The 144,179-nt window shown below is 41.6% G+C and overlaps 1 protein-coding gene across 3 annotated transcripts; it reads left to right on the top strand.

Moving 5' to 3' along the window:
- Positions 1 to 37,649: 37,649 nt before the first annotated feature.
- On the top strand, positions 37,650 to 102,974 carry BSH (transcription regulatory protein SNF5, putative (BSH)). Of its 3 annotated transcripts, XR_015689652.1 has the most exons (12): positions 37,675 to 38,057; positions 38,161 to 38,249; positions 71,093 to 71,187; positions 71,283 to 71,354; positions 71,438 to 71,485; positions 90,873 to 90,956; positions 101,643 to 101,681; positions 101,757 to 101,845; positions 102,040 to 102,099; positions 102,218 to 102,313; positions 102,397 to 102,552; positions 102,666 to 102,974. XR_015689652.1 is itself a non-coding variant. In XM_087672333.1 (11 exons), the coding sequence occupies exons 1-11, from the start codon at positions 38,008 to 38,010 to the stop codon at positions 102,458 to 102,460; spliced, it is 786 nt and encodes a 261-aa protein (XP_087528459.1). In that variant the 5' UTR covers positions 37,673 to 38,007; the 3' UTR covers positions 102,461 to 102,974. The 3 variants fall into 3 exon arrangements, 1 of the variants encoding a protein (XP_087528459.1); XR_015689653.1 differs by having other exon boundaries at positions 37,650 to 38,057; positions 102,187 to 102,313; positions 102,397 to 102,974; XM_087672333.1 differs by having other exon boundaries at positions 37,673 to 38,057; positions 102,397 to 102,974.
- Positions 102,975 to 144,179: the final 41,205 nt, after the last annotated feature.

Consider the following 144,179-nt stretch of genomic DNA (forward strand, 5'->3'; position numbering starts at 1 on the left):
GGGGTGTCCTTCTTCATGTGAAGGTCCACAAGCTTCTTCAAGCAATCCAACCAAGATCTAGGACTCTACTTATTATAAAGATCACAAATCTTCTTCCATGAATCATATGGACTAGCATCAATCAAAATAACGTTGAAGTACACATGGTTAGACAAAGATAATATGATAGTAGATGTGCATACCTCATCAAATTCATCCAAATCATCTCTATCACAAATTTATGGCTTTATACCCTTAGCTTTCAATGGCCTACTAACCTACTTTTTTGCACCAATACTTGCCATGTTTGCCGCTTCCAATATTGAAAGTTATTACCAACCATCTTTTTGATATTGAAAATAGCAATGTCATTAGATGCATTTGAAGTGCCTACCATTATGTCTACAAATGATTACAAACTACAAGAGTATGGACTACTTTAATCACGATAAAAAGACCCCAAAACTAAGCTAGAAGCAAGGGCAAAAAGTGAGGAACTAAAGATATATAGTTGTCCACAAACAATAGGCACTAGAGTGCTCAAACAAGGTTTCTACTCTCAAAGAAAGCGCTCATAAATAGTTTTCAGCATTGCTATCTATAAAACTACATTAAATGACCATATATCTATAGATAAATGACCAAAGGAGTAAGCTCCCATTTCTAAGAATATCTGGGCAACAACCGACATATATAAAATACAACTAGTTATGTAGTAACCAAGTACCAAGAACTTTCAAAACATACAAGGTGTCAAATACATAGATTCATGCAACATTATGTATCACGCATGTATCCACCACTGACAACCCGCTAACAATGATAAGTATGAGGTATCCAAGCTCAAAAGCAAATCAACCCACCATCATGAATCTCTGCAATGAATAGTGTAGCATAAATCAAAAGAGCATAAAGAGTCTTCCACTAATTCAAAGAACTAAGATCTGCAATATAAATACAAATGGCTCCCACTGGAAGAAAATCTAGAAAGCCCAAGAGCACAATAAAGCTCAATATTTCAAGCACATAACATCATTGGAAAACCCAATCACATCAATGATAAATCCAAGAGCATATACATCTAATATATCTTCAACCCATAAGTGAAGAATCACTAAAGAAAATGACTAACACCCAAATACATTCAATGAAACTCAAATCCAAGCTTGAAAGATCACCATAAACATATCTAGTCATAAACATCAATGTTGAGCATCAACATAAGCATATGGAAAAATCAAATAGCATGTAGCCATGTAATACATCAAGTTATGTAACTTGTAAGCTTATTATCCAAACCAAAACTATTTTGTTTTGTATAAAATAGAGAACTAAAAACTATACAAAATCAACTCTATGAGTGCTCAAATCTATAGTTCTCATCACACTCTTTATTTCTAGCTATAGAATACCTCAATTCGATATCGTATGCAAAAGTTATGGCTAAAATACGAAAGTGTTGTCAAGCTACCACAGTTATCCACAACTTTTGCAACACTAAAAGGATAAAGTACAATAGTATTCCCATATTGAATGTTAAGAAGGTACATCACTTTATAGGCTCATGATGGTTCCCTTTTTATCCACTGTGCTTATGGGATTCAAGCATCATGCATTTCAAGCATCCTCTCTAGTAAGATGTTTGAGTCTTGCCCTATTGCTCCATACAAAGAGGCTGTCACATATGTGTGATTGCATAACTCTCAGCACTATTATCATGGTAAAAATAAAGAATAAAGTGATGTACAACCACCACCTGGCAGGCAATAAGTACAAATAAATTAGGTGGCTAGGTATGATCGGCCTTTGACCCCCAATAGTGTGGCAATAGTGTGGTATCCTCATGTTGGTGTTGTAGTTTGAATCTTGATAGCAAACATGGAAAATGGTAGGTATTGCACACATGCTGCTAGTTGACATCCCTAGGCATGTGGGTAGTAGATGTCAAAATGCAATGGGACTCCTAGTCAATGCAAAAGCAATGGGATCATGAGGCAACAATGCTCTAGTCAGTGCAGACCAGAAGGGACTTTGCTAATGTTGTGGCTTGTTTAGGCTCCCTTCATGCTAAGGTTGGGAACTCTGAGATAATCTAGATTTGGGTCTAGTGTGCTATTCGAGGTGGTGTATATGCAAACATGTTGGACTACTCAACCAATTCCAAGTGCAAATGTGGTGATGCAAAATAATTAGACAACCCTTTTCTTATTATTTTTACTCACCCATAATATATTTTCCTCCTTACCCTTTCCATTACTTCATATTGAAATTTTTCCCTTCCCTAAAACTCATTCCTATGTTTTTTTCTTATACCCTACCATCCATCTCTTCTTATGGTTCCCCTCCTCCACTCCTACTATGGCATAACACTAGTGGACCATTACCCATCAACATTGCCCTTACCCTCATCATGGATATTCATGCCAATCAAAGTTCTCAAGTTACCAATGGTGCTTGTTCATTTTATCAAAACGGATGTCAACAAGACAAAGTAATACTGCTCTAAGTCGATGTGTTAGATGACACCAAGAAAAGTAATGGGTACACTAACCAAAATCAAGGGTGGATTGAGTGGAGCATGTGCACTACCTATTTAGGTCATGGTAGCACAAGGCAGTGTGCAAATTGGAGACGAAGATCTATACACTTGCCAAACTTGCACTGTATGCACTTGAGGTCCTCTACCTTGTCTAATGCCAAAATGAGATGGTAGCACTAGTTGTGTGGTGGCTTGGGGATTCATGAAGGCACTGACCACATGGAGAGCAACAATGTGCACAATAGAGGCTGCCAAATACTGCAAGGTGTGTAACAACTATTGTGTTATGGTGCTTAGAAACATGGCAGTCTAATGTGACAATGATATGGTAGTGATGTGGTGGCTTTGGCTAAAACAAAGGCTAGTTGCGGGGCTTTAGGATATAGGCAATGGCAATTTAGCCTAGTGAGATAGCAAGCAACAACACAAGGCAAGCTCGATGACAATAAGTAACAACTCACTGATAACGATAGGCAATGGTTGCAAGAAGGCGATGAATCTCATAGACCAAGGGGGCAAGGATAATGATGGAAAGTGAGCAAAGGGTAGAGGGGGTTCCAACCTTAGTGTTAACCCCCTTCCACACACGTCCTTTGCTTTTCCTCCATCCATTTTTTTCCAATAAATAAAATAAATGCGGTTGCATCAAGCCTTTGGCTATAGGCAGTAGGGCACTTTAAGGGAGAATAAATGACTCACGAGCCTATTAGCCCTTTTTTTTGTGTGGTGGAGCACATCTAACTCTTCCTGTCTGGTTCAATCTCTCCTAAATCCCTTCCATCATAAGGCAGTCTCCTCTCCACTCCTCACCGCAACTTACCTTTCCTTCCTTCCCATATAACTGAGCATACTCATTTCAAGATGCATGTGGATCCTTTGTATAATTGAATTTATTCTAATGAAATCTTATTTCCTACTCCTATGTCCTACACATGATATGTGTCCCATGATTGCTCCATTTTATTTCTACATTGACAAAAAATTTTCAAGAAAACATGCTTACGACTTATCACACATGCAATGAATCTCACAAATATCTTACTCCCTTAACAAAATGAAATCGTAGCATTTGTTATATCAATCAACAAATAAAATGAAAAATATCTATTGTTCTACATTTTAGAGTTGATATATGGGTACCTCTCCTATTCCCCTACTCAAGGCATGCAAGAAACTACATGGCCGATGTGTCGTAATCTCGACAATGGAACAAAAATGATGCCAAAGATGGGACCATGGACATATCCTTATCGTTTCAAGGGTTCAACTCACAAAGTCGCGACTACCTCTAACCTAGCCTACTCACGTGCACATGAAACACAATGAATTAATGTACCACACGATAGATCAAATCGAGGCAATTGTAGTGAGCATGCTTATCAACACTTATCATGCCATAGTCACAACACATTTGTCAAGTGTTGCTCCACGATTCACATGTACATCTACTTGCTCTTCTTCTTGCTCATATCACTGCCACCCTTGCATGAACCAATAGAAATAGCTTAAGGAGATGAAGAGAGATAAAGAAAACTTCACTTACCACATCCCTAGCTTCCTCACACTCCCTACCTCTCACACTCTCACTATCACTTGAGTTGCTCTAAGAGAATAGATTAAAAAGAAGGCAAGAAAAGATAACACAAGCATGAAGGCCACACAATTGCACACACATGAATGGCCTTTTCCATTATCACTTATCCCTTAGGGTTTTTGGGCATACATCCCACATTTCTGGCCTCTTGGTTACCCAGACTTGCATGCACTTAGGTCTTCACATGAAGGTCGCTCAATTTTTCAATTTAACAGCTACAATTTGCATCATTTTCCATTGACAAACATCTTTAAACAAGACAATGGTACATGGCACATAATTAGAAAATTTGTTGCACGTCATTTATATACACTTTCACTTCTTGCCATGTTGCTCCAATGCAAGGCAAGGGTTAACATATGTGTAGAGGCTTTTAGGGTTCCTAATTGAGACTACCAATCACTCGAAGATCAAGTGCCTAGGGATCATCCAAGATATGGAGGTAAAGGTTTTTGGTATTTTGATAGAAATAAATTGTCATGTGATGTCTACAAGTTTAGGAGCTTTCTAGCTTATTTCAAGAATACCATGGCTACAAGTGGTCAATGCCATTCATGATTAGGATGAGGTATTTGCAACTCTCTATGATAGGAAGGGATTGAGAAGGAAATTTAGGATAGTAACTAGGACATCAATGGAGGATGAAGGAGCAAGAAGTGAAACACCTACTTTACCTTCAACAAATATCATGGTCTATGGAATGATGACAATATTCGACCACATCATGTTCAAAGTGCCATCTTACACATCTACCAAAGTGGTTGCACTATATCTCAATGAGATTTTTTTGTGCACTATGGCATATTGCACTATAATTTTTCCTATCATGGGTTCAAGTCCTCCATGTATGCCATGTGTTAATGGGGGTGATGCACATGGTTATATAAGCAAGGATGTGAATGAGTCAAGGGATTCCAAACATCACAAATCCTTTATATATCTATTCATTCTCTTCACTATAATATGTATCGTATCAATTGTCTCCTTCTCATCTTTGTTGTGTTCACTCTCTTTCTATGATTCTATCTAATCACTTGTTTTTGGGTGAGTGGGAAAAAAAAAAGGAACCAAATGTGTGTGTCTATTTGCCAAATGAACAAGTGTAAGTGTTGAAAGAGGAAGTGGACAAACTTCTCAAGGTTCCATTTATATATCTAATGGAGTATTGGTGCACAGATCGGACGTCGTATGCGCGCATAGTGAGCGTCAGGAGATTCCCAAGAACAAAAGAACTCTATTGAACTCTACTTTTTACACAAAAACCAATGAAGAAAGCTTGCACGACATGAACAAGAGACCAATTGGGTACAATCTCCCCCCATGCCTTGTGTGAGCGCTCCACAAAGCATGTATTTTATATATTATTCATCTTCAAGCTCAAGAAATAGCCCAATTTACAAAATAGCATGCTTTAGCTTTTGTGTTTGCTTTTGTGCCACTAAAGAATTAAAGCTATTGGGCGCCCAAGAAGTCAGGCGGTACCCAAATACAATGTCCAATACAAATATTTAAATCGTGTGTCCATGCGCATACAAAAATAATAAATAAATATCAAGCGCTTTAATAAATAAGCGCGACAAAATATAGGCACCATGCCTAAGATACGCGCCCATCAAAAATTGATGATAATTTGAATACACGCTATCCTCCAATGCTTCCCCATGCCACCGCTGCTTGCTCTACACATCAATTGAAGCATTCACAATTGTTAGAAAAATAATACAATTAAATCGACAAAAGTGAATACCTAGCAGTCTTCAACTACAAAAATAAATTGGTTAGAAATCAATCCTAACCTTAATTTATTACGAGCGCGCACTCTAAACTCATAAACGTTTATTAATTTAAATATGTATTTTGCGAAATCACCCGCTATGGAATCACCCACTTACACATTAAATTAACAAAACGCCCGAAAAGGATAGGCATCCCCATTGACTTTTCGCACAAAGAATCCACTTTGTGTATGAGCCCCGGTAATAATAAAATTTTATGGAATCCACCGCAAAACCTCACGGAATCCACCGTGGAATATGCCTCCTGGCATCATACCCTTGGGGTGGGATAGCAATTGTTCTTAATTACTATTAGCTCAATGTGGAGCTAACAGTGTGGGGAAAGCATTTAGGTCTCTAGCGTACATCCATTGGGCCTCTTCAACAGGATGATTTTTAAACTTGACCAAATATCTAGAATATCTACGGCCAGTTCTAGTAGTCATAAAGTCAGTATCTATAATAGCTTCAGGCTCAAGGATTTCAGTTTCATCATCTAGCAAAGGAGGGTTTTCATAAACAGGGTGTACAGGTAGTTGTCCTCTAAAAGGTCGTAATAAACTGATATGGAAAGTGTTGTGGATTTTCCAATGTTGTGGTAATTCTAGTTTAAATGCATTGTTATTGATTTTGTGTATGATCTTGAATGGTCCATAAAATCTAGGTGCTAATTTCACAACGGGGTGTTTATCTACACTTTGTAATCTGTATTTTTCAATTCGTAACCAAACATAATCATCAACTTTAAAATTCATAGCCTGTCGTTTCTTGTTTGCTTGTTTTGTGTATGATTGCTGGGCTTTGGCAATCATATCTTTAACTTCATCAAAAATAGTAGCATGCATGTTAGCAATATCATTAGCAGTTTGAATTTTGTTTGATAATGATGCAACAGGTGTAGGCAATCGATATCCATAAATAACTTCAAATGGTGCTTTCTTTGTAGCTGTATGTGGTGTGTTATTATATGCAAACTGAAGTAAATGTAGATATGTATTCCATGTATGTGGTTTTGAAATAGTGTAAGCACGCAAAAGATCTAAAATAGTACTATTAGTAGCTTCTGTTTGACCATTTGTTTCAAGATGAAATGCAAATGAAAAATCAATCTTTGTTCCTAAGTTAGCAAACAAAGTAATCCAAAAATTATTGCAGAATCTAGAATCACGACCATAAATAATGACTTTTGGTAAACCATGGTTAGTGAAAACAGTTTTCAAAAACAATTGAGCAGCTTGAGATGCAGTTAAAGTTTTCTTACATGGAATAAAATATGCTTGTTTGCTGAACCTGTCTACAACAGTCCAAATCATATCATGGTTATCTTTAGTGTTAGGTAGACCAGTGATAAAATCCATTGAAATCTGTTCCCATGGTCGTGATGGAATGGATAATGGCATTAGTAAACCATATTGTTTACCATGGTGTCTTTTTACTCGTTGACAAATTAGGCATTCAGATACAAAGTTAGATACATCAGTGTCCATGTGTTGCCAATAAAAATCTTCAATCAATGTACGCAAAGTAGATATAATTCCTCTATGACCTTGATATGGAGGACAATGAATTTCATGCAAAACAAATGATCGAAATGGAACTGTCATACATAATCTTTTTTCATAAAATATAAATCCATTAGTGTAAGACAATGAATCAATAGGAATCCAATTATTTGCAACTAATTTATTCCAAACAGCTTGAAAAGTAGGATCCTGATGATAAGTATCTTTCATAGGGATAAGGGAATCAAATGATATCACAGAAATATTTTGAATTGTCGGTCTTCTACTCAAAGCATCAGCAACAACATTCTCTTTTCCAGGTTGATATTGTATAAGGGAATGAAAACTTTGAATAAAAGCGGCCCATTTAATGTGTCAGTCAGATATTTGTGGTTGTCTAAGGAGATATCTAATGCTTTGTTGGTCAGTTTTGATCATAAATTCAGATCCCATTAAATAATGTTTCCATTGACGTAAGGCTTGTACTATGACTAACAATTCCTTGTCATAGGTAGAATATTTAAGTTCAAATGGTTTGAGTTTGCAACTAGAGTAGACTATGGGATGAGAATCTTGCATAAGGACTGCTCCTATTCTAGATCCACTTGCGTCTGTAACTACTAAGAAGAATGGTCTATTGAAGTCAAGTAATTGAATACAGGAGCATGAGTTAAAGCATGTTTCAGCAAATCAAAGGACTTTTGTTGATTGTCAGACCAATTATACACAATACCCTTCTTTAAAAGTTTTGTCAAAGGTAATGCAAGTAATGAGAAATTCCTCACAAATTTTCTGTAAAAGCTAGGAAGACCTAGAAAAGAATGTAATTCATGCACATTTTTGGGTATCGGCCAATTTAAAATTGCTTCTATCTTTTTAGGGTCGACTTTAATACCTTCTGATGAAATAATATGTCCTAGATATTCAATTTCTGTTTGGAAGAATTCACTCTTTTCAGGATTAGCATATAATTGATTCTCTTTTAACTACTTAAAAACTAAAGACAAATGTTCATAATGCTCATTCTCATTTTTACTAAAAACTAATATGTCATCAAAGAAAACAATGACACAATGCTGATGTTTCAAAAATATGTGATTCATCATATGACTGAATGTGGCTGGTGCATTAGTTAAACCGAAAGGCATAACTAGAAATTCATAGTGTCCAAATTGTATTCTAAATGCAGTTTTGAATATATCATCCATAAGATCATCTACCCTAGGAATCGGGGATCTATTCTTAACAGTAATTTTATTTAGGGCACGATAATCAATGCACATGCGATAGGTATTATTTTTCTTTTTCACTAATAAAACAGGTGCACCAAATGGAGAACTACTAGGTCTAATTAATCCTCTGTTAAGCAATTCTTCTATTTGGTTTTGAATTTCTTTCTATTCAATTTGGTTATGTCTATATGGTGCTTTACATGGTGGTTGTGTTCCAGGAATTAAATCTATCTTATGATCTTCAGGCCATGAAGGTGGTAATCCATGTGGTAAATCAACAGCAAAACAATCTTGAAATTGGGCAAGAAATTGTGTATGCCTAGGATGCATCTGTTTTTCTTTAGCTTGAAGTTCATTCACCCATATTAAATAGGATTTGCTACTTTTACGTAATGCACGTTTAGCCTGAGTATGAGTAAGCAATGGAAAATTATTGGAAGCATGCATACCATGCAGTGTGATTTGTTTTCCTTGAAAATAAATTTAATTGAGTGCATAGAATAATCTATATCAGGATTGTATTGATGACGCCAAGGCATTCCTAAGATAATGTCACTAGACTGCAAAGGTACAACTAAGAAATTCCTTCGTTCAGTATAATCACCAATTTTAATTTCTAAATTATGCACCTCTTGTATTCCATTATATCTTGTACCTAAGAATGCAGCCTTGATGCGATAATGTGTAGAAACAGTTTGTAAATTCAGTTCTTTGACTAATTTTGCGGAAATAAAGTCATGTGTGCTCCCATCATCATGTAAAATAGTCTTTTCTTTACCATGCACAAAACATTTCATTGTTAATAAAGAATGGGGAGTTGGCATACCTGGCAAAGTATCCGAAGTAGTACCAATGTCGTCATCATATTCCGTAAAGTCCAGCATTTCTTCACGTTCTTCATCTTCTATCGCTCCCCCCAGATAGTTGATATGGACGGATGGCTTTTTGGATTGACAATTGGCTGCTAGATGTCCAGGTTGATAGCATTTGTAACAAATTATGGGTTTTGCTTTGGATACATTATTGGTAATGGCAGGAAGTTTAGGAATGTTGGGATTAGACTGTGGAGATGGCTTAGGGTTTGGATTTGTGTTTGATGGCAAGGCAGGTGGTCGTGTCCAAGATTTACAGAATGAAGATGGAAGAAAACGAGTTTGATTGAATCTTCAAAAATTTGAATTAAATTGTTTGGAACCAAAGTTACCATTAGTTGGGAATTGTTGTGGTCGCTTGTCTCGTCCGCAAATTTTGTCTTCAGTGTCATGGGCCAAGGAAATTCCATCTTCAAGTGTTGTTGGCTTGAACATATTGACTTCCGCATAGAAATATCCAAGTAGGCCAGACATAAACTTGCGTTTATGAGTTGCTTCAGGTACATCTTCAAGCATATGTAGTTGGACCGACATGGTTTCAAAAAAGGGCTAATGCTATGTTTGCTCCTAACTTAAGCAAGATCATAAGGGTGTTCATCAATGAACTTTGTGACTATAGCTATGAGATCTCTTCATTCATTATGAGAAGTTGGACTTGCCTTTTGGTAGATTTCATAAGTCTAGCTTTTAGTTGAAGCCAAAAGAAATGCAAATCAACTTAGAATAGAGTGAAGTTACTTGTTCATATGGTTTCTAAGGATGGTATTGCAGCAAATCTAGATAAAGTAAAGGCTTACAAAATAACTGATGACTTCATTCAAAATGTGAAGTGTCTGCCTAAGTTTATTCCATTGGCATCTTAACTTTTGTTTCCTCTCCAACAAACACTAAGATTGGATCCCTTGTGGTGTAGACAAGGAAGCATGAGAAGGGATTCTTACAAGTGAAGAAAGTCAGGGGGATTTTTGACAATTTGCAACTTTTAGAATGGAAGAAAGTTTTCTATGTGAAACATTCAATAGGAATGAATGTAGTTGGAGTAGTTGTATGGTAAAAAGGTAAGGCTGCTCAATATATGAGACCAATTTACTATGCTATCAAGGTGGAAAACAAGGCAAAGAGGAGTTTTTCTAAAGAATATCAAATCATTGTTACTATGTTACCTACTTCCAAAGGTTTCAAGTTTATCTATTGCCTAAATCATTTGTTGTCCTAAGAAATTCCTCCTTTTGTTACAATTGATGAACAATGCAAGGATATCAAAGAGATTAATTAAGTGGGTAATTGAGTTGGAAAAGTTCAAATTTTATTTCATAGTAGAAGATAACACTAAAGCAACCTTCGCTAACATGCTTATGTATAGGTAGAATCCAAGGATGATCAAGGGAAAAGAAGTGTGGAAATCCCCATTAGAACTACTTGATATTGAGGATAGTTCTACAATGTTTTTTATGGTTCATATAGAAGGACACATACAAAAGATTCACGATGCCTTATACAATTCTAATGAGAAATTAATAGGGAAGCAAAAGTCTAAGTTGGAATTACAAAAGTAATAATGAAGTGAAATATGCAATGCTAGAAAAGGCTTTACAATTGACCCATTACTACATGGGAATAAGGAGGTTGGAGTTAAGAGGAGATGCTTTGATAAGTCTAAAGTAGGTTTTGAAGGTGTGGCAAGTGAAGAACTCTAGCTTGAAACTAAGACAATGAGAATTTTATAAAAAATTGAGGCTTGAAACCTAAGGCAAAACTGTATTGCTCATGAGGTTGCAATGAGGGTATCACTATTATGTTTGAGCCTATTGCATCAAGGGAGAGAGACATTAGCCCTAAAGGCAAAATGTCATCTTATAAGTATTGTTTCAAAAGTAGTGGAAAAAGAGCAAAACATATTATTTTATTAGGAGGGCTAGAAAGTATCTCATGATGAATGTCAACTTGTTCATGAAGGGAGTATATTTGATTTTAAAAGAGTACTATGGAAATAGGAAATATGCAAGATTTTAGAGGAGAACCATGGAGGGGCTTGTGGAGGTCACTTTTCCTTTAGGATCACACTTTAGAAAATTCTACAGGAAGGATATGGGTGGCCTACTCCATAGAAGGATGTAAACTACTGGTGCAAATCTTGCATGTAGTATCAAAGGAAAGGTAAGAATATTTGAAAGCATGAAGTCATGAATTCTATCTTAGCTTATGATATCTTTGAACAACAATGCAATGATGCCATTGGACCCCTGGCTATTGCAACAAGAAAGAATGTGCATATACTTATGGCCATGGATTACATTTCTATATGGGCAGAGGCTAGAGCTATTGTAGGACTTATGAAGAAACACATTGGAAATTTCATTTGTGAGGATATATGTGGTAAATTTGGAATACCCCTTGAAATTCTATCTAATACAAGACCTAGCTTTTGAGGAGATTTGGTAGACTACTTGTGTGCAAAGGTGAAGATTAGTCACACAATTATAGGACTCTTTACTATCCTCAGCCACCTTAACCAAAATGATAACAAGAAGTCTTGGTATTTGGAGTTACCAAACGTGTTGTGGGCCTATAGAAATGATGTGAACAAGAAGTCTTGGGATTTGGAGTTACCAAGTGTGTTGTGGGCCTATAGAAGTGATGTGAAGAGTGCCACAATTTTTCACTTTTTCAATTGCTACTTGGTAAGTAAGCTTTGCTTCCAATTGAAGTTCAAATTCCCTCTTTGAGGTTGTTGATGATTATGTACAAAGAGACTAATGATGCATATCAAGAGAGACCTTTGTAGCTATAGGAGATACAATTAGATAGAGGTTTGGCCTAGGAACGCTATGAGAGGGTGCAAAGCAAGAGAAATGGCTTGTATGAATCAAGGATATAAGAAAAAAGAGTATTGAAGGAGGAAGTTTAGTAATGAGGAATAAGACCAACTTGAACCATACTTTCAAAAGAAGTTCCCAAGTGAGATGCGAGGGTCCATTCAAGGTAGAATAAAAGTTAAGGTGAACTTTAGCCCAATTGCTAAATTTTGGAATTTTTCTAGGTGTGAGGGCCAATTTTCAGAGCTTAAAAAGTCAAAAAATACTCTCATATGCCATCACAATGGTACATTACACATGGATGAAAATAGAAACTATGGAAGCACCTTCCTTGATGAATGATGAATGAGGAAGAGGGCTCAATTGGTTATCTGCAGCAATGACTTTTTACCTAATGAGAATGAATGCTCTATTAGACTAGGGGTGGCTAACTACACGAGAGATTTTTTCAAGCATCTATATGGATCTAGGGATGAGACAGTGACACATTGCCTAGTCATAGAAGGGGGAACTAAGGATGTTTTGTCCCCTACCATAGGTAGCATCAAGGGAAGACATAGCTACATGAAGTTTATGGTTTTCTAAAACAATGTGTCAAGGTTTTTTCCTATCAACTAGCAAGGATTTAACACTACAACAATTCCAAATCACAATTTAGGTTTTGATATGGATAGTTTACTGGAAGGTAACGAGGCTTGATTTTTAGATCCTAGCACCAAGTGTATCTTCATAGGCCTAGTTTGATAGTGTGAAGTTGCAATTGGCTAGTGTGCAAGATCTCATGGCCATTTGGGATTTGTAGTTGGGATATATTTTTATGCGGTGTGGTCATAGCTATTTGAGTTGTCATGATTGCAAGGAGGTTTGAAGTACACATGGGCTGAAGCACAAAATGTCCAAAATCCATGTGAATGAGATATTGAGTCTCGTGGTTTAAGAGACATGTGAAAGGGTGCCAACCCTTAAGCTCTAAGGTATAACTTTTGTTACAGATGCTTTTTTTATTGTTTTTTCCATGGTGGTATCTAGAGAATGAAAGAGAGTGAGTGAGAGATATATTGAGTGAGGGATTGAGAAAAGACGAAGCTATTCGTCGTCTTCTTTCTTTTCTCTTCTTCTCCACTAGCTTTTTGACTTGTTGGTGTGCTTGGTACTACAACACCAAAAGGTAAGTTGGTGAGTTTACTACAACTTGACACTAGTTTTATATTCTTGCTTTCTTGGAATTAAGAGAGGGATGCATGGTTATTTAGAGTGCAATGTTGAGAGACAAGGTGAGAGATTATTGTTGAAGTGAGTTGCAACTTCTGATAGAAGAAGTTCGTCCTAAGTCTTGATTGTTGTGCATTTGGCTCAAAATTTTGGTTCCGTTGTCGAAATCAAGGATGGTGAAACTACTAAGGTTCTTGCACTCCTACCATGTGGTAGAATAGGAAGCTTGTGCATGGGCATGGATGGGATCGATGGGATGCCGATCGTCTGCATTTGTGGTGGCTAGCATTCTGAAACCCATTTGGCTAGGTTAGCAAGGCCGAATCGAAAGGAAGGAGTTCATTGGATTAAGATTGAAATAATATGAATTGCTAGGATGACAAAAAATACAATACTCAAACTTAAAAACACAACAACACTCAAAAAAACACAAAACTCAAAACTCAAAACTCAAACTTTTCTTGCTTAAACAAACCATGCAACATTTTTGTCGATTGAAAATGCATCATGCTTGTTGGGTTGTGTGCTTATTGAAGCGAAAGCAATACAAAAAATGTAAAACACAAAACTCAAAACTCAAACTTTTGTTGCTTAAACAAACCATGTGATATTTTTGTGGATTGAAGATACATCATGCTTGTCATGCTTATTGGGTTGTATGTGTATTGAAGCAAAAGCAACACAAAAACACAAAATGCAAAATGCAAAACTCAAAACTCAACTCTTTTTACTTGACCAATCCATGTACCAATGTTGTAGGTGCAACTTTCTTATTATGATTATTGATAGTGTGAGCCTTGAAGGGAGAAGAGTGAGCAAAACTCAAAAAATACAAAACACAAAAAGCAAGGCAAAAAGTAGTGGTCTTGCTGATGAAAGAACTATTACCACTGAATAATAATATGTAGGATGAGGAAGACCTAATGCTGAAGAAAACAATGCTCCTACTAATGTTGTAGATGATGTCTAGAAGATGTGGCTCAATGATGGAAAATGATGGTAGCAAGAAAGATCAATGATGGCTTTGCTGAAGAAGAAATCATGGAATGTTGATGGGGATGTAGAGGCCACCAATGCTGATAGATCTTTAGTTCTTCAATTGGTCCTTTAAGAACCTGCAAGCCAACTTGTGCCCTCCCTAGGGCATGTGTCTAACTTACTTATGTAGTGAATTCTACACATGTAAGTTTAATTGGGAGATGGCTTGAAGTATTGTCCCACACTTGAGGACCAAGTTAGTGAACTGCTATTGTGAAGTGCAAAACTCAGGGTGACAAGTCGTGTGAGCAATCCTAGGATGTCTTGACCTTGATGTGCCTTGAGATTATGTAATGAGGGAAGGGCTAGGGGGTTAGAGATGGAGCCAGCTGACCGAAGCCATTGGATGCATCCAACACTTGAGAACCCTTAGGTGCAGTGAAATGTGAGTGCACCTAACTAATCATGGAGCTTTTGCTCTCTTTTCTTTGGCTTTTTTTTTTGCCTTCTTTCTTTCTTATCTTTTTCTTTTCTTCTTTTTTGTTTTTGAATCTTTGTTTTTTTTCATGTCGATGTACAAGTGAATCACTCCTCAGCGAGTGGCTGCAAGGTGAGTGAAAGACACCCGTCGCTCAAAAGATATGGCTTAAGAAAGGTTTAGAGATAAATGGGTGATTCTAGATAGAAGGGGTGTGTAGATTGACCGAATCAATTGTCCATTGTATCCTTGAGCAAGGCCGCACAATAAGATGGAAATAGTATAGCTCAAAGAAGAAGTCTTGCCACCCATGGCAATGCAATCAATCCCTATGTTGATGTCAAAGAAGAGAGATGGTAGACCATCCTCATAGGGAGTTGACGATTGCTCTAAGAGCTTGACTATGAGGCAAAGATAATTGCAAGTAACTATGAATGCAAGATCTGAGCAATTTGAGGATAATTTAAGAAAACTATTGAAAGAGGGTAGTAGATCGCATAGTTGGAAGTGATAAATTTCACTCTCATGCGGAGCATTATTATTGGGAATTTTGAAAAAGTTATGTCTGCCATGCTTCTCAGCATTATAGTCTCTTTCATACCTCTTGGATAAGGGAAATTGAGCACATATGTCTTCTAATTTGAGTATTAAGAGGCAGAACATGCCATTTCATCTACTTCGAGGATAGGATATCTCCATTCTAGTTGAAGCGTCCATACCTCTCATGGCTTCTCTATGAGATACTCCCTCTTGTTCTTCTCCTTGGGAACCTTACACAGGCTGTTTTCAAAGTTGAGCTATATTGTTTCTTCAACCACTTCTTGGCGATTTTCTCTCCCACTTTGATGAGCTTTTGCATTATATTGAGTGGTAAGGGTGTTTTGAATTTGGCATCTTCATAGGCATTGAAATAAAAAATGATGGTCTCCTCCTTTTTTCGCTTCTCATGATAGGTCATAATGGGCTCATCTAGATCCTCTCTTTGTGCCTCGACGCCTTGCATGTCAATGGGATACTCTAGCACATCTTGAGGGATAAATTGAAGAAAGACCTGAACCATCCTATCAAAGCACTCTTGGACTTTAGGTGCCATGTCCGGTATTGATGGTGGTTCCCGAGTTTCCTCCATAGCTCCCTCCTCTTGTTCTCAACAAAATCCTGGGGATCCATATAATCATCAGAAGGAACCATGTTTGCAAGAGGGTCTACTGCAATGGGCTCTTTACCAAGTGACTCATGTTGTATATCACAAGGCTCAATGGATGTTGGTTGCACCATTCCTACATCTCTCAATTCTTGCTCATTATAGCCCATGTCATGCAAGTTTTGAATCATTTGGCTTCTAGTTGGGTCCGAGATCAATAATGTGAGCTCCTTCTCTTAGTCACAACAGTGGCCAAGGCACTTGTAGCCATTCCCAACTAAGCTTTGAGTTTCTCCACATCGTTTGTGCTTCTGGACGATATAGTGCAAATGGCATGTTGATAAAGCCCTTGCTGTAATGATAGTGCATGTTTATAGGCAGCTGCATGAAGCTTAAACTAGTATTCCTTATGAAGGGAATTTGCTAAGTGTGCGAGTAGTTACTACAACATCTCCTCATAAAGCACTATTGGCTTTCTCCTCAACTTGATTGATAGTAGTAGTCAGACTCATTTCGATTGTATCTTGCAGCCCTGTGAATGAAGGCTATTTTCATATGTGCATGAGTTTGATGTGATTCTGCAAACTCTCTGGTGAGAGTTGCTATCCTTGCCTTTTCCTCCTCTATCTAGAACATATGATCAATAACCTGAGCACATGTAATTTCCTCCCTTTTCCTCACAATCTCAACTTCTTGCAATTGTCCTCTCAGCCCCTCCATCTCCTTATTGTTCTTTGCAATCTAGGTCTGTAGGTCATGCAGCTACTACTATTGGGTTGAGTGCCTCAAAAATTCCTGATGAGCCATTCTCTCTTCCTCATACTTTTTTTGTATCTTCAAATTTTCCTAAATTGCTTATTCTTTGTCTTGGATTGCTCCCTCTTTATCCTATTTACCTCCTCACATAAGAGCTCTAACGGGCCAAGACCACCCAAATCTATTGAGATGTCATGCATTCTTTTGAATTTGTTGAAGTCTCAATAGGTTTTTGCTTTTTTTGTGCCAAAAGTTAGTGTAACATCTTCATGCCATTTACCCATTTGATCTTGGAATGCATGGCCTATAAGGTGGTCTTAAACATTTGAAGATCCCCTAGATCAATCATTGTCTGCTCTACTACAGCCTTTCCCTTTTTGTTGCCAAAGTCTATGTCTCCCCACAACTCTTTGTGATTTAGAAACTTCCTTCCTCCTTATGTTCCCTTCAGATGATTTCTATATTTTTGTGGCCAAGTCCTCCTCTTGGATGGCTATGTGGCACTCTTTTTGGAATTTCCCCTTCTTACTTCCCTTTTTGCTTATTTTCTTGGCTCATGTTCCTCCCTTGGTCTTTTATCCTTGCTTTGACCCACTGTTGCCACTGCTCAGACCACTTGAACTAGTTCAAAGAGACCTAAGGTTGTGGTGTCGATGACCTTAGTGAGAGCACCACCATCCTTGATCATGCACAATCTAGCCTCAATAGTGGTGGGCTTTTTGTGAGAGGTTGGGAAGAGCCATATGTGTCTTGGCACAGGACTCACATACTTGATCTAACCAAATCCTTTATAAGTATCTTGTCTAATAGTACATCCTCCATAAAGCCCTTGGGTATCCTTCTTGTATGAGTACTGGGTTTGTTGTAGGTAAACAAATAGTGAAAGGCCTATGTGGTGACCCTAAGATCCTCCTCCTCAATGGTTGAGAATAACAAGCCATGAGGAGTGATATCAGCCTTGTTATTCCATCTCTAATCCACCATAGGAGTTTTAAGGGGTTTACCATATGTCTTGGGGTTTTAGTGAAGCCCTAAGGCCTATTCTACCAATTTTGGTGTGAGTGTCACTACCCCACTTCTATATTCATGTCCTTCCCAGTACCACATCTCACTCACTCTAGACTTAGGGTCATAGTTTTGCATAAAGTTGTAATAGTTGGTAAAGTGTATGGGCCCACTAGTTGCCTTAATATAGTCTTTTAGCCCACATTTAGCCACCAACTTCCTAGTTTCAAGATACCTATTGATAATGTTCTCCAAATTGGTAAGTTGGCGAAACTTTAAGGCTCTAGTCTCCCTACTAAATTCTTTGCATTGCTCCATTGTGAACACAATCTTATCATCATTGTGATGATCCTTTAATGGGCAGCCTCTGCCCAAAAGACATGGGGTAATGTAGCATGAGACAACATCGTATGGACCTTATCTTGTATGGTCCGATTCATGTGCTCTGCAACTCCATTTTAGGGTGGATTATGAGGGGCAATGAGCTTCTCTTTATCCCCTTGCTGTCACAAAATGCTTTGGACACATACTCCCCACCGTTATTAGAGCAAAGACACTTAAGTGTCTTATCAATTTGGTTCTCAACCAATGCCAAGAATTTTTGAAACTTGTCAAGCACTTTGTCCTTGCTACGAATAGGGTAAACCCATACCTTCCGTGTAGCACTATCAACAAATGTGATAAAGTAACGCTTTCCTCCTAGAGATAACCATGGCATCTGACGTACATATGAATGTACCAAATTTAAAGGATAAGATTTCAATGAAAGAGACTTTTTATGTGAAGTCTGGGCATGCTTAACATAGGCACAATGATCACAGTGCTCAAAATCAACATATAGAAGACAAGGTAAGTAACCCAAATGAGAAAGTACTTTCATTCCTATTTGACTCATGTGTCCCAACCGGCAATGCCACAAGGAAACACTTGGCTACTCAGTCACGGCAACAACATGGTCACGCACACTAGATACATGGAGAGGATACAAAGTATTGCTCTTTGAGCCTCTAGCAATAACTCTAGATCTTCTGTAGATCTTCCGTTTCCCATCACCAAAGGTGGTATGATTCCAAAGAGTGAAGACACATCTATGCATAATTGTCCCCAAGATGGACAACACCATGTCGACCTCCAATATAGTCTTTAAACCACTCACGGTGAGGGGTGACATGAAATGAGGCACCTGAATCCAAAATCCAAGTGTGCATGTCATCATCTGTATCAACTATCAAAGCATGTGCATTGAAACATGAAGAGACGAAGAGTACATCATTCCCATTGTCGCTCTTATGGTTGAATACATTCACCTCTTCTATCTTTACACTGCTCTTCTTTTAGTAGACTGACTCTCTTTCTTCTCTTCCTTGCTGTCATCTGTCTTCTTGCCCTTCCCTTTCTCTTTCTTCCATTTATAGCAGTCACATTTGAAGCCTTCTTGATGGCATTCAACATCCTTATTACGTGATTTATTGCGTCCCTTGCTATCAAATTTGCCTTTTCAAAGCACTGGAAAACTTACTAGATGCATTGTTCTGCCAATTCATTTCTTCTATGAGTAGAGCACTCTCTACATTAGCATACAAAAGCATAGCATTAGAATTGCTCATAGCAGTCTTGAAGGTATCCTAGCCATAATGTTCTAGCATAGAAACATATCAAATTTTCTGACAGTGAAATATGATGTCCTAAATATGCAGAAAACTATCCTAAATGTATAACAATAGACCTGTAGGTAAAGCTGATCCAAAAAATGAGCTTTAATCACTACTCAAATGCATTCCGGAATCAAATCCAAGCATGTAACATCAACCATAAGCATGAATACTTGGTTTAGAATGCCTGAGACCAAGTCTAGAAGCAAGACATCATGGATACGCAGTCAAAATGTCATTCAGCCCAGTTATTCGAGTAACCAAATCTTTGTCAAAATTAGCCAAATCCTTGCCAACATTAGCTCAAAATGGCCTCAAGACAATGCCACATGGTTCCTAGAGCATCCAACATCAAGATACATCCAAATAGCTATCATATGAGCATCAATCTCAAGAGAGCAGGTGCTGTCCTGTTTATTACAGATCTGAATACTGTGTATTTCATACCTAAAGCTGAATGTATATAAGCCCCAAGTGTAATACTACACTTCAATGCTAATGTTAAGCATTAGATGCAAAGTCTAGAGCACAACCATGATGCCAAATGAAGAAGAGCAGTTGTTGTAGGTCCTGAGCATGTTGAAACCAGATTTGCACACCCATGCTGATGACACCTTCATCCTTGAAGAGATTGGAATGCTGGTCCAAGTGTTGGGGATGATGGCCACTTGGGGAGGGTCTCCAAGTGACTGATGATGGATGCCAACAAGCTCAAATGAAGAGGGAAGCTTCAAGCTTCAAGAAGAAGCTTCAAACCTTGCCGCCCTGCCTGTAGACTCTTCACAGTGAACTCTTCTTCAACTTCAAGCTCCTACACCTGAAGAGATGCCAAGCTCCTGATTGCTTGAACTAAGCTCTGATACCACTTTGTTGAGTTAGCTGCAATGGATCTTCTGTGTAGAGATGCATGTTAAGAGAGAGAAGAGACAGAGACACATGATTTGTGGTATTGAAGAGTGTGTACCTCAATAATGATTTTAGATAGGTATATGTACTATGGACAACTTGGCCCTTTACGGACGGACACGGGCATTGCCCTTTATCCCAACAATCCACACCATCAACTTGGTTTCCCATGAAAGTCATCATGATTATCCATTGCTATATCAATGTAAACTCTATTTTGTTGCAGTAGTGGAATGTCTACAATAGTGAAATGCTTGTAACAGTTGAATTGGCATGAAAATTCGTCGTATAAATCTTTGGTTACCTGTGTTTTTGGTTTGTATTTATGTGTGCTCTAAGAAAAGAAGAACAGAAAGGATCTAGAACTGATTTTTGCACTACTTGAGGCAACCACGCTTTGTGGGACAGTTTTGGCATGGGACTACCATCCCTAAAAAATAGGAGTTATGTGAATCTGAAAGCTTGTGTTGTCAAAGTCTCAGCCATGGTTGTTTCCACATCAGTTTCTCTCTAAATATGGTAAATCCTGAACTTGAAGGTCTAAACTGCTTAAGTGTTGAGTTGAAGTCGCAGTGAGGAGTGAGTGATCAAGAATATTTGATCATGTGTTCTGTGGTGCTATCTCGTGGGTTTTGTTGAGAGGAGATCTTCGGTCTTTATCATGTGGTGTTGTCTTGGGGGTTGTTAGAGGCTGACTACCCAATTCACCTACCAATGTGGCATTCGAATGGCTTTATGTTTGGCCCTCAGATTTGACCCTAGGCCACTCGGATAGGCAGAAATTGACACTTGGACCCTGCAATTCGGACCAACTGGCCCGAATCCTAGAATTTGTCAAATTTGACATATGTAGATCTTGACTGACCTAGGAGAGCGATACAGATGAACATAATACCTTTATGTTCATCTGTAGATCCTGACTGACCTGGACCATAGCCAGACAAACCCTAGAGAGCGATACAGATAAACATAACACCTTTCTAGCGCAAGAAATGAGAGAACTAGAGAATTGTAGATCTAGCAACAATGCTAGCCAACTTGCTAGTTGTCCACCCCGCGAAGAGCGCCAAACTAAACCATAGACCCTAAGTTGGACTTTGATTGAGAGCGGAAAGACACAACACGAATCCTAGAGACCAGAGAGAGAGGCTAGTGACTAAGCACAATGCCCTATTTGACTGAGAACTCAGACCGGAGTGCAAAAGCTAATTCATTATTTTGTGTTCGTACCCACATTGTTTTCGATACTTGAAGTGCACTTGGAAAAAAATGACAACCTAATTTCGCACACAGTGCACAGAAAAGAGCACCACATAGTGTGCCATACAATCAGCCTTACTACCTAGGGAGCAGACCGCCACATTACAGAAGGGTAGCTCCACTAGCTCTTCATACACCCAAAGATTCAAAGCCAGTTGTCCCTAGGATGGACATTAACCCCATAGGGATACCTAGGCTGCCTGCACCTTACATATTCCATCCACTGAGCGATGCTCTAGTCCACTATGTGGAGGAGCCAAATGATGAGGAACCCTATGTGAGCCCGTACGTCTCGTACGACGAAGAGGGCAATCCAATTCTCATGGACTATTGACTAGTGCCAGTGATGACGTTAGGTAGAGGCGGAGGCAGAGGCTTAGGAGGAAAACCCAAGAACCAACTTCTTGTTGGATTTGCGATCACCCAGGGCACATCTCCTCGCACTACCTTGAGAGGGAGCAAACCAATCGAGATAAGGCTGATCTTCGATATGCAAAGTGTGGAATCACCCACCTTTTTGCCAATTGCCCTAGGCGGAAGCCATCCTCTAGTTCAACAATTGTGTCATTAGTACCACTCTGCATGATAGCCAGGAACTCTAGTGATCTACCAACACCAGTGCACCTACCACAAGCACCTCCAATGCTAGAACCCCTTGTAAATGTAAGAGTAACCACCATCACTTAGATTGAGGAATAGGGTGAGGAAGTGGTGGCACCTACCTACCTATGCGTATCAATGACCACCCAAAAGACACAAGTCTTTGATGCACTCATTGATGAAGAAGCTAACTATAACATCCTTACGCACAATCACTGGATCCTCACTGGTCAGCCCCCCCAATTGCAACCTATTAACACTAGACTTAACCCATTTGGAGGACACTCTTACTCATTGCTAGGAAAGTGCAAATTAACGGTCTCCGTTGAGGCTGAAATCCTACCTATGATCTTCTATGTGATGCCTAACACCTAGGCCGTTGGTAAGGAATCGCTGCTAGGATGCACATTTAAGAACACAAGCACACTGCAATGTCGACTATGACTCGCAGTGCATTCACCTTGCCCTCGACAATGTTCGGATAGTGACAGCTTTTAGCAAAGGCAACACAACTCCATCAAAGCCTACGATGCCACTAGTGGAGGAACCTAATGCAAGGTCTAAGAAGGGGGGTTATAACTTGTCCCATTTTGCCAATACAAGTCGACTGCAACCTAAAGGAGACACCAGGAGCTCAAATGGGTGTCCAAACGACAACTACAACCGCCTAGAAGCCAACCCTTACGAGCCTATGACCACATAATATCATGTCCTAGGCCTAGGAGGCAAAGTTGGTGCTACCAAAGCAAACGAATAGTCAAGCCGCGATGTGTACCCAAAAACCTATTGCACGCTCAAGGCTACTATGAAGGCAACAACTCGATTTGGTTGCCCAAGACTAGAAATGGTACGCATGCTCCTCAAGTCAAGCCCTCCAACCTATCTCCACAAAGCAGTGAGCCAACTAGGGATGAGAAATCCATTGCCTCAAAAAGCACCAAATCCATAGAACCTCACGGAGTCTATCAACCAAAGCCGCAACTAGCAGGCCCTAGGCCAACTCAACCTAACACTTCCAGTATCCCAACTTCTCCACAAGCCAAGAGTAGTACATCAACCGAGCCTTAGGACCAACCCATCACACAAGTGGTCGACAGACACCCCAGTGAACCACCCCCATGTGGGAGGCATTAGTGGTGGCTGAGATGTCCAACTCAACCAAACCCCAACCTCCCGTAGGCCTTAGACCATCCTATAAGCGTAAATCTATCCTTATGATGGCCTGGGACCTAGCCGCGAATACGGGGGATGACCTAGTCACCTACATCATATGCTTAGATGCCACATTCACCACACTAGCTAGGAACTATGCACGGCTGGACTTAGGCCTCCTCGATGAGATATTAGCAATGCAAGTGTGCTCCTTGCCATGCACTTGGGAGAACTATGAGTTTGTGTTTGTTAAGATTCTTGAGGTAGCCAAGGAATTGATTGACAATGAGATCTCTTGAGAGCAAGCTTGCACACAACGGTTGATCACATCATATCGTAAGAGCAAAATCTCTGCACAACAGACCAAGAGCTAGAGGAGCAGACAAAGCTAGCCGACTCTGACTCTCTCTTTCTGCAGAAATGGTATGCTCTGCACCTCCAATGGGAACAAGTGGGTTGCCAAATCATGACCAACGTCAAGCAGAGACGTGCAATCAAAACCACTGAGTATGACCCTGCCTATGTGGCTCCTACCTCGTTCAGGGTTTTGGCCATCACATGCAAACAACCTTTAGAGGAATATGTCATAGCCCACCGCTATTTCGATTAAATATTCAAGGCTTTGAGTCCCAACTAAAGTCGTGAAGGAGAATCTAGGACGGCAACATGGACACTTGGATGTCATTTTGCAACACACTATCCTTCAAGAGAAACGATCCCTCACATATCCCATATCCAAGAAGGGTAGGGGTGGATTTCAACCCTAACATCCATGGCAGATATGATTTTCCAAAGATATATTATGCAAATGCCACCAAGCTGTGGAGGATGCCTTGACCTTCTCCGAAATGGATCTATGTGACGCAATTGCCCATTTTCTCAACGAGTTCACTTTTTGTCCAGATCATGCTTTTGTTACTACTTGTAATTATCTGAGATTGCTTAGGGTACTACTTAGACAAAAGCCTATGCCACAGGAACACCACCTCCTACCACTCTTTTTTTATTTCAATGTCGGCATAGATAGATGTGCAATGGCTTAGGCTAATGATGCATGGTGCCCTCCTGCCCTCTTTTTGCATAGCCCTCTTAGAGGATATGAGTGACATTCATTTCACTAGTTGCAACCATCCCTTCCTATCCACCACTCCTCTTAATGCTCTAATAGGCTTAAAAGGTTACATCCAAAGTAGACAATTTCTTAGCAAATCCATTAAGTCTCCAACCTCTTCCTCTCATATCTCTGATTCCTATCCGAAGTGCTGTTTAATACTTGAAAACTACGATTGCGCACTGCGTGAATTTAGAAGCCCCTCTTTTTTTTTGCATGAGATGTCCCAAACTGGTTGAAAAGCAACTTACTTTTTTGCATGTCACCCTATTCTAGAAGTTTTCTACACCTTTGTAGGATATTTACAAGAAATAATATCCAAAATATCAAAAATAGGCTAAAACTGTCCAAAAATCCCATTTTTTGAACCAACCATATTATGGACACTGACACTAATGACTAATATAACATCGACTACCCCTCTGAATCTACACATCCTTTGATATGTGCCACCAATGCACCACCCACGTCAAACACCTATAGCATCAACTTGTCACTGATCATGTACATAAGAAGGCATCCCTCTGGATCATAGATTAAAATGACTAGCATTGGCACAACTCTAGCACCATACCAATCATCCCCTCCAGGGTCATTAGGCCTTGGGTGCGCATCATATACTAGAGGCTATTAAATCTCTATATATAAGCTATCAATGCACCCACCAACAAATACATAGCAACATGCCTGCTTTTTCAAAGTCTAGTCACATGGAAATGTGCTTATACTAAAAATTGTGTACCACATCAAACATAAATTGAGCCTCGCTTGCATCCAACATATGCTGACCATCATCGAAAATAGTGAAGTAGCCCATAACTTGAAACATCTTTGAATTTCCTATCAAAGCCTCTGACAAAGCATCTGAAACATTTTCTAGCTATGGAGCCTCATACATAGGATCCTCTATCTACATAGCCTCTAGCTCATGAACTGTCTCAAAGACAACAACTATGTCGTGCAAATCGTGTACATCCAGCAAGTCGCCAATCTTCTTCTAAGTCCCTACATCAAGTAAAACATGAGCTTCATAAACCTCTTCATATGCATTAAGAAAATCTACAGATGCAATGGTTGACTCTTCCACCATAGAATCTTCTAAGGCATCCGTGGGCCGACTTAATATTAGACATCAGCTTATATCCTGGCTGCCTGTCCTTCTTTTTCCCCTCTTCTTTGCCATCCTATTTTTGCTCCTACCCAACCTCTTTCATAACATGCTTGAGAGGTGGGTGATTTGTAACTTTAGGTTGATCCATACTTCTTCTTGTCACATTCTTAGATGCCATGCATTATCTTCATCTCTCTTCCTTTCTCTTTTACAAGTACATCCATATTTTGCACTTTTGCTAAATATGCATACACTGAATATGCATCTACTGGCGATTCCCAACCAGTTATGTCATGAATGTCTTGCCCTGGATGAGACATTTCACTATCCATAGCTTTTCTCTTTTTAGCTACATGTAAAACATGTGTCCATATTGCAACCTTTGGACCATGCATTCTATCCAACTATAGATCAAAAGTAGCACCATGTATAGTCACATAAGCATTTCAGACAACCAAGTCTTCCAACAACTTTTGTATACCTCCATTTCCAAAATTCAATGAAGGAGGCAATCCTGTTTCTTGTGCATGGATCTTGTCGTCTTTCCAAAAGATGAGCTGTCATGCTAAGGCCTCCTGATAAGCAGAATAATCCTTCCTTTCATGCTACAAACTATCACACCACATACATCTTTTCCTTGGTTTAGGAGCTGCTTCCCATCCCCTTTTCTCTTGTCCTTTCTCATCCAATTTTGCGACCTTCAACTGAAGATCTCGCATGCCTTTAACCAATTTATCTAATACATGTTCCCTAACAATGGGAACAATAGGTGTGCAGCCATAGGGTTCGCCATAGAAGTAGGTGGCTTATTGGATACATCAACTATTTTGCCCGTAACTATCAATCGTGCATATTCTGCATTAACATTGCAAAACATCATTAGAAATTGTGCTTGAAGGTTCTCCCACAATGGGTAATTAGAAAGGTAGAGAGTAGATGCTTGATGACCTCATTCAAAAAGTGAGTCCCTTGATCACTACCAACTCAATTGGGCAGCCAAAGAAAGAAATCATGTGGAACAAGGGTTCTGCCATCGGGGAGGAGAGGGGATTACCTTGCCACTTCAGAAATTCATACAACAAAGTCAATTTGGGCTTGGAGTCTAGGCCTTGGAGTGTGACCTTTGATTCGGACTTGTGAAGTTCCTTCCAATGATGGATTTTAAGATAAAAGATCTCACTTCACATAAAGAGAATTGGATTTCCAATAAAAAAGAGTTGTATAAAATCATGCTTTCCTTTTCCTCAAAACACAAGCAAGCATAGGATTGTGGCAAGTGTGTGGAAGTACGTGTGTGTGGCCTTGGGTATGTAAGTGGTAGGTGATGCAAGTGTGGAAGTGCCCTAGTATGGAATTGCGTGTGTGGAAGTGCCCTAGTGCGAAAGTGCATGCATGTAAGTGCGAGTGTGGAAGTACCCTAGTGCATAAGTGGCCTAGTGCATAATTGTGTGTGTGGAAGTGTCCTAGAGCAGAAGTGCGAGTGTGGAAGTGCAGGTATGGAAGTGCTATGTGCATGTGTGGAAGTGCGAGCATGGAAGTAAGTGTATGTGTAGAAGTGCTTACGTGCATGTGTGGAAATGTCCCAGTGGGCAACAAGCAACAACCAACCAAACAATGAAACAATGGTCACGTATTTAATTCTTGCATTATGTGTTTTGAGTTTTGATCACGTCCCTTTCTTTCTTTAATGCACATACAACCAAAGAACTATGATAAGCATGATGCACTTTCAATCCACAATAGTATCACACAAATAGTTCATGTAAAAGAAGTTTTTTCATGGACTATTCTTCCAGCATTCCACGTTTGCCTTTGATGTGAGTGCTATGGGGCTGGCACTCGACTAGGAGTTTTGATGGCAGATTATTATTTGTGGAGTGCTTTAGTGTATTATTTGTGTACTCATGGACATCAGATTATCATTATTTTGCGAGAGCCGAGCTCACTCCCGTTCACATTGAATTTATCACCCGCTATTGTATTTGTCGCACCTGTAAGTGTTGTATGGGTTGCGCACATGTATGCTTATACTATTGGAAAGTGGTTTCATCTTAGACGGAGGGCCAAATGAGATAGAAATTGCAAATGGACTAGATGGCTGGCTTTGTGGCACTAAAATCTATCAATCTGGCCTTTGTCCTGCACTTTTCGACTCTCGGACCTAGTAGTTGCTTCATAATACCAAATCTTGTAGGGATTAAATGGGAGGTCAAATGACCTTCGATTGATGAACGGAGAAATGCATTTAGGAAAACTCTAGCTCCTTCATCTACAATTGTTTCATTTTCCATGAAAATTTGCTCTTTTACACCTCATGGGGTCTTTTTCCGCTTTAAATCAGTTTCAAAAATCCACTCTTTGGTGACCACAAGATAGGGTGACTCAACCCATCGAATCCACAAATTAATATTAGATTAGTCTAGGCTTGGTCTATTTAGACTAATGTACAAGCATGCTATGAGGATTGACCTGCCTAGATCCCACAAAGTGGGTAGGGTGCCCAAAAGAGGGCCTAAACCCTAGTTCACTCTGGTGGAAATCCTAAAATGCAAAAGGGGCGCAAACCCTAACCCTAAAACAGTGCATCATCCTAGAAAGGCAACCTAACCCTAATACTAAAATGGTGTGCCGTCCTAGAAAGGTAACCTAACCCTAACCCTGATTTGTGTCTATATAAGGGTTGGAGGTCTCAGTTGTAAATTACCATTTTGGTGCATCAATGCTGCGGAAGCTTTATTAGTGCAACTATAAGCTTTATATTCTCTTCTTCTATTCTATCATCTTGCATCTATTGTTGAGAGAGAGAGAGAGAGAGAGAGAGAGAGAGAGAGAGAGAGAGAGAGAGAGAGAGAGAGAGAGAGAGAGAGAGAGAGAGAGAGAGAGAGAGAGAGAGAGAGAGAGAGAGAGAGAGAGAAGGTAAGCTCTTCGACGTCTTCTTGATTTTCTCTTCTTCTCTATTAGCTTCTCGACTTGTTGGTGTGCTTGTTGGTGGATGTGAAGGAGCAATGGCATTGGATCATGTTGATCATGGTTGTGAAACCAACTTTGAGTCTTCAAACTTTTGGACTATAATGCAATAAGGTAAGTTGGTGAGTTTACTACAACTCGACACTAGTCTTGTGGTCATGCTTTCTTGGGATAGAGAGAGGGATGCATGAGTTAGTTAGAGCGGAGTATTAAGAGACAAGGTGAGGGATTGTTGCCGAAGTGAGTTGCAATTTCTAAAAGAATAGAAGTCCATCCAAAGTCCTGATTGTGGCTCAACACAACACATGTATTCCACCAGCTCTTTACCTATAATAGGGCCACCACCATCCCAACTAGAGTCTCAAAATGGCTATTAAAGGACATTATAATAGGAAACATAGTGAAATGGGACCTAAACGCCCTTTGGTTGGAATGCATGATAGAATCTTTGACAAAGGCACACAAGATTCTCTTGAAGGATGCAACATAGAAGTTAAACTGCATAGAGGCACACAACAACATTGTCAACTATGGTAGCACACAGACTTGTGTTATAAAACTTAAACTACACAAAGCCACACAATAGTATTGTCAATTATGGCAGCATACAGACTCATGTCATAGTCTTAAATATGTGTATCCCTCTATAAGAAAGGTCAACCACTAAAGGATCAAACTAAGGAGCACATTGGAGAATACATTACCAAATAAAAAGAGAAGAGGCAAATAGAAGAAGCTAAAAATCTCAATCCCGATTAGATAAGTAGAGGAAGAAGCAATGTGAGAAAATTGAGCTAAGCTCATTATCATCAAAGGAATATGATAAGAAGGAGATAGAAGAGTGGCACATGATCATTAGAGCTGCTAAAAAGAGATCAAAGAAGGAGTGGAAGAAGCTAGAATCTTGGATTGAAAGAGCACAAAAGAGCAATTAGGGCCTCCACTGAAGAAGTATTACGCAAGAAGAACAAGTCCATCTCATTGTAGCATGTTCAGATTCTAGTAGAAAAATGAGAACTCTTCAAGGGGAAGGTGATGCCAGGAGGCATATTCCACGGTGGATTCCGTGCCACGGTGGATTCCGTTTACTGTGGATTCCGTAAACTTTGATGACCGGGGCTCATACACAAAGAGGATTCTTTATGCGAGAAGTTGATGGGGACGCCTGTCCTTTTCGGGCGTTTCATTAATTTAGTGTGTACATGGGTGATTCCATAGCGGGTGATTCTGCAAAATACATATTAAATTAATAAACGTTTATGAGTTTAGAGTGCGCACTCGTAATAAATTAAGGTTAGGATTTATTTCTAACCAGTTGATTTATTTATGTAGCTGAAGACTGCTAGGTATTCACTTTTGTCGGTTTAATTGTATTATTTTACTAACGATTGTGAATACTTCAGTTGATGTGTAGAGATAGCAGCAGTGGCGGAGGAAAGCATTGGAGTCTAGCGAGTATCCGACCTATGGATTATATTTTGATAGGCGCCACACCTATATTTTGTCGTCTATTGAGGCATCGATTATTTATTATTATTTTGTATTCGCCTATGCGCACGAATATGTTATTTCTATTTGGGACATTGTGTTGGGCGTGCCAGACTCTATGGGCACCGTCCATTAGCTTTATTTCCTATTTTTGTAAAAGCAAACTCAAAAGCTAAAAGCTTGTCATATTTTTGTAAATTGGGCTATTATTGAGCATGAAGATAGAAATATACATAAAATACATGCTTTGTGAAGCGCTCACACAAGGCATGGGGGGAGATTGAACCCAATTGGTCTCTTGCTCTTGTTGTTCATGCTTTTTACATTGTAATTTGTGCAAAAAGGTAGAGTTCATTGTTCTTGGGGGCCTTCCGGGATTCACTACGTGAGCATACTGCGACCGATCTGCGCACCAATGGTATCAGAGCGGAGCTGAGATCAAGAGCTTCCAATCGCTACCCATCTCGTGCGAAGGCGGAGCTCCTGGAACGATCGGACTCTATGGTCAATCTTGTCGCGAACCGACGATACAGGCAGACTTCTAGCGACCAAGAACCCCTGTTTCTGTTATCAGATCGCGAAGGACCAGGCTGTACAGGCGGAGGACCACGCATTCATCTCCATCATCAAGTCGTCAAACAGAGAGAGATAAGCTTATAACCTCCATATCTAATTTCTTCAAAAGCTTAGTATTAAAGCTTAAAAGCTTAAGGAAGCTTCATAAGCTTCAAAAATTGTCATCGAGGTGTAAGAGTAGTCCGATTTTTCCGCGTGGCGGAAAAAAAACGGCCCCTCCCCCCTACGGATTCGACGTTTTTTCTTACCATAAGCTTCCTTCTCCAAAGCTTAATCAATTAAGCTTAATCACACTAAGCTTAACTCTGCAAGTCAGCAACTCCAGGTCCCGCGCTTTAAAGAACAAGTTCTGCAAGTCATCTGTGATCAAGTTCTGCAAGTTCACTAAGTCGGCTAAGTTCTGCAAGTCTGCAACTCTGCAAGTCACCTAAGTCTGCAACTCTGCAAGTCAGACTAGTCAACTGGAGTCAGAACTGACTTGTACTTAAAACTCCTAGAAGGGTTGTTCCTGCGCAGAAACTCCGAACTGCAAAGTTGTTCGTTGGAAGGTATTCTACCCATACGCAGGTTCGCTGAAGCATTTTCGGCATACGAAGAAGGAAAAATCGCAGATTTTCTGAAGATTGAGAAAGAAATACCCAAAAACACATAGCCTTGTAACCCCGAATTTGAGCTACGCTCATCCCGCTAACCTGATTTTGAGTGAGAAAGGTCTTTTGAGTTTTACAGGATGACGGAACCACATATGGATGATCTTATGGCTGAAGACGACCTACCTGAGCCTACGATGGGGCAAAAGCTGGACTTAATCATGATGCAATTGGAAGAAGAATGAAAGGCTAGGCAAGCATTGCAAGCGCAATTGGGAAAATTACAAAGAGCGTCTACCGACACAGAAGAACCTCAAGCTGAAGATTTGATTCGATGTACCATCGACGCCACTCTTGAAGCTCAAACCATTCGCAAGGAATCAAAGATAAGTAAATGAAGTTTCAAATTTCGCATTTTCAATGGCATACGAGAAGGAAAGACTGTTTTATCATTCATTAGTCAGTTTGATGACTATTTTCATGAGGAAACTTATCCAGAAAAAGATAAAATCAAGTGTGTTACTAATCATTTGGTAGATAGAGCATCACTTTGGTGGACTGTAGTATGCAAGAGTATAGAATGTCCTGCTACTTGGGAAGATTTCAAGAAGAAGTTCATGTAGAATTTTCTTCCACCGCAATTTCATGAGAAGGCTATCAAGCAATGGGATCTACTCCAGCAACGGGATCGTGAGCCTATACCACAGTATACAGAGCGTTTTTGGAATGCACTTCTACAGCTACGCATGCTTGAAGACGTACCAGAGACGACACATAAGCGGAAGTATATGTCTGGACTTCTTGGACATCACTACGCTGAAGTTAACATGTTCAAGCCTGCTACCCTTGAAGACGCCATTTCACTAGCTCACGACACTGAAGATAAGCTACGAGGTAGAGACAGACGACCACAGCAATTCCAAGCCAATGGTAATTATGGATCTAAACAATTCAATTCCAATTTTAGAAGATTTAATCCAGGTCATTTCTCTTCATCATCTTTCCGCAAGAATTGGGCTAAACTACCTGCATTACCATCCAATGTGAATCCAAATCCTAAGCCTATTCCACAAGCAAATCCAAATGTACCTAGACTTCCCGCCATTGCAAATAATGTAACCAAAGCCAAGCCAATAGTATGCTATAAATGCCACCAGACTGGACATCTCGCAGCAAATTGTCATTCAAAGAAGCCACCAGCTCATATCAACTATCTTGGAGCCATGGACGAAGACGAACATGAGGATATGCCTGATTTCACTGAAGATGAGGACGACACTACTACTACTTCCGATACTTTACCAGGTATGCCTACTCCACATTCATTATTGACTATGAAATGTTTGGTGCATGGAAAGGAAAAGACTATTTTGCATGATGACGGTAGTACTCATGATTTTATTTCAGCAAAATTGGTAAAGGAATTGAAATTACAGACTGTACATACGCATTATCGCATAAAAGCTGCATTTTTAGGCACTAGGTATAATGGTACACAGGAAGTGCAAGATTTAGAGATTCAAATTGGTTCATACACTGAAAGAAGAAATTTCTTAGTTGTTCCATTACAGTCGAGTGACATTATTTTAGGAATGCCTTGGCGACACCAGCATAACCCAGATATAGATTATTCCACACACACAATGAATATTAATTTTCAAGGAAAATCTATTACATTATATGGTATGCATGCATCTAATGTTTTTCCACTGCTTTCGCATACTCAAGCTAAACGTGCATTACGCAAGAGTAGTAAATCCTATCTCATTTGGGTGAATGAATTGCAAGTAAAGGAAAATCATATGCACCCTAGGCATAAGGAATTTCTTGCATATTTTAAGGACTGTTTTGCAGAAGACCTACCACCCGGTTTACCTCCTTCACGTCCAGAAGACCATAAGATAGATTTGATCCCTGGCACACAACCACCTTGCAAAGCACCATATAGGCACAACCAGATAGAGCAAAAAGTTGAGGAATTACTAAATAGAGGTTTGATTTGACCTAGCAGTTCTCCATTCGGTGCACCTGTATTGTTAGTCAAGAAAAAGAATAATACCTATCGTATGTGTATTGACTACCGAGCTTTAAATAAGATCACTGTAAAGAATAGGTACCCTATTCCTAGAGTTGATGACCTTATGGACAAACTGCAAGGATCTTCTATATTTAGTAAAATTGACCTTAAGTCTGGTTATCATCAGGTGAGGCTAGATAAATCTGACATATTTAAGACTGCATTCAGAACACAGTTTGATCATTATGAATTTTTAGTCATGCCATTCGGATTGACTAATGCACCTGCTACCTTTAGTAGAATGATGAACCGTATCTTTTTGAAATATCAGTATTGTGTAATTGTTTTCTTTGATGATATTTTGGTGTTTAGTCAAAATGAGAAAGAACATTATGAGCATTTATCATTAGTTTTTCAGTTATTGAAAGAAAATCAACTGTATGCAAATCCTGAAAAGAGTGAATTCTTTAAGACAGAAATTGAGTATTTAGGTCATATTGTATCATCTGATGGAATTAAAGTTGATCCTAAGAAAATTGATGCAATATTGAATTGGCCTGTTCCTAAAAATGTGCATGAGTTACGCTCATTCCTTGGTCTTGCTAGTTTCTATAGGAAGTTTGTACGTAATTTTTCATTACTTGCTTTACCATTAACCAAACTTCTGAAGAAAGGAATTATTTATCAATGGACTGAAAATCAACAGAAATCCTTTGACTTACTGAAACATGCATTAACCAATGCCCCTGTTCTACAGTTACCTGACTTTAATAGACCATTCTTTCTAGTAGTGACCGATGCTAGTGGATTAGGAATAGGAGCCGTACTTATGCAAGACAATCATCCTATAGCATATTCTAGTTGTAAGCTGAAACCCTCTGAGCTAAAATATTCCACATATGATAAAGAACTATTAGCAGTTGTACAAGCATTAAGACAGTGGAAACACTACTTAATGGGTTCAGAATTTATGATAAAGACAGATCAGTAAAGTATTAGACATTTACTTAGTCAACCCCAAATTTCTGACCGACATATCAAATGGGCTTCCTTCATTCAAAGTTTTCATCCTATCATTCAATACCAACCTGGAAAAGAAAATGTAGTAGCTGATGCATTGAGTAGAAGACCTGCAATTCATAATATTTCTGTCATATCTTTTGATTCTTTGATTGCTATGAAAGATACATATCACCAAGATATTACTTTTCATTCTGATTGGAATAAATTAGTTCAAAATAATTTCGTTCCTGTTGATTCATTGCCATATAATGATGGATTTATGTTTTATGAAAAGAGACTGTGTGTTACTATTCCATTCCGATCTTTTGTTTTGAATGAAATTCATTGTCCCCCATATCAAGGTCATAGAGGTATCATATCTACATTACGTATGTTAACTGAAGATTTTTATTGGCTGCATATGGATGTAGATGTATCTAACTTCGTTTCTGAATGGTTGATTTGTCAAAGAGTTAAGAGACATCATGGTAAACAGTATGGATTACTTATGCCTTTGTCTATTCCATCTAAACCTTGGAAACAAATTTCTATGGATTTCATTACTGGTTTACCAAATACTAAATCTAACCATGATATGATTTGGACAGTTGTAGATAGATTTAGTAAACAAGCATATTTCATTCCATGTAAGAAAACTTTAACAGCATCACAAGCAGCACAGTTATTTTTGAAAACTGTTTTTACTAACCATGGATTGCCAAAAGTTATCATTTCAGATCGTGATTCTAGATTTTGTAACAATTTTTGGATTACACTGTTTGCTAATCTAGGCACAAAGATTGATTTCTCATCTGCATTTCATCCAGAAACTAATGGACAAACAGAAGCCACAAACAGCACCATTCTAGATATTTTACGTGCTTATACTATCTCTAAACCTTAGACATGGGACACTCATTTGCATTTATTACAGTTTGCATATAACAATACACCGCACACATCTACAAAGAAAGCACCGTTTGAAGTCATTTATGGATATAGATTATCTACACCTGTTGCATCTTTGTCAAATAGAATTCAGAGTGCTGATGATATTGCTAGTATGCATAACAGTATATTTGATGAAGTTAAAGATATGATTGCTAAAGCCCAGCAATCATATACTAAATAAGCCAACAAGAAAAGACAAGCTATGAATTTCAAAGTTGATGATTATGTTTGGTTGAGAATAGAAAAACGTAGACTGCAAAGTATAGATAGACATCCAGTTGTCAAATTAGCTCCTAGATTTTATGGACCATTTAGAATCATTCATAAAATTAATGATAATGCATTCAAGTTAGAATTACCATCTCATTGGAAAATTCACAATACATTTCACATTAGTTTATTGAGACCATTTAGAGGCCAATTACCTGTCCACCCTGTTTATGAAAACCCACCTTTATTAGAGGAAGAGACTGAAATACTTGAACTAGAAGCTATCATAGACACTGACTTTATGACCACTAGAACTGGCCGAAGGTATTCTAGATATCTAGTTAAATTTAAGAACCATCATGTAGAGGAAGCACAATGGATGCACGCTAGAGACTTAAATGCTTTCCCCACTCTGTTAGCTCCACATTGAGCTAATAGCAATTGAGGCCAATTGCTATCCCACCCCGGGGGTATGATGCAAGGAGGCATATTCCACGGTGGATTCCGTGCCATGGTGGATTCCGTGAGGTTTTACGGTGGATTCCGTAAACTTTGATGACCGGGGCTCATACACAAAGAGGATTCTTTGTGCGAGAAGTTGATGGGGACGCCTGTCCTTTTCGGGCGTTTCATTAATTTAGTGTGTACATGGGTGATTCCATAGCGGGCGATTCCGCAAAATACATATTAAATTAATAAACGTTTATGAGTTTAGAGTGCGCACTCGTAATAAATTAAGGTTAGGATTTATTTCTAACCAGTTGATTTATTTATGTAGCTGAAGACTGCTAGGTATTCACTTTTGTCGGTTTAATTGTATTATTTTACTAACGATTGTGAATACTTCAGTTGATGTGTAGAGATAGCAGCAGTGGCGGAGGAAAGCATTGGAGTCTAGCGAGTATTCGACCTATGGATTATATTTTGATAGGCGCAACGCCTATATTTTGTCATGTCTATTGAGGCATCGATTATTTATTATTATTTTGTATGCGCCTATGCACACGGATATGTTATTTCTATTTGGGACATTGTGTTGGGCGTGCCAGACTCTATGGGCACCGTCCATTAGCTTTATTTCCTATTTTTGTAAAAGCAAACTCAAAAGCTAAAAGCTTGTCATATTTTTGTAAATTGGGCTATTATTGAGCATGAAGATGGAAATATACATAAAATACATGCTTTGTGAAGCGCTCACACAAGGCATGGGGGGAGATTGAACCCAATTGGTCTCTTGCTCTTGTCGTTCATGCTTTTTACATTGTAATTTGTGCAAAAAGGTAGAGTTCATTGTTCTTGGGGACCTTCCGGGATTCACTACGTGAGCATACTGCGACCGATCTGCGCACCAGAAGGAAAAATTAGCAAAGGAATCATAGTCCTGTGATTTGACAACTCTCTATAAGCTTATGACGTAGCTGGGAGGAATGAAGATGCAAATCAACAAGCTTACAAGGGCAAAAAAGACCATGATTATGAATTTGGAACACATGCCATATTCAGAGGAATCATGTCAAAGTATCAAATCCTTCAACATTGCCATTCTAAGCCTCTTCCTTGGCTCTTCAGCATCAACCTAAAATCCCTCCTTGACTAGGACTTCTCATTAGTCATCCTTGTGCTTCTCACAATGGCAACAAGTTAGCCTTGGCATGAGTGCCATAGCACTAGCACTCATCTATGGGGGCGTGGGGGTGGGGGGGGGAAGGGGGCATAATGTTAACTACAAGAGAAATGGCCCATAAATTTTTAGAAGAAAATAATTCTTATAAAATTCAATTGGATGTTTCATTGAGAGCTAGGCTCCCTTTCATGCAAATTGTATCTAATCTAGCAATGCCATGTGGGTAGAACATCTGTTAACCAATTTTTGGAATTAAGACTAAGATCTAGGTGCATGCAATAGGAGGTAAATCCAATCATATAGTCACGAAAAGGGGTTGGATGCCCAAGGGAGATGGGCATACTCCCTAGAATATTATGTATAAAAGAGATGAAAAATAACAAAACAAGCTATTCGTGTGCGCACAAACTTTACCTTCTTGCTATTCTATTGTCTTGAGTGAGAGTGAAGAAGAGGGAGTGTGAAAGTGTGTGTGTGTGTGTGGAGTGAGGGACATGGCAATGAGAAGCTACTTGCATCCTTTTCCCTTCTTCTCCATCTCATCCCTTTGGTGAGTTGCAAACATGAGCAAGAGTGTGTGAGTTGAGAGTGCGAGAGAGTGAGAGGTCCTTATGGTAACAAGATGACATTGCAAACTTCCTCTCCCTCCCCTCCTCCTCCAACCCTTAAAAAAAAACCCTAATGTGAGTGCATCACCTCGTCTATTTTTGCCTTTAAAGACTATCACGGAGATGAGAACCATCATAAGCCTCTCTCGGTCTCTCTCTCTCTCTCTCTCTCTCTCCACATAAAACCTCTCATCATCTTCTGCACCGGGCGGATAGTCTTCATCGTTATAATCGTTAATTCCCCTCTCTCCGAACCATTTAAGCCCATCTTTGTTCATGATTGTGTGAAACCAGCGGCACATGAAAGGAGGCCATGGAGGATCGTCGAAGTGGAACGTTAAGTTTCGAATGTGAGTGAGTATACGAGAAATTTTCTTGCAGCAGCTACCAACGAACGAATATTTTCAACCCATGGGGGTGCTGAGCTAACACGATAATGGTGGCCTCTCGCAGGCCAACATCGGAGAACCTCATCCCAATACGCGTCGATGTTGAATTGGAAGGGCAAAGATACAAGGACTCTTTCACGTGGAATGCCGAAGGTATGTGGCAAACGAGAGAGAGAGAGAGAGAGAGAGAGAGAGAGAGAGAGAGAGAGAGGGTTTCCCCTGTGCACGGCTCGCTAGTTCACAACCAGCTGTTTCGTACCTCACATGTAAGCTTCTCTTTCGATTCTGTTCTGTACACCAGTAGCTAGTAAACTAGCCAGATCACAAGGAGCAGATCGCATTAACAATTTTGTATTGAAACCTCTTCTTTATTTCCGAGGTCAAGATGGAGGAACGATGAATGCGTCTTGTCTCATGCAACCACCTCCTTGTATTATTGACAGTTGGTTACAGCAATAAGGTAGCTTCACACATGCATGGGACCATCAGGTCATACCCTTACACCTCGGGGGACATTTTTTATTTAGGACTTGAGTGGACTAAATGATTGACTGAAGTTTTTTTCTGACATGATTTGACTTGAAACAACTCCAATGCCTTATATGGGGGGAGTGTACGTTACAATTGAATGATTAAGGTACTTATTTGTGCCCGAAAATTGGCATCATCTCAAATGTGGATTCTTATTGAGCATCGGGAGGCTAAGCAGACATGCATGCACCACTTGAGGCTTAGCCACACATGCACCACTTTGGGTATAGCTGGATCTTGGACTTTGGTCGTCAGAAGGACCTAGACTTCTTGACTCTTTTCTTGACATCCATCCATCTCCAAAGGGGCTTGATGTAGAGCTATATCTTTTACTCGTCGATCAAGGTGGCTAAAGCATTTGCATGATCTTCCATATTGCATGAACTTTGAGATCCATGATGATGCATGATATGTTTGAACTGAGATGTAGCGATATATAAACCAAATGAAACTAGCTGCCTAGCATGATCATGTGCTGTTCCGAAAGCTTGCAAATTTGTTGATCTATTGCGAAGAGTATCCATTGTAGCCTTATGATCATCATCTTGAAAAATGTGAATGGAGGGCCAAAAATGTCGTTAAAGAAAACTGCATCTTCAATATAATGTATCTCAACAAGAAGTAGACATCATCAATATAATGTATCACAATAAGTAGTAGATATATGTTTTGAGAAAGAATTTTGGAAATGTTGGACACATCCAAATTGGTAGTAATTTCTACAAACACTTTGAGCAATTTGATAGTTGTTTGATGCTACACTTGAATAGGTTTTGGTATAATATCTCATTGCATTTGAATTTGACTAGTTGAGCTTTGATGCAAATCAAAGCCCCACATTAAAGTTGTAGAGGGCGTTGGAGTGGAAATATGTTGTCGAGCAACATTACTCGTCGAGAACACGATGATAGCCAAATAGGGAGCACAAACATCTTGAGGATGATCTTCGAATGATGCAGGAGGGTCAATAGGTTGGGACTTGATGCTTTTTAAAGGTGGATGAAAGGAGAGAAATATTGGTGATGGGGTTGAAGCTATCGTAGGTATGAAGCTTTTCATCGATGATATGCCAAAATTGTTGAGAAACCAAGTCATTCAACACATTTATCCTTGCTTCATTCCTATTTTGGTTTCCATTTACAGTCCCAAAAAGGCTTTTTGGATGCCTCTTGATAGAGTCAGGGTGTCACTTGAGAGACTTCAATGGGTGACACTTGAGACAGTTTGTGCATATAAATATGGCACTAGCTCCACCCATTCATCATCCCACTCATTCATTTCTTTCAATGTTCTATCACTCTCTTCCATCTCTCCATTGTTGCTCACACCCCATTCGGAGGACATTGCAGTTCATAGTCTCCATCTTTCCTTGCACTAGGTACCCTGTCTTCTACACCTTGCAGGCTGCATTTTGGGCTGTAGACACTCTCTCTCTACCAAGCGTCAACTTCCATCATTTGGCAACTAGCTCTCTTTAGCAAGTGATTGTCTCCTTCCTGCCGGTGTTTGCTTTTCACGCATCCAGACATTTGTGTTTGACTTTGCAGGTTGCCTTTGGGTGCTTCATCATCAGGCGACCATCTTCTCCACCAGGCGCCATCATACTTGCCATGTTTTGCACTTTGGGCCCTCCTTGGCATTGGCACTATCTTTGGCAGGCACTTGATATTTCTTCCAGGATGCGTTTTGCAATTCTTGGCCGATCCGGGGGATTCCCTCATTTGGCAAGCTGTCTTGTTGATCTTGATCTTCTGTAGTATGTGTTCATAGTTGATGATCATCTTCTTCCACTCTGACGGTTTGAGAGGACTGCGTTCAAGTCCCTCAATAGTTATCCTTCACCTTCAACATTTACCTTCGATATCCTATTGTTGGAGGATTGCATTTCGCTCCCTTCATTGTGCAGATTTGATATAGGTGTCGCTGCCTGATTCAGACATAACTGTGCAGTTATCTTCAGGGTTTTGTCTCCGTTGTATTAGCTTTGATTCACTTAGCATGATTTGGTGGCTCTGCTGTGTTAGCTTGATTCACTTAGCATGATTCAGTGATTCATCATTCATCATCATCTTCTTTTGTGTTTCTCGAGTTTCTCTTCTTTCTCTGTGTTTGCCGTACACACTTTGTGTTTCTCCCCATAAACCTTACTGTCTCTCTGGTTTGCTTTCACAGCAGTTATATTTTGACTTGGTATTAGAGCCAGGGGTGCTTAGAGAGCCAAGAAGATCCTCCACGTTGGAGAAGGCAAAGACAAGTTGCTAGAGTGGCAACATCTTTTGATTCCCCTCCCATTTTCATTGTATCATCAGGACTTATTCTTATCTTCTCTTCTCTCCCCCCCTCCCTTTTTGAGGTTGCCACTCTTTGATAGGGCTTCTTGTGATGGACACTCCAACAGGTGCTCCTACTGCGGTGAGAATGGTCATACCAGTGAAGATTGTCAACTTCGACCTTTGCTTCCCACACCAAAGTATATACATCAACCACCTAACACTTCTTGTTCCACATCTCCCTTTTAGACCATAGATATCATTGTTTTGCAATAGCTATCAAAGTATTACGCTCCAGGCATAAGATGCATCCGATGCGCACTAAGTCCTTATGGACAAAAGGAGGAGCATTAGGCGCCACAACCTCTTGGAGAACGCCGCAATGCACTGTTGAGGTTTCACCCACCTATTTTTAGGTCCAATGGCTTCCATGGTCCTGGCCTACGGGTTTGCAATCCACTTCACTAAGAGACAGTGATTGTTGGATATTGTCTTCTCATTAGTCCGCTCCTTCAAGAGAAGAAACTATTTGACTCCTCCTTCGGTGCTGGAGTCCACTCCACAGAGACAGTGATTGTTGTCCACCCCTAGCTCCCTAGGAGCTATCCATTTTCTCACCTCCCTTGTCTTCCTTCACGGACACTGACTCTGACGTGGGCATCGGGGAGATTCTGTGTGATATCCCTCTCTCCACCCCCTCTTCTACTCAGGTTGGAGAGGCCACCTTTGGGAGCTACCCAACCTTTGTTCTGGTGCAGCCCCAGGTACCTTCTATGGCACTACCGGTGGCGTTTCCTTTGTCTTTAGATGTTTCAGAGGTCATGATCCATTAGTTTCTTGATTCCCTATCTCCCTTTGAGGGGAATTCAGTGGGGGATTTTGAGGGGGCTCCTCTTTTCTCTTGCTAGGGGGATCCCATTCCTTCGGCTTTAGAGGGGGTCCTTTCTTATCCTATGTTTCTTCACCCACCTCGTCGTGACAATCGTTTACCTTGTTGGGGTGGTTGACATCTTTGTGCCACATCACCCATTTCATTCACCATTTCCTCATTTATTTGCTCATCCTCTTTTTACCATTCACACCCAGGATCTACAAGTTCTTCCTAGTTTGGGCCTTTGGATGTTTCAACCATGGCTTGGTTTCTAGGCCTACATATACCTTTCATCATGGAGTAACGGAGCTTGTGGCTTCTCTCTTGAGGTTGAGTTTCGGGTTCTATCAGCTTATCATGTCTATTGTCCTTTAGTACATGTTACCTTACAGGTGGAACATTGGGATCCCCAGGTTGATCTTCTCTCTCGCACTCTTCTTTTTCGCTTGCGTTTGGGCTTGAGAGGGGGTGTTGAGAAACAAAGTCATTCAGTACATTTTTCCCTTCATTTCTCTTTTGGTTTCCATTTACAGCCCTAAAAAGGCTTTCTTGGCACCTCCTAAGAGATTTGGGGCACCACCCAAGAGACTTTAGTGGCTGACACTCCAGACAGTCTTGTGCTTATGAATATGGCACGGACTCCACCCATTCACGATCCCACTCATTCATTCCTTCCGATGTTTTGTCACTCTCTTTCATCTATCCATTGTTTCTCACACTCCACTCGGAGGACATTATCGTTTGTGGTCTCCATCTTCCCCTGCATGAGATGCCTTGTTTTCTACACCTTGCAAGCTGCGTTTTGGGTTGCAGCGCTCTCTCTCTACTAGGCGTCAACTTCCATCACTTGGCAATTGGCTCTCTTTAGTTGGTGACTATCTCCTTCTTGTTGGTGTTAGCTTTTCATGCATCTAGACATTTGTGTTTGACTCTACAGGTTGTATTTGGGTGTTTCATGATTAGGTGACCATCTCCTTCACCAGACGCCATTTGTTAATAGTCATGTCTTGTCATCTCTTGCTTGTGAGCCTTAGTCCGAGTTAGACGGGGACTTTTGGAGCTCTAATAGGTCTGTCGTGTTTTGATAGGGGAGGCTACTCATTCTAGAGTGGCCATCTATGTGCATTTCTATGTATCTCCTTCGGTTGTTAAGTTCCAATGTGCTTTTCTTGTGCAGTTTTTGCATTTCTTGGGCTGTCCTTGCTTGTCAGACATTGTCCATGCCTTTCAAGATTTTTTCTGTGCCACTTGTATTTTTTTGGCATTTTTACTAGCACGTCTCTCTCTCTCTCTTTCTCTCTCTCTTGTGAGCATGATGTGGATGATGACATGATGTGGGTTATTTATGCACTATATGAGCGGGTTACTGGCAGAGTCAGATGTCCGGGAGGTATATCAGATCCCCTTGTGAGCACCATTGGTGTGAAACAAGGATGCCCACTCTCACCGACTCTATTTGGGCTATACATTGATGAGATAGCAGAGTTTATTCAACAACGAGCCGGTGGAGGTATAGACCTCAGTGGAGCCACAGTTCATATCTTACTATATGCAGATGACATTGTGTTGGTCTCAGATTCAGCTCAGGGATTACAGCAGCATTTATTAGCATTGGATGATTTTTGCATACAGAGAGGCATGACAGTGAACCTTGGTAAAACCAAGGTTCTTATATTCCATACATCAGCTCAAATACGCAGACAGAGTATTTTCATGGCAGTAGGAGGGAGTATTGAGGTCACTGGATCATATGTATATTTGGGAGTCACCTTTACAGCAGCTTCAGGGATTTTCTCGATGACACAGGCAGCTCGTGACCGCCTCACTAGAGGATACTCAGCATTGGCTCTTATGGAGCGACAGTGTCATCAGACACATTTCCAGGAGCCCCGCACCAAGGGGTGGCTCTTTGATACTCTAGTCACTCCAGCACTGATGTATGGAGCAGCTGTATGGGGGCCAGGCCTTGCCGATTATGTATGGACATTGATGGAGAGACCTCAGGTGATTATGATATCTAGATTGATTCGCAGCAAGGCCTCAGTCCCACATGACATTGTGCGAGCAGAGCTTGCCACACCGCCCATGCTAGTAGAGACACTATTTCAGACAGTCTGCTTCCTACACAGATTTCAGGATATGGACAGAGATCGCATTGCATACAGAGCATATATGGCATCTCAGGAGATGGCTCGAGCGGGGGATACCACATCATGGTATGCACAGACTAGAGCTTGGTTTGACAGACATGGGCTGGACATTGATAGACTCCCACCTCTTCTATATGATACTCAGGCTCCCACTTACACCCTCTCTCTCTCTGAGAGGAACAGTCATCAGACAGGAGATATGGCATATTTATATACAGAGGACATGGGTCAGCCCTGCACAGCCACTGCCATCGAAGATGGCACATTATTATACACAGTTCTTGAGCATATCAGAGCAGGGATTCATAGAGATTCCGAGATATATGCAGATCTATATGCCACATCGATTGAGAGTTCTTATTGGACAGCTCAGGGTATCATCACATCAGCTTATGATTGAGAGTGGCAGAGCCAGTGGCATCCCACGGGAGGAGAGGATATGCCCCCTTTGCAGATCAGAGGTGGAGAGTGAGGAGCATTTTGTTCTCAGATGCCTGGCATACTCAGAGTTGAGATCTAGATACACATTGAGCAGCTCACTTCAGGGATGTATGACTGATATGGATCAGAGATCATTTGGCCGTTTTCTGGGAGAGGCATGGCACATCAGAGAGCAGAGCACACAGCGGGTCCCAGTCAGAGAGGGGCCCACCCAGACGACTATTACACAGTTTTTTCAGACAGATAGAGTGAGAGCTACTGTACCAGCCTCCAGCCAGACCTCCGGGCTCACACTACAGCAGGCTGAGGACCAGCGTACCCGACGCCGCACGAGGATCCGTGGGTTTTGGATCCCACAGCCACACCGACAGGAGATCCGGAGGATTCTTGATCTACATCGACAGCAGACTGAGATCCGACGACACTCGATACACTGGATCTCAGACCTCCAGTTTGCTCTTTCTCCACCGCCGATGTACCACATCCTGCATCCAGGAGGGATCACCTGCTATTAGCGACTTCGACGACTGCTACTACATCCCAGGATAGTATATCTCCCTGCATCTGTTACATATACACATCGCACCACTTTATCACAGCCGACAGTTGTTCCCCTATCACAGCCGACATTTGTTCCCCTTTTGTAGCCATTATCTGGAGTACCAGAGCTACATACGCACATACACATACACGACACTTATCACACTCACAGTACCGTATTTTCAGTTTCCAGTTTTTAGCTTTTCATTCAGCACTTTTATTTTGGATAGCTGGACCTCATCAGTTGTCTCACAGTTTGTCTTATAGGCCAGTTTTGGTCTTTAGAAGACGTTAATATAACTTTCTTTCTTTCTTTCTCTCTCTCTCTCTCTCTCTCTTTGTCAAGTTGTAAACTAAGTGAATGGCTGAGATCCAGCCTCCAAAAACGTTTTCTCAGTTTGCATGGGCATTTTTACCAAGTGGCTGTGAGAGTGCGCAACGAAAGAAGAACACGAACACAGAGGAGAAGAGAGAGACAGCAGAAAATGAAGGAAGAAAATGTGCACTGACTGTAATGAATGCTGAATACACTGAAATGGACTGATCAGTCCTTGCACGCAGCCCGAAGCGTCAGTGAGGGCACCAGATCAGGCTGATGATGACGGCAGCACCGAAGACGGAGGAAGATGACGGAGTCGGAGTGTGCACCTGCCAAAGAAGGAGGGAAGATGATAATACAACTGACTGCCAAGTGGGAAATGGCTATAAATAGCCAAAAAACCCAAAAACTGGCCGACCTGAAATTTGAGGCCATAAATATGTCCGACCAGCATTTAATGTTGGTAAAAATGCCAGGAATGCTCAGAAAAATCCCGGAAAGGGTGGACAATGTCCGGCAGGTGAGGCAGGCTGAAGAATGCAGAAACTGCCCCGGGAAATGCACATAAAATCCCGACTGGAGGAGAAAATGAACTGAAATGCAATAAACTGAGTGATCTAGAATGAGCTACCTCCTCGTCAAAACAAGTGATAGACAAGTCAGAGCTCCTAAAGTCCTCATCTGACTCAGACTGAGGCTCACAGGCAGGAGATGACAAGGCATGACAAACATGACTGCTAACACCCCCTCTCAGATCCTGGATGTGGCGGAAGGCCGAGGGAGAAACGGATCCTGGGGTGGCAAGAGGAATGCCAAGGTCGATGAAGTCCGTCGATGTAGACTGCTGCTGAAGGAGCTCCTCACGATTTTGGGAATCCCCCTCTAAAACACTAGGGGCTAGGGAATCCACAGCCGCATCACCGAGATCGTCCCCCTCTGAAAGGGATGGGGGGTACGAGGGAACCACCGAAGGAGAAGGTGGGGGATGGGAAGGAACCTGTGGAATAGAAGGTGCACAAGCGGGAACGGGTGTAGCAATAGACTGCCTCGGAGGACCCTGCATCAAAGAAGGGGAATGGAGCCTGTAAAGCCCGCTCTCCTGCCAACCTGTAGATAAGACAGCTCCTGTAAGAGAATCCTCAATAACAACGGCATGCTCGGTGAAGATCACTCGTGTGCCAAGCCTCGTAAGGCCATAAACTGAGAGGAGGGGAAGGCCCAAATCCGGAACATGTAGGGCCTGTGAAAAGGAGCTCGAAGGTCTGTCGGTAAACAAAGGCAATGTGCCAACACCACTAATAGGCACCGATAAAATGTCACCAACAGTGACTGAACCCTTTGATGGACGGAGATCCTGTAACAAATCACCTCGGGGAGTCATACGACTCGAAGCACCACTGTCCACTAACCAAGGCTGCGCAGAAGACACTGCAGCCACGGAAGAAGGATCCTCCTCCAAAGCATGGATATGAAGGAACACTGACTCATGGGTAACAGCAGGTGTAGAGGTAGAAGAAGGCTCCGATGTAGATCCACCCTTCGCTCCCGGACGAAGGTGAGGGTACTTCTTCCAACATTTCTCCTCTGGATATGTCCCTTTCCCACAGTGTGGGCACTTTGGTCTCTCTGAATTTGAGTTAGAGCCTGAAGAACTGTCCTTCTTCTTAGCCTTTGACTTCTTCTTCTTCGTCTTCTGTCCTTCCGAACCTGCAACAAAGGCTCTAGTGGAGTCGGATCCACTAGCAGTGACCTCTCTGAGTCGCTCGTCATGCTCCAAGACAAGCGGGGATAGCTCTCCCATAGAAGCTTCTCACGGGTCCTCGATGTAAGAAGGTTGGTGTAGAAGACATCAAACCGAGGCGATGGCAGCTGAGTCAAAAGAATCATAGCCATGTCTTCAGAAGATATCGTCCGACCGAGGGATGCAAGCTCATCCCTCATATCCTGTAATCTGTTGATGTGGTCCTTCATGGAAGGACTATCATCAATAGCGAGCATCCGCAACTTCTTTTCAAGAGATATCCGGTGGGCAAACGTCTTCTGTTGATAGAGAGACGCGAGCTTTCTCCACATGTCTGTTGCAGTCTTCAACCTGTGAACATGAACAAGGACAGAATCCTGCAAACTCAGAAAGAGGAAAGATCTGGCTCTAGAATTAAGCCATCCCATAAGGCTGCACGATCCATAGATGTCCCATCTGCGGGATCCACCTTAGGCCGGGGAATAGGAACAGAAACAAGCTCCCAAAGATCGAAGGAGTCCAAGATACACTCCACCTTGCAGGACCATAGAGAAAAGTTGGAGCCATCCAACCGGTCCTCTTTGGGTAGCTGAGGAAGTACGGGTACCTGTACAGGGGGTACCAAAGGCTGCATCTTCGGCCCACTGGAAGGGGATCGCCGAGATACATGAATAGAAGGGGGACGGGAAAGAGGAATAGACTCCGGACGACGATCCTCGTGATAGAAATCACGCCTCCGTTCAGATGAGTGTCGAGACAAAAGCTCGTCATTTGAGTCATCAAAGCCCGTAAACTGATGAAAAGACATCTTCCAATCTGCAAAATACCAAAACACCAAAGAAAACTGTGCCGAAGCCGAAGTAGGACTAGCAGCCTGGTCACCAACCACCAAAACACAGGCTGTGATAGCCTACAAACACCTGGAGCTGTAAAACGCAAGGGTATCTGATGAAGATCACCAGAACAGAAGCCGCCAGTACCAAAACGCAGCCTGGGAGTGGGTCGTCAGCAGGAGATGAGCCGCCAGGAGTGGAAACGACCACTAGATCTGGAAAACGCAGCCCGATGATGTGTTGCCCAGCTGAAGGAGAGGCCGCCTGATGGTAAACGCAAGCAGGAGGGGTCGTTTGATGACGTGGCAGCCTCGGGAGTAGTCGTCTGCAGCAAATGCAAGAAGAATGGCCACCTGGAGGGGCCGCCTGGGCAGTTGGAGATGAGGCGACAACAGCAGAAGAGGGGTGAGGTATCTCTCCACAAGGTTAGGTCCTCCGTGCTCTCAATCAGGCGATGATACCATGTGAGAGTGCGCAACGGAAGAACAGAAACACAGAGGAGGAGAGAGAGACAGCAGAAAATGAAGGAAGAAAATCTGCACTGACTGTAATGAATGCTGAATACACTGAAATGGACTGATCAGTCCCTGCACGCAGCCCGAAGCGTCAGTGAGGGCACCAGATCAGGCTGATGATGACGGCAGCACTGAAGACGGAGGAAGATGACGGAGTCGGAGTGTGCACCTGCCAAAGAAGGAGGGAAGATGATAATACAACTGACTGCCAAGTGGGAAATGGCTATAAATAGCCAAAAAACCCAAAAACTGGCCGACCTGAAATTTGAGGCCATAAATATGTCCGACCAGCATTTAATGCTGGTAAAAATGCCAGGAATGCTCAGAAAAGTCCCGGAAAGGGTGGACAATGTCCGGCAGGTGAGGCAGGCTGAAGAATGCAGAAACTGCCCCGGGAAATGCACATAAAATCCCGATTGGAGGAGAAAATGCACTGAAATGCAATAAACTGAGTGCTCTAGAATGAGCTACCTCCTTCGTCAAAACAAGTGATAGACAAGTCAGAGCTCCTAAAGTCCTCATCTGACTCAGACTGAGGCTCACATGCAGGAGATGACAAGGCATGACAAACATGACTGCTAACAGTGGCAGCCTTCTAAATCCATTTTTCAACATTATCTAGCTATTTAATTAATTTTTAGAATTCATAATCTTGAAAATTAATTCCAACCCTTTTGACCCTACCCAAAATTAAATGTGCCCATCCATAATTAAATTGGCTAGGCCATTTGTAATCCGGAGTGGTCCCCAATCTTTGTTGACCCTCAGACTAGCATTAATTAATTAATTAATGCTAGTCCCTAGTGTGACCATTGACACTTATTGGCCAAATAACTATCCTAGGGTCAAAACTTACACTAATTGACCCCCAAAGCCCGGTTGGCATAACTTATCACAACTTTTGCCTTTGACAGTCACTACATTCTCGGGGTCCTTGGCTTGTTAACATGAAATAACTGCCATGTGCATCACATGTGCTAAATCACCTTGCACATTTGATTAATAACTTAATCAAATGTTATTAATAAGATTAAAGCATCTCAAAATTTCATGTCCTCATGGTGACGGATGCTGTGGGCTGTGCGCAAGGATTGATTAGTTCTCCTTTTTGTATTCAATATTTATTTCTTGTTCAATGCAAGTTTCTTTTCTTCTTCTCTTGCTGATTGTCTCTCTCTCTTCCTCTATGTTCGAGTTCCTCCTGTTGCGCACTCACACGGTATCATCACCTAAGTGAGAGCATAGAAAGCAGATTTGTTGCAGAGGAGCATATCCAGCAATCAAACGCAGCCAACAGTCCTTGCGTTTGCTGCAAACGCAGCCGTTTGAGGAGGAGGCGGCATCATCATTTGGGTGGTCAACACCTATGTTTTCAGCTAGGTGACCCTTTTCCTACCTAGTCAGCAGCATTTATTGCTTCCACGTCAGCTTCTGTTGTGCCGATCGTCATCTTTTGGAGGTGGCTGCACTTCTTGTTAGCAGATATTAGTCAGCTCATGGTGTGAGTCTGTGTGCAGAGGCTGGGCATTTTATGTAGCATTTTATGCAGTATTTTATGGCACATTTTTGTGGCCATTTATGATGTATTTTTAGCATTTATTGCTGGTCGACCAGCATTAAATGCTGGCCGACCTGCATTTTATGCTCCCCACTTTTGTGGCTATTTATAGGGCTCCTCCTCCACAGTCTTCGGTGCTTCAGCCATCAGTGGAGATCCTTCTGGGAGAGAGGAGTCGGTGCTGAGGAGCCCACGCAGCCAGTGACTCACCGTTGTATGCTGCTGTCTCGTGTTCGATATGGATTCCATTTCCCGAGCATACATCTGAGTTCTCATCTGTCTACTGTGTTCATTCTTTCTTTCTTTCTTCTGTCTTGTGTTTCAGCATTTATTTCAGCATATTCTTTACGCTTCCATTGCTGCACCACTTCTGACATGGTATCAGATTTCAGGCTGCAACCTATTTGTGCTGTGTTTTCTTGTTGATTTCAGGAATTACACCCTTCTTGCTGATCAGCCAGCTGTTCTTCCTGTTGGCGACTGCTGTCCTTCCTGCTGGCGACTGCTGATTTGCTGCTGGCGACAGTGTTTCAGCATTTGCTTTTTGCGTTTTTCTGGACAGATTTGTGTTTACTGCTGTTCCACTCTTTGCTGCCCGTGTTTCCTTCATCAAACTGCTGGCAACAGTCTTTAGCCCCTGTTTCTTCAGTTTGCAGCCTGTGTTTTGCTGTTTACAGCATTATTTTTGCCTGTTTTTTTGATTATTCAGGCCGTTTTTGCTGTTTTTGGCAGTTTTAACCTGATTTTTTCACTTTGTGCAGCAGCTTTTGGCTTATTTTGGTCAGCCTTTGGGTTATATTGCATGTGAACTCACTATTTTTGGTGTTTTTGGTTGCGTTTTGGCTGTGCTCACTCTCCAAACGACCTTCTTTTCTTCTACTTCTCTTTTCTACCTCCTCCAGATGGCCCCTCCGTGCACCTCAAGTGAAGATAAGTTACATGGACCTGATTATCTCATATGGAGTGCTGTCATGAAAGCTTGGTTTGTGCAGAAGCGGCTATGGTACATCGTCTGTGGAGCTCTTGCTCGACCTCTCCGTCCTTTTCCTCTTCCTGAAGACTTTGATGAGGACAATCATGAGGAAGCGGTGCTCACATGGGACTCGGACGATGCCCGTGCTTACTCGGCGTTGCTTCGGTGTATTTCTAAAGCGGTCTTACCGGCGGTTACCTCTTGTAGGACATCTCCTGAAGTATGGCAGAAGTTGCAGCAGATGTACGAGGCACCTTCCACCATGCGGGCCGTCACACTTTATGGCCAGCTCCAGCAGATGAAGTTTGAGCCGAAAGATACTATTCAGTCTTTTCTTCTTCGTGTTACGCAGGTACAGGACCAGCTTCGGCACATGCAATCTGCTCTTCCCGAGGTGCATCTTGTCGGGACGGTCCTCTACAAGCTCCCCCCGGAGTTTGATGGAGTGGCCATTGCTTTGCGGGCGCAGACATCATCGACTCCTGTCAGTTTTACACATATGACCTCGATGCTTCTTGAGCATGAGGCATCCTTGAGATTACAGGGGCGGCTTCCGGCACATTATGGAGGTGAGGCTTATGTAGCTTTAGAGAGGGGTGACGGGAAGAAGAAGTCGAAGGCCCAGTGTTACCACTGTGGCAAGAAGGGACATTTGCGGAAGGACTGCAAGAAGTTAGCGGCTTCCAGGAAGAAGGAGCAGAAGACGAAGCGGGATGCTGACTCTACCGATGAGTCCTCTCCTTCATCAGACTCCGACTCGGATCCTCCGACCAAGGAGAAGTCCAAGGCGCGGAAGGGATCCTCTTCTTCGGATCGCGGGAAGGGCTTGGTGGCCCCTTCCTCGGCTGCTTTCTAGTGGTGGTGATGCGGCCATCCCTCACGACTCTCTTGTGCCAGAGAGGGAGTGTGAGCGGGTGTTGGTGGGGCTGCAGTGCCTCATCTATATTTTGATACAGGTGCACAAGTTCCAGAGAGGGACGTCCTTGACGCATCGACGGTATCTGGCAGTGAAATCCTAGAGACTGGAGTTGATTTCTGGGTTCATGATGAGCTGTTCTTCTTGACAGAGAGCGAGAGGCTTTCGTCTGGAGCTCACATGAGGGGACACTTTGGTGGTTTGGCCAAAGGCAGGAACTCCATGGTCACATGTTCAGAGACATGTTTGGCAGATTGGCTTTGTATGTCCTGAGTGACATAGGTGACATTACACAGAGAGCTGCTATGAGTCTTCTCTATTTTCCGGTGTTGTTGGTACGATCGACATCGACATCAGATACTCTCCGAGGCATCTTGGTGGTGGGCTGGCCACTCACCGCTTGGACATCCATGGTCCTTCTGGTGTTTCTTTGTTGTGTAGTTTATGATTCTCCATCATTGTACTATTTCATTGTATTCGATCACACATGATCTGAGAGAGGGTGTTAGCAGATATTAGTCAGCTCATGGTGTGAGTCTGTGTGCAGAGGCTGGGCATTTTATGTAGCATTTTATGCAGTATTTTATGGCACATTTTTGTGGCCATTTATGATGTATTTTTAGCATTTATTGCTGGCCGACCAGCATTAAATGCTGGCCGACCTGCATTTTATGCTCCCCACTTTTGTGGCTATTTATAGGGCTCCTCCTCCACAGTCTTCGGTGCTTCAGCCATCAGTGGAGATCCTTCTGGGAGAGAGGAGCCGGTGCTGAGGAGCCCACGCAGCCAGTGACTCACCGTTGTATGCTGCTGTCTCGTGTTCGATATGGATTCCATTTCCCGAGCATACATCTGAGTTCTCATCTGTCTACTGTGTTCATTCATTCTTTCTTTCTTCTGTCTTGTGTTTCAGCTTTTATTTCAGCATATTCTTTACGCTTCCATTGCTGCACCACTTCTGACACTTCTGTGGTTGCAAGGGACATCTATTTTTTTCTAGACAAACTATCTATTAGCTAGTCATCACCTGGAGAGGTAGGTGCCACGTGGCAGACTGTCGGCCAGGTGCCATGTGGCCTGTAGTCGGACTACAGCAGTTAGCTTTCTTAATTGCAGCCGACCTGTATTTTTCTGATCATTATTTTCAGTCTATTTATAGGCTTTGTCTCAAGCAGTCTCAGTTAGTTGTGTTCCATAGATTTCAGGCTGCAAACCGTGGAGATTGCCCTCGGGGATGACAGAGACCGAGATCTTCGAGGTGGAGACATATGCAGCTATTCGCTCTGCACCCGTGTATAATTCTGCATCCTTATACAACATTCTTCACTGTAGATTTTCTGCGTTTCACTCTCTTTCTCTCTCTCTCTTGTCTCTTTGTTCACTCTTTGTCTTGGTCATTTGCTTCTGCATTGCCTCACTCTGACATGGTATCAGAGCACTGAAGGACTGACCTAGGGTAGACCTATCTAAAGAGGAGATTTCAAGGCGACACAAGGCTGCGTTTTCAGCGTTCAAGTGCGAGCAGTTGGGCTGCACATCAGAGTAAGGCTGAGGTGAGCGTGGGTATGTGAGAAAAGAGAAGATTTGTTGAAGCTACTGTTGTTTTTTTTTTTGCCATTAGAGAAGGAAGAAGGCTGCGTTTTGGGCCTTCAAGTGCAGATTTTACATTTTCATCGCATTTGGTGATTGAAGGAGCGGGACGAGCAAACCATAGCCCTAGGAGGCTGTATTTTCACAATCAGAGGGGACTGCTCTTTGTGTTGGTTAAGGCATTGTAGGTGAAGATGTCTTCTGAGGCCGAGACAGAATTTCAGGTGATCATGGACAAGAAGGTGCCTATCGTCCTATCGGCTCTTCCTTCAGATCAAAAGCTAGATGGTGAGAACTACCATATCTGGCAGGTCATGATGCTTGCCATAATGGAGTCCTATGATTTGGCGGAGCTTGTTACGGAGGCTATCCATCGTCCTTCTTCGTGTGATGAGTTCCGACTTTCTTCCAATGAGAAGGTGGAGTTGGCAAAGGCTCAGACACATTGGGATAAACTCAATTCTCACATTCACTCGTTTTTATTTCTTTCATGTACTACAGTTATTCTCTCTTATATAGAGCATTTGACGGTGGCTCGGGAGATATGATGGAGTTGGATCAGATGTATAATCGGATGACCGTCATGAAACAAGTCTCTTTGGAAGTGCAGATGCGGACCATGAGTGTCAACAAGTCATCATCCATGCGGAAGCATATCAACAAGCTAAGGCAGCTTCAGATGCAAGTTTAAAACGCAGGAAGGGTGATCACTTCTGAAGACATGGCGATAACTCTCCTTTCACAGTTACCGCCTCGCTTCAGTGGTTTTCTTCAGATGTAAGTTCAAAATGCAAGAAATGTGATCACTTCTGAAGACATGGCGATAACTCTCCTTTGACAGTTTCTGCCTCGCTTCAGTGGTTTTTATTCCACCTTGATTGCTTGAGGGCGGTTTGAGACTCTTCGGTGGGAAGAGTTGGTTCCTATGATCTTGGACCAAGAGGAGCAACTGAAAGGAACCAATGCTTCGAAATGTGAGGCTTTGGTTGGTCAATTCTCTCAGAAGAAGGGGAAGGACCTAAAGAAGAAGGGGAAGGACCAAAAGAAGAAGGAGGACAAATCTAAGAAGGACAAAGACAAGGAGTCTACTTGTCACATTTGTGGTAAAATAGGTCATTGGAAGAAGGATTGCTTCGACAAGGAGAAGAAGGAGAAGGAGAAGAATGAGAAATCTTCAAAGGATTTCAGAGCGCTCCATTCACTCGGGAGTGGATTGTTGACAGTGGTGCCTCCTGGCACATGACTACTTCTTCAGTAGGTGTTACTCATTTGTAGCCTTCTCATAGTCAAATTCTCATCGGTGATAGTTCGTCTATTACTATTTAGGGATGGGGCAACATGTATCTTATTTCAAATGGACGTGGTGGTGCCCATGCATCCAAGGTACTTTATGTGTTGGCTTTGGGGTATCATCTTCTCTTGGTGCACAAGATTTGTGCCCTTGGCCTTTTGGTTGAATTTGATGAGGATTCTTTTTGGATTCTTGATTGAGGATTGAGACAGGTTCTTTCTTCAAGTTACGAGGAGAATGGAGTCTATAGGTTGTGGTATTCTTCTGCCTTGACTTCTCTTCTTCTTTGCATGCTCGGTTTGGCTACCTCAATTATGATTATCTTCGAAAGGCATCTAAGGATTAGTTTGTTCAAGGTTTGCTGGATATTGTGGTAAGCTAAGGATTAGTTTATTCAAGGTTTGCCGGATATTGTGGTAAGCTAGCAGCCTTGTGTATCTTGCATCTGTGTGAAGTAGACTCGTGATGTTGTTCCCAACAAGGCTTCGAGGTGGTCTTCAGCACCCTTAAAGCTTGTTTCTATCGATCTTTGTGGACCGATGAGGACAGAGTCCCTTAGAGGGGGCTAGTATTTCATGCTAATTGTGGATGATTACAACATGATGATATGGGCCTATTTCTTGAAGCTGAAGTCGGAGGCTTTCTCCAACTTTAAGGATTGGTTGCTTTTTGAGGTGAATCAATCGAGGCGGAAGTTGAAGTCCTTATGATCAGATAAGGACATAGAATTTGTTTCTAATGAGTTTGCTCGTTTTTGTACAGATCATAGTATTTACCAGAAGTTTGCCAATACAAACACCCCTCAGGAGAATGGCATCTTGGAGCGGAAGAATCGTAGTGTGATTAAGATGGCCTGTACCATGATGGAGTATTGTCAAACACCTCAGTGTCTATGGGCTGAGGTTGTGGCTACTGCAGTTCATATCCTTAATCGTTCCCCTACTTCTGCTGTTGTTGGTATGACTCCTTGTGAGATGTACTTTGGGTCAAAGCCAGATGTTTCTTATTTCAAGGTTTTTGGGTATGATGCCTATGTTCACATCTTGAAGGCACTATGTGACAAATTTGAAGCAACTTCCAAAAGATAGGTGTTTGTGGGCTCTAGCTTGCAGTCTCAAGGCTATCAATTGTATAATCCTGTTAAGCAGGATGTCTACATGAGCCGTGATGTTCGGTCCGTGGAGGTTCTAGCCCTAGAGGGGAGTGAGGACCACCTTGTACTTGGAGATCGTGATGGTAGCTAGGCCCCAACGACTGTTCCTCTCTCGGGCCTGTGTCTCTTGAGGACTCTTCTTCGGACGAGGAGCCTAGTTCCTAGCCACTAGATTCACCAATTGCTCCTACGCTGTTGGTGGACCTTCTAGAAACTTCAGTAGATGGAGAGCACCGAGGCGAGATCCGGCCTCCTCCTTGTTGGGCTTGTGACATGCTCTGAGATTCAAGGATCGAGGGGGTTCTTGAGGAGTGGTAACCGCAGGATGGGGATGGCGGAGGTCACTGAGGCACTGGGCATATTATATGGAGCTTGTTTACTCTAACTACTGTTTAATGTCTCGTGTTATGCAAGATAGAGAGCTTACCTCCATGAAGAAGGCTTTATAGTTAGATCATTGGCAGACAACGATGGAAGTTGAGTTGGAGGCTATTGAGTGGAATGGCACTTGGTACCTTGTGCCTCGTCCCTCTCATAAGAAGGTGATTGGTGTCAAACAGGTCTTCAAGACCAAGTACCATATGGATGGCTCTTTGGATAAAGGCTCGCCTTGTTAGTGAACTCGGCAAACATGGAGAAGAGAAGAGAAGAGAGAAGAGAAGAAACTCTGATGAGTGGAATGATGAAGTTCTGAATCATGGAGTAAATGTGATACAAGGAACCAAGGGTGCCATAGGACAAGGAAGATGATGAAGACATCCACAAACCACGAACCGCAATGGCCTCTTGAAGGGGTGTGAGAGTAGTGGAGAGGCTAGAGAGAAGAGGTGACGAACTGAATGAATCAACCGTGAGGAATGAATGAGAGAGTGGCCTATAAATAGGCACAGTCAGTCTAGGATGGCGCCCCTTTTTGGGGCTGCAAACCCTAAACGCAAAATGCAAAAACGCAAAAACGCGGATGAAGGGTGAAGGGTTTCTCAACAACTAACGCCCCCTCTCGGATCATGGACAAGGCATAAGGCGAAGGAATCTGAATGTCGGCAAAGTAGAGCATGGGGAAGTGCCTTCCTAAACAGATCTGCAAGATTGCCCTCAGTCTTACAGTATTCCACATCGATGGTCTCATCCAAAAGCTTCTCCCTAATGAAGTGGTACTGGATCTCTGTGTGTTTCGTCCGGGCATGGAATACAGGATTCCATGCGAAGGCAATGCAACTCTCATTGTCGCACCACAAAAGAGTAGGACGAGCTTGGGATCACCAAGCTCCTCCAACAATTGTCGTCGAAGCCACACAATCTCATGTGTGGTAGAAAACGCGGCTCGATACTCTGCCTTAGTCGAAGATAGGGCTACCATGTGCTACTTCTTGCTACTCCAAGACATAACACCAGCATCCAAGGTAAAACAATAGCCTGTAGTAGACCGCCTATGGTCCACATCGCCAACCCAATCCGAATCACTCCAACCTGCAAGAACAAGATCAAAAGAACCTGGACCTACTGGATAGCAAATCCCTAGGTAAGAGGTCCCCCTCAAAAACCGTAGTATCCTCTGAGCAGCCTGCCAATGCACTTGCTGAGGTGCACTTATGAACCCAACCAAGAGACCTTCAGCAAAACATAGATCAACCCGTGTATTAAGGAACCAAATCAACGATCCAATCAGCTAATGGTAGTGGATAGCATCCGCCAAAGAAGAATCTGAGTGGAAAGTCGCCTTCCAATTCGGATCCATAGGAGTAGAAATGAACCGACAATCCTCCATCTCAAAAGTCACCAAGAGCTCTTGGACATGTCTCTATTGAGAGATAAAAATCCCCCTCTAAGTCTGATAAATCTCGTGGCCCAAAAAGAAATGGCAAATTCCTAAATCCGTCATCTCGAACTTCTGATGTAAGATTGCCTTCGTCTCTGCGACCTTCTAGGCATGGTCACCTATAACAATCAAGTCATCAACATACAAAATAAACAACACACGACCACCCTCAGAAGTGTGCACATAGAGCTGCGGATCGGCCATAGAACCCCAATATCCCAGCTTTTCTTGGAGAAACGAATAAATCTCCTGTTGCCTGCATTTTTAGTCTTTCTCTTACTTGTTGCCTACGTTTTTAGTCTTTTTCTCTCTTGTAGGCTGTCTTGCTCGCGTTTTTAGTATTTCTCTCTCCTTTCTTGCATTTTTCTATTGGTTGCAACCTCTTACTGCTGGTCACATTCTCCTCCCACTGGCAGCTCACTTCTAGCCCTTCCACTATCCTCCCACTCCTTGAGGTGAACATCGCGGTTCATGCTTCACACTGCCCTCACACCCCTTGAGGTGGACATTGCGGTTCGTGGTTCATGGTGGCTGACCTCTTCCTTCTTCAGCAAGGCACACTAGTATCCATGGCTTCTTTACCAATAGATGACCAGACTATTGGGTGCTCCTATTATGGCATCACCGGATACACCACCGATGCTTGCCGACTTCGACCTTTGCTTCCCACCCCTCCCGAGTACATGCGTCTTCCACTAGGCACTCCTTGTGCCACCTCTCCTTTCTGGGCCACAGAGATCATTTTGCATCGGCTATCAGAGTACTATGCTCAAGGCAATAAGACACATCCGATGCGCACTAAGTCCTTTTGAGCACATGGAGGATCGATTGGCGCTACGACCTCCTGGAGATCATCACAATGCCAATGGTAGTCTTCTCCCACTTATTTTCAAGTACAGTGACTTCCATGACCTACAGATCTGCAGTCCGCTCCATCGAGAGACAGTGATTGTTTTATATCGTCTCCTTGTCAGTCCGCTCCTTCAAGAGACGGTGGTTGCTCGACTCCTTCCTCTTCTTCTGCTACCCAATCTGCTTCACTGAGAGCCAACGACTGTTGCCCATCTCTTGCTCATTCTGAGCCCCACCCTTCCCCACCCTTCCCCATCCTCAACTACTCAGGTTCGAGAGGCTACCTCTGGGAGCTCTTCGGCACCCCAGATACCTTCTTCAGCACGACCAGCGGTACTTCCTTCGTCATTAGACATTTCGGAGTCCGTGATCCATGAGTTTTTGGATTTCCTATCTACTTCAGAGGGGGATTCTGAGGGGGATATTATTTGTTTGCCCTCTGAGGGGGCATCTACTTCTTCGACTTCAATGGGGGACCTCTTCATCTTCCATCTCAGAGAGGAAACCTACTCCACATGAAGTTCTTCACCCATCCTCTACTTTCTTGGGGTGGCTGTCTTCGACCAATCATCTCTTCTACTAATACCTAGGATCTTCAGGTACCACTTAGATCGGGACCTCAGAGGTTCAGCCGCAACTTGGTGACAAGGTCTTCATATTCCTTCCAGCATGGATACATAGAGCTAGTGGGCTTCTCTCCCGAGGTTGAGTTTTGGGTTCTCTAGTTCACTTTGTCTACTGTTCTTTTCTGCATGTTTCCTTTTCGGTGGAAATCTTGGATCTTCGAGATCCTCTACATCTTCTTCCTCCTCTTCTTCTTGCCTTCGTCCCTTGGCCAGCATGGAGCCACCTCCCGAGATTGAGTACGGCATATCCTTATGTTTCTCGGCACCACACAAAGTCCGACATTCCTCCTATGCATTGCATGTTTTCATCATCTTTGTACTAGGGCGCTTGGGCAAGTGAACAATTTCCCCCCAAGGGACACTGTCCAAGTGGCACCTGCTGCCTGAGTATTCTTCAGCATGTAGCATTGCATCTCCACCTCACTCTTCTCTTGTTCCCCTTTTTGGGCCTGAGAGGGGGTGTTGAGAAACCCTTCACCCTTCACCCGCAGTTTGCGTTTTTGCGTTTTTGCGTTTAGGGTTTGCAGCCCCAAAAAGGGGCGCCATCCTAGACTGACTGTGCCTATTTATAGACCACTCTCTCATTCATTCCTCACGGCTGATTCATTCAGTTCATCACCTCTTCTCTCTAGCCTCTCCACTACCCTCACACCCCTTTAAGAGGACATTGCGGTTTGTGGTTCATGGCTGTTTTCATCATCTTCCTTGTCCTACGGCACCCTTGGTCCCTTATATCACATTCACTCCATGATTCAGAACTTCATCATTCCATTCATCAGAGTTTCTTCTCTCTTCTCTTCTCTTCTCCATGTTTGCCGAGTTCACTCTGCATTCCTCCCCGTCAACCCACTGTCTTGTTGGTACGTCATCTTTTGACATTAGCTAGTCATCACCCAGACAGGCAGGCGCCACGTGGCAAGTAGTCGGCTAGGTGCCATGTGGCCTGTAGTCGAACTGTAGTAGTTGGTTGCATTAATTGCAGCCGACTTGTATTTATCTGATCATTTTTTTCAGCCTATTTATAGGCTTTGTCTCCAGCAGTCTCAATTAGTTGTGTCCCATAGATTTTGGGTTGCAGACCGTGGAGATTGCCCTCGGGGCTGACGGAGACCGAGATCTTCGAGGTGGAGACATATGCAGATATTCTCTTTGCACCCGTGTATAATTCTGCATCCTTATACTGCATTCTTCACCGTAGTTTTTCTGCGTTTCACTGTCTCTTTCTCTCTCTCTCTCTTCTCTCTCTGTTCACTCTTTGTCTTGGTCATTTGCTTCCACATTGCTTCACTCTGACACTATCTACATTGAATCTTTCGAGATCGTGTAGCTGCTTTCCATTGTTCGAGGGCATGTCTTATCCAAATGCAGTTTTTGTGGGTGTTTCTTTTACAGGGTATTGAATATGTCTTATCACTAGTTCTTTGTTGACTCAAAGGATGAGGTTTGTGTCCCTTTCTGTGAGCGACGGAGAGATTTTCGTGCTAGTTCATACGATGATTGGAGGCCATCTAGCCCGTTTGTACGAGATTCCTCTACTCCTTGTTCTCTCCATGTTTTTGTTGAGAAACCACTTTTTCAGTTCTCACACTTCATTTAGGGTTTCGTATTGACGACCCCAAAAAAGGTTGGTGTCCACATTTTGGCCACTTTTTTAGTGGGTGCCCACATAGTGGTGTGCCACCTTAGACAGCTTATGCCTATAAATAGACAGTCACTTCATTCATTCACCACCTCTCTCTCTCTTCAGTCATTGTTAAACACCTTCGGTCACCACCACCACTTCCCTTCTCTCCCCAACCCCTTCCACTGGTCTTGCACCCCTTTAGGAGGACATTGTGGTTCGTGACTCGTGGTTGCCTTCACCCTTCCTCTTCTGCTTTGGGCGCCTTGTTCTGGCATCAGGCCTTGCGTTTGGAGCATCTTCCACTTGGCATCACCATCATTTGCTTGGCGTCAACACCCTTTTCTATCAGGCTCCACCTTCACTTGTGCTTTTCATTGTGGAGTTCTCCTCCATCACCTGGCATCACTTCTCCATCACTTGGCATCACTCGTCTATCATAGAGGCTGCTGGGACCTACGTTTTTGCAGCCCAACTCATCCTCCATCATCTGGCGTCATCATTGTCCACTTGGCGTCAACAATTGGGCTGCTCTCCCCATGTTTGACAGCTTCAACACTCTGGGATTTGCATTTTGCTGACTAGATTACTCCTCGGCATTAGAGGATTGCGGTTCGCTCCCTCGATAGCTAGTGATCATCTTCCACATCTCCGATGGCATCAGAGGATTGCGGTCCACTCCCTCGACAGTTGTCTTTCACCTTCCAGTGATTACTTTGATAGCCCATTGCTTGGAGGACTACGCTTCTCTCTCTTCACTATGTAGATTTCCCACAAGTGCTGCCGTCTGATTTAGACAGGATAGTGCAGTTATCTTTTGAGCTTCGGCTCCGCTGTATCAGCTTTTCTTCTCATAGCATGATTGAGTGCATCCTCCTCGTGTTTTTCGTGTTTTTGAGTCTCTTCTCTCTTAGTGTTTGCCACACACACTTTGTGTTACTCCCGCAAACCCTACTGTCTCTTTGCATTGTCGCTTATTTTGACATGGTATTAGAGCATACCTGTTATTCTTGACATGCTTCACAGAAGGCCCATTCCGTTGGTCTTTATATGCCATTCATGGCACCCTTTATATAGATACCCATACTTCCTTCTTTACCCAAAGAGGACCAGCTTGATGGTTCAAACTACTTGCTTTGGTCGTGTAGGATCATGTGGCCTTATGGGATTGGCTCAACTCTAGAGCGCGATCTTTTCTCTTTATGAGCTTAGAAGATTCTGTCCTAGTACATGTGCACATGTTGTAGAAAGTAGCAGAAGTGTGGACAAAGCTTGCTTTCTTTTACTATCATAAGACATTTGCCCACTGGATTGAGAAGAAATTAGAGATGCTCGCTATTGATGATTCTCCTTCCATGAATGATCATATCAAAAGGTTAGAGGACATGAGGGATGAGCTTGCATCCCTTGGCAAGATGATCTCTTTAGAGGATATGGCCATGATTCTTTTGACTTAGTTGCTATCTTCCCGGTTGATGTCTTCTACACCAGCTCTCTTACATCGAGGACTCGTGAGAAGCTTCTATGGGAGGAGTTTGCCCTGCTTGTTTTGGAGCACGATGAGTATGCCAAAGAGGTAGCTAGTGGATCCACCTCCACCAAAGCTTTTGTTACTGGTTCCGGAGGGGAGAAGAAGAAGAAAGGGAAATCAAAGGCTAAAAGACAGGAGAGTTCTTTAGGCTCTGACTCCGACTTAGAGAAGCCTAAATGCCCATATTGTGGGAAGGAGACACATCTAGAGGAGAAATGTTGAAAGAAGTACCCTCACCTTCATGTGGGAGCGAATGATGGAGGTAAAACGTTTGGGCCTTCTACGTCTACTCTAGCGGTTACCCATGAGTTAGTGTTCCTTTATATTGTTGACTTGGAGGAGCCTTCTTCAGTGGTTGCCTGGACTTCTGAGAGGCCTTGGCTGGTCGATAGTGGAGTTTCTAGTCATATGACTTCACGAGGTGATTTGTTGCAGGATTTGTGCCCTTTTGAGGGTTCTGTCACTGTTGGTGACATTGTTTCGATGTCTATTTGTGGTGTTGGCACTTTATCTTTGTTTCCCAACCGTGCATCGAGCTCCCTTTCATAGGCTCTTTATGTTCCATACTTGGGCTTTTTACTCCTCTTAGTTTATGGCCTTACTAGGCTTGGTACCTGAGTTGTCTCCATTGAGTAGGTCGTTTGTCTTGAGGATTCTATTGTAGGGGTTGTCATTGCGATAGAAGAGTGGGCTTTACATGCTTCATTCCCCTTCTCTTATGCCAGGTCCTTCGATGCAGTTGTCTATTCCTACACCCATTTCCGCTTGTGCACCATCTATTCCATAGGTTCCTTCCCATCCCCCACCCTCTCCTCCAGTGGTTCCCTCATACCCGGGGGATCCCTTTTAGGGAACGATCTTGGTGATGCGGTTGTGGATTCCTTGGCCCCTAGTGTTTTAGAGGGGTTTTCCACGGATCGTGAGGAGCTTCTTCATCAACATTCTTCATTGACAGACTTCATCGACATTGGCATTTCTCTTGCCACCCGAGGATCCGTTTCTTCCTTGGCCTTATGCCACATCTAGGATCTGAGAGGGGGTGTTAGTAGTCATGTTTGTCATGCCTTGTCATCTCTTGCCTGTGAACCTCAGTTTGACTCAGACGAGGACTTTTGGAGCCCTGATAGGTCTGTCATGTGTTTTGATGGGGGAGGCTACTCACTCTAGAGTGGCCATCTATGTGCATTTCTATGCATTTCCTCCGGTTTTTGGGTTCCAATGTGCTTTGCTTGTGCAGTTTTTGCATTTCTCAGGTTGTCCTTGCTTGTCGGACATTGTCCTTGCCTTTTGGGATTTTTCTGTGCCACTTGTATTTTTCTGGCATTTTTACTAGCACAACCAGGATTAAATGCTGGTCAGCCAGCTTTTTGGCATCCTTTTGGGGCATGTTGGCCAGATTTGGGGATTATTGGATATTTATAACCTGCCCCTCTCCACACTTCATTATCATTAGGTCATCTTCCTTCCTTCTGGTAGGTGCACACTTCGACTCCGTCATCTTCCTCCGTCTCCGGTGCTGCTGTCATCATCAGCCTGATCCAGTGCCCTCACTTACACTGTGGGCTGTGTGCAGTGTGCAGGGACTAATCAGTCCTCCTTCTATACTTAGCATTTGTTCCTTGTTCAGTGCAAGTTTCTTATCTTCTTCTCTGGCAGATTGTGTCTCTCTCTCTCTCTTCCTTTGTGAGTTCTTTCTTCGGTTGCGCACTCTCACACCATAATCTCTGACTGGGACTGTGTTTTGCACTTTGGGCCCTCCCTGGCATTGGCACTATCTCCGGTAGACACCTAATATTTCATCCAGGCTGTGTTTTGCAGTTCTTGGCCCATCTGGGGTCAGATTCCCTCATCTGCCAGGCCGTCCTGTGGATCCTCATCTTCTGGAGTACGCATTCGTAGCTGGTGATGAACTTGTTCCACTCTGACAGCCTGATTTTGTAACAAAAGTTACACACAATGAGCTCATTATGATTGACCTTGTTCTTCCCTTTGAACTTGGTTTTGGTGTAGAAGGCCTCATGCTTTCGAGTTGCATTGATCTCTTGTTTGAACTTCAGTCCTTTCTCTTCTTCTAGAAGAGAGGCTTCAACTTCAACGAGCCTAGGAGAGGGCAACTTGATAAAGAGTAGTGACCATATGGTCATACTCTTCAGGCAGGGATTTAAGCAAGACACCAATAGCAATGTCTTCTTCAACCTTAAGTTCAATTCCTGCAAGTATGAAAGGCATAACCTCTAAACTTGGTGGAACCATTTTCACCATTAGAAGCCATAATGCTGTGTTTAGAAACACAGGATCTTAGTAGGAATATGGACATCTCACTGTAGCTCAGGACAGCAGAGAGATGAGCTGACTGATGCTCAGATCTGAATACCATATTTCAAATCAGGAGACCATTAACACCAATAACCACAGTGAATGCAGTAGAGCAGTATTCAGTTGTGCAGATTGGTAGATCTGATTGTATGAGGCAGACTAGATAAAATGAAGCTCATTCTCAGGACTGCAGTGATAGCACGAACATTCAGCAGCAGCAGAATCAGTTGACTGATACCAGCAGCAGCGGGCGTGATCTGACAGTAGTTCACTACAACAGTAGGTGGCAGCTGGCTTAATGGTTCATGACAGCAGATCCTGCTGAGGGGGATGAAGTCCAGTAGTGACTCTGACACAGAGAGCAGCAGCTTCATTCCATTTTCAGCCAGGATTTGGCAGCAATAACTCAGCTTATACCAGCAGCAAATGGCGCCAGTTTCAGTGTGACTTCAGCAGGTGCAATTTTAGCAGCTAATTGTGGCAAGAATCAACAGCTCCACATTAGTTGAACAGCGTGGATGGCAGCTTCTCATGGAAGTAGCTGGCGTAATTTCAAGTGCAGATCCTGCAGGATTCATGGCAGCATCAATGGCAAGGACAAGCGCCACACCTCGTAACTGGGCTAGTAGATCTTCACTGTTTTAGCCACAGTGAATGGAGCACAAATGGCACCATATTGGAGCAGCTGATGTTCAGCCTTGTAGTCAGACAGATGGCATAACCCTCAGTTAGTAAGAATGGCATGAACAGTGCAGAGAAGGGGGCAGCTCGTCCATTGTGTCAGAGGATACAACCACAAACAGCATGATTGTAGACACCAAGAACTGTTATTCCAGCTCAAGAATGGCATGATGTTGGAGAGTAGCATGGGCAGCCATTATTGGAGCAGAGTAGCAGCACTTCACTTCAGATCTTCCACCACTTAGAGCAGTGGCCATTGTTCTTTAGGAGCTTGTTGGGCCGTACAATGGTCATCCATGGATCCATATCTCTATTTTGCTCAATATACCATGTTAAAATGTTTGAAAGAGAGATGAGAGGGAGAGAAAGTACACAAGTACAAGAGAAGCAAAGTGCAAGTAGTACAATGAAAATGACTTGTTTATTCAAGAAGAAAGAGTGCCTTTATATAGGCTTACACACAAGTGGTTTAGGCTAGTGGTTTTGGTAGGTACCTTTCTACTAGTGGTTTCTAGGTGGATAAGGTTGGTGACTAAAGGTGGATTCACATAGTGCAGTGGGTGTAGGGAGACTTTGCCTTTATTGATGCATACAATGTTGAGCAGTTGTTGAGCGAAGAGCATAGCTGAGAGAGATGGAGGTCGAGCAGGAGTGAGCGAGAGAGTGTGACGGCTGAAGAGTGAGTGAGCAGAGTGAAAGTACGATTTGATTAGAGGGTACAAACAATGTGTTGGTACACAAAGAATAAAATGTATTTATACTTGGGGCACGTAAGGGTGCATTCACATGTACAATGTGTGTATACTATACACGGGAGTTAAACCGGGCCTTTATCCCAACAACCTCCCACTTAAAGGTCCAATGTGAACCTCTAACTAACCAACTTCCACTAGTCGTATGCAATGCTCGTGCTGAGCTTTGCTTAGACTTTTAGTGAGAACATCTGTAGGGTTGTCTTGTGTTTTGATCTTGGTCAATGTGAGTTGACCATCTTCCAAAATCAGTCTGATGAAATAATATCGCACATGTATATGCTTTGTGTGTGAATGATACATGGCACTCTTAGCCAAATACACAGAACTCTGGCTATCACATCCCAAAACTTCAGTACCCATAGACATGCCGAGATCTTTTGCAATTTTGCTCAACCATATAGCTTTCTTAGAACCTTCAGTAGCTGATATGTATTCAACTTCAGTGGTACTTAGTGCAACTATGTTTTGCAACCTGGAACACCAAGATACAGCTCCATCAGCAACTGTGAAGACATACCCGCTGGTGGACCTACGAGTGTCTTAAGTCACCACCATGTCTGCATCACAGGCAATTTTTGCATTCTATCTCTACGAATCCTCATGCCCAAAATATGCTCTGCATTGCCCAAATCTTTCATGGAGAAGGTTGATTTCAACTGATTTTTGAGAGCATCCAAGCTAGTCTTCCTTTTTCCAGCTAGTAACATATCATCCATATACAAAACAAGTATGATGGGGTTGCCATCTGTATCCTTTTTCATGTACAGGCAATGATTTGCATGGCTACGTGTAAACCCATGAGATAGCATAAAAGTGTTAAACTTTTTGTACCACTGCCATGGTGCTTGCTTTAGCCCATACATACTGCATTTTAACTTATACACCATCTACTCTTTTCTAGGAACTACAAAGCCCTCGGGCTGTTTCATGTAGATTTCCTCATCAATGTCACCATGCAAGAAAGTTGTTTTTATATCCATTTGATACAGCTCTAAGTCCAATACAGTAGTAAGAGCAAAAAGCATACGTAAAGTGGTCATCTTCACAACAGGTGAGAAGACCTCTTGGAAGTCAATCCCTTCCTTTTGTGCATACCCTTTGGCAACCAGCTTTGCTTTGTACTTGGGTTTCCCATCAACTGTCTTTACTTTGTACACCCATTTATTTGGAAGTGGCTTCCTTCCCTTGGGCAGAGACACAAGATCCCAAGTATCATTTGCATATAGAGATTTAATCTCTTCTTGCATAGCAAGCTCCCACTTACTGTACGAGAGATATTCCTTTGCTTACCACCCAGCCACACTTAGGAGGATTCAGGAACCGTGTGTGCCTAGCATGTTGCCAGCTATTGATTTCTTAGGAGTTATACTAATTAATAACTCTCTTTCTAATTGCCTTGTTTCTACTTTCATTCCTAAGCCCCCCGAACCCCTACGAGCGTCCAAGGCTCCTGGACGGTCATCTATCGTCCTGTTTCCCCAAAAGTTACATTCATTAATGTAACAATATATTAACGTCTACAAAAGGCCAAAATGACCTATGAGACCATGAGTTAACTGTTACAATCGTGTGTGTGAGAGAGAGAGAGAGAGTGTGTGTGTGTGTGAGAGAGAGAGACTTGGAATTATGATAATAAACATAAGGCTTAGGAGTTGGAAGATATTGTATGGTCTAGTCTTCAGAGGCCAAAAATAGCCTCTTTTTTGGTACAAAATGGTACGGATATGTACCGTACGGAACGAACTAGTCCGTACGTAGTACGAATGCAACTATGACCATCATCAAGTGACAAAAGTGCATCAATCACATCAGACTTGGTAATCTGTATATCCTACATGTGACATACAAGGGCATTATAATCAACTGCACATAATACATTTGCCTCTATATCTGAAAGCTCTTCTATGACCACACTAGAGGCCACTTGGGCCTTTTCTTTGCCTTTGGTTGTCTGCGATGCATTTGTCTTTTCTTCATTCTTCTTTTTATCTCCTGCATTCTTCTTTCTCTCTTGTTTCTTCTTGTAATACCTGCAATCAGGTTTCTTGTAGCCCTTCCGACCACAGTGATAGCAAGTAACGTCACTCTTTTCCTTTCTTTTGCTCTTGCTCCTGTTTTTGTGCCTTGCATTTGCATTTTTCTTTTCAGCCCTGCCTCTTATATTATAAGCTGAGTTGTTGCCTTCTCCACTAGACATACGTCTAATTTCTTCATTCAAGATAGAACCCCTCACCCCATCATATGAGAGATTGGGGTTATTGCTGAGTGAAACCACCAAGGTCTCCCGAGAGTCATGCAATGTCATGATAAAAAAGATCGCCCTCAACTTATCATCAAAGTCCAAATTTGCTGCCCCCTTTGGTTTTGATCGGCTTTGCTTGCTTCTTTTGTAACAGGATATTGTAGCATTGTTTTTGCCACATTTGAGCTGATTTAAAATCCTTGTAAATGCACTCAAGTGCTCAGCTACAGGCTTTGACTCATCTAGTTGCATATTCGCCAACTTGCGCATTAAATGCAGCTGATTAACAAGTGCAGTGATCTCATAAGTAGTTTTCAGCTTCTCGCATATTGCATAACCTGTATCTAAACCCTTAATGTCTGTCAGAATGTCATCGGTGGCACCCATCTTTATGTAAGCCACAACCTTTTTATTAACTCTGGCCCAATCTGCATCAGACATTAGTGTGGTTTTATCTTCTTGCAAAGCATCCTCACAATCCTTTAGGAACAAAATGCCCTACATACGGTCTTTCAAAAGGTCAAAGCCATGACCATCAAACTGTTTGATCTCCATCAAACTCTTGATGTTTGAACTGAAAGAAGTTGTAGCCATTTTATCACGAACACAAGAGTAAATGCACTAATCTGCAGAAGCACAAGCTGAACCAGAAAAATACATTGCTGTTCTTTCTCAACCAGAAGTAAATCTCTGCTGTTTGTACATGAACCAGCCACCACACGGGCCAAAATGCAGAAATTTACCAAATTCTGCGCAAATCCCCAAAATTTCAAGTACAAAATTGCACGAATGTCAGCCAATCTGACCCAGCTGAGCAAAACTTTACCAATACATGAAAAGCCCCAAATTTATGAGATCCAATGTCAAGAAATTTTACTCAAAAGAGTGAAATTCCGACAAATTTGGCAAAATCCCCAAATTAATTGAGGTCATTGCTCACAATGTCTGCAATTTTTGACTCGAAAGTCACTAACAGGCATAAACGATGTCAAATTTGGGAAAAGCCCCAAATTTTTGGCTCAAATCTTCACAGATTTGAGATGTGTGCCTCCGGCGTGTGAACTCCCGCCAAGGCAAGTAATTGAAAAATTAAAGGAAATTTTTGATTTTTAGAAAATTGACAGGGGGTCGTGGACCGTCGCATGACTAACGCGATTGATGTCGGCCGCTGGTTCTGTTCGCTAGTCAGTCGTCACCTGCCCGTCGCCTGACCGATGCGTTTGCCCGATGGACCTGTCGATTTCTCCTTGGTCCCCCTTGCGTGCGCCTGTGTCACGTTGCTGTTGGACCCTGCTGCCTAGTTGCGCACCTAGTCTCCATGTGCCACCTGGCCTCCACGCTGGTTGTGACCTATCTGCTGGTTCCCGTAGGCAGCTAGACTGGTCTTGCCTGGCTGCCGCCAACAGTTTTCTGCTCGGCTGCTGGTTTTCTTCACTTGTTGACTGCGTATCACCTGTTAGCTGTGTCTCTCGATTGGGAAGATGTTGGGAAGCGTGCACAAAACCTTAAGCTCTGATACCAGTTGTTGAGCAGTTGTTGAGCGAAGGGCACAGCTGAGAGAGATGGAGGTGGAGCAGGAGTGAGCGAGAGAGAGAGTGACGGCTGAAGAGTGAGTAAGCAAAGTGAAAGTACGATTCGATTAGAGTGTGCCAACAATGTATTGGTACACAAAGAATAAAATGTATTTATACTTAGGGCATGTAAGGGTGCATTCACATGTACAATGTGCGTGTACTAGACACGGGAGTTAAACCGGGCCTTTATCCCAACATACAAAGCATAGGACAAATCAATTAACCAAGGTATTTGTGATTTTAACAACATCATGCACCAATAAGAAGTTTGAGACAAAGAAAACCTCAGGATCTTCCACGGCATCCTCACTTACCTGGGCTGAAGGGATTTGCATTTCAGGAGCTGGTTGCTAGTCTCTTAGAGCCTCCACGGAGTAAGTGTTAGTGACGAAGAAGGTAGGTCTTGATGAGACTATCAGTGGATGAGACGTCTTCCCTTTTTGCATTTTTTCTTCTCTTCAATGTCATGCTTTCAGATCAAGGTTGAGGTATCGGTACACAACTTTGATACCGTGTAAAGAACACAGATAGAGAATTCCATAGTGTATGACAAACACAATCGAAGTAGTAGAACTCAAGGTGAAGAGATCTCAGAGTGAAGAATGATTGAATGAGCAATCAACATGTTTGCTGATATGATACAATGGGCCTCAAACTTGTGTGTTTTGGGTGGACCAGGGATGAGGTGAGATGGAAGAGGAGTCAGAAACACCAATGGTAGCTCTGAGAGTGTGTTGTACTTTTAATGGATCTTGAAGCACAATAGGCAGTTTCTGATGATATTGGAAAAAAGGGGGTAGCTGAGAGTCAGCCCAAATCGCTGGAAACACAAGTCTAGCTGTTTAGATGATGTTTGGCTGGAAATAGGTGTGGTGCAGCTGGTCGGTGTGTATTTGCCAATGAAGATGCGTTTGAAGTGCTCCAGATCAGGTTGCCTCGCTGAGGAATTGCACGAACAGCCGTGACTATGCTCGGGAAGCACCAATAACTGAAATATACATGCGAGGAGGGGTGTAGACAGCAGTGGGTGATCTGAAGGCTGATGATAGCTGGCTGGAATAATGAGAGTGGGATGGGGATGCACTCACATAGTCTCCTATTTATAGAGGATTGGGGGTGCATTTGACCTACTACCAAAAAAAAAACCATTTAATTAATAATTCAGCATTAATGTGCTTTTGGAGTTGGTTAACTTAATAATGGGTTAATAAAAACCTTAATGGGGAGGGAGAGGGGAAGGAGGAGGGAATGAGGTGTGGATTTGATATTTTGGAACTTTATTCGCAGATCCAGACTATGAAGTTACAGCTTTTGCAAAGCGCACAGTGAAGGATTTGAATCTTCCTGCCTCATTTTTACCACATATTGTGCAGTCAATTCAGGTGCATAACCATACTTTATCTAAAAGTTTTATGCAATTTATGTAGTTCAGTTGAAAAGAAAGAACTTCAAGCTTAACTATTTGATGTGCAAGCAGGGACAAGTGTCTGAATTCCGTTCTTATGAAGGCCTTGAGATGACCATAGGAGAGAAAGTACATTGTCTAAAGGTGCAAATTTGTTTATATTCTGCTGTCTTATCAGTAACAATTTAATAGTGCTATTAAGATGTTCTGTTTGGTTTGCATTGCAGCTGGACTTGAGAGTAAATAGCACTGTCATTAGAGATCAATTTTTATGGGTAAGCATATCATACCAGGTTCTTGTAATATATGTGTAAGAATGCTTTGATTATGTTATAGGTAGAGGGAAACTATTAGAGAACAAAGAACAAAGTGCATTAAGTCAAGCATATCCTTGTTTGGGTATGGGAATATACCTTCTCTATGATGGGATGCATTGTAATGTTACAAGTCCATGCTTTACTTTTGTATGCATTTGTTATAAGCTCTTTATAGCAACTTCTTTTGTATTCTTTTCCTCTTCCCTCTACCATCACCTCCCATCCTTGTCCCCCTTTCTCTCCCTTTTTTTTTGGTGGAGAGGCACGAAGGATTGGATATGTTGAAGATGTTAGTTAAAGGTGCAGACAGAGGAGCACTATGTATGTATCAGGTCTGTTATGGGATTTTAGGTTTGTATGTCCACCACATTTTGGCCCTTATTGTGGGTCTCATAGGTTGGACTAGATCAAGTCCGTTGACATTAGTACACATTTTGTATCCCATGTATAAAGGCATCTCTATACATACATTCAGTCTTGGTTTTAGGTTTCCTTACTTCTGCCATTCTTTCTAAGGTCTCTTGTTTTTGAGTTTTTGATTTCATGTTATCTTATCTTTGTTTCTATCATTGTATTGAAATGTAGGCCTTATACACACTATATAAGCTTACATTGGGAGCTGCATAGTTGCATTCATATTCGTATAATCGGAATTCAAAATGTATGAAAAACATATGTTATCAAGGAGTATGAAAAACATTTTATACTTGCTCTCTTTTTGGGTTTTAAGAAATCGTGTTTTACTTTTTGGATTTTTAAAAATCACGTGTATCTATTGGTTTAGCTCTCTTCTCTCTACAATCAAAAGAAGTTTGACCATTGTATTACCCTAGAGAAGAAACTTAGGATGCCCTCTCTTGATGATACTCCTGCTATGAAGGATCACATCAATAAGTTGGAGGATATGCAAGATGAGCTTGCATCCCCGGGTCGGGACCATCTCATTGGAGGACATGGCGATGATTCTTCTTACCTAGTTTCCATCTCCTAAGTATGATGTTTTCGACATCAACTTGCTTACCCTTGGGTTTTGTGACACACTTCTTTGGGAAGAGCTTACTCCACTTGTCTTGGAGCACAATGAGAGACTCAAAGAGATAGGAGCTAGTGGATTCGGCTCCATGAAGGCTTTTCTAGTAGGTGTAGGAGGGGGAAACAAGAAGGGGTATAAGAAGGCGAATAATAAGAAGCAGGATGAAAAGAAGTCCAAGCCAAAGTTTCCACATAGCGGGAAAGGCACTCATCCGGAGGAGAAGTGTTGGCAGAAATACCCCCATTTGAAGCCAGAGGAAGGTTTCAACAAAGATTGGAAGGTTGCCTCAACTACTATAGAGTTTGCCTTTGTTTATTTGTTCGAGGTCAAAGATACAACACTTGCTGCAGAGAAATGCACTACCGTAGAAAACACAATGCAATTGTACGACAACTGCACAGATTAATAAACATAATTAGGGTTAGGGTAATGCAGAGACAATGAGCACAATAAATAATAATGAATGAATATTGAATAGAATACAATGTTCTCAATGTAGCAAACACACAATGCAATAAAGAATATTGAACCCCAAACTCTTGTGCCTCGAGGATGTTAGTAGTATTGTCAGCTCATGTGTGAGTTTGTGCATGCCATTTAGGTCTGGGCACATTGTACTTATTTTAGGCATTTTTGTTGTGGTCATTTTATGCCAATTTCGGCACTTATGATGCCAATCGGCCAGCATTAATGTTGGCTGGCCAACATTTATTTGAGGCCTATTTTATGCCTATATATTAGGGCTGCTCCTCCTTAGTCATCGTTATTCACCACGTGGACTTCGTGTTGAGAGAGGAGCCAGTGCTAGTGCTCATGCAGCCAATGACTCATTGTTGTAAGTGACTGTCTTGTGTTTGGTGTATGGATTTCATTTCCTGAGCATTCTTTTGAGTTCTCTTCTTTACAATGTTCTCTCTTTCTTTCTCTTTTGTCTTGTGTTCAGCAGTTTATTTCAGCACTTGTTTTATGCTTCCATTGTTGCATCCACTTGTTACATGATATCAAAGCTCAGGATTTGTGCTCTTGCTATTGTGTTTTTTCGCTGATTATAGGCCTGTTTTACCCCTTCTGATTAGGTGACCTGCTGCTTGGTATTTTCCAGCTTGTCTGTGGTCCCTTACAGCCTGCGTTTTTAGCCCAAGACCCAGGCCTGGGTCTTCAGCCTGCAACAGCTGTTTCACCTGTCCACATCAGTCTGTTGCATTTAATGCTCAATTCAAACTGCATTTTGCTGTTCTTCTCCTGACTGCTGGCTGGGTGACTATCTGTTCATGTTATTTTTACTATTTTTGGCATTTTTTGGCTGTGTTTTCCACTTCCTACAGCAATCATTCTTCTTTTCTAATCTAGTATTGGTTATCACTGTGTGTGAACTCTCATTTTGTACAGTCTTTGCTGTTTGGTTAGTTGTACTCTCTCTCTCTCTCTCTCTCTCTCTCCATCCCCTCACTCCTCTATCTTTTCTCTTTATCCTCTCCATATGGCTTCTCCATGCACTTCTATTGACGATAAGTTACATGGACTTGACTATCTAACCTAGAGTCATGAAACCCGGGTTTGTGCAAAAGGGTTTATGGTACATTGTTTGTGGAGCTATTCCATGTCCTCAGCTTCCTTTTTTACTTTCAAAAGATTTTGATGAGGACAACCATGAGGGCGTTGTGCTTACATGGGATACGGATGATGCACGTGCCTATTTTACTCTTTTTTGATGTATCTCTAAGGAGTTTTACCGAGGGTTACCTCCTATAGGACATCTTCAAAAGTATGGTTGAAGCTTCAAATGTTGTATGAGGCACCTTCCACCTTGCGTGCAATGACACTTTATGGATAGCTCCAACAGATGAAGTTAGCCTAAGGACACCATTCAGTCATTTTTGCTCCATGTTACACAAGTACAAGACCAACTTCGACACATGTAGTCTGCCCTTCCAAAGGCACATCTCATGGAAATGGTACTCTATAAGCTTCCCCTGGAGTTTGATGAAATGGTGAATACTTTGAGGGCGCAAACATCATCTATACCAGTGAGCTTCACACACATGTCCTTGATGTTGCTTGAGCATGAGGCATCTTTGCATTTACAAGGGAGGCTTCCATCTCATGATGGAGGTTTTGGTGAGGCTCTTATAGCTTTAGAGAAGGGGGACAAGAAGAAGTCAAAGGCCTAGTGTTATCACTTTGGTAAGAAGAGCCACTTGTGGAAGGATTGCAAGCAGTTAGCAATCTCACAGAAGAAGCAGGAGAAGAAGAAGAAGAAGTGGGATATAAACTCCTTCGACGAGTCATCCTCTTCCTCTTAGACTTTGACTTTGCTCCTCTATGCAAGGAGAAGTCCAAGGCGCAAAAGGGATTTGCTTCTTTAGTCGAAGGAAGGGTTTGGTGGCCCTTTCCTTTGCTACTTTCTAGTCTAGGTGATGCGGTCAATCTTCGTGACTCTCTAGTGCCAGAGAGGGAGCGTGAGAGGGCTGTGAGATGGAGCGAGCGAGCCTCATCTATATAGGTATATCGGTGCATAGGTTCTAGAGAGGGATGTGCTTGACGCATCGACATAAGTGTAGCAATTTCAAACCCTGGAGTTGGGATTGACATCCAGGTTCATGATGGGCTGGTATTTAATAGAAAGCGGGATTGCTCCTAGTTTGGTGTTCACATAAGGGGACACTTTGGCGGTTTCTTGGCCAAAGGCCGGGAATTCATGGTCACATATGTTTGCATGCTTTTCTGACAAGATGGTCTTGTTTGCTACTGTGAGACATTGATGATGGACATAGAGACATGCTATGGTTATTTTCTATTTTCAGGAGCTAGTAGGATTGACATCGACATGAGGTTCTCTCTGAGGCACCTCGGTGGTAGCTTGATCATCCACTGCTTGGGTATCCATGATTCTATTTTAGTGGTTCTAAGTTGTATGGACTTTGATGAGTCCTTCTCCTTGTATCATTGTATCAGATCACCCATGATCTGAGAGAGGGTGTTAGCAGTATTGCCAGCTCATGTGTGAGTCTGTGCATGCCATTTAGGGCTAGACACATTGTACTTACTTTAGGCATTTCCCTTGTGGTCATTGTATGCTAGTTTTGGCATTCATGTTTGCCAGTCGGCCAGCATTAGTGCAAGCCGATCAAGATTTATTTGCGACCTATTTTATGCCTATATATTGGGGCTCCTCCTAGGTTATCATTAAGTACCATGTGGACTTCTTGTTTGAGAGAGGAGTTGGTGCCAATGCTCACACAGCTAGTGACTCACTGTTGTATGCGACTGTCTCATGTTTGATATATGGATTTCATTTCCTGAGCATTCTTTTGAGTTTTCTTCTTTACAATGTTTTCCCTTTCTTTCTCTTCTATCTTGTGTTCAACAGTTTAGTTCAATACTTGTTTATGCTTCCATTGCTGGATCCATTTTTGATAGAGGAGTGGGGTAGAGAGTATGAGTTGGAGAGTGTGTTGTACTTTGGTGGATCACAAAACTCAACAAGGCAGCTTCCGTGAGGGTCTGGTAGCTACAAATGCATCAGTGGATGTTGGATTAGTGAGACAGACAAGCAATTGGATGTTGGAAAGCAATGATGATACTGTTGTGCTAAGAAATGCACTTAGTCACTTAAACAGTCCCAAAACATGCTTATTTTTAGGCTTATTTTGGTCAAAACCCTAAAATGGGGAGCGGATCGAGAGAGTTAAGTGAGAGAGGATCTAAAACCTTAATTTTCTATAAATTGGCAGCCAGCCCTCCACTCTTCCTTTAATCTCGTTTTTGTAGATTTCAGGTGTTTCAGCTTGCTGCCCACATCCTGTTTGTGGAGGACATCTCAGCCGAAGCTGTCCATTGCTGTCTTCATCAGTTGGCGCTTGATTTCCAGTCCTCTTTACGCAGTTTGGAGCTGATTTCAGTTAGATGATTGCTGTTCCTATGCAAACCTGTTGCTGTACAGCCTGCCACGTTATCACAGTCGTGCTGCCTACGTTTTCAGTCTTTCTCTCTCTTGCAGGCTGTCCTGCCTAGGTTTTCAGTTTCTCTCTCTTGCAGGCCATGTTGCTTGTGTTTTTAGTCTTTCTCTCACCTGCTGCCTACGTTTTTAGTCTTTCTCTCTCCTGTAGGCTGTCCTGCCTGCGTTTTTAGTCTTTCTTTCATCTGTTGCCTACATTTTTAGTCTTTCTCTCTTCTCACTGCTGTTTTCATCAGATTGAGCTTCTCACTACTGCGTTTGCTGATGTTTGACATTCGGAGGCTGTCTTGTTGTGATTTGGGATTCGTTCGGAGTACAACACACTCTTCAGCTCATTACCCTTGCCTTGATACTTGAGGTACAGGAGTTCAAGGTTCAATATTCATTCATTGCATAGTGTGTTTGCTGTATGAGCATCGTATTATTCAGTAGTTATATCACTTCATTTATTCACTGTGTTCATTGTCTTTGAGTTACCCTAACCCTAACTGTGTTCTTTTATCAGTCTATGCTTTGTCGTACGGCTTCTGTTTATGTTTCTGTGTTAGGGTATTTCTTAACATGGTATCAGAGCTTGGTATTCCTTGAGAAACCTAGGCCTTTGATCTGAAAGCTCCACACAAGAAGCAAGAACAACAGTAGGTTCAAATGACTTCGAATACAACAACACCGATTCAGTCTCCAAGTCCAACTATGCCAAGAACCGAGCAAGAGTGGGCTGATCAGCTTGCTCCACAAAGTTTTGACATGGTGGATGACACTTCTGATTACGTGGAAGAACAGCTAGGCAAGTTGACCTCTGAAGAATATAAACTAATCATAGCTTATAGACGAAAGAAAACTGAGGAGCTCGATCGAAGGATTGCTCTTCAAGAAAATCTCCTAAATGAAGGTATGCATGAATTTCTCTCTTCAGATTTTGCGCGTAAGTCTGATGATGTTGCAGGGCCGTCGAGATCTCCATCAGGGATGGGCCCCCTTGTTGGAAAACAAGACCTGAAGTATGTTTATTTATTTCATCCACTTCCATCCACTCCGATGCAAGGTACGCTAGATTCATCTTTTGTGCCTTTTTCTTTTACTTCTTCTGCTTTGCAATATTCTGGTAAGGATCACGTGGAAGAAAGAGTACAGTCTATTGACTACGGAAAAGGTCCTCTCGAGGACCAATTCTTATATGTTAACACATGTTGTGGAGATTATAAGAAAAAACCAGGTACCTTTTCTTCTAACCTTCCTTCTTTTCAGTCTACTTGACAAAATCAGAATAAAGTTGGTGTTTCTTTTTCTTCATTGCATGGTACATCATCATCTTCACATTTTCATTTTCAATCATTAGATGATAAAAATGAACAAAATGCATCTGTACCTCATACACCTCATTTTTAAAACCCAACCATCCCACAACATTCATCCGCTACTTCTCCACTTTCATTCATATCATTCACTTTTCCATTTCAGACACCTTATGTCGCACCGCACATCACACCGAGGGGTTATGGAAACATAGATATATCCTTTAGGATCTCATCCTTACCTCTGCCGGGTGATGTTCCACCTTTTTCACACACACTTTCGGGATCAGTGCAGCTTGGGTATCCCCCTCCCGTCTCTTCGGAGTGTGGATCAGTTGACTCCAAAGTTTGCCTACATGGCTTTTCCTAGTGGACCTTTTGGTCATACTGTTGTGCCCCAGCATCACTTTAGATAGGGCTTCCGTGTCTCAGTGCCTTCACATACACCGGCACCTTATGGAAACATTCATGTTCCAGTGTCTCTGTCTCAATCGGCACTCATTAGACACTCACAACCTACTTCTGCCTACCCATCTTTTCCCCCTCCTCCTTCTTCTTATCAGACACATCCACCTCCACCATCTTACCCTTCACAATCTTATCCCTCACATCCATCTTACTCTATCTACTCGACACCTCATGGTTCTATTGACAAGACTCGTTTTAACGGGTCAAACTTTACTACTTGGTCGAACTTGATGAGACATGTCCTTGACTCCCAAAACCTATTGGATCTTGTGCAGGGTTTGGAACCCCAACCCGATCCCACACTTATTCCATACGAGGTTGTCCGCTCATGGAAGGCTAGGAATGCCTCCGCTATTGTCGAGTTGATGTAGGGCTTAATGCCTGAGTTTCATTCTCAGCTTTAGCATTTTGACTTAGCGTCAGAGCGATGGGCACACTTGATTGACCGCGATTCAGCTCGGGATAGGACCCATCGTATTAATCTTGACCATAAGTTTCAGCTTTTCAAAATCACTAACCGGGATGACTTGAAAGTCAAGTTGACTGAGTTTCAACATCTCCTCACTGAATTCTCCACTATGGGGACTCCTAAGTCCTCTGACGATCAGGTCACATTGTTCCTAAACAAACTCCCTAGGAAATACTTCAATTTTGTGGAAGGCATAATTTCAAAACATATCATGCCTACATTCTATGAATTTGAGTGTCAACTGTTGTGTTACGCACGGTTGTTTGATCAGTTTCATATGAATTTCTCTTCAGAGGGGGCTCTTGTTACTCATTCTTAGAAAGGGCAATAAGGGAAGGGAAAACAAAACCAAACCTTCACTCAAAATCAAAATCAAAAGCAAAATCAATCTGGGGAATCACAAGGAACATCCCAATCTCTTAAACCTAGGTGATAGAATGTACCTAAAAAGAATAGATATTGTCAACATTGTCAAAAGGCTGGTCATTTTGACGACGAGTATCGATCAAAAGCAAGAGGCACAGCACCAAAACCAAAGTCTCAGACCCCCGCTTCTCAGTCAAGCAACCCCTTGCAGGGGAGGCAGGGTGATGGTAAGGGACAGTTTAAAGGTCAGACTCACACTGTCACCGGACAGCCATCTCAGTTGACAACGTTATCAACTCCAGACGCTTGTTTGAGTGGTCCGCAGAGGCCCACATTGTCTCCATAGAGACATCAGATGCGAGTCTCGTCCATATCTGTGAGTTGCCTCCCGACGAGGTTACCGCAGAGGCCCACTCGACACAGCCAAGCACTTCAGCTCCTGTTTGGATTGTGGACAGTGGAGCTACACGTCACATGACTTCTATTGAGGACATCTTTCGTACCTGAGCCCTTGCAGTCGGGCGGATCCACGTAGGAAACAACTCCTCGGTCAAGATTCAGGCACAAGGTTGCGCCAGTTTTGCCACTGATAAGGGTCCGGATCTGGCTACGCTGGGACAACGTATATCATGTCCCTCAGCTTGGGGTGAACTTGTTATTTGTTCAGTAGCTTTGTCGGTTGGGGTGAGCGTTTTTCTTTACAGCGACCACAGTCGAGATGCTTGACTCTCTGACCGAGCCGACACTTTCTGATGGTCTATGCCACATGTCACACTTTTCGACCGAGCCGACAGCCGAGGGCTCTGTGTTCAATAGCTTCTAGGCCTTAGCCATCTCTCGGGAGCCTACGAACAATGAGTGTCTTTGGCATTTTTTCTTAGGGCATCTTGGTTATGACTCACTTTATGAGTTGTTACGCCGTGAGTTGGTTGAGGGCCTTCCACGCCTGAAGCTCGCTCGAGATGTCTGTAAAGCTTGTCAGCTCGGGAAGCAGCACCGTACCCATTTCCTTAGCAGTCCTCTCATAGAGTTGAGGCGCCTCTTAGATTGATTCATGTTGATCTTTGTGGGCCGACATCCATTGCTGCCTTGAATGGCGCACTGTACTTCTTTTTGATAGTGGATGATCATTCTAGATACTTGTGGGTGTACTTCCTTAAGCATAAATCCGATACTTTCACATACTTTTCTGCTTGGGTACTGCTAGTTCATAATCAGACTGGTCGTCGTGTCGATTGCATGAGGAGTGATAGTGGTGGTGAGTTAATCTCCCATGAGTTCTCCGAGTTTCTACAGTAGCATGGCATTTCTCGGCAACTCACCTCTACCAACTTCCCTTCTCAGAATGGAGTTGTAGAGCGTAGGAACCGGACAGTCATGGAAATGGCACGCTCTATGCTGTTCTCAGCAAAGCTTCTTGAGCGCCTTTGGATCGAGATTGTTAACACTTCGGTATACATCCTTAACTAGTGCCCGACTGCGGCTCTTCCTCAGAAGACCCCATATGAGACATTCTTTGGCTCTCGGCCTGTTATTTCCCACTTCAGAGTCTTTGGGTGTCGTGCGTATACACACGCGCCTGACGACGAGATAGGAAAGTTCACTCTCCGAACTGATCTTATTTTTATGGGATATTTCTCTGAGGTGAAAGACTATCGTTTGTTTGATTCTCGGACAAACAAGGTGATCGTTAGGCGGGATGTTGTCTTTGACGAGAGGGATATTGTGCAATCTTCTACATTGGATTCCGATTCGATTCCTTCTTCCACACCATCGGAGATCGTGCCTACTGAGCCTGGCCGCTCTTGATCTTTCTGCAAATTCTTTAGTTTCTAGGCTCCCTTTGCGAGACCCGTTACTTCGCTGGTACTAGCAGACCTTGCGGGATTCGGGGATCCTACCACTAGATTTCACTACGGAGGAACCTAGAATATCTGCCAAACTTGCTCCTCAGGCATCATTTGCGTCGCTGTTTACTGTTGATTCAATACCGCATTTTAAGCCAGATACATGGCAGGAGGCTCTTCAGCACCCTCAATGGCGAGTGGCCATGGAGAAGGAGCTTGAGAGTATTGAACAAAATGCGACTTGGACATTGGAAGATCGTTCGAGCCACAAGAAAGTCATCGGGACAAAGCGGATTTTTAGGACTAAGCTAAAAGCTGATGGGACTTTAGACAAGTACAAGGCTCGCCTTGTAGTGCAAGGGTTTCGACAAAAGTATAACATTGATTATGAAGAGACCTTTGCCCCTACTGCATGGCTGACTTCCTTTCTGTTGCTACTCGTGCTAGCCGCTCACTACGGTTGGCCGATACATTAGATGGATGTCAAGAGTGCCTTCCTAAATGGTTTTCTCGAGGAGGAGGTCTATGTGGAGCAGCCACTGGGCTTTCCTTCTGGCAACCCGAGGAATAAGGTATTCCGCTTGAATAAAGCTCTTTATGGGCTAAAGCAAGCGCCGCGGTCTTGGTTCCATAGGATGGATGAGTTCTTACAGACTCATGGATACCATTCTACCCCTTATGACCCGAACTTATATGTTCGATCTACTGCAGAGGGGGTTAGCTATATCCTGCTATACGTTGATGACTTACTCATCGCAGGTTCAGATTCTGCTGCCATAGTAGAAATTAAGGCGAAGCTTTAAGCTACATTTGAAATGACAGACCTTGGTTTGTTGTCCTATTTTTTGGGACGGAGGTAGTTGGTTCTAGGGGCTGCATTTTTGTATCACAACAGAAGTATGCACTTCAGATCGTGGACCAATACACTACGGATCAGACACGGCCAGTGGCCACGTCTCTTGATCCTATTGTCTACTTGTCGAAGAATACCCTAGGACAACTCTTCGATGACCATACTTATTGCTTTGTTGTAGGAAAACTTTTTTGGTTAATTCACACTAGGCCAGATTTAGCTTACTCAGTTAGCATACTCAGTCAATATTTCACGGCATCTAGGATGTCACATTGGACTGCATGTCTTCGTGTGTTGTGTTATTTGCGGTGTACTTTTTCTTATGGCCTGACATATGGTTTTGATTTATGTTTGTAGGGGTACACTGATTTTGATTGGGCAGGAGATCCTGACATCCGGCGTTTCCATGGCGACTACCTCTTTACTTGGGCACAACTCCTATTTCTTGGTCCAGCCGTAAGCAGGAGACGGTGGTGGCTTCCACGACCGAGATTGAGTACTGGGCTCTCTTTGATGGCACCACCGAGGCCATCTATCTGAGGAGTCTACTGTCGGCACTTCATTTATCATGTGACTCTCTCACAGTTGTCTACTGTGACAACCAGAGTGCCATTGCCCTTGTAGGCAATGCGATCATCACACCTCGGACACGGCATGTGGGAGTCTACTTTCACTTTTTCAGAGAGCAGGTTGAGCTAGGCACTATTCGCCTAGAGTTTGTGCCTTCATTAGATAATTTTGTAGACATTTTAACCAAAGTGGTCAACCGGCCGGTTCTTCAGTACTTGCTACCCAGGATCGGCTCGGGTACACCCTCCCCTACTTCTTCAGCTTGACGGGGAGAGGGTGCTTCCCTCTTGCTTTCCCTTCCAGTTTGAGAGGGGACGGCTTCTACTCTTGATAGTGACAGTGATGATGCTTACATTTTTTAGACATTACATTCATTTATTCTTTTGTATTGTATTATGGATATTAATAACTTCATCCGTACTGTCAGGATGACCTGATTGTAAAAAGACACTTGGACAATTGAAGAATTCCCCTGTGAGGGCACTGTCGAAGTGGCACCGTTGCATAGCATATTGCATGAGCATGTCATCTTGCATCTCCCTTTGCATTACCCCATGCATTAGCATTCTGTTCATATAAACATGCATCTGTGTGGATTTATCCCTCTTCGGTCTTTTGGAGTGGTTGACTCTAGGATTCATCATATTCGTGGCATAATACATGGCAGTTCTCCTAAAAGGCAGTTTCCCTACCCTTGCTTGTCTTGCTAAGCCCACCATAATATTTTTTGCCTCTATATATATTCACCACATGATTGGCACACACACACACATTTATAATCCTTAGGCACTTATCCTAGTTAGTGTGAGGGATTGGCTTGCTAGTTTTGTGAATGACTTGGGTTTAAAACTCTCTTTATCCTTTTCTGTCACTTAATCGGTCACTTTCCCTATATTCCTTATGTATTTTCAAACACTTTTCCAAAAAAAAAGAAAAGAAAAAACTAAAACACAACACACACGGTCCATTGTTGTATCCATCCACCTTTGTAGGACTTGGTAGGCCCTTGGGCAACCGACGTACACCCTTGGTCTGATGCTCTCGCCTCTCTGGGGTGATTACTTGGGCTCCCTTGGTAAGATAACCATGGCCTCTGTAGTCTTGGTAGGCCACTGGGCAGCTGTCGCGCACCCTTTGTCCGATGCCCTGGCTACTTTGGGATGGGACGCCTTGGGGTAACTCAAAATTTAGGTTGGCCTACTTTTCTAGCCCTATTTTGGGTCTGAGAGGGGGTATTGTGCTAAGAAATGCACTTAGTCATTTAAACAGTCCCAAAACATGCTTATTTTAGGCTCATTTTAAGCCAAAATCCTAAAATGGGGAGCGGATCGAGAGAGTTAAGTGGGAGAGGATTTAGAATCCTAATTTTCTATAAATTGGCAGCCAGCTCTCCACTCTTCCTTTAATCTCGTTTTTGTTGCTGCGATTCGGGATCCGTTCAGAGTACGACACACTCTTCAGCTCATTACCCCTGCCTTGATCCTTGAAATACAGGAGTTCGAGGTTCAGCATTCATTCTCTGCATAGTGTGTTTGCTGCATGAGTATCGTATTATTTAGTAGTTATATCACTTCATTTATTCACTGTGTTCATCGTCTCTGAGTTACCCTAACCCTAACTATGTTCTTTTATCGGTCTGTGCTTTGTCGTACGGTTTCTGTTTATGTTTCTGTGTTAGGGTATTTCTTAATAGACACGGCAGCATCACAGACCTTGCAAACAACAAAACACAAGGTTGTGTGTCATGAGGACATGTATTTTTGAAACCTCACTTAACATGTGGATTAATTCTTAATCACATGATTAAGTAAATGTTGCACATGTGAGGCGCAATTGGGGTTAAAAAGCAAAAGTTGTAATATCGAGAAGCGTGCCAGAATTTGGAAGCTCCAAGACTTGGATTCAACATGGTTGAAGCTATTTTTAGCCTATTCAAGTGGAGGTAGCCTATTCAAGTGGAGGGACTAGTAAATAATTGAATTTGGGGCATTTTCCATCTCCATCAAAGCGGGTGAAGGCCAATTGATTATCCGAATTAAGAGGCAAATCAAATTAAAGACTTGGTGGTGATTTTGAACAGTAAGGGGAGTTGGAACACCGAAAGGGATTGGGAGAATCCCATTGTAAATAAACTTATTCTTCGATAAAGCTAAAGAAATACTGAAAGGGACGCCAATTTTGGGGCCAATTGGGTGTGCATTGTCCAACATCAGTAGGTAAATTTGTATTTTCAGATTTGCATTAATTGTTTGTTGCTGTAATTAAGTCGTAATGAGGGATTTACCACCCATCCATGGAAGGAAGACTGGTTACATTGTGTGGCTGATGTAGTAGGTAATTTAGACTTCTATCGTGAGAAAATGGAAGACATTAGCTGATGCTCTGTCTAGACAGCCATGAAAGCTGCCTCCATTGATGGAACATGCCGAATATGATATTGCTTGGTTGAAACAACCCTTAAACTGCTGTCACCTCCCCCGCTCTCTGATCTTCCTATACAGGCTTTCGAGCCTACTGCGACACAGATACTCCCGCCTCCCATTAGAATCATCTAAACAACTCGCATCGCAAGGGGACATTGAATGCTGGTACGCCCGTACTCAGGCCTGGCTGCATTTGCATGGCTACACATGGACCACCTCCCACCCGTGCAATATAGTCTGGACTGCCCACATCTGAAGATTAGCCGGGAGGAGTTGAACCGCGTCATCAAGGCGAATATTATTCAGCTACACACAACCAAGACATGGATGTTACCGATCGAGGATCTGGGGAAGAAGATGGCCTTTTACCGAAAGCACCTCCTACGCCTCACACCTGACAGTTTCATTATACGCCGGAGATACATGGATGTACACCTGTCCCATGGGGTCCGAAGTGCCATCGAGCAACTCCGTACGTCGTCACACCAGCTACGAATCGAGACAGGAGATACGGAGCGGCCTCTCTCCCACTAGAGGATAGGATCTACCAACTTTGCCAGTTGGAGCCAGAGACAGAAGAACATTACATATCTAGATGCCCGGTGTACTACGAGATCAGAGGTTGCTTCCATTGTCTCTTCAAGGAGGAATTCGGACCACTCTCCCAAATACCAGACTTCCTCGACCAGAAATGCCTCGGGCTCTTTCTCTTGGAGCTGTGCCGACATAGGGACGAGACCTTCTATGGATCTGGGATGCACCCTCCAAGAGTTCTACAGACCCACGGGCACCCCCTTTACAACGAGGACTGCAGCCAACCGACCAACGGCCCCACCCCGAGGAGTCACCTTGGATAGAGCTACAGAGAGAGGTAGAGCTCGTTGCCCAAACCCAGCAGGCCTATGCCCCCACAGGAGACATCACCTACAGATACAACGGATACTACAGCGCCATCGGGAAACCATATCCCGTCGCTTTAGCCTCTCCATGCTAGACAGGCCCATGCGGGACATCTTAAGATGACCACGCTTCATGAGCAGTTCCACACTGCACTTGAAGTGCATCTAGATTGTATCGAGTCTGTATACCATTTTGTACCTACTCATCTAGTTCACCATAACACCAGATAGTAGCTTTACTGGGACTTGGAAAACTTTCCAGACATTTTGTATGTAACCTTTTGGTCTCATAGGCCAACTTGGCCTTTTGTAGATGTTAATATAACCTTCTTTCTTTCTTTCTCTCAGCTTGCACAAGGTTGGAGTGACCCCCTTTTCTTTTTCCCCCCCAAGTGTTAAACTCCATCCAACAGAAGTTGCTCTATTGGATCACGACTCGCCTCTCTCTTGTTGGTAGAGCTCTAGTGCTCAAGAGGTCCTAATGGTGATGGCCTGGTATGTAGCCTCTTGTTGGCTAGATGTGGAAATTCCTCCTCCAAGAGGGTAACCAAGAATGCTGACCCCACCTAGGAGGGATTGGAGGCTGTCTTTGAGGTGGTTCTTTACCACATCACCAACCACACTACCTAGACACCTTCTTATGAGTTTGCGGAGTCTGCGAAGGTCCTAGAGCAAAGAGCCTAAGTTTTCCAAGAGGAGATTGACAAACAGCTAGCTAGTCATTTGGAATCCATAATTTTGAGATCGTAATAGGATGTAGCTTAGGGAGCCACACATATCTAATGGGTTGGCCCCACTTGTTCCCTTGGAGGAGGATTAGAGTCATAGGTCTCCAAAGGAAGTTGTGGCGATTGGATCCACACACTAGCATGATCAAACATCCAAGAGTGGGGACTTTGGATCTAGAAGGGCAAGCCCTTGGATGAGGTGGATTGGGATCTAGGAGAGTGGTTCTAGTTGCATTCATAATGGGAATCATACTTGTATAGTTGATTGAACCAAACATGGCAAATAAATAATTTAATACATGTATGAAAAAGGACAAACATACTTGATCATTGTGAGGTTGAAAAATTGGGGTCTCAGATGTAAGACAATATGTTGCTTTTGCAAAAGCATGTCTCATGGAAGGGCAATGAAGTTTGAAAGCTAAAACTTGAAGTTTAAGATTTTTTAACTCTTTAGAAAATGCGTATATCATAGTTTTTTAAATAAATAAGGTAAGGGTCATATATGATTCAGTCTTAGGGGTTTGAATCATACTCCAAAGCATACTCTTGTGCGTCTTGCATATGGAAATAAGTGGAAAAAACTATGGTCTTATCGATAGTCGCTTGGAAGTCAATGAGCTTCTTTGCTTACATGGCTTCAACTATGGTTGCATTGCTAGTCACCTAGAATCCGATGAGCTTCTTCGCTTACTCAACTTCTTTAGGATGATCATGATTGTAAAAGGGTGCTTGGGCAAGTGAGCAATCCCTGTGTGAGGGCACTCTCCAAGTGTCACCATTGTATAGCATTTTGCATGAGTAGGATCTCTTGCATTGCCCTTGCATTATCCCATACCATTTTGTTTTTGCAAACATGCATTTGTGCACATTTATTCTTTTTAGCCAAGGAGTAGTCGACTTTGGATTCACCATATTCATGGCAGCTTATATGATAGTCTCCTCGGGTAGTTTCTCTTATCAGCTTTTACATATATCCCCTATATTTTTCCTCTTCACTGACAATCATGCGTGGTTGGGATAGCTCCTCTATTTTTATGTTGTGTTGGATGTGATCACCCCTTCTCATACTTCGTTGGGGCAAAGTTGCATAATAGGGTGCAAATCATTACTCGAAGGAAAAAAGGGAAGAAAAAGTGCAAAGTTGTCCCACCGCCTTTGTAGGTCTTGGCAGACCATTGGGTAGCCAACAAGCACCCTTTGTCCGATGCCTTGGCCTCTTTTGGGTGACCCTTTGGGTCCCTTGGTAAGATAACCATCTCTTTTTTAGTCTTAGTAGTTCAATTGGCAACCTTGAGAATGATATTAGCCTCTTGAAGGCTCAACTGAATGCAAAAAACACATTCTTAATAAAAGCATAAAGATAAGAAATTAAGTGTACCTTTAACTCGGAAAGTGAAGTGTGAAATAGATACAAGGATCTTTTGGTATCTCCTTAACTTTTATTTTTCCCTTTAAAATCAAGGACACCTTTTTCCTATTTGAAGGTAATATGTATCCAAATAATAGATCCACAACTCAACTCAAAAGTGGGCTGCTTAAGTGAAGTATGGGTAATTTTTCTCGTTAAATCAAGGACTCCTTTTTTCTATTTTGAAAGTAATACATATCCAAGAGATCCACAACTCTAAATCAAAAAGTGGCAGTTGACTCAAGAGAGTGAGCCATTCAACTCAAATAAAGTGTGGCCAAATCTTTTAGGGGCAAGCGTCACCTTGTCACCACACGATTGTAATAGCATATGCCCCAAAGGGAAATGCTAACAAGCCAATTGTACCAAGTATTACCACAAGTATTGAACCTCTAGAAGTGGGATCTACAATGAGTGCCAAGAGCTCGAATGTCTTGCTTGATTTGTGGCCAAAAGAAAAGTTGTGAAAGCTTCTCAAGAGTGAGATCTTCTCCATGATGTCCCTTAGTAGGTGTATTGTGCACCTCCTAGTGGCCTTTTAAGATCCTGCAGCAATAGGACAAGTTTGTCATAAAAATAAATCCAAACATTCTTCATCACATATTTAGAACAAAGACCCTATTGGTACTTCTACATCTTTGGACCAAAATCTGGATTGGTTTCGTAGAGCTCCTTTTAGGAGTGAAGAAATCTAACTCCACTAAAGTAACCAACTCCCAGGCACATATTGCATTTTGAAATTGAATGGAGACAAGCTTTCACCACCACGATTGTCAAGGAGTCATATTTTGCTATGACTAAACAAGAATATACTTGAGTTTTCTACTATCATGAGCCACATTATGGCCTCATTGTTGCAAAATTGCTCCAATACTTCGACTGTTGATATTACAAATTACCACAATAGGTTCATTGAGATCTGGCAACATCAAAACATGATTTGAAGTATAGATAGCTATCAACTCCAGAAGGCTCAATCCATCTCCCATGTCATGTCCATTGGAACTCGACCTTGTGGCATGTGTAAGAGACAATGTCACTTGTGCATAGTGCTCCATGAACTTGCTATAGAAGACTATCTATCCCAAGGACATGTGCATCATCACTCCATCATGTCGAATTTACACTTCATCCAAGAAAACAATAATAATGCCAAAGGAGAGGTTTCAATATCAAACCACGAGCCTAGAAAAGTAAAGTGGTGCATTGGATGGCCCTGAAGGAAGCACCACAAACTTGTGAAACAAATGATGAAAAGCGAAAGAGCAACTATGAAGGCAATGTGAGAACAACATTGATGATGATGAGGTTGACACAAAGAAAAGCCCCTACACATGTTATAGTATGTGATTCTAGTGAGGGCACTTGGAATGGTGAAGACTAAAGATGGGAGAAGATGTGGTTCAAGAAGTGAAGTTGCCCAGCTGGTAGGCTGGCCTAATATAGACGCATGACCAAAAGTGGCATGAATTGTGCCCAAGGCACAAATAGATGCACGGGTCCAAAATTACATTGACCCAAAGATGACCAACATGACAAGTTAGTGTTGGGCTCTTGGTTCAAATAACCGTGACCATCAACAACTCAAGGGTAACTAGACAAAATCTCAAGATTGTGTTCAACTTACATGTGAGTTCTAGTTGGTTTCCAAGAAGTGGTTTTTGTAGCTGGATTGAAAGCTGCGTGCACTGGCTTGAAGTGCTTGGTCATGAGAACTGTGCACTATCGAGGTTCATGTCAACATTCTACCTTTGCCTTTGAAGTTTGCTTTGCTCTATCAATACTTGTGCCTTCTCTAACAACACCCATGAGAAGTGTGCATATCAAGGTTTGTGTCAACATCCTACCTTTCCCTTTTAAGTTTGCTGGAGTGATAGTTTTGACTATCCCTTTGCTCGGTCAATACTTGTCCCTTCTCCAGCAAGACCCCACCTAATACTTGCCCCTTGCTAGAGCAATACCTAAACGTTGCCTTTCCTCCAACAACACTATCATTGCTGAAGCAATACCTCACCTCTTGTGCCAGCAACACCCTTATCTCTCACCACTTGCTTTGGATACTTTGTATTGAATCCCTCTCTTTAAAGAGAATGAAAAGGAAAATTGACTCACAAAAACCATGACTTCTATCTTGTTGTGCCCCACTACTTTCTCCAACAACAGTGGCAATACTGCATTTCCCACATGGCTTCATCAACTTCTCTCTCCTTGTCATTCTTCCCAGTTCTAGCTACTTCAGTTAACTTGGCTTTGATTGCACCTTCAATGCCTCCTAGTTTTACTATAGTAGCATCATCTTCAGCTGTAGTTCTTACAGATCCATCTCCAAATATCCCACCACCTTCACTCTGGCAATGGAGCTTGCTCAAATAACCCATCTTACTTCTCCTGCATTTCACTCCAAGACAACTTTGCTTCAGTGCTGCCCCTTCAACATGCCATCCTCATCTGCTTCTTCCCATTGGGCAACAGCTTCCTCCACCCCACCCTGGCACTCTTTTGACTATCCCAGCTTTAGTGATAGCACCACATCAAACTTCTGCTCCAGCAACCTCTTTTTGAGAAATGGCTAGAAACACTTGATTAAGGAAGAATAAGGTATGTATCTACTGTCTGCAAATCATTTTGGCTTCCTTGGGCTTCTCTATGTCTCACATGGCATCTTTTGATACATGAAAACTTATATCGGACAGATAATTCTTGAAGTATGTTTGAAAGGACAGATTCTTTTAACTATTTACTTTCTCTTAAGTTGCTTGCTAAAGCACTTGGTTACTTTTCTTTCCACTTATTATCCAAGTTGAGTTCAGCTTGTTACATTTTTCTACAAAGTACATGGTTTTAGAAAAACTGCGCCATTTTGATATGCATGCACGTTCAGCAACCAAGATAAAAAGAATAGAGACCATAGTCTCTCTTTTAATGTATTGAAAGGGCCTTATTATGGTGGCTGATCTAGATGTAGTCTTTGAGGGCTTTTGTTTACAGGCCAATTCATTCTTGTTTTGTTTGCTTGGCTTCTCAGGACGTTGGAAATTTTGACAGCAATCCAGAAGAGTTTGCGAGGTCTTTATGCAGGGATCTTGAACTTGAAGATCCTGAAGTTGGCGTAGGTTTCTTTCTTCTTCTGATTCGACCAACTGATTTTGAGCTAACTGGAACAATGTAATAATATTCTCAGTGTGTATAAGAAATTTATTTACCTTGTGCTTCTAACTTTGGATTGCAAAGAACATGCATTGCTTTTCAGTATCTGTAGCATGTACATGGTCAGGAAGACAAGGGGCTTTTATTTATTTTGACTTGTGCACTCTCAATTGATGAGCCAAACGTGTGGAATGGCAGTGTGTCTGCTCCTTTATAGTTAGTTTGGTACATATCATGGATTTTATGCACTTATTTAGCCTTTAGTTGGGTGCCATTTAGAGGCAGCTCAGTGGTTCTTTTGGCTCACTCAACTTGTCTAGGGGCTTGTCTTGAGGTTCCTATATATTCTCCACTCTACTCTTAGTTGTTATATCACATCAGCTTGCATCCTTGGAGAAAAGGAGACTCTTGGCATTGTAGCTGGTAATCATTGTGTTGATATTTTGGTAGTTCTTGTGAGAGTGCACAATAGAAGAGCATCATGAACACAGAGAGAAAAGAAAAGAAAGCAGGAAGAGAAGAATGATCTGCACTAAACAAAGATGAAAGTTGAATACAATGAGGACTGGTCAGCCCCTGCATGCAGCTCGAGGCGTTAGTGAGGCCACTGGACCAAGCTGAATAATGATGACATCCATTTGCAATTGAAGATAAAGAAATACCGCAAGGGGCACCACATTTGGGGCCAATAGGCTTTTTTGTCCATTGTCCAAGAATAAAGTGGTAAAGTGTGCATTTTAGTTTATGTGATTTATTTACTTACTGTAATTATTGTTAAATCAGGTTATTACCACCTTCTAAGAGGAGGAAGGCTGGTTACATGGTTCCATTGTCGGGATACCATCAAATCCCTTGACTTGGTGGGCACAAGGCACCTGATTGAAGGACAGAAGTGTTGCTCTAAGAGCTGAAATTGTGTTTAGTTGAACATTTACAAGGAGCATGTCTTCTTATAGTGAGATGTAGTCAAGCAATGATGAGGTATCTCATTTGGAAAATGCACATAACAAAGGAGAAAATGCTATGCCTAATCTTGGAACATGCTTACAATATGGGCAACAAGGAGAAAATGTGGTTGATGACCAAGAAGCGAGCCCTTCTAGGCCACAAGATGTAAATGACCAACAAGGAGATGGAGAATATGATAATTAGTTCAAGGCTTGATTGAAGGCAGCAGTTGACATCTTTGTTCAATTGGCCAAAGCCCATAGTTTGAGAGATTTTTGAATTCTTCCAAAAAGGACAGCAAGGATAAGAAGAAGATGTCAACTTCAAGGGTCTTTGGGCAGCAAGAAGCTTCCGAAGGACAGCCACTGTAGCCTAAAGATGCACCAAAGGTTGGGGATGAGCAAAAGCACATGGTACTAGTGGGGTTGGATATCCATATGCAAGACCATCTCAGTAGCGTTAGTCCGATGAGTTTTGGACAGCCAGACATGCATGCAATGATGGGGCAGCCAGGGTATTTTGCTGGTGGCACCATTTTTCATGCTATGGTGGATCAAGGGACAACTTTCGAGGATGTATGGCACAACTTCTTATAGTATGCAGCAACCAATGCATGGTGTGCAATGCCCAATGTATCCAGGTATAACTGATAATATGTATAACTCCATGTATGGTAGCATTAGCATGATGCCTGGGGTACAAAGTGGCATATATAGTAATGCAATTGCACCCCCTAGTGCTTATGGGGCTCAAGGATTGAGTGTTGGCCATGGAAATGTTTCTTTTGGTGTTGGTCATGATGCGAATACAACAAATGCACCCTTTTTGCAGCAACCAATGTATGACAACTCGCCTTCCAAAGGGGTAGCAAAAGACTATGATAAGAGTGGAAAAGGAGCGATGTTTGAGTCCTTTATCTGTGCACAAGATAGGCTGAAAGCTTAGACATTTATTTAGCTATTTAATGCAACCTATTTGGGAGGAAACTTCACTGAATCCTTAAAGATTCGGAAGGCAACCACTTTTTTGAAGCCGAATGTATTGCAATGGTGATTCATACTCTTAATGCAAGGTAGAGCACTGTCAACACGGGTATAATTTAAGCAAATGTTTGCATTGAATTGTTTGACTAGTACATTTGAGATGAACATTATGACATCTTGAAACAAGCTTGATGCAATGCAATGCAAGAATTTGGAACAATATAAGAAGTTTTGGGATGCTGTGCTGCCAATTATTTCTTATCATTTGGTTCCTCTTCATGAGCAAGTGGAAAAGTATGTACATGGGCTGCCAAAAGACATTAGGGATTTTTGCATAAAATCCAGTGTCTAGCATGTCTAAGGTCATAGAAACTGTTGCTACAGTTGATGCATTGTTGCGGGGGAAAGATTTGGTTTCATTCAGGCTTCAAATACGGTGGAGAGAAGTTGAATAAGAAGTTATCAAAGGTTGAGAAATGGGGCAGATTTGAAAAACAGGTTGAAATGAGGTCAAAACAGCAAGGACAGGGTTGGAAATCAGTTGCACAACGTAGGGTATTAAGGGCTGCAAATAAATGCTTTGTTTGTGAATAAGAGGGTCATATCACTAAGGAATGCCCCAATAGGCAACAAGCTGGATAATAAAAAAATTAGGGAGATCCTAAGGGAGAGAAGGCCAAAACATCGGGTGGATTGGTGGCAAATGTTATTAATGATTAGTCCAATCATGATGGTACTGAGTTATATAGAGCATGGGGCAAAATCAAAGATCAGCATGTGCTAATCTTCTTTGATAATAGGGGGTGTGAGCTAACTTTATCTCCACGGACATGGCATTTTGTCTAGGCATGAGAGAGGATGAGATGGGACCCATGGGAGAAGTTGGTATGGCATGCAAATACTATGCAAAGCTTGTCTTTGTATTAATTTTTATGGAACATGTTGTGTGTAATACATTAATAGAACCATCTATTTTGCATACAAAATGTCGTAAAAATGGCTCTAAATTAGTAGCTATCAAGTAGGGATGTCCCCTCTCCCCCATACTCTTTGGACTCTATGTTGACGAGATAGAAGACCACATCACATGAGGAGGTGACAGGGTGGAGACAACAGTTGTATTGGTCTCTATTATGCTTTATATTGGTAATATTGTTCTAGTCTTTGAGAGTCATAGGAGGGTCTACAACATCTCCATGGTGTTCATGACTTTTGCACATCGCATAGATCGATAAATAATATTTGAAAAACGAAGATTATGATCTTCACACATTAGTCCTTGTGAGGAGGAGATTGGCCTTCACTTTAGGGACAGGACATGTGGAGGTTATGGACTCATATGTCTACTTAGGGGTCACATTAACTGCATTCGGTGGGAGATCCATGGGACAAACAGCTAGAGATTGATTTATATTAGGATATGTAAGATTGGCCATGATGGGCACTTTTACCAAGCACATGTCTAGGAGTCTCGCACATGGAGGTGGCTATTTGATACATTGGTCACACTAGCCATGATTTATGGTATATCTATTTGGACCCCTAGCATGGCTATATATCTATACACAGGTTGAGAGACCATAGATTATCATGCCCTCAGGGATGATCCGTAGCAAACCATCAATCCACATGAGATCATGAGAGCCGAGTTTGTTGTAACCCCCATGATGATGGAGGTCCTTTTTTAGACCATTAGCTTCATATATAAAGTGCACAATATGCATCCAAGTAGACTATCTAGGAGAGTCTTTGAGGTTATTGGGTAGCTAGTTGAGGCAATACATGAGATATCATGGTATGTAGAGGTCAAATAGTGGCTCACAAGATATGGGATGGAACCATCAATACCACATGAGATCATTAGAGCCGGGTTTGTTGTAACCCCCATGATGGTGGAGGCCCTTTTTTAGACCATCAGCTTCATATATAAAGTGCGTGACATGCATCCAGGTAGACTATCTAGGAGAGCCTTTGAGGTTATTGGGTAGCTAGCTTAGGTAGCATATGTGACTTCATGGTATGTAGAGGTCAAGCAATGACTCATAGGATATGGGATGGATGCAAGTCAGAGGTTGGAGTAATGTGAAGTCCCACTTGAAAACCAAAATATCGATCAGTTTGCCCTTGCTCACTCATTTGAAACCCAAGTGGATGTCCCACTCCATGTTGGAATGTGAATCCGTAAGAAAACCTCCAATGTTGGAATGTGGATCCATGTTGTTTTGAGTACTTGCAATTGTGTAAAACACCTCCAATGTCAATTTAACTCTCTCTAGTATCAACTCATTATCCTTGACATAAAGGGCCATGTCATAAGGATACTGAGTCTATCAACTTAGTCTTATTCCTCACAGGTAGCCTAAGGCCATGTAGATTGCTCACTCTCGAGCAAAGGAAATAGGGCATTGTCTCCACAAAGAGTAGAAAGAGGTAGGGGGCTAGAGGACAACCTTGGTGGATGGACCTCTTCAATCAGAACTCAACTCCACTTTGTCCTTCTATGAGTACCTTGCTGGTGGCTGACTTGTATAGTGTAGACATATTGCTGATCCACCCCTGGGAGAGGCCAACTGTCCTAGAATACCCTCTAAGAAGTCCCAATCCAGTCTATCATAAGAGCTCTCTAAGTCCACAAGAAGCATGACCATCCTCTTGTTGAAGAAGGAGATGGCAGTTATCAGCTCAACACACAGTGTAGACAGAGCAGAGAGTGAAAGTGTAGACACAATTTGACACACGATTAGATTCCAAGTGTGTAAGTGAAATACAAAGTGCAACCCTTAGACCTTACAGTTGTGTAAGTGCCTTAAGGTGCTTTCACACTTAAAAGTGTGTAAAGTGTAGTAAGTGATTGAATTGTGTAACATAAACACATAAATAGAGATTAATGTGATTGGGAGAAAAAGCCTCTCTTGCAGAGAGTAAAAAGTGCCCTAGTGTTCTATTGCGGATCATGGATAGTCCTCTGTGAGTGTAGACGTGAATCAAACCCAACAAACCCCCTTGGAGTGAAAAGTGATGAGCTTATAAGGATCATCCACCAAAGGAGATCAAATTTAAAGCATTGCGAAATGTTTCAAAGTTGTGAGAAAGAGCTTTGGTGAAGATATTTGCCACATTGTTTTTGGTAGGATAGTAGATAAGGCTGATATCTCCTACATGTAACCCCTCTCTAACAAAGTGATAATGTATCTCTATGTGTTTTGTATATGCAGAAACACTGGGTTTCATGCCATTGCAATGGCATTCTCACTGTTAGTAAACAAAGGAGTGGGCTCCGTGACAGATACATTAAGATTAGCCAACAAACGTCTCAGCTATACACATTCAATTGTAGTAGTGAGAGCTGCCTTGTATTCGGCTTCACAAGACGATGTGGCAACACTGGATTGTTTCTTGCTAAGCCAAGAAATACAAGATGAGCCAAGAAAGGAACAATTTCCATTTGTAGAGTGATGTGAATCAAAATCACTAGCCCAATCGGAATCACTGTAAGCATGTAATTGTAGCGGTCCTTCCTTGGCATAAAGCAATCCAAGAGTCATGATGCCCTGCAAGTAACGAAAAACACGCTTCACAGCTTGCCAATGTGACATGCGTGGGCTGTGCATATATCTACTTAGGGCTGAAATTGCAGATTGAATATTTGGCCTTGTGTTGCATAAATAAATGAGATATTCAATTGCTGCAATATATGTATGAATGTCAAACAAATCATTGTCATCATGCAAAGACAACTCGAGTCCAGTCTCCATCGGTATGCTAACTGGCTTGCAATCTTGAAAGCCAAATCTCTCAAGGAGTTTACCAATATATTTGGACGGACAATGCAATGACTCTGGCATTATGAATAAACTGAATGCCCAAATAGTAATGCAAAGGTCCCAAATCTAACATTTCAAAAGTTTGCTGCAAATTTTTCTTGAATGCTGAAATCTGATCGGCATGTGTCCTTCTGAGTAGAAGATCATCCATATAAATACAAATGACTAGCAAGGATCCCCCCTCTTTGCATACATAAAGAGTAGACTCTGATGGGCTATTAATGAATCCTTGGCTGAGTAAAAAGGCATCAATTTTTGTGTACTAAGCTCGTAGAGCATGCTTTAAACCATACAAAGTCTTTTTCAGCTTGCATGCGAAGTGTTTGGATTCGTCAACTGCAAAATCTATAGGCTGTTGAACATACACTTCTTCTTGAAGTTCCCCATGTAAAAATGCAATTTTAATATCAAGCTAGTGCACAATCCAACCATAAAGGGCAGCCAAAGCAACCATACACGTAATGGTGGTCACATGGGATGCAGGAACAAATGTCTCCTCATAATCAATGCCCTTTTTTTGTACATAGCCTTTTGCCACAAGCTTGGCTTTGTACTTATCAATGGATCCATTCGCTTTTCTTTTTAGCTTATAGACCCATTTAGTACCAATGGCTTTTGTGCATAGCTTTTTGCCACAAGCTTGGCTTTGTACTTATTAATGGATCCATCCGCTTTTCTTTTTAGCTTATAAATCCATTTAGTACCAATGGCTTTCTTTCCAACAGGCAAGGTAACTAAATCCCATATTTGATTCTTCAAGATAGAATCAAATTCAGCTTGCATTGTTGCCATCCAATGTACACTTTGTTGTGCATCCTCAAAAGAATCAGGCTCCTCATCACCAAGTGTGTTTGCTGCCATAACAAACTCCATTGTATTAGCATGATCATGCAGACGTGCTTATCTTCTAGTACAACTTGCAAGAGGAGCATCCAAACGATTATCTTTTAAAGTTTGCAAGTACCATTTAGGCATTTGTCTAGCCTCTTGATTTTGTATAGGCTCTTGATAAACCTCAAGTTCAGCATCTTGCTGAATATTTAGATTAGCCATAGGCTGAATTTCTACATGTTTAATGGAGTAGTTGGTTTAACATTTTGTTCATTTAATGAAGCTCCAACTGTATCGCCAAAAGAAATAGGTAGCAGTCCTTCAAACACATTATTTGTAGCCGGATATGTGCCAAAGCCAACGAGAGATAATTCTGATTTTTCATCAAAAATCACATCCCTACTGACAATGACTTTCTTGGAAACAAGATCATACAATCTGTACCCTTTGCTTTCACTATTGTACCCCACAAATATGCACTTGAGAGTCTTATCTAACCTCTTTCTCAATATTGGAATATGAGCATATGTAAGATACCTAAAAGTACGAAAGTGACCAAGTGAAGGGTTATGGATGTTCCAAGCCTCAAAAGATGTGACATTTTTCAATGCCTTGGTAGGGCACCTGTTCAAAATGTGACAAGCATACATAATTGCTTCCATCCAAAAACCGTGTGGTAGATTTTTAGCTTTCAGCATACATCTAGCCATTTTCATGAGTGATTGATTCTTCCTTTTTGCAAGCCCATTCTGTTGTGGAGTATATGCAGTATAATATTGACGTGCAACGCCTTTTTGCTTCAAAAAATTATTCATCAAAGAAGACGTATTTCCCCTCTCGGTCTGAATAGAGAGTCTTAATCCAATAGTCAAATTGATTTTCCACAAGTGCAATAAAAGCCAAAAATGTATCATACACTTCTGACTTTTTCACCAATGAATAAACCCAACAAAAGCGAGTGAAGTCATCAGTGAAGGTGACGAAATAATATCATCCACCCAATGACTTTGTTTGCATGGGCCTACATACATTTGAATGCACAGTTTGCAACCTGGCTGTTGCCTTAAAAGAAACATCACGAGGAAAAGAGAACCAATGCATTTTTCCCAAAATGCATCCCTCACAAATATACTCAGGTCTCTCCAAGAGAGCTAAACCATCTAGCATCTGAGTATGCTGTGTAAGCATCAGATTGCCATAGTTAATATATCCCATGCGAGAATGCCATAACTTTGCTTGTGACATAGCAAGAGTAGTAGTAGATGCCAAATAGACTGATTGATCAATCGAATGAGCATCTAACTCATAGAGTGCATGATATAATGTGCCAATCAATACCAAAGTCAAGAATTCCTTATCCTTGACCATGCATTTGTCATCATCAAATGTGACTTGCATTCCATACTTTGCTAAAGAAGAAATGGGCAACAAATTCTTCTTTATTCTTGGCACATATAATTTATCTTGCAAATAGAGAGTAGAGTCATCAATGGCTTTCAAGACAATCTCTCCAACACCTCTAATAGGAGAAGATGCATTGTTGGCATATTGCATAGATTTGCCAATAAGAGCTGCAACAACAGTGGTAAACAAATCCCTGCGGGATGTAATGTGCTTAGAAGCACTACTGTCAAAGAACCAAGTGCTAGCATCCTCTGTAGAGTTGAATGCACTATCTGCCCAAGAAGAATCATAATTGCAAGTGTAAAAACAGTAGTCACGGTCAATAACAAATGACACGGACTATGTAGCAGTAGCAATAAAAGGTGTATCAGAAATAGACATCCTAGATTCCTCCTTGGCAATGCATTTCTTGCATTTTGTGATGTAGTGACTTGGCTTTTTACAATAATGGCACTTGCCCTTCTTGGCTTGCATGTGTGGGCGCCCCCTCCCCCCCACCCCCCAAAACAATCCCTTGCTTTTTGTTGTTTTGTGAAGTGCCTGGACTCCTTGAACTCTATGGAGCATTCCTAGATTGACTGCCCTTTCCCTTCTCCAGAAATTACAGCAAACACCGAGTTGTAATTAACAAAACTATCATACTTGATTACTAGTGTTCAATGTGCTGAAATTTCCATAGATTTCAGCAAATAGCACGCTGTCCAATGCATGGATAGGGCTCAGTAGCACGAAAAATCCAAAAGCCCCAAAATTTTCTGACCCAAATTCCTAGAAATTTTTGCGATTTGTGCCCAAAAGCACTTGCTAAAGCAGAAATGCACCTTTCTTGCAAAAGCCCCTTGCTGTAGCTTTGATTTCCCGAATAAAATGATAAAATATACCTACCACCCCTGAGATGAGCTGGATGGATGCCAGAATTGCCGAGATTGGTGGCGGCAACCTAGAGGATCAGTAGAAGCTGGTGTTGGAGCTGGTGGTGGAGTTGGTGGCGCATAGGGGGCAGGTTGGCAAACAGAGCGGAGCTGGCTGCCCTGGCGAGAGGCAGGGGTGGTAGGTGCAGGCAGCACAGCAGGGCAGGGGGAGCAGGCAAAGCAGGAGGCAGGGATTGGGGCAGTGCAAGACAGGCTGACATCGCAGATGGCACTATAGGATGGTGGGTGGGAGGCAGCTGTGGCACTGCTGGACAGGTCCAAGTAGCGGCGGCGATGGCTGGTGCTCCAATTAGTGGAGAGCTGACGAGGATCTGGTGGAGTGGGCTAGCTTGACGAACTTCGAGCTCTAATACCAAATGTTGAAGAAGGAGATGGCAGCTATCAGCTCAACACAGTGTAGACAGTAGAGAGAGTGAAAGTGTAGACACAGCTTGACACACGATCAGATTCCAAGTGTGTAAGTGAAGTACAAAGTACACGGGGGAAAAGACCTCTCTTACGGAGAGTAAAAAGTGCCCCAATGTTCTACTGCGGATCATTGGCACTCCTTTGTGAGCGTAGGCGTGAGTCAAACCCAACACCTCTAACCAGTGTGCTATGCCCACTCAGTGGCCTTGAAGAAGGTGAACACATTATCCAATTTATTCCTATCTTGGATAAAACCTATTTGAGTTTCATTAATGATTTCTAGGGGGATGGGGTGGAGCCTATTGCCAATCATCTTGGCCAGTGCTTTATAGGCCATTGACAATGAGGTGATTGGTCTCCATCGGGATAGCTCCAAGCAGTCTCCCGCTTTTGAAGGATACTAACTAGACCTATTGACATGTTGCCTGCCAGAGCTGAATATCTCCTTACATGCCGGAATCATGGGGTCCTTCACCACCTTCCAAAATGCAAAGAAGAAAGCTCTAGACAACCCATCCTCTTCAGGGCATTTCTGCCCATCTTGTGTATGGAATGACTTGGCTATCCCCTCTGTGATAAGGGCAATGAGAGACCATCCTATGTCCCTTGTGATGAGGGATATGATGCAGTCCCAAACCAGTTGTCTACATTGCATAAACCTAGTCAGGATAGCCTCTTGTTGGAAGAGCTACCAATAGAAATCAATGGCGAGCTCCATTACCTCCTCTGGGCAAGAATGGATTCTCCCATATTGGTTGTGAAGGCTGCGGATCTGGTCTTTCCTGAAGTGTAAGGTTGGTGCACTTGAAAGAACTTCTGCAACACTACAAAAGACTAGTCATGCATGGTTCCCAAGGAGAATTGTTGGGCTGGCACAATTCAGCCACAACATTGTCCCTTTTGTATTTCTTGTGTTGGATTGGGCTTCAGCACATTTGTTGTGGTAGAATGCCTTCATCTTTGGTTGGACAGTTGGAATTTGTGGTCATCATGGGTGCATTAGAGTCTTATTATTATGGGAGGTGAGTTCTATTATATAGGTAGGTGTTTTCTCTTATGTGTGATGTGTGTGATCCATGTTTTGAGGTTATCTGCATGTTCTTACACGATGTGGGCTTCAGGAAGTTACATCCCCCTTCGAGTTCACACTACTATGCATGCTGGCCAGCCAGCTGTTTGTACATCTAACTAATACCAGCTGTTTGTACATCTAACTAATTATTTGGTACAACAGAGAGAGAGAGAGAGAGAGAGAGAGAGAGAGAGAGAGAGAGAGAGAGAGAGAGAGAGAGCTGATAATCTATTATTTTAACATCAGCCCGCTATTGCTGTAGCAATTCGTGAACAGCTGTATGAGGTACCAACTCTTCCATTGTAAACAGATGGTAGCTTTATTGTGGTGCGTCAAGGAACTTTTGAGTTTTTTTTGCAGATTGTAGTTCAGAGTATATCTTCAGGAAGGGAGACACGTGTGAGCAAGAAAATGCGCCGGGATTGGGCTTTGGATTTTAGTCAGTCCAGGTAGTACTCCAGCTATTGTTTCTTCTATTAACTCTTGCACATCAAAACTAATCAATATTTATGTTTCTTCCATTGTTTGCTGTTCATCAGAAGTAATTAATGGGTACTTTTTCTTCTTTAAGCTTTGCAAGTCAAAGCAATCAATAGGTAAGTGTTCCTTCTGTAATAATACTCGTGCATAAAAAATCATGCAGCAAGGCAACTTCTGCTTTTGAGCTTATGAAACGATCAAGCAGCAAGAGCAGTGCTGTAAGGTGGGTGAGTGGTAGCAATTCTCTTGATATAGGGAAATTCTATCTTGCCATTCTTTCTGCAATTATGAGGATTGTTTTAAAAAACAGAAAAGGGACCATGGATTTTCTGACCTCGCAGAAAAAGAACCGAGTGGGACTTCTTTGAACCGGTGGTGGAGATACTGACGAGAGAAGAAGTAGAAGTCCTGGAGGCCAAAGAGGAGCGTAATGCACGGTATGGAAAGTTCTTGTTGATCAACCTACCTTATGCTTTCTTGTTTGTTGCTCATGGAGACTTTCCTTGGTATTGAAATGCAGTCTGAAAAAGCGTCAAGAGGAGAAAGACGACCCTTATGTGAACAACCGTTATATGCGAGCTTGAACCAGTGGAAAGAATCCAAGTATACTGTATGCATATGACATCATGAACTCAACTAACCTGGGTTTCGACTTGAGGTCAATGTACTTGCCTAGGTCAAGCTTCTCTTTCCTCTCATGGATTTCTCAAATCCTCGTCTTCATTATACTTATAATTATAATGAACAATGCTTAATCCACATCTTGAGATAGTGTCTTGTTTCAAGCAGATCGAAGAAATGTTGACAGCCATGTACAACATATACTTTCACTATTGAAAGACATGTACAACATATACATCTATGAGATTGAACGTGAGCTAGTAGTACCAAAGTATCATGTAGGACACTGAATGTGAGCTAATATTCTTGTATCTTAGTCAAGACATGATTTTTGTGGGGAAAAAATAGCTAGTAGGAATAGTATCTTGAGGCAGTGTATCACTTATGAAACTCCTAAAACTCAAGATACTACTCAAAATATCGAGGGCCGAAATGTTTGAATAAGAATTAATTATTGATGCATGTATTTATGTAATAGATATTACTAATGGGCTATGGATCTTATCCTAAAGACCTCACAAGTTGAGCCTTTGAGGTCAAACTAAATGCAAATGGAGTGTTTGGTGCAAATACTTGTTTATTTATGTGCATATCACCTCTTGAAATTCTCATTTTATGCTTCCAACTCTCCCTCAACAAATATACAAAATAATAAAAGTGTATGTTGGTTAACAAGAGAATAATGGCGATGAGTAGGGGCATGTATCATGATGTACCTTACATTAAGGGCACAATGAAGTTCATGTTAGATCATATTAAAAATTCAAGAGTGGTATTGTCGAAAAAAGTCATACTAAGTACATGATTGTTCAAAATGGGAATAGCTAATTTGAATACTTCCTTGCTAGTCCTAAATGTTATGTAGTTTTGATGAATGTATTTGTTATAGTGTTGTTTATAAACATGTACTGTCAAGCTTAACTTATTCAAAACATCGATGGTAATGAATTTATGCTATGCTTAGTAGGTTGAATTTCTTGGTTTAATTGAATAATTAATATTGTATTAGGCATATCTCAAAGACTTAAATCATTAGTTTCTTGTTTTGTATGTATATTTAGATAATCTTATATATTACATTTCAATGCTTGAGTTTTGTGATTTGTCTCAATTTGAGACTGATTGCAATGATAATTCATGTGTTTCTCTTGAATGCTCAAAATATCTTGATTGGTAGTCTTAGGCCATGCATGAAATGGAATCTTTGGATGTTGAATAAAGGCTATTTCATGGTATTCCTTATGTATACTAGGTAGGAAATCTCAAGTTTAAAATGTCGTTAATGCTATGCACTCATACAAATGCATGTACACTCGATTTCGGTGAACCTTGATAATCCTTAGAGCATTGTTTCAAGTTTGGTGAGACGGTCTATTAGAGAGACGTTCACCTGATAGATTTGAGTCCTCGATGCATTATGTCTTGGTTACATATGCAAGAGAGCCTCTCACCTATGATGAGGCTATGTGTAGGGGTGACAGTCACCCCTGGGAGAGGGTTGTGCAGTCTGAGATACTCCTTGTACAAGAATATGACTTGGAATTTGGTTGCACTGCCTCAGGACAAGAAAGCTTTGCCATGAAAACGGTGTACAAGATGAAAAGTGTCCTTGGAAATCCCAAGCTGGCATAGAATGCGAGGACCAAGGACCACTAAGTTTTTTAAGATTAGGAGTAAAGATAGGAAGCATATGCTACGATGCTTGTGAGTAACTCTTAATGTGTTTTCTTTGATATACACATTGAACAACTTGGAGGATTGAAGTATAAACATGGAAGGAAATGATATTTTCATTATAAAGTTGGTGTCAAATTTCAAGTGAGGTTGCAAGAAGCTAGCTTGGTAGATATTTCAATATAAGTGTTTTCACGAATCCAAAGAAGAACTAGTCTTTTTGATTTTTCAATTTCCTTTGCATGCTTTCATTTGCATTGTTCACGATTTATGTGCATGCTCAATTGTGCTGATTATTACTCTTTTTCACATCCTTTGATCCCATTGTGTTTTTAATATGATAAGCGTCGTTCTTTTTGTTGCTACTCATATCGATTAGATTTACATAGAAAGAGAATTTCATTTTAAGTTCCTTCGTAATAAGTTGAAAGAGGATAAACTCAAGATAAATGCAAAAGGAGGTAATGTTCTTATAGGTTGCATGATGGATACTTAAACATGTTAAAATAATCCATGTTCCCTAAGTATTCCTTTAGTGGCTACTATTCACCAATAGGCTAAAATTTTACGTCCTTATGATTTTTTTTTTTTTTTGGAAAAGTTGAGGAGGAGGAGTTTCAACTTTGAGATTTTTTATTCATCCACATTTCTAAGATACATTGAGGTTATGAAGGCTCTTGCACCATTTATATGAAAGAATATTCAAAGAAATATATTAAATTTATCCCAATGTTTATAAGTTTTGGAATATATATAGAAACATTTGCCACATTGTCATATACCTAAGGTTTATATAGATATTGATCAATAGTAAAAGCTTTCTAACATTTTAAGAGAAGATCACACCAAATATTAAGATAAGATTAGATTTATTGATAAAAAGGTGAGGGATAGTCTAGTATTTTTATAATGAGTACCTTAAGAGTAAGAATCCAAATTGAGCTAAGGTTATAACTTATGATATATATATATATATATATATATATAGGCCATCTTTGCCTCTTATTAAGATTTTGGGATGTTTGTGTTTCAACTACATCACATTCTTAACTATTCTATTCTTTTAGACCACAATTTAGTTCATGTGTCATTGCAAGTTAGTCGATGACACACACACACACACACACACACACACACACACACACTCTCTCTCTCTCTCTCTCTCTCTCTCTCTCTCTCTCTCTCTCTCTCTCTCTCTCTCTATGCACCACACATTGCAACATGTTTCATGAATGCACTTAAATATAGATATATAGGCCCATCAAGCAAGTAGTATGACAAAGTTGTTTTCATGCAACAATTCTATTTCATTGATGTAGGACTCGCTCTGAGCCCCATGGTTGATTCTAGGTTTTGCTCATACATGGATAGGCATTCTATGACATTTTAGAGCTTCAGGGGCATGATGTTTGAGTAGATTGTGAATTACATTCTTTTTTGTTAGCATTTTTTGTTATGGTTTATGCTTTTACAATGGTACAATGGTAGCATGCCGTGATTAAAAAATTAGTCTTATTTTGATTGAGTTAAGAATTTATTTAGTTTAGCTTAATATCACAAATTTGCCCGAACTTTCTTTTTCTTTTTAAATCACAATCTTTAAACAATAGGAACAAAAGGTGTTGCTGCTTCTTTAGAAAATTAACATCCATGACTATTTGTCTATACTATTCTGTTATATCGGTATAATGCTTCATCATGTTCTTAACTTTGCCAAGAATATTTGACGCACTAGACTCATAACCGTGATCATTCACTTGTCGTTCAATTGGCTTAACCACTTGATTAGGGATCGGTCTTGCCACTAATTAATTGGCATGCGATTAGGTTTCATCATTTGGCTTTCAATATTTAGTGGAGCCATTTGGCTAGCCCCATTGGAATAGTAACATGAAGAGGGGTCGACAACATGGGTACATTTTGCATTATGCTTTCTCTTCCATTCAGACTGGTCATAGGTATACTAGTTGCTCCTTGACTTCCATTAGTCAATGCCAAATTATTTCCAAGACCTAGACTCAAATTTAGGTTTACCCTAGATGCGTAGGTCACTTGTTAAAAGTGCGACTCTACCTCTTCGGCTCGTGTAATAGTAGTGTCTATATTGACAAGAGCACCACTACTCAATTGCACTTAGATATTGAAGTCTAATCCATGTAAAAAGTACTACAGTTGGGCAGTAGGTGGAATCAAAATAGAGGTTTGCAATTTGTGAAACATCTCTTTTACTTTCTTGCCATAAGCTCGAGCATTCTCATGGGCTCTTGACATATCACATTCAAAACACGTAGCCAATACTAACCACCTCTCTCAAGGGTAAACTCTCTTCTGAAGGCTACAAATAATAAATCAATTATGGTTTTGGTTCCAACTTCCAAGCCATAATACCACATTGCAGCTCTTCCTTTCACAATCATGTTGAAAAACATTATAAGATGTCATTTGTCCTGAATTTGGCAATTGAACATTAATTTCTGAAACTCATTGATGTGGAGCTCCGCATCTTCCTCTGCTAACTCATTAAAAATGGGTAGAGAAAACCTAGGACTAGCAAATTCGGCATTCCTGTAGGTATCGCAATAATGGGTTGTACCATCATGACAATCGGGTTTGCTCTACGGGTTTATATCAGTGGGGTTACACTCCCACTCGAAGTAGATTGACTTTTCAAAGAAAAGAGAATGCTAGAGCTTTCTTCTTCCCTTGAGAACTGACTAGGATATTAATTGGGTCAACAAAACCTCTCTTTTTTTTTAGCAATATCCAACTAATACACTTAAAATAATATCTCCTAATGATTTCATCTCTTTGTCCAACCCTTTTAGCTCTCTCTTATCGTTGAATCTTGGCTTGCTGGTGTCTATCAAGAAATAACAGATCTATTTCAATGCTCTTTAGCATACACTAAACAGTTGGTCCCTCTACTAAACCAAGATTCGAAAAACCGCTACTTATTAGCAGCTCTCGGCAAATGCACCACCTGCTGTTGAGACCTAAAATGAGCCCAACACTGGCTCTAGGGCTCTAGTCGAGCCTCCTATGCTCACCAAACCATCCTCACGGCTTCGTGGCAGCTAGGAGTATTTGGAAGTTACATACTACTCTAAATAAATAACATGTTTGTATCGATTACAGTCCCAACGGTTTTGCCCTTCCCGACTCCACAGAGAGAGTATCCAAATATACAGGTGGCTAGTACCTCGAATCACATACAAAAAGAGCTCCCCCTAGCAGAATGTTGTGGCTCTAGGCTCTCCTACACCCTAGGGATCGGCCCCAAGATGTGTCATCTTACATACAAAACACGAATGCAACAGAGTCCTCTCATAATATAAGCAGTAAAGGATTCAAGAGACTGTATATAATCCTCACTTAATCTGTTTTTCAAGATATCAGGTGACAATTTTCCATAGAAATGAGCTCTAAAATATGCACTCAAATATATAAATAAAGAAAAACTAAGGCAAATCCTCATGCTTCACCTTCATTACATATTCACAAATATTCTCCAAATTTTCTATAAAATTTTATGCACAAAAGCTAAAATTTTCTAATTTTTTTCTTCTTTTGATTATTTTTAATGATTTTTTTATTTTTCAATATAAGTTATTGATTTTTCTAATTTTTTTGATTTGTATGACTTATGAGAAGTGTAATCCATTAGCAAATTCAATTTTATACCATATGAACATCATTTGATCCACAAAACCCAAGAAACACACTAATTTCTCTTAAATCCCATGTTTCGAGTTTTGCGATTTTATTGAAACCATATCGTGTGAAGAAAGTGAACATGGTAGGGTGAGGCTTTGGAGGGTGTGGAATTAGTAGTGCGGTATATCATATAGTCTCTCTACATAAGAGTACCATGTCTTTGTGTTAACCCCAGCTTGAGACAGAAGAAAAAGAGGTAAAATATAGACGAAATGGAAGAAGCAGGACGGAGAACAGGCAAAGGCGCAAGAGTGACCTCTAAAATCAAGTTAAAAGCAAAAGCACATTTTTAAGTGAAAGGTGCCCCGAAACTTTTGTAAAAGAGCACTAGGCTCCCTTCTGTGCAAATTGTAAAAGGGTAGACGGGCATAGGCTAAAGAAATAGGCCAAGTAGAAGGGAATGGGAAAGAGGGGCTTGCCACAATCACCGGTCATGTAAAAAAGGGGATGGGTACCCATGGGATTTTAGGGCATGCATATAAAGTTCAAAAAGTAAATGAGAGCTCATTCTTTGGTGTGTGGCAAAGTGGACTCTTCTTCTTCTCTCCTTCTCTTCTCTTGCTTGCTTTCTTATGAGTGCTTGAGGGAGGGAGTGTGTGAGTGAGAGAGTGAGTGTGTGAGGGTGAGGGATCTTGGAGGTAAATCCCTCCACCATCTCCTCTCTTTTTCTTTTCTTCTCTTCTCTCGTCTCGTGTGTGGCTATGGAGGATGGATCTTGGAGGAAGAGGCTTGAGGATGCTTGATCTTGTAACACGAATCGTGGAGCTATTGGGGTGTTTGAGAGAGGAAACAACTCAATCGGGCATCAAGGTAAGCTCACTACACTCATAGAGAGGGATAGCGCATCGACTATGTGAGAGGTAGCTATTAGTGCTCACTTGAAATACTTGAAACAATAAGTGGTCCATGGGTCTTGGCAGTTAAGCTTGAGCTCGCTCATCTCTACATTTTGGTTCCGTTTTCGAGACCAATGGATTCAAGCTTGAGCACTTACATGCTTCAAATCGAGCATCGAAGTAAGGGTCCCATCCCCAAATTGGAGCTTGAGATAGGTAGGAAGTTTTGGGTTTCTTGATATTCACAAACAAGTAAGTATTTTGGTTATTTTGATGGTTTCACGATTATGAGAGTAGGAGAAATCATTTCACTACTTTGCTTTTGATTCTTGTTGCATTTAGATTAGATTAGGATTAAGAAATCAGATTGAAAGAGCGTAGGGTTTGCTGTTGTAAAACAGGCCCAAACATGACACAAATTAAGAAAAAGAGAGAAAAAGAGTGCTCAAGGGATTAAGGTCGACACAAGTGAGTGTTTAGGAGTGGCAAGACTTTTGCCGGGAAGGGGTTTAATAGCCAAGAGGCCAAGGGAGAGCTCATTTGAAACCCTAGTTGAGAGAGAGAGAGAGAGAGAGAGAGAGAGAGAGAGAGAGAGAGAGAGAGAGAGAGAGAGAGAGAGAGAGAGAGAGAGAGAGAGAGAGAGAGAGAGAGAGAGAGAGAGAGAGAGAGAGAGAGAGAGATCCATTGCGTGGATCCACTTCGATCTTGTCATCGATGAGTTTGTTGCCCACTATAGGTATATCCAAACCTTCTCCTTAATCCATAGATAGGATCTAGAAGTGCTTGACAAGTATGAAGCCTTGAATCTCTCAGTGCGTCTAAATTTTCGCCATTTTGACAAGAAACGCGTTGCATTCGGCTTGTTCAAGCGGCAAGAATTGGCCCTCGGCTACTTGTCTTTAGCCATTCGGCCTGTTCGAACTAGCCTTGCATATTCGGATATGCAGCTGTTTGGCCACTTGACCCTCAGACATAGCATCCACTTGCCCCTCGGCCATTCGGCCCATCTGAACTTCATATTTTGCCTTGGCCCACTTGTGCCACGTGTCATTCGGACGTCCCAATTCGGCCCAGTTCCACTTGGCCCTTGGCCATTCGGCCCGATCCGAGTGACACTCGGCCCCTGCAATTCAGACCTATTGGGCCGAATCTAATTTTTTCCAAAATTCTTAAATTTCGGACCAAACCCACCTAGATATTGGCTGTACGAACCTCTGAAGGCCATACATATACTTGAAACACCTTTCTAGTGCAAGGAATAGAAGAATCAGTGAGATGTGGACATAAAGATGATGCTAGTCGACTATCTAGTGATTCGGCCCATTAGCGGCATCAACTGGAGTTGTAGACCCCCACATGAATCTTGACTGAGCGGGAGGCACAACAAAAACCCTATAAACCAGTGAGGACGGCGAACATACAAGCCTATCAGGCCAAACCCATAAACGAGAGTGCAAGATCCGCTTAGACACTTTGTTTTCTCACTCACTCTAATTTTCAGCACTCGAAACACACTTAAGAAAAGCTAAAAGCTTGATTGTGCACAATGCACGGAAAAGAGTGCACACACATACACAGAGTGAGGGTAAGTTGAGGACTGTTTGTAATTAACAAGAAATTCACTCTAACATCAAAATTTGAAGGAACCCATCAGTAAGAGAAGATCTCAAGACATAGATGGGTGATCAAATCCCCAAGCATAGGACCAAGCGAATAACCCAACTGAAAAGCCAGACACAACAAGGACGGACACTAGCGGGGAGGTGGATTTACCTGACCTCCTCACCCTAATCGATAGCTTGGCAGAACATGACATCTTAGACATGGAAGAGGGCAACTCAAGTCGTGGAAGCAACGAAGAACTTGACCTAAGGGACCTTCCTAAGGAGATCGAGTAATTAGTGAGAAAATATGATGCTCAAACTCGGTTAGAATACCACAGAAGACCTACATAGGACATCATACTAGACCTCGAAGAGGATAAGAAGCTAGCACACAAAGCTTTGTTAGCCATAGTTGCATACAACTAGGATCAGCAGACTAGGAGCTTACACCAAAACACGGAAATACGAGAGTTCTAGAGAGTGCTAGCCCTAGCAGATAGAAATTAGACAAAGAACAAGAGAGCACTAGAAGGAGACCTCACGCTAGAGAGCTTTTGATGAAGCGGCTGCTAGATAATACGGTAGCGAAGCAGAGTGCTACAACATTAGCAACATCACTATTGGCAGGGTTAGGAGTTAGCCAAGGTTCCAAGAGCTAATCGAAAGTTCTCGTAGTAGCGAAGCACGTGGACAGATACTAGCTGAACGACAACCGGTACAGCTTCATAGAGCAGTTCGAGCAGGTCTGTAAGGCCAACGGCCTCACTGATCTTACCTCAACGTTCGCAAGCTTCTGATATGTGCTTAGGCGATAAGGGTAGGACCTAGTATACGAGTTTGGATGCTGCTGAGCGAGCCAATTTTAATGGCCTGAAAAATCTCTTCATTAAGAGATTTTCTGAACCTGGATACTTTGATAACTGCTAGTGCAACTTATGAATGTCAAGCAGAGAGAGAAAGAGGACATCCGAGATTACATGACCCATGTGAGGAGCCTTTTTAAGAGAATCCCTATGGGTGAGAGACCAACCAAAAGAGCAGTGTCCACGGTACTCATTAACAGAATAGGAAGTGAAGAGCTCTACAAAGCCTTGGCTGGCAACTCAAGCTTGTAGCAAGACGTGTTGGGGCAAGGGTCTTTGAGGAAGCTATTAGAGTGGACAACCAACTCAAGGAGCTCGAATCGATAAGAGTCTAGCCCTAGAAATTTCGAGAGAGCTTCAATGCCAACCAAGAGATTAGGCCCAAGTGCTGAGGATAAAGGAAAGGGCACTGATTCAGGGCAAGAGCTAATAGAGATGAAGATGGATATAGCCAAATTGTAGGAGATGATGAGACGACCAACGCGGCCACACATCTAATGCATGTATTGTACCGAAAACCACCTGCCATGCGAGTGTTAGGACCCTAGGTCATGACCTTGCACTATTTGTGGTAGGTTCGGCCATAATGCCATGCATTGTCGAATACCTCGGAGACTCCCATACTTGCAGCCTTACGATCAACCCTACCTCGCGAATAGGCCACCAAACTTCTTTGGAAGGGGAGCCCCATTGGCCCTCCCAACACCTAATGACACTAAGTCAATCATCCCTAGGATGGAGATAAACCCTACGGGTATCCCTAGACCACTTGGACCCTACGTCACCCATTCATCACTGAGTGACACTCCAGTCCACTATGTCGAGGAGTTGAACGACGACGAGCCTTATGTGCACCCTTACATATCGTATAATGAAGAAGGCAACGCAATCCTTATGGACTACTGACCAATGCTGGTGATGGTATTAGGTTGGACTTGTAGTCACCCATGACACGTTTCTTCGCATTGCCTCGAGAGGGAGCAAGCCAATAGAGACAAGACTAACCTAAGATGTGATGAGTGTGGAATCACTCATGTCTTTGTCGATTGCCCTAGAAGAAAGCCATCCTCTAGTTCGGCAAACAAGCCATCGATCCCATTGGGGTTGTTCGGTGTCTAGACACTCAATGGAGAGGCCACACTTATCCTGTTGCATGTCATGACCCGTATGTAGACAAAGCAGGCCGGGATATCATTGCTAGGGCCTAGCAATCTCGATGCAACCTCAATTGGAAGAAAGATTCGGAGACAAAGGAAGAAGATACTAGACGCTAAGGTCACACTCAAAATTGAAAGTGCCATTGCCGGACGGAAAGTCACTCACGTAGAGGTAGAAATGTCAGCTTCAAAAATGGTTGCAAAGGGAAGCACTAAGGTTGGTGGGGAGTACCCTAACCTGAAGCGCCAACTTGAAGCCATTGAGAAGGTGAAGGAGTGGGTGAAAGAAGCCCAAGGGCACCTAAAAGATGCTGAGCCCATATTAGAAGACAAGATTGATGATCTCTCAAACATGAGCACTCCAATCTCACCCCCACTACTAAAATCGAGAGATGCGACTGCACCACAAGTAGTGCCATTTAGACAAAGTCTAAATGCTACAGACCATAGTCAAGGCCATTGGCCAAGAACCACGGGGTTAGAAGAGAAGCAAGCAACTAGCAACCTTCTTAACACATTGGTGACCACCCTTGTGACTCTGAGCTTAGGAGGACTGCTTAGGCATCCAATGCTATGGCAAGAGCTGAAATAGTGGGTCAAAGAATCAAATGAGCAAGCCACCGTAGAATTGCATGAGTATGATGTAGAAATGAAAATACCAAGCCTAATGCTACACTCCGTGCCTAAATCCTTGCACGTCAATGCTTTTTAGGAAGGCATAGAGAGGCATGTAGTCATGCTAATCTTAGCTCTTGGAGATGTCACAAGAAAGGGAATTGTAGACATAGGAGTGGGAGTGAGTGTGCTAAGCCATGCAATACTCCAAACTTGGGGTAACCCACTGGTTGAGACTACTAGGTTCAACGTCAGACTGGCTAACAGAATGAAGGTGAAACCATTTGGCATGTTAAATAATTGGCCAGTGAAGATCTTAGGAGTCCAATTCTCTATTGACTTTATAGTCATGAAGGGAGTGGACTACGACAACTTGCTAAGTCGACCTTGGATGCACAACTCGAGAGTCATAGAAGACTGGGGTGACGGTCTCATCTTCCTAGGTAATCGAACGGAGGCTATAAGGGTAGAGATGGACACCTGAAAGACCATGCAGGTTCACTTAGATGCCATCTCCATCATGCTAAAGGGTGACGGCGGCCAGATTAGGAAATCCTATGGGTCCTTAACCAAGTATATCCCGTGTCCTGAGGACGAGCAAGACTAGATGCACGTTCTTGCTACCATCGACCTGTCGTTCTCGGACAATGAGGGGTACGAACAAGCCATCAAGATGATGGGCAAGCCCAAGGACACACCCTCAGTACCAATCTCTACATGATGGTTAGAAGCCTACGAGGAAAACCCAACCTTGTCACATTTCGAGTCTCGAATAATAGATGAGAGCTCCTTGAGATCCTAGGATATCTGACCAACAAGTTTGCAGGCAGTCCAACGACAAATATCAAGGCACTCCAAGATATCTTGGATGAGCCTAAGTGGCGATGGTCCAAGGTGCACAACTTAAATTTGATGTACAATTGGGCCTTAGTCCTCGACCATCAAGAAGAGATGTATCAGGACTTGGGGGATGATGAGTAGTTGGACAAATATGGCTTTCACGACGCGTATGAAGATTGTTGTTCCTTCAGTGATGGAAGTGAAGGGGAAATAGACACTATAGAATATGACATTAGGGGGTGTGTAATCGAACAAATATGAGTTGACTCCAGACCATGCAAGCAGAATGCCTTTAGGATAGAGAGGGGAGTCAAGTGCATGGATTGCGATCGAACCTGGTTGAAACAGATCGATGCAATTGACTACGAGTAGGTAGGCCTAGTCTAGCCAAGTGACTCACCATTGCTGAGAACGGACTCACCTTCTTAGGTGTGATCACCAAGAGAGACTTCCTCTTCTAGTGAAGATGGAGAGTTTGATTTTGAGTTGAAAGTCAGCTCAAATAGTGATCTTGAGATTTCTCAACCTTCCAAGACTAGACGCACCAAGGGGAACCTACCCGTCCACCTAAGGTGTTGGACGACTAAGGGAGGAATGATGAAGTTACCTAAGGAAACACAGGTAGAAGAACAACAAAAACCATAAGACCTACCGGAGCGAGTTACAAAATTCAAAAAAGGAGATAGGGTAGTGATCTTGCTTGGAGCCAAATTACAAGGGCAAGCAAGCGAGCCAATCGAAGGGCCCGCCAAGGTCAAGGAGGTCAATTTAGCTAGGGAAGGGGAGACAACCTGGCCTATGTTTATAGCTGATGACCTATGTTTGGGAGAGTATGTAGACATCTTTTCTTGGTTCCTAGAAGAGCTCAAAGGGGTAGAGCCAAGTGCAGTGACTCACAACATACCCATGACACCTGATGCAACGCCGGTTAAGCAACGACCATATCTTATGAATCCAAGGCATGCCCACACCGTCAATGAAGAAATTGACAAGCTAATGACAGCATGATTCATCTACAAAATTGAGCACACAGAATGGGTTTCACCCATAGTCATTGTATTGAAGAAGAATGGAAAGATTAGAGTGTGTGTAAATTACAAGAAGGTAAATGCTGCTACAAAGAGAGATAACTATCCATTGCCGTACACCGAGCACATCCTCGATAGAGTAGATGGCAAAGAGGCCTATTTTTGGATGGCTTCTTTGGATACAATCAAGTACAAGTGCATCCTAAGGATTGGCATAAGACCACATTTTCCACTGAGTGGGGCGTCTTTGCCTACATAGTCATGCCTTTTGAGTTGACTAATGCGCTAGCTACCTTCCAATGACTTATGTGCACTATTCAAAGATATGCTTAGGAAGGAGTTAGAGATCTTCGTGAATGACTTGTGTGTTCACTCTACTTGCAGGGAATACTTAGACAAACTTCGAGCAGTCTTTGAACAGTGTCAACTTTATCGTCTCTCATTGAACCCCTTGAAGTGTCAGTTTTGAGTAAAGCATGGATACATCTTATTAAGGCATGTAGTTTTGAAGAATGACATTTCCATAGACTTCTCGAAGGTCAAGGTCATTATCGATCTTCCACCCCCAACTGATTACAAGGGCGTTCAATGCTTCTTAGGCTATATAGGGTATTATGGGCAGTTTGTGTTGAACTATGCATTGATTGCTAGACCTCTATACAAGCTGTTGATCATATTCGAATGGATCGAGGAATGCCAACGCACATATGAGGAACTAAAAAAGGCTTTGACCATGGCACCAATTTTGTGAGCCCCGGATTGGACACTCATTTTCCATGTGCACATTGACGCTTTGAAATTCGCCGTAAGAGCTATGTTATGCTAGCCTGGTGAACACAACCTAGATTATCCAGTGATCTTTGGTAGTAGACAACTCACTGAGACCGAAATGAATTACTCAACAAGAGAGAGAGAGGGTTTAGCCATAGTGTTTGCTGTAAAGAAATTTTGGCATTATCTTTTAGCTACACCATTTATTTGCTTTGTTGACCATCAAGCCTTGTTATATGTGGTTAATAAAGCTTATGCTATAGGACACATCGCTCGATGGCTCCTTCTGCTTTAGAATTTGACTTCTCCATGTGGTGATACTACGTAAAGGGAAGCAACACTACATGGCTGACCATATGTCTGGCATTCCCACCACAGGAGAAGCTGCTGTACAAGGCATTGTAGACAAATTATCGGATGCACATCTATTCAACTTATCCAGTGAAAGAGATTTTTTTAGAGCTGACATGACGCTGTATTGGGCAGATGACATAGTCCAAGTACTTGAGCACGGACTACTTGAACGACCAATTGAAAAGGCTTGACTTAGGTGACTCATCCTGAAGATCCAACCCTATCAATCAATAGTATGCCAACTCTATAGGTTGGGGTAGGACGGGGTGTTGTGTAGATGCGTGTGTGAGCATGAGCCCGTATGGGGGCTGATCATACACACTCTTGGAAAAGTGCAAGGCTACAATTTCTATCGAGTCTAAAATCATGCCGATGATCTTCTATGTGTTATCCAACACTAAAGATGCAGGCACGGAGTCACTGTTAGGATGAACCTTTAAAAAGAAAGCTTGTTGTAATGTTGACTACGAGTCGCAGTGTATCCATCTAGCCATGGGAAGTTTCTGCATAGTTACAGCTTTCAGCAAGGGCTGTGCATGGCTCCTGCCAAATCCACAAAGCCACTAGTAGAGAAACCTGCCGCCAAGTCTAAGGAGGGGGGTAGTGCTTCGTCACAAGCCTCAAGACCAGCAAATCACTGAAGTCAAAGCTAAGGCCCATGAGTCGAAGCTTCAATGGATGCCTAAACGGCAACAACTGCCACCTAGGGGTAGACACCCACCACAACCCCGCAAGGCTAAGAACCCCACCTCGCGCCCTAGGAGGCCAAGATGCAACTATAGACATTGATGTACAGTCAAGCCATGATGGGTCCCCAAGTCCCTATAGCGAGCACAAGGCTATTATGAGAGTAACACATGGATATGGATTCCTAAGGCCAAAATTCCCCAAGGCACTAATCGAACACCGCCATCAAACTTGACTACACAAACCCACATGCCACATCCAAGGCCAAGGCCGCAAATGACTCTAGATTCAAAGCCTTTGGAATCACCAACACACAAACTGATGAAGACTGAGCGAATCTATCAGCCCAAACCACAGCTTCTTACTCACACTCATACCATGACTACCTAGTCCTACAACTCATGGAATGTCAAAGGAGCATCGTAGTGCACCATCCGTAGCCGTAGCCCAGCCTAGTGTACAAAAGGCCCAACTGCAAGCTCAAGAACAACCAAACTGGCCATGATCAGTTGTTGAACTCTCTAGTTCTGCCAAACCCCAACCCCCCGTTGGCCTTAGATCCTCTTATGAGCAACAATCGATTCTGGTTGTAGGCCTAGACTTACGGAGAACACAGGGGATGACTTGGTTACCTGTCTTAGACGCTTAGATGCCACCTTCATGTCGCTTGCTGAATCAGGCCTTCAATAGTTTTTCAGTTTCTTCTTTGACATCATGTGTATGCTTGGGATTCATAGTGCATATGGTCATTGTTTGATTGGGACTGTATTTGATACCATGGGAATAGTATGAGTGATGATCCTGAGGTCTACTCCCTTGAGCTCCTCATGTGACTAGGTGAACACATCCTTGAACTCTCGTAAGAGGGTTATAAGGTTAGTCTCCTCATCCTCAGTTAGGTCATAGGCCATGAACACTGGTCAAGGTTTTCACCTTTCTCAACTAAGTCAACTTTTTTCACTTTTGTTAGGCCTTCTATCAATTCATTGGCTTGCCACTACGATTTAGCTCTCATCCCCCAATCTCATGGAATCTATCATATAAAGATAGATATAGAACCAAATATGATACCAAGCCACATGAAAGGAAGCCCCCGAATCAAGAAAGTAACTCTCAGAGAAAGATGACTAAGTTTTAGTCAATCGAAGATTAAGCAAAGAAGTAGCCACAATGTACATTTTAGAATTGTACTCCATTACATTTATCTTCTTGATCTTGATAGTAGATTTTATGATGCTACAATCATCCAAAGTCTTAGGATTATCCTGCAATTTTCCCTTGCTTTTACCTTGCCTATCTTGTTGCATTTTATGGCATTGTGGTGGCTGAATATGGCCCTATTTCCTGTAATAATGACATGTGTAAGAGATGACTTGGGGCCATGGGATTGACTACGACCTTGACTACGAACCTATCCATGTGATCTAGACTTTGAGGTGCCTTGCTGTGCATCTTTATCCATGACAATCATTACCATATCTTTCATTATTATGGTCTATAATAGTGAGTCCATGAGAGACGTGGGTTGCATTAATATTCTTTCTATTTATTTCCTCAATAATAATAAGCAAGGCACCCTCTATATCTTTGAGCTTAAAAACCATTTTTATAGGAGCATTGGTACGTATGGCAGTGTAGAAAGTATCCCAAGACAAAATGACTCAAAATTGAGTTTTAGCATTGTGCTCCATGAAAATATAGTAAAAGAGTATGCAATTGTAGGCAAAAGACCAAAATACAAAGCTTGCACATTGTGTCAGGAAATCTAGGTAGCAACTAGAGTGAAAATGCAACTAGCAGTGTACACGAATGAGCTTAAACTGCAACCTACCAAGTACTATAAGAGAACCAAAGTATGCCATGTACATTCATGCATCCCAACCAACAAACTAACCATCTACATAAACTAGCTGTGAATAAGACATCTCTCAAATAACAAGGAAATCTACCAAATTGCGACCAAACTTACTATATATAAATAGTTAATCTCATGCACATAAAATAGCATGTATCCACCACTGGCAACTCCTCTGATAGGAGTAAGTATCATGTATCAAATCAAATCTAAATTAGTCCATAGTCATCAATGTCTGCAAATATAGTGTATGTATAAACTAACGAGTACGTAAGAGTCTCCCACTAACTCAAGAGTCCAAGATCTGCAATTAAAATGCCAAAATACTCCATTGAAAGCAAACTAGAATAGCCAATGAGAAAACAAGCTCAATACATAAAACTCAAAGCATCCACAAACCCAAGATACATCAAGTGTACATCCAAGCACATATGTATTCAATAGGTAACTGAGCCAATAAGTTGGAAATCACTGAAACAACTGAAGGAAATAGCCTCTACAAAGTGTATGTAACAGAGCTCAATATCAAAGATGAAAGCTCAATGAGAATATAACCCATATATGTAATCAATGGATGGCAAGCATCCACATTACCAATAGACATTCACAAAGAGCTTGTAGGCATCAAATACATAAGCATTCACTATGTATGCTTGCTATCTACATCATATAAGTTCAAGAAAACTTCCAAATATTGAGCTATACAAGCTCTAATCAATCCAATAAGGTTTTCCAAGTATCAATACATCATCCAGGAATCACAATCTTGCCCCATAAGTATCCTTGGAGTATTAAACTATCAAATGTATATTGCCCCAAGTAATGAACATCAAGTTTGCCCTAAATTGTGAATCAATGGTTGACCTGAATCACTTTAAATGATACTAAGAACCAAGAAAAGACACTTGGGAAGAAATGACAAAGTCTTGCCCAAGGGCTAGGAACCAAGGAATGGTTAAAAGATGAAGTGTAGGTCAAGGAAAGATGCTACCCAAATAGGCCTTGGTAGCATGAGTTGTCCTAGGGGGGTATGATGGCTACTATGGAGCTCAATGAGCACCTAGCAATGCTTGGGAGGTCCTTTGAAAACCCTAGAACAAGACTGTATGTCATAAGAACTCCAACTATCACAATGTGTGATCTGTCTTCCCTTAGTCTAGTTTCATTGTAAATAATAAAGAATAAAATGATAGTGATGGTGGGCGGTAACCACTCAGAGTATACATGTGTGTGTGTAACCCGTGTGTAATAAGTACAATATAGGTGGCCAGGCACATTAGGGAAGTTTGAACTCACTTTTGGACCTTTTAAGCTCTTTGGGATTCTAGGGAATATTCCATAATGACAGATGAGGGTGAGGCTATCGTTAGGAACTTTTGAGATTTATTTTTGGTTGGCAGACCATAACTTGAGAATATAAACTCCAAATGTGTTGGAGGTTAATGTGTTAAAATCCTCTCATCAGGAGTTTTTCAATGATTTGTTAGATGATATAGTTTGGAGACACAATGGATATAGTTATCCATGGACCCTATTTTTAAATAAGATACTGACATAACAATTCTTGTAAGGCCCAAAAGTTAATACAAATGTCCCCTAATGTGACATGCGGTTGTTAATCCCCAACACAAGTGAAAGGCTGCATACTTGAGTGGGTTTTTGGGTGCAGTCTAGTGATGGGGTCTCAACTATGGAAATTCTATAGAGAGACTATTCTAGGGCTTCTAGAGACAAAGAAACCTTCACCAATTTTATCTTAATATACACTAATATTTGCAAATGGATAAATCATGAAGTGCATTAACTAGCTGATGAAACAATTAATCTAACAACTTCTAGTTCTGCTATAAAAGATTAGAGAGCAATATCTTTAAAGATTTTTCAAAAAAATAAAAAAAATAATTTGGCAACCTAATCTACTCTATTATAAACAATGAAAAACAAACCTTAAATTGATTTCTTAGCAATCTAACTTCTTAATCTAGTTATGTGAGTTCTAAAGTAAGCATGAAAATGGGAGGTTGATTCCTTGGCGACCGAGTTTCTTAATCTAGCTAGGCAAGTTTTAGAGCATGCAAGGCATGAAAAGAGGAGACTAATTCCTCATCATTGTTCATTTCACTCTCAAGTTCATAAGCCTTCTTTTCACCATAGGATGGGAATGGAGAACACCATTGGGCATTTGATACCATTCTTGGTATTGGCAAAGAAACCAAAAATGATGGTACAAATACTCAATGATGGGACATTCAATAGTCTCTTATTGTTTCAAGAGTTTCAAATGCTCATCACAACATATAATCAACTCACATTTCAATGTCCAAGCCATTTCTCTCCTCAATGTCTCAAGTAAGCAAGAAAACCAATCAAGGGTTCTAGTAGGCTTACCTTCTCATCTTTCCATGTTGTACTCTAAATGCATTCAAATATTAGTCTCCATAGCCTTACAATTTAACTCATGCTTCTCAATTTTGTCACGCTACTCCATCATATCTAATCCAATTTGCAAGTGCTCCATAGAAAAGAGAAAAAGTAGAGAAGAAAAGAAAATAACATTCCTAACCTCACACATTATTTTATGAGGATTTAAAACACCAAACTATCTAAAAGACTCCCTCAAGGTTTACTACATCTTATGAATATATGGTAGGTATTCGTCAAGTGCACCTCAAATAATATAAGTGTACCATGTGTAATGAATAGAACAATTGATTTATTTAGTAAAATTTATAAGATTGCATTTATAAAAGAAAATATTTTATTAGAATTTCAAAAAAGGCTTAAGTTCTTAGGGAAAATATATTATTTATTCTTATAACGTGTAAGAAAATAGTATTTTTAATACCCTTTGAATACATGTGATATAAATGATTTCTTATATGTGTATCTCCCAAGTGTAGGTATAGCTATACCCTACCTTACCCTCTCACAATTAGTCCTCTCTAGCCTCAAAATAGGTGACTATTGCCACTCCACTACCATAGGACAATGACACTCTTGGTTTGTGGCAAGGCATGCACTAAAGGAGAATATGCATCATAGTAGAAGAGAACTAGGAGTACCAAAACTTGCATAGTCAAAGCTAGCAGTGCTAGTTTAGCCTAGCCATCTCATAGGAGAAGTCAACTTCCCTCTCTAACATAGAACCACCATCTAAGTCAATTAGAGGTGCCAAGAGTTAATTGAGGAACCATGAGATTGCCACACCACCAAAGAACATGGTGATCTACATTGGGAACCACTCTTAATCAATCAACATGATCACCAAGATGAACTATGATACCATCTTCATATGAGTAACATAGAGAGTGGACCACAAAAGCCACTTGAAAATTCTCACTCTAAGAGAACTTGATGAAGCATGTAGGAAACCACCATCCTTTGAGAAAGGCTCTAGGAGCACTAGAGATATAGAGTCAATCCGTAAACTCAGATCATAGTCAAAGTAGAACAAGAAGGATCTACAACTAAAAACCAAAGATCAAGTATTCTCAAGGCTTGAAAAGATGAAATCTCAAGACACTTAGATAAATACAAGTTGCAATGAAAATTGATCATATGCAAGAAGATAGTGAATAGAGAGAGTAGGAGATACCAACTTGAATAATCACAAAGTCTCAATAGTTCAAAAATAAGATTTTGGCACAGAAGAAGTAGAAAAGTATGTAGATGGGGTCAAAAGAATGATGTTAGTGGAGAATCACAAAAACCAATACAATAAACCCTCTCGAAAGTTGTAAATGCAAAAAATGCAAGGGTTAAAATACCACTATTTGGAGCAAGGCATCAAAAAATGCATGATCCTTGAGCTATAAATAGATAGGTAACAATGTCTAGAGGCTAAACAAAGAGGATTGTTGCAATAAGAAATCAAGTGGGATATGTTAACCACTGACTGCTTATTGCTTCAAGTATTGTAAGCCAAGTGCAATGGCTACCTCTCACATAGCTATGCGCTCTTCCATACCTACGAGGATAGTGAGCTTACCTCCATGCTCAATTGAGTTTCCTCCTCCCTCAAGCACTCCGGTAGGCCCATGATCCAAGGTGCAAGATCAAGTATGCTCACTCCTCAAGCTCCGAGCTCTATGCTCCATTGCCACGTGCAAGAGAAGAGAAGAGAAGAGAAGAGAAGAGAAGAGAAGAGAAGAGAAGAGAAGAGAAGATAAGAGAAGAGAAGAGAAGAGAAGGAGAAGAGAAGAGAAGAAGAAGAAGAAGAAGAAGAGAGGATAATATGGCGAGCTTCTCCACCACGGTCCCTCACCCTCACACACTCATTCCCTTACTCCCTCACACTCCCACTCTCGAGCACAAGTTCAAGAAAGTAAGACCAAGAAGAAGGAGAAGAAGAAGGGAGCTAGTTTTGGCCACACACAAGAATGAGCTTCTTCATTCACTTTTTTCCTTTTATACAAGCCCTAATCCCCTTTGGGCACCCACCTCTTTTTTACATGACCGGCCATTTTAGCCTAGGTCCTCTTTTCCTATTCCCTTCCTATTTATATTGTGCCTTCACCCATGCCCGTCTTCATTTACAAATTGCATAGGAGGGAGCCTGGCACTCTCTTACAAAAATTTAGGGTGCGCACCTTTGCATTTAAAATGGAACTTTCCTCTTTTGCACTTGCCTTGAACTTTTAGGGTTGTCCTTGTGCTTTTGGCCTTTCTTCCTCCTATTTCTTTAGTCAGATTGCCTTTTTTAACTTTTCCCTGCATCTTTTTAATTTTCTTTTGGCTTTCTTTGCATTGGGGTTAATATTACCCCCTCCTAGCCAAGTGTTAGTCCCATGGCATGGCACTTGCTAGCATTTGTTGATGAGGGCTTGGGTGGGCGAATGGTTACCATGTGGATCTATGATGGGGCTTTGTGGCAATTGGATGTGGAGAAGAAGCATTTCAACATGGATGTGGGGTTGTGGATGCCAAGAGTAGATTGAGTGGGTGATAGGGGGCCTCTGAAGTTAGTGGTTGGTCTTGCGAATTGTCAACCGTACCTGAAAAGAAAGAGGGAGTGCACTACTTGAGGGTGTGTCTACCTCACTATGTAGTGCATGGTGTCCGTGCTATTTAAATTGGGAGTTGGGTCAACAAACCTTAGGGAAGCCTTTGGTGTTGTCCCACATTTGAGGACCCAATTTGTGTACAAGGGGAGATACTATGGGTGTGACTTAGGGAGATAGGCCTAATGGAATGCAAACTCTCCCTAGGTGTATCCTGCCCTTGATATGCCCTAAGTGTGAGGTGGGGGGACAGGGAGGGCTAGGGGGTTAGGCATGGAGCTACGGACGACCAAGGCCACTAGATGCATCTAACTTGAGAATCCCTAGGTGTAGTGTTTGTGGCCATCTGATGTTACATGAGCAAGCTCTTTGTTCCTTTTCTTTTGATTTGCATGGGTCTTTTCTTTGTTTTCTTTTTCTTCTTGGTCGTTTAAAAAATATATATATTTATTTTTGAGATACATTGGGAGAGAGTACACTAGACCTCATTTGGATGCTATTTTGTAATTACTTTTCAAGGGGGCCTAAGAGATTTGCTAAGGAAAGCAAGGCTTTGCATGTAGCCCTTTTGGTTAATTCTTACATTGAGAGGGGTAGTAGAGAGGAAATGATGATTACATTTTGAGAACCTGTTGTCACTCATATCTTCCAAAAGGCTCATGCAAAAAGCTAGCAAGAGAGCAGCCCTTAACATTAGGTGGGTCATTGCACAACTATCTATCCCTACATTGATGTTAAAATAGAGAGGTGGCAAGCGGTCTTGTTGGGCTACTGGTTTTTGCTTTAGTAGAAGTTGCAAGAGGCAGAGGTAGTTACAAGTGGTAAGGAAAGTGGGGTTGGAGTTGCAAACTCATCTAAAAAGTGAGTAATGGAGGATCGGAGGTCCAAAGTGCAAGCATTCTTCAGGAGTGGCAGCATTGACATTGTAGATCAAAGGGAAGTCATACATGCCATGCTTTCCTTGGTCAAAATCCACACTATGGTGCCTCGGGTTAGCCATGTAGGTGGAGTCATCCCTTTCATATGGTAGAGTATTGCAAAAAGCCATCCATGCCTCAAAATTGGTGTCCCAGATCTTTCGCCGCCATTTAGGTTGGGCTTCATAGCCTTTGACCTTTCTTGGCTATTCCATGACCTTATCCGCCTAGTACTTTGTAGGTTCTCTTCTCCATAGTGTGGGATTTCTAACCCTCTTGTCTAGCCACCACTTCCCTAGCCTCTTCTCGTGACCTAGATGGCTCCTTCAACCACTTGAGAGGGTAGCACTCGATTTATGGTAGAAGGGTAGAAAAATTCAAATTGTTCAAAGTGCTTCTCCATATCGTTGTGCCCCTATGTATGAGACTTGAGAAGTCCATTTCTAGCCCCATTTCTCCATCTGCATTTTCCACTTGTAGCTCTTTTGCACTTTCTTCTTCCTTCTCCACCTCCATTTTCTTCCTTGCTTCTAATTCTTTCTTTAGGTCATTCACTTGCCTATGATAGATGGTTCTATGCTTTGTCTTCTCTAGTTGGGAGGCAGCAAAAGGGTTCTATGCTTTGTCTTCTCTAGTTGGGAGGTAGCAAAAGGGTTCTATGTTTTGTCTTCTCTAGTTGGGAGGCAGCAAAAGGGTCCTTTTCAACCTCCAACTCCACCATGGTGGCCTTCTTGTCTTCCTTCATCTTTTCAAGTTGGCCTAGGAGCTCCTACATATGCTCTCGTCATAGTTGATTGCTGCTATCGGTATGGCCAATGGCATGGACATTGTGGATGCTTTGACCTTGGACTTATTTGGGTCCTTTTTAGATTCTGTGGCAACGGGTCTCTTTGTCCCTATTGTTGGGGCTCCGTCACTTAGCATTGGGCCAAGCTACTTCAGTGTATTGCACCTATGCCACCACATTGCTTTGGTCCACTCCCCCTTTCTGAGGTCTCTTGGGTGGTGGCTGGCGTAGCAATTAGGGCTGATGGTGGTGGTTGGTTCATGGGACCTTTCCCTTGCCTGGCACAATGGGCCCTTAAGCTCTTTCTTCTACTGCACATCGTTGGAGCCTGGTTCATCACTAGGCTTCTCCTTATGAGCTCTTTGGGGTGGGAGGCTTGCTCTATCATGACAACCACAAGGCTAGGGCCATTTTCTCATCTTCTTCTCTTTTCAGTCTTTCCTCATTTTCTATTTTCTTCCTTCTTTGTTCCTCTTTCACCCTTCTTGACTCCTCTTCCACCTTTCTTAATCGCCCCTTTTCCTCTTCTTGTTTTTTCCTTTGCTCATCTTCTAATTCTCTCAATTCCTCTTATGCCACTTCTACTTCCTTGTTTCCTTCTGCCCATGGTTTTCGTCTTCTTCCTTGGGATGTTCAACTTGATTTTTTGTTTTTCGCCTTAACTCGATGGGATTGAGCCCTTCTTCTCTCGCTCAAAGTCTCTTATTGTTGTTGCTGGACTTGGAGTAGAGCTTCCCTCTTTTTGAATGACTCCACATGTGATTTGTGGGATACTGAGCACTCGGGGGTTTCTTCCACCACTTCTTGTCTTTCCAAGTCCCCAATGGCCTTCCAGATGATGGCATTGAGCACACCTCCAAAACCTATGTTGGAGGCCTTAGCTACTGACTTTTTCCTTATCGTCTCTGTTGTGGAGGCCGGAGACTCCCCACGTGTTGCTTTAGCTCTTACGGCTAGTGCTTTCACTAAGGATTCCATGGTCTTATGCATGTAGTCATTCTAGTTGACCTTATCTAGAGACTTGGCTACAAGGCACTCGAGTACTGGCACTCTAATCCTGCTCATCAAGGCATTGTACCTTTTACTAGAGAATAGAGAATGTACTGTCTTTGCCTTTTGCAGCGCCTGATTTTGGGGTCGAGGATGTTGGTTAGGCTAACTCCATCATTTGTTTATAATTGGGCCTTGTCCATCCCTAGCATACTGTAAACATCTCTTTTGGGCAACCTCTCCTCAAGCTTGTTGACCAGCCCTAGAGCTCTTTCCACTATTTCAGGGCTCAACTCCACTTCTATTGTATGAGTCTCTCCTCATCTCATTGCCACACTGCCATGGTTCCTGTTTGCATCAAAAGTTTGCAAAAATTCCACGCACTTGTTGTTGTAGTCGATTGCTTGGCCAACCTTCTCCATATATTTGCCAAGATTACCTTGGCCAACAATCTGTTTTACCACTTGCTCGTTCATCACCACGCTTTCTAAGTTCTGGATGCTTTTGAACTTAAGCTGATTAAAGGCCATTGTTTCCATTGTTAGGCCGTATTTGGCCTACTCTTCTTCCATGAATGGGAGCTTGCTACCTTTGTCGTGCCTGGCCATCTTAGGTTCCTGTTATGATGCAATAACTCACTATTAGGGGATAATGAATATATGATGTGGAAAGAGGAAGTGCTCAGTACAGAATGAAAATTTTTGTTTGAAGAAGTTCACATAGTTCAACCAAGAATTCCATGAGAATTTTTCTTAAGTAAAAATTTACTTTTATCCTCCCATTTATCATTTTTTAAAGTTTGGTTTAAGGTTTAAGTCTGTTAAATCAATTGGTTTCTCAGTCCTCTTGGCTTGCCATTTTGTGGAGATGGTCTGGAGGGCCTAGATGGAGAGACATTCATGTTGCTCATAGTCTCTTGGGCAACCAAATCCACTTGTTGCCTTCGTAGTAGCCTTGGGTGCACACCAGGTCTTTGGGAACCCATCGCGGCTTGATCATTCATCTGCTTTTGTATTGCCAACTTTGTCTCCTAGGCCTAGGACGTGAGGTTTTGTGGTTGTAGGTTCATGCGGTTTGGCTGCTAGAGGGTTATAGTTAGTATTTTGGGCACCTATTTGAGCTATTGGTCAATGGTCTTAGATGTGGCTTCCTTAGGTTGTAGCTAGTTTCTTTTGGAAGGGTGGGACAAGTGTTATGACCCGCCTCCTTAGACCTTGCACTTGGTTCCTCTACCAATGGCACTATAGGCTTTGCGATGGAGTCATGCTGCCCTTGTTGAAAGGTGTCACTATCCAAAAATTGCCAATGACGAGGTGAATGTGCTGTGAATCATAGTTGATTTTGAATGTGTGTCCTAGTAGCAATTTCTTACTCGGCAGCCTTAGTGTTAGGCATCACATAGAAGATCATAGGTAGGCTTTGAGTCTCAATAGAGATTGCTATTTTGCATTTTCCCACCAGTAGTGGTGGGTAGGATTGTTTCCCAAATGTGTTGAGTTTGGCATTAATAGACTACAATTGGGGTGGATTGACTAATGAGGGTCCAATAATCATATGTAAGGAAATTAAAGTTAGCTCAGTCACCATCAATAACTATCTCAAAGGCATGTGTCTTCTGGGTAGTTTGCTAATATGCATAAGTAGGCAGGTTCTATGGATTCCTCATCCTCATTCTCTATATTAATGATGGTGGCCACTCTTACATTCGCAAGGGGTTCTAGCATTGGAGGTTCATGAAGTGGATGCGTTGGAGGGTAGTACTTCTTGAGATGACTACCATTGAAGAAGCCTATGCCCACTCCCTCTAGGGTCTTGAGCTCTACATTGATAGTTTGACTAATTTTGCAGATCTCGAAAGCCCCCAACCCTTTAAACTTCATCTTATGCTTTTATGGCCCTTTATAGAGTACATTAGCACTAGGTTGCCTTGCTCAAAGTCACATTGTTTGATATGTTTGTTAAACCAGCTCTTACATCTCACCTTTTCGCAGATTAGCGCATGGGTAGCTATGAGTCGGATCTTAGAAAGGTGTTCTAGCTCTACCGAGCATTTCGTCCATGCCTCCTTTCCATTCCATCTCTCTTGTACTACCACTCTTAAGTTGGAATGAAAAACTCCACTAAACAGGATCTCTTCGGTCTCATAGGTAAGCTTGAATGGTGTTTCCCCTAGGACCCCGTCTTGTATGCTATTCTATAGGCCCATAGCACTACCATGAGTCTATTGACCTAGTCTCGCTACGTGAGGCAGGACTACCTTAGTCAATAGTATGTTTACTAGGATCTTGTTTGTGGATTACACCTAAACATTAGCTTGAGGTTAGAATGGTGATGATTTTCTATGGAGGATCAAAAATGTAGATAGTAAATGGGTGATCACTTCATTAATGAAGTGCATGCCACATTGATCACTAACTAGCTCGACTGGGTAGCCAAATTGCGAGATCACTTGCTTCTCCCAAAGGAACTTAGCCATGGTCCTAGCATCGTTTTTCTTGGTGGCCTGCCCATTTCATGAGATAATTTGTCGCTATAATGATGTACTTTACTTGCGAGTACTCTGTTGTAGGGCAAATTGGTCCAATAAAGTTGATCCCCTACATTTCAAAGGACTCTTGTACTATTATCAGGGTCAACTCCATCTTGTCCTTATGGATGGGTACTTTGGTCCTTTGACATTCGTTGCAATGCTTCACGAAATTAGGAGTATCGCGGAATAGGAAGGCCCACCATAGTTGAAATTGCAACACCGTGTGTGCTATAGTGTCTCCACTAAAGTGTCCTGCAACAATTCCACCATGTGCTTCAGTAAGCATAGAGTATCCATTTCATGATCACACACGCATCTTCACAATAACCCATCCTATCCTAGTCTATAGAGCTAGCATGCAATTAACTGATAGGACTAAATCTTAAGGATAAGGCGTTTTAGCCTAGCCTTCTCTATAGGTCTCTCAGGCAATCCATGCTCTAGGACTTGGACTATGTCATCTGCCCAATACAGCATTAGATTGGCCTTGAAAAGGTCTCTCTCATTGGACATACTAAACAGATGCACATCAGGCAAGTTGTCTACGATGCCTTGTTCAGCAGCTTCTCCTATGGGCATACAGGACATATGGTCTTCCACCGCCATGTAATGTTGCTTACCCGTGCATACAACCACAAAGAAGTCAAATTCTTGAAGTAGAAGTAACCTCCTAGCTATGCACCTTGTAGTGCAAGATTTGTTCACTAGATAAAGCAAGCCTTGATGGTCAACGAAGAAGATAAAGGGTGTAGCCAAAAGGCAATGTCAAAACTTCTTTATAGCGAATACCATAGGCCTTCCCTCTTTGTTGTGGAGTAATTTGTCTTCATATTTGTGAGTTTTCTACTAGCAAATCTCACAAGATAATTGAGATTATATTCACCAAGTTGGCACAAAAAAACTCCCATGGTGAACTTTGAGGCATCAGTGTACATGTGGAATGTTATATTCCAATCTACGGTTCGTAGAATCGGTGAGATAGTGAGAGCTTTTTTAGTTCCTCATAGGTGTGTTGGCATTCCTCGGTCCACTCGAATATGATCAACAATTTGTAAAGGGGCCTAGTAATCAATGCATAGTTCAAAAACAAATCGCCAATAGTACCCTGTGTGTCCCCCTAGGAAGCACCAAACTCCCTTATAGTTTGTGGGCGGTGGTAAATAGACAATGACTCTGACTTTGGAGAAGTCGATAGCAATGCCATCCTTAGACAACACATGCCCTAGGATACATCCATGTTTTACCTAGAACTGGTACTTCAAGGGGTTCAAGGAGAGATTATATAGCCTACATTGCTCAAAGACTATGCGAAGTTTATCTAGGTGTTCCCTCCAACTGGAGTGAATGCATAGATCATCAACAAACACCTCTAGTTCTTGGCTAAGCATGCCTTTGAGGATGGTACACAACATGAGGTGTTGAAAGGTAGCTAGTGTATTCGTCAACCCAAATAGCATGACTATGTAGGCAAAAATGCCAAATTCCATTGCAAACATTATTTTATGCCTATTGTCAAGGTACACCTACACCTGGTTATAACTTGAGAATCCATCCAAGAAATTGTAGGCCTCTCTTCTTGCTACTCTCTTGAGCATGTGCTTAGTGTAGGGTAGCAGATAGTTATCTCTCTTTTTTGTAGCATCGACTTTTTATAGTTTACGCACACTTAAATTTTTCCATTCTTCTTCCTCAGGACAATCACTATGGTTGATACCCAGTCCATATGCTCGATTTTGTAGATGAATTTGGCCTTCTCAGTAGCTCATCTATCTTCTCCTTGATAGTGTGTGTGCTTTGGATTCATCAGGTATGGTCGTTGTTTTAACGGGTATTGCATCAGGAGTCATTGGGATGTTATGGGCCATGACCCCTCGGATCGATTCCTTTGAGTTCATCTAAGAACCAAGTGAATACATCTATGTGCTCTCGTAGGAGACCGACATGGTTAGCCTCCTCTTGCTGGGTTAGGTTATCAACTATGAACACGGGTTGAGGCTTTTCCTCTCCCCCTATCAAGTTAGCTTCCATGACCTTAGGAGGCCCTTCTATTGGTTCATTTTCTTGTCCTTGTCTCTTAGCTCCAAACAAGATCACTAATGTATCACCCTTTTTGAACTTCGTGAAATGCTTAGGCAGGTCTTGGGGCTTTCGTTGATCTTCAGCTTCCAATCTGCTTGGATGCTTCCTCTTGTCCTTCTTTAGCCACTTGCACCTTAAGTGGATTGGAAAGTCCCCTTTGGTGCATTTGGCCTTAGGTGGTTGGGGCATTTCTGGGTTGCTTTTAGACCTTACTTTTGACTCAAAGTTAAACTCACAACCTTCACTGGAAGAACGAGTTTCCTTTGGTGGTTGCAGCTCTAAGGTCAATTCTATTCTAAGGAGTGGTGCGGTACTTGGTTGAACTAATCCAACTTGCTCGTAGTCTATCATCCCTAGGTGGTCTACTAGCCAAGTACAATCGCATTTTTTTCTGAAGACTCATTTTTTGATCCTGAAGGCATTAGCTTTTTGTGGCTTGGATTCTACTCATATTTGTTCGATCACTTAGCCATCTATGTTATACTCTATTGTCTTGACCTCTTTCTCACTTTCCTCATTTGTAGAGTAGTAACCTTCATATTTGTCATCCAAATTGTTATCTTTTGATGACTGATCATCGTCTCCTAGGCTTCTAGTCTCAACTCTCTTCTCATCTGTAATTAGTGCCCAATTGTACATTACGTCCACTACCACTTCGACTCATCCATGAGATCCTTGAGGGGTTTGAGATTGGCAGTTGGGTTACCTACCAGCTCTCTTGTCAAGTATTTAAGGATCCCTTGGAGTTTGATTTTGTTAGATGGAATGTTGAAAGGGATAGGTATTGGTTGTCTGCTAGAGCTCTTGGTCATCATGCAAAGTGGTGCTACGGGTGGGGTCTTACCCTTTGGTAGTTGAGAGATCGTGGCTTCATGGGACTCGCTAGCTATCCCTGGAGCCTGCTTATAATCCTCTTCGTTATCTGAGAATGGTAGGTCAATGGTGTCTAGCACATGCATCCAACCTCTTTCTTGTCCTTGGGGCAAGGGATATACTTCGTTAGTGGCCCATAAGAGTTTCTAACATGTGAGTCTCCTTTCAAGATATGAGAACTGGACTCTTGCTATCTTCAGACACTAGTCTTTCAGCACCCCAAATGGCCTAACTTTCATTTTGTTGACCAATGTGGTGTTAAATCTATGCTCTTTTGCCAATGATCTTGGCTAGTCTACCTACATGTGCGCTGTCTATGCAGTGCTATGTGGAGTGCGGATACATCTCTTAAATTGAATTGAGTAGGAAATACCGTTGTGCTCACACTAGAGAGATCATTGATCTAAAAAATGGGTTCCGCATCCTTTAGGTGCTCTTGGGCTTCTCTCACCCACTCCTTGACCTTATCAACCACTTCTAATTGGTTCCTCAGATCGAGGTATTCTCCAATCTTGGTAGTTTTGTTTTCTATTGTCTTAGAAGTAGACGTCTCTACATCTGCGTTCATGACTTGCTTTGCCTTTGGTAACATGGTGTTTAATTGATACAATGTGCGAATTCAATGGAAACAATACAGTATAGATCACACTCTTTCCAATCAGTTCCCACTAACTATAGCTTCTTCATGTGGGTGTGAGGGCCACTCTTGATGGTTGATTTTGGTCTCCATGGCATCCTAGATGTGTGGTCTAAGAGGGGTAGTAGGTCAGTCAGTTGTCTAGGTCTCTAGAGGGATAGTAGGTTTGTCAGTTGTCTAGGTCTCTAGAGGGATAAGCAACTAGTGGTTGGTGACCGCACAGTTGTTCTTGGATGATCATGTCATCACGATTCTTGAGCTAGTCGGCTCTATGAGCCATTCTATGCGTCTGGAGGTCTACTAGGGTTTTATCTAGCTTTGGCTTAGGCTCTGTTTGCCCTAGGGTGGGCTGGATGTGCCAAAGTTGTCCTTCTGTAAACTCATTTGAGTGACTATATCTGAATGCATGTGTCCAAGTGCTTGACTCGGACCATTCGAGTAGTCCAAGTAGTCCGTATGAATGGGCACTTGGCCATCCGAGGTCAAATATGTGTGTGTCCGAGTGGATATTTTGAGATGTTTGAATTTGGATGCCGTTCGAGGCTCGATTGGCTATCTGATTGGCCGCCTGATCGGCCGTCAATGTTCTCTGAGTCTGAGTCTAGGACTGGGACTGGTATGGTTCATCTGAGCAGACTAGGGGCTCAGACTATCCAAGTTGTGGTAGGACTCAAACGATTATGAATCTGTCCGAGCATGGCACCAAAAGTTTCAGACTAATGAAAATCTTATCGAATATCATGCGTACTTGATCAATCTTTAATACGAAGGCACACTCAAAGCTTACCTGTAGGGCTCGAAGGCATGGTGGTAAAGATCGCCAACACGAAATGGTTTTTAGTGCCATGTAGCTCTCTCTCTCTTTTCTCAAGTTCTCTCTTGATTGAATGCACAAAAATGAGATCCCTCTCTACCCTCTTGGCTTCTTAAACCCCTCTTTGCTCAGTCTTTTTTCTCCCAACCACTCACACTACTCCAACCTACTTACCTAAATCCAAAAACCAAAAAAACTTACTTGTAGAGGAGATTGAATATCTCTTCAACTCCCTTGTTTCCTACCTATCTTGAGCACTAGTTTGGGGCAAACCCTATTTCAATGCTCGATTTGGAGTAGCAAGCACTCAAAGCTTGAATCCGTTGGTCCCGACACTAACGGAACCAAAATGTGGAAGTTCTCACTCAACTGCTAAGACCCACAGACCACTTATTTCTTCAAGTGTTTCAAGCCAAGTGCAATGTCTATCTCTCACATAGCCATGCACTCTCCCATACCTATGAGTGCAGTGAGTTTACCTCCATGCTCGATCCAGTTGCCTCCTCCCTTAAGCACTCTGGCAGCTCCATGATCCAAGGTGCAATCTCAAGCATGCTCCATGCTTCATTGGCACGTGCAAGAGAAGAGAAGAGAAGAGAAGAGAAGAGAAGAGAAGATAGATAGATAGATAGATAGATAGATAGATAGATAGATAGATAGATAGAGAGCTTCTCCACCACCACCATCCCTCACCCTCACACACTCACTCCCTCACACTCCCACTCTCAAGAACGAGTTCAAGTAGGCAAGACTAAGAAAAAGGAGAAGAAGAGGGGAGCTTATTTATTCCACACACAAGAATGAGTCTCTTCATTCACTTTTTGCCTTTTATACAAGCCCTAATCCCCTTTGGGCACCCACCTCTTTTTTACATGACCGTCGGCCATTTTAGCTTAGGTCCTCTTTTCCTATTCCCTTCCTATTTATATTGTGCATTCACCCATGCCCATCTTTATTTGCAAATTGCATGGGAGGGAGCCTGGAGCTCTCTTACAAAAATTCAAGATGATGTATATTTGCATTTAAAATATACCTTTCCTCTTTTGCACTTGCCTTGAACTTTTAAGGTTGCCCTTACACTTTTGGCATTTTTTTCTCTTATTTCTTCAGTCGGGCCACCTTTTTTCACTTTGACCTACATCTTCTTAATTTTAATTTTACTTTCTTTGCATTGGCCAACTTCTAGATGAGGTAGTCTAGTAAGAAAAATATTCATCTAGAATCCAAGAGACTTGTAACACTGAAACAATGTAAAAATATAAAAATCCACCCATTAAAAGAGTTTTAATAACTTAAGGAGTAACAAATAATGTCAGCTTGTTGAGGAGTAGGTGACCCAATATATAATATGTAAGTAGCACAATACAATACTTTGGGACCTTAAAAAATAGTGGATAATAGCAACACAAGGCACTAAAACTAGTAGTACTACTCATATGTTAAGATGCAAGAATGAGCAATGGATGTGGAAGAATCACAATTGTTGCATACTAAATAGAATGAATTGTGAAAGTCAAAATGCAAGAACTCAAATTCGACCAATGAATGGAAAACAAAATTCATAAATCTACACATGAGATGTATCGTATAAACCACACATGTGAACGAGATATATCATGATGAACAATGCCTTTGGTAATAAATGAGAGCCAAAGTAAGCTACCCAACTTCCCATAAGGGTGCTCACACAAAGTCTAATAAAGACCCTAACACCCATGAAATGTACATTACTAGCAAGAACAAAATCTTCTTTATATGTTTTTAGTACTTTAAATAATGTAACACTTCTATGTCTTTCATTTTGGGTAGGTTTTTTTACTAAACTTGTTAGAGAAGAGGAGAACATGATTGAGAGGACAAGCTCAACACATGTGGACATTGATGATGGACCACCTGGTTAGTTGGCTTTGCACATTTACACTTAGCATGTTGGTGGTCATTACGATTCTCACATGGCCATTAACTTTTCACTTATTATATTTAGTTTGTTACATCTACCTACAGCTAGCATAGTTATAGTGCCAATCGATTAGTATAGTCAATTATGCACTGTTTCACTTAGTAGGCCACTTTTCTTTATATTGTATCTTATTTATACTTTGTATATATTTTATTGTAAAAAAGGAGAAGAAGAAACCAACAAGAAAATATTTTGGCCTCCATCTCTCTTCTTGTGTTCTTGAGTGAGCTTCTTTTTGTGTGTATGGTGTGTGTTTGGCACAATAGCTCAAGCAAGTCCACTCGCCACACGAGATTGTGACAGAGAAAATATGGAGAAGAAAAAAGAGTATAGTTTTGGGTGTTCTTTCCCATAGTTGTTTTCTAAGTATTGAGGTTTTGACTTTTGTTAAGAAAGAGATTTTGGTATGTGAGCTCTAAGAGTTTGAGAGTGTGAAAAGGACACACTTTAAGCATTCATGTTTGATAGAGAAGAGAAGGCATTGATAAGATAATGATAGTGATTGTCTACTTACATGTTTTGTCAATAGTTTTCAAATAACTTGGGTTTCTTGAAGGTAATTACAAAGGATCATTAATGTTCCTTCCAATGTGCAGTTGAGTGTTGAGGTAAAAGAGGAAGTGTGTTTTAACTTACCTTTAATCCTCATATTGAGATGCCTAAACTCTCTTATAATTTATATATTACTTTTGGTTAAAATTCTCTTATACTTTAAAAGTACCCATGTTACATTATTTTTGGTTTTGGTTGTTACTTTATTATGTGACATCATATTAACATCAATAGCATAATATCTTGTTTGTCCTAAAGGTCTTATGGCATCGAAAACACTAATGTACCTTTCTTATTTTCCAAACAACAATAGTAGTCTCTCCAAACACTAATGTACCTTTCTTATTTTCCAAACAACAATAGTAGTCTCTCCAAGGTTGACCAATCTCTAGCTCTTTGATTCAAACCATTCTATATGATTTGGCATGTGATTATGATTGGCCTTATGGGACTTGCTACTTAGTTTGTCCATGTTTAAAGTCATCTACCACATAGATACTTTAAAAGATGGAATTTGAAGATTTTCTTTTTGAAGAGGATGGTTTCTATTGATTTAGGGGGCAAGTATGGTGGCTTAGATAAAAATACACATTGATGAACTACTAGAGGTATGGTACAAACCAAAGATACAATTAAATAATCAATATAATTAAAATTAATGGTCATAGGGACCAAGTCTATGACTTCGGCTTGTGAAAATCAAAATTATGGATTTCCTTGATTCCATTTCCTAGCTTGTTGTACTTTACAAATCTATGCACTTTTCTTGATTTTTAGAGGTGTTAATTTATCTATCAATTAGGAATTGGTGGTTTGAAGCGATATACTACTTCTCCTTTGCTTTTTTGTTCGGAATTTTTGCAATTGTGCTTCCCTTATCATGGGATAGGTTGGTCTAATTCCTCCATTACTAGTCTCTTACTGAATCCTAAATTTCTCATTTGAGTAAGAAGCACAAAAAACATACTTCAAGTAATCCAGCAAAGTACTAATAATTGACAGTAGACTAGTGCAGCAATAAGAAGGGTGAAAGAGAAAGACCAAAGAGGCCAACAATAATTAGATGAGGAATATAAAGTAAAATTGTGCTTTAGCTTTTGAAGTGTATTGCAACAATACCTCATATTTTTATCAAACTTAGTATACCCTCATGTTTAGGAATTATCAACCTCTAGTTTGAAGGGACCTCTATAGTGCCATTCATGCTAGTTTATTGGCTCCTTTATCCTTACTAAGACTTGGCTCCCTTTTTTTCAATCTAAACTTCTCCTCATAGAAAATAAATATCTATATTGATTAAATACTTTTGAAGATACAACTTGCACACACATAGGTTTATTGTGGTTTATGAAGTATTGGATGAGTATGATCTTTGTATTGCTGTTTTTTATAGTACGAAGTTATCCTTTGATAGCCTACTCCAAGTTTGAACTCACAAACCCATGAAGCTCAACCCACACACCAACCATGGTGCTAAAACCCCATTGTTGTTTTTTATAGTACGAAGTTATCCTTTGATAGCCTACTTTTTAAACTCACAAACCCATGAAGCTCAACCCACACACTAACCATGGAGCTACAACTCCATTGGTACATTCTTTATATTATTAACAATGTAGTACGTTAGCACAAGGTAGTCTTTAGATTCTTTTCAATGTTGGTGAATTGTGTTATGGATCGCTTTGTAGCATCATTAGGAGCTTTTTATTTTCTGTATAATTTGCCTTTTATTATGAGGCTTTTAGTATGATTCTTTTATTTTTTATATAATTGTGCTATTGATCGCTTTGTAACATCATTAGGAGCTTTTTATTTTTTGTATAATTTGCCTTTTATTATGAGGCTTTTAGTATGATTCTTCAAGGTCATATTTCCACTAGTGATTGTAATAGGTTGTTGAGAATTATGACAATCATTCTTTTTTTAGGATAGAATAGATTATGTAGCTCCACATTGAAAATAATTTAGACAAGGGATACATGCTTACTTGGAATTGCTAACACTCATTTCAAACATTCCCTTCTCAAAGGCTATAGGTCTAGCATATTTGCCAATGGGAAATAATGTATGCAAATATCCCATGTAAGTATCAAATACACAAACTATGTGGACAATGATGAGTCAAGTGCATTCCACATCATTAATACCAATTTACATGGTCTTTAGTATCTATTCGAAGAAACGAAAGTACATGTATGCTATGTGGAAACTGATTCAAATTTGACCAACGCTAGATGCAAAACATGCCACTGCTAGTGTAGCATGCTCATGTAAGGCTTCCGAAGTTATCTTGAAAGAATTGCGCGAATTAGAGTGCTCCCTTGAGCATAGTCTTGTATCTTAAAGCAAAGGTGACTATAAATTTAGTAAATAATAAGGAAAAAAAGCTTATCACACCACACAAACTTTGACTTATTTGACATCTAAAAGGTCTAGTAGGTCTGCGCACGACCTCACTCTTGGATTTTCCTAGTGTGTTATAATTTGTACAAGATTCAAAGTAAAGCAACCTTGTGATGTGATGTTGTTGCTAATGGTGTTGCAACTGCGGCTATCATGTCGACATGATCATGAGCTTCCATATCCACACAGGCCGAGCTCGCATGGATCGTTGTCAGGGCACCTGTGCTTGCAGCGGCCGCAATGGCGGTTGTCTGAGAGGAGGTCGACGCACGAGCCCTTGCAGCAAGCCAGGCCGGCTGCGCACGTGCCGCCGCAGGAGCCGCAGTTGAGCACGCTAGACCGCGTGTTGACGCACGTGTCCGCGCAGCACGTAGAGCGCCGGTGGAAGAGTGCGCGGTCGAGGCACACGGTCGCGTTGGCGGCGCAGCCATCGCCGCCGCCGCCGCCGCCGCCATGGCTGATATTGAGCTTGACAGGCGGCTGCGCATGTAATTCTTCTGGTAAGCTCTTGTTTACGATCATCGTACGCAGAGTACGTCGATGAGCGCGGAGTATATATGGGAAGCAATGATAATGATGATGGCTATCTGTGTCTGATGTCGTCTTCTGGATGTTCTTGGCTGGAGATGCAGGCAGATGATGATCAGAGGAAGATGATGAACCATGTACCGCCATGACGAGCAGCATGCAGATCAGCAAATATGGCGCTAACATGTCGATGCCAGGCAATATACAGACACACACACACACACACACACACACACACACACAGGGGGAAACATATAAGCTAGCACCTCGTCGTTGCCTGCATATAAGCCCTGCAGCTTGCAGCCCGGCTTGGTACATCCAAATTGCTCCTCTAGAACCACCTCTCCGTGTAGAAGAAAGTTCACTACAAGAACCTCCACCGTAATATGAAGTCTCCGCCACCCGAATTTCCATTATAGAAAAATATCTGCCGTCTTAGTAATACATTCCCGGATTTAATAATGCTCACGGTTGCCAAGCCAAGGAACTCTTATAAAGCCATCTACAACATACACTATCTACAACATACACTAATGCACTTAATCACCATCTAAAAGCCCTACTACATACCGATACCTCTATCTCTCCAATTAGCCAATATATATATCTATGCTAGCCCAAATTACAGTCATCTTTTTTTGAGAGAAAAAAATGTCAATACCTAACATTCTTTGCACATATATAAAATTTTATGTTCTCCTAAAACCTTTATAGATCAATTTTATGCTTCGCCTCATCAAATATACCCAATTACAATGCGATGTGACTAGTTTAGTAAAACTAAAGGTGAAATAGATTTCAAAATGTCATGCTCCATTGTTACCCAATATATTGCTTATTCCCATCCAATTGTAAACATGTTAATGTGACACAAAAAGATTGTCTTGTGAATATTGCTAGGTAGTAGTGTTTTTCCATATACATCTCAAAATATTCATTGATTAGCTACATGTCTTTGATTGTTGGTGGATGTGCTCCCGTGCTCTCCCTCTCAATCAATCATATATTAGAAGAACTAGGAGAGAGAGAGAGAGAGAGAGAGAGAGAGAGAGAGAGAGAGGGAGGGAGGGAGAGAGAGAGAGGAAACAATGCCAGAAGAAGAGATGTTAGTATGGTGAGGGTGGAGTGGATGCCCTTAATGAGGTGGGGAAGGAGAAAACTGCTTTAGTTATTGTGAAAGTTTTCAAGAAAAGGAGTGAACCCATATAAGGGAAACACAAAATCTAGAATCCGGTCATCAGCATTCTATCTCGCAAACCATGAGTGATATTGTAGTGGGAAGCCTACTATTAAAAGTGCGATTTTTCCCAATGTTTGCAACACATTGGCTCTTGTCGAGTAGCCAAGTTCTAATGAGGAGTTGTTCTTTAGGAATTCAACATTATCCATGAAGTTGAATTCAAAAGGTAGCATAACTATTGGTAAAATTTCTAGGGTCCTTAAAGTTAGTCATCGTACGTTATACAAGGCAAAATCACAACTAAACCGTGATGTCAATGGTGGACTCTTCTCATTCGCCGCATGTCACAAGCAACATCACAGTCCAATCACAAGTGAAATGAAATAAGTACTTTACATATTTTGGAGAGATGAGACATGTGTATTCCCCAACAAGAAGTATATTTATAGGAAGATAATTAGGAGATTTTTTTTTTTGCAGTGTCATGTGCATTTCTTAGGTAAACCTTAGGTTATCAATCTAACGAAAACGAAATAACTGAAATTTTCATTTAATAGACCTAGTGATTCATACATTCATGTTCAGTTTAGCTCTATGCAATTATTATTATTTGATCCTTGAACTGTCTATTTATTGATAATAGTTTCATCCAAATACTGTTTTATGTTATTCGATCAAACTCTATGCCATTACTTGATCCTCGATAGGCTGCATTCTAGGCATGTGCTTTTCTCTTTATTCTCCTATTAAATCAATACATTTTCCCACTATATCTCCAATTATAGGCTTCCTAGCATAGAGATTGTAAATAAACAGTATGAATGTCATATTGGAAATACTAGTTAGTGTACTAGATTTGTTACATAGCATTAGATATGTTAGTACTACCATGTTGGATATGTTAGCTAGCCTAGTGGAAATACTAGTTAGTATACTGGATAGCTAGTTAGTATACTAGATATGCTAGCTAGCAAATTAGATATTATAAGCACACTGGATATGCTAGTTAACATACTAGATTTGGTACTTAGCATATTGGATATAGTTACATTTGGCACATTGAAAATGCGTGGTAACATGTTGGATATGCTTGATAGGATACTTAATAGCAATAGGATGTGCTACTAGTTGGCATACTAGATGTGTTATCAGCATACTAGATATGCTAGCCATTGTCCTAGATAGCTAGTTAGCATATTAGATATGCTAGGTAGCAACTTGGATGTGCTAGCTAGCATATTGAATATGCTAGTTGGTTTGCTAGATATTCTAGCTACCATGCTGAGTATACTTAATAGCAACTAGATATGCTAGTTAGCATGTTTGAAATGCTAGTTAGAATACTATTATGCTATTGAGCATACTGGATATGCTTATTAGCATGCTAGATATAGTTGCTAGCAGATTGAGTATGCTAGTTAACATATTGCATATGTTGGTAGCTATCTAGATATTCTAGTTAGCATTCTGAGTATGTTAAATATAACATATTGCATTTGCTTAATAACATAATGATTATGGTGAATAAGAGACTTAATATTCAAAATAATGATTATGAGTATGCTAAATAATAATTATGGTAAATAAAAAACTAAAATTACTATTTTGAATTTTAATATGTAATAAACTTAGAATAGAGATAAAAATAAAAGCCTAATGCTTTTCGTTTGATAGCAATGTCACCGTCACCATCGTCTCATCATAGCCATTATCAACTGTGACATCATCATCAACATCCAAAACCTCCATCTCTTGTGATCATCCTCACACAAAGGCAGGGAGATGAGATTGAATTAGTCCAAATGCTCAAGATCAAGCAAAGTCATGCTATGACATTGAAATGTGTGAGATAAGGAGTTGGGCTACAAGGCCATATAAAGCCTTACCTCAGCTAAGGCTTGTGACGACTCGAAATCTTAAGTGTGCTAAGAGAGAGAGTGAGTGAGGGAGACAGATAAAGCATGTGTATGACACACACACAAACACATACACATACACATACATACATAGAGAGAGAGAGAGAGAGAGAGAGAGAGAGAGAGAGAGAGAGAGAGAGAGAGAGAGAGAGAGAGAGAGAGAGAGAGAGAGAGAGAGAGAGAGAGAGAGAGAGAGAGAGAGAGAGAGATGTAAGATAATGAGAGAGAATTTGTGTATGCTCTTGCATGTGTGTGTGTGTGTGTGTGTGTGTGTGTGTGTGTAAAGATGGATATATAGAGAGAGCATGTGTGAGTGAGAAGAGAGAGAAGAAGGAAGATAGGGAGGGAGAGTCTGTGAGATGAAGCGTAAAAGAGGAGGGAGGGAGGTAGAGAGAGAGAGAGACTATTCTCTTCAATCTCACTCGCAATAGCTACAACTACTGAAGACTCTTATGCTTAGGTCATTCAAGTACGATACATCTTATCCATCATACTAATGATGTCTTTAGAATCTTCTTTAAGTGCATTTTTGGTCAGCAACAACACCTTTCCCTTCTCTTGGTCAACAACACCGCTCTTGAAAATGTATTCCTTTTTATATAAGTAGAGCATTTGTTTGTCTCTATCATATATAGCACACATGCCAAGAACGAGCATTCCCTTAGTCCTTCATGTCAAAGGTTTCATGCAATCTTTTTTTCAGTGCATCCACATCTATGACACCGACTTTGTAGCAATCAACATGTCATCCACACAGAGAATCAAAATCATAAAGCTTCAATCCCTAACCTTCCTAGTTCATAGGTAATAATTAGTCTCACTTCTAGTGTACCCTTGAGATTTCATAAAGGCATTAAACTTATTATACCATTCCTTGGTAGCATGTTCCAAATCATGTAGGCTCTTATATAGTGTATACATCAATTGTTCCTTGTCCTCTACAATGAACCCTTTAGATTACTACATATAAATATCCTCATGTAAATCTCCATGTAAGTATGTTGTCTTTCATCCATCTGAATAAGCTTCATGTCTTCCTTGACAACCAACATAAATATGGTACAAAGGGTGGTCATCTTGACTATTCATGAGGAGATCTCATCCAAGTTATTCCCCTTCTCTTGCTTGAATCCCTTGGCCAGTAGTCTTGCCTTATACTTATTCAATGGATCATATGGAAATGCCTTCAATTTGTAAGCCCACCTACATGGCAGTGCATGCTTATCCTTAAGCAAACAAACTATACCCCAAGTAGTATTTCTCACCAAATAATCCAACTTTGATTGCATAGCCCTCATCCACTTATAATTGTCATTCCTAGTCATAGTATCAACGTAACAAGAAGGCTCACTACAATATGTAAGCATGACATAGTCTAGAGATGGAGTGTATCTATGTAGTAGTCTAGAAACCCTTGTAGACCATGCTTAATAGGAGCCTGTCACTATCCTACTTATCCATCTTGTAAAATATGATGGTTTCCATGTAGCTATGGCACTCCCAACTCCACATTAGTTCATTGTTGAAGCCTTGCATTGTGTGGAACAGACCATATATATTGCTTGTGTGATGGATGTTCATCTTCTTGAACATTGTCTTGTGATCTCATCTATTTTAACAGGCTATCTATGTATATTATCCTCATTAAAAATGACATTATGGTTGCATTCTACCTTCTTAGACTCAAGATCTCATAGCAATAGCCCATTTCTCCTAAATCTCCATAATAATCAAGTATATGCATAAAATCGTCACATTGAAAGACACATATGTGATTATAACTTGTCATGTTTCTAGAGCATAACTCCTACGTAATTCTATCATTGAATGGCTTGCTAGAAGACCTATTGATCAAATGCACCACTGTCTTTATAGCTTTTGCCTAAAATCCATTAGCAAGACTCCTATTATGGACCTTTTCTTGAATGGTCATATTCATCTTCTTAGCTACACCATTTTGAGTACCATTCAAGTTGGGAGATATCAACTCTCTTTTGATATCATGGATAGTACAAATGTGTAAAGATATGAGAAGTGTATTCACCACCTTTATCAGTTCTTAAGCACTTAAGCTTTTTTCCTAATTGAATCTTAGCATATATCAAGAACTTTTGAAATTCATCAGCACATCACTCTTTTTATGAAGAGGATAAACACAAACCTTCCTAATGGCATCATTTATGTCACAAATTGTGTGTTCGAGGGACTTGCTCAAACCATTATACCAAACACATATAACATATACAAAAACTATTATACCAAACACATATAACATATACAAGGAGAAGCTTAGAGATGGAGGCCAAAAGGTATTCTTGTTGGTTTTTCTTTCTTCTTCCACACATTATATAATCTAACAAAAAATAGATAAGATACAATATAAAGAAAAGTGGCATATAAAGTCAAACAATATATAACTGACTATACTAATTGACCAATGTTATGACTTTGGCAGTTATAGGTAGATGTAACTAGCCAAATATAACAACTGATGAGTGAAGGGCCATGTAAAGATCAT

The sequence above is a fragment of the Lygodium microphyllum genome, chromosome 30 (genome assembly GCF_053477565.2).
Source record: "Lygodium microphyllum isolate KBCC chromosome 30, Lygodium_microphyllum_v1.1.10, whole genome shotgun sequence".
In the NCBI taxonomy this organism is placed as follows: Eukaryota; Viridiplantae; Streptophyta; class Polypodiopsida; order Schizaeales; family Lygodiaceae; genus Lygodium; species Lygodium microphyllum.

Coding starts and splice junctions, on each gene's coding strand:
- BSH (XM_087672333.1), top strand. CDS start 38,008: ATGAAAGGAGGCCATGGAGGATCGTCGAAGTGGAACGTTAAGTTTCGA. Junction 38,058..38,160: donor TGGAACGTTAAGTTTCGAAT/GTGAGTGAGTAT, acceptor GGCCTCTCGCAG/GCCAACATCGGAGAACCTCA. Junction 101,846..102,039: donor TTGGATTTTAGTCAGTCCAG/GTAGTACTCCAG, acceptor AAAATCATGCAG/CAAGGCAACTTCTGCTTTTG.